This window comes from Pyrus communis, chromosome 15 (assembly GCF_963583255.1).
Source record: "Pyrus communis chromosome 15, drPyrComm1.1, whole genome shotgun sequence".
NCBI classification, from domain to species: Eukaryota; Viridiplantae; Streptophyta; class Magnoliopsida; order Rosales; family Rosaceae; genus Pyrus; species Pyrus communis.
Genome location: NC_084817.1, coordinates 9,718,324 through 9,837,299, shown reverse-complemented (window position 1 = coordinate 9,837,299; position 118,976 = coordinate 9,718,324). Strand labels below are relative to the sequence as shown.

Sequence of the window (118,976 nt, the reverse complement as noted above, 5' to 3'; positions counted from 1 at the left end):
AAAGCAAGAATAACAAACACTAAGACGCTTACGTCACTTAAACCAATCTCACCCAAATTTGATAGCAGATTAACCATTATTACTATCAATGTTGACCGTTGATTTTTCTTAAATTATTGGCTTAAATGTTAAAATGGTCTTTGTGTTATAGCAATGTGGTCAATTTAGTCTTCATGTTTTGGATTTGGCTAATGTGGTCCTCGTGTTTGTCTATTGTAGCCAATTAAGAACATTTCATTCGATTTCTTTTACAAAATTCATACGAAAAATTATATAAGATATAATTACCCTTTTTCTTTACAAAAAAAAATGAAAATCAATGAGAAATAACACATATAAGAGACAAAACTTCCAATCTGAAAAATGATTAAGGTTGTGAAATAGAAAAGAAAGGGGGTAATGTTAGGGAGGAGGTCAGGGAGGGAGGAGAATAATTTGTGAGTTTTAACGAAAAACCTATGGTACTATTCACTTTAACGAAAAATCACATTTTTACACTAAAAAGTCAATCATGGTACTATTCACTTTACCCTTTATTTTGTCCTTATCATTAAAACTCAAAGTTTTCAAGCCCTTTTCATTAGTTTTCCTGAATAATTTTTATTTTTATTTATTTTATTTCATTTTTAAATATTTTAAATCAAACAAATAAGTTTATAATAATTTATAATAAAAAAAATTATAAAAATTAGATGGAAATGTCTTTAATTGGCTAACAGAGATAAACACAAATACCAAATTGGCCAAATTGAAAACACAGGGACTAAATTGACACAATGAGTAAAACATAGGAACCATGGAAAATCCGTATTGGTGATTACGCGTCATTCTCTTCCGAGCAACAAATATAGAAAATCAAAAACCTATTGTAAACACGAATTTTCCTGAAACAAGAACACGTGTACAAAATAATATTTTGTATTGATTTTGGGGTTACAATCTCTTCTACAAATTTAGCCTCTGATTCTATCTTCGTAAGGTGTAGGTTTATGGATGAGCTATTGATCCCAAGGGCCATCGGGGCTTGATCTAGGGATGAACAGTTGATGAATGGATCTTTAAGGGCTGCTGGGCTTGATCTTGAAGAACGGGTGTATGGGTTTATTGATCTTTGTTAATCCAAAGGGCCGTTGGGGATGAATAGGTGATGAATGATGAACACTTTCTTCAAGGCCCGTCAGGGCTTGATCTTAAGTTGGTGGAAGTTCCTTCAAGGGTCGTCGGGGCTTGATCTTGAAAGAGGATTTGACGAAGAACGAAGAGGGTTTTACTGATCCTTCAGGATTTGCTTAAGAGCTTTAGAGTTTCAAAGCTTTAAGGTTTTGGTGTGATGTAAAATTCCTCCTTTTTTCCCTTGATGGAGATGGCTATTTATAGGCCAAGAGAATGAATCACCACCACCCTTTTTTTTGGGTGAAGTGAGTGGATGTTGTAGGTGAAATAATTGTGTGTGAGGTTGGTGAAGTAAGTGGAAGTTGTAGGTGAAATGAGTGTGTGATCTAGGTGAAACGAATAAAGGTTGTAATTTTAATACATTGGTCAACATTTATTTCACTGAAATTTCAATGTCTACAAATGCCCCCACTTCAAGGCACGTCATATACATGTGCTTGTCACGTGTAGAAGATGCGTTTTGAAGTCCTTTAATGTAGATGTTGATCTAAGGGTCGTCGAGGCTTGATCTTGAATTGGGCTGGAGATTTCTTCAAGGGTCATTGGGGCTTGATCTTAAATTCGACTGGAAGATTTTCTGGTCCTTCAATCGTTGATTTTCCACAGGCTTAATCTTGAACTGGGCTGGAGGGTTTTCTGGTCTCCTCCAAAGGTCTGAACTTACTCCTTTTATCTACAGCTAAATTTGATTCAAGGGTGGTGAACACTTGATTTTGAATCGGACTTGTGATTTCTTCAAGGGCCGTCGAGGCTTGATCTTGAATAAAAATAGGACCACGAGCGGTTTCAGGATTCGAACACATGACAGGCAAGCACGAGGTGGAGGTGATGGCCTGTTTCTTTGTTCAATCTTTCCAATTCATACTGAAGAGGGTTAGGGGATGAATCAGCACGTGCAGTTGTTGCGTTTGCTGACGATCCACAAGATTGATGTTTCATTGTCATTCGCATATGCCTGGCAGCTTCAGTGTAAAGAGCCAACATCGTATCAACTGTCCTAGAATATATGTTGAGGAAATTCGAGACCCACCAACAGTTGAAGATGAGCACTCGAGATCGGTGCTAGGTAAGCAACCAGGCAAAGCTTCCAGGCAATCAGTCCCAGATCGGACGTTTAATTTCAGGTTCCGACTGATTGATTTCTTTCTCCTTGTCCTGAAGGTAAGAGCAAGGGCAAAAGGAAAGACAAGGGAAAAACATGATATGAGATACCTTTGCTTTTGACCCCGATGATATGAGATACATTTGCTTTTGAAGAAGTAGCGGATGGATCAGCACATGTATTTGTTGCGCTTGTCTCCACATTCTTCGATGTGTCATATTTACTTGCCTCATCTGGTTTCTAGGCAGATGTGGTGTCTTCTTTGGAAGTACATCAACGGTTGAAGATGAGTACTCGAGAGCGATGCTACGTAAGCAATCAAGGAAGGGGTTTCCAGGCAGTCGGTTCCAAGTCGGAAGGTTGATTCCAAGTGCCGGCTAATTACTCTCTTTTTCTTTGACTTGCAGGAAAAAACAAGAACAAAGAAAAGGACAGGGAGAAGACTTACTCTGAGATACTCTTGCTTTCGACCCTGATGATATGAGATACGTTTGCTTTTGAAGACTTAGTTGAAGAGGTATTTTCAGGGAAGAAGAAAACTGAGTATATTGAGAGGTTTGGTTGCAGCTGCATTCTTGGCAAAGAAGAAGAGTCATGCGTTTTGGATGTATGCCTTGCCATGAAGGATGAATGTTGACACATATAGGGATTTTAATAACAGGTAATGGTGCGGGTGCAGCTTTGTCACCCACGCTTGTCGGCAAAAGTGTGGTAGTTGGGATAGTGAACTCCACGCGTTTTCAACTTTGTCAGAGATCTTTGACAAAGTTGCACGTGTTATCTGAAAAGCTGAGATTGCGTCTGAAAAGTGTTGACGAACTTTATGCAGGAAAATCCGGCTTTTAAAATTCGAAGAGTGGTGTCTCTTTGATTTTTTTTTTTTTAATTGGTGGCTGTGTTGCCTCTCCTTTTATAGAGGTATCGATCACATCCAACATGCACACTTTGAAGATTGCTCGTTCGTGAAAATCGTCTCCGGTGTTTTTTTTTTTTTTTTTTGAGATTTTACTTCATCCAACCCTTTTCTTTTAACATCTTTGAGAATGTCTAACCCATCTAACATTTGCTTAGATTTAAGTCTCAGCGGTGATAAAGGTGTGCCGCGTCAGGGTAATATATGGTGCCCGTCCTTCTTATCTTCTAATGGCCCTCTTACAGGTAAAAACTCCATGATGAAGGATGCAACAACGGTTACGATAGTAGCTAGGAACCTCTTCACCCTTAGAGATAATAGGCTGCTTTCAAGACGGTCCAATGAGTTGGCCGTTCAAGAGTCCCTAGCTCTCAGCGTTCAGTGTGCGGGATCTATATCCAACATGGGCCAACGCCTACTTGCTCGAACCCGTCAAGTTGAATCATTGACGACCGAGGTGGAAAACCTTAGACAAAAGATCAGACAGGTTAAGCGCGAGAATAGAGATTTGCACGTGCTTGCAAATAATTATTCGACGAGCATGAAGAGGAAGCTTGATCAGCTGCAGGAATCTGAAGGTCGGATTCAAAGTGACCACCAGAGGTTTGTGGCTTTCTTCCAGAGGCACCTTTTGCCTTCATCATCTAGCGTTCAACCATTGAGGCTTCGAATAATCTATCTTCAATGCCTCCCGCTCCTGGGGTTTCGCCAAGTAGTAGGGCTTCACGTGAGCAACCCTTGTCAAGGCTCCTTTTTTTTCTTTTTCTTTTTTTTTTTTTTAATTTTTTTTTTTTTTTGTACGCATTTGTAATTTCTAGATATATCAATAGACGGCCTTTATTTATTCAGCGTATTGTGCTAAATACAGATAAAAAACATATATCTCACCCAGATGTGTTACTTTCCTTTATATATATATTTTATCATATTTTTCCAAGGTGGTGCCGTGCACCATCCTTCCCCTATTTTCTTCTTTGCAATAATTCTGTCGCCACCACCTCTTTTCTTTTTCCTTCTTGATTTGCTAACAGTAGCTTGTAATTGTGAGTGGTTGCAGCTTTTGGCATTGTGAGAGCCGAATGCCCTCCAATATGCTAATTTAAACAATTGGCAGCTGGTGCTACCTTTGAAAGTGCTTCCCAACATCATCATTGCTACCTCCTTTTTTTATTATTTTTTATTTTTTACCCGCACGTGGTGCCTGAAGCCTTTATAATTGATAAACACACACACGCATATATATATATATATATATATATATATATATATATATATATATATATATCTTTTTTTTTTAATTTGCACAGTCATCTTATTACGTTCTTCACTGCATGCGGATTGCTGTTTGCATAGTCACCGCACCATTATTTGCACAGTCACTGCACTTCATTTACTTCTCTGGGTTTCTCAATGGGATTCCTCACCTGCATCCTTTTCTGCATGCGGACTCGCACAGTTACTGCATCATTACCTGCACAGTCGCCGTACTCCATCTACTTCTCTGGGTTCCTGTACACACACACACATATATATATATATATGGGATCGCACCATCACTGCACAACCATTGCACAGACGTTGCAATATTTGCTGTCTTGTGGTGGAGGAAGGAGAGAAGACATCACTTCAATCAAGCAGCCCTTTTATTGAAGTCAAAGCAACCCAGCAGCTGATGTCTTTTTAATGCTTTTTTTTTTTGCTTGTGGCGTCCTCGTCGAGGAAGAGGGAGACTTGGCCTTCCGTGGTTCTGCTTTAGTTTCTGCCTGTAGAAGCTTTCACATCTTTGGAGCCGTATATATAATATATATATATATGTGGCAGATGTTTGTTCCACCACTCTGCATGCATATATATGGCAGGTAATTGTCATGGCTTGTCCCGTCACTCCATATATATATATATGTTGACTGTCTCGAAGCTTGTGTTTATTCCACTACTCTGCATGCATATGTATATGGCAGGTAACTCTCATGGTTTGTAACGTCACTTCATGTATGTGTGTGTATACACACACACACACACATATTGTCACGTCACTTCATGTCTATATATATAGACATGAAGCGACGTGACAATATATATATGTGTGTAATATATATACACACATATATATTGTCATGTCGCTTCATGTCTATATATATATATATATATATATATATATATATACATATTGTCACGTTAGCTTGTTTGTAGCGTCACTTCATGTGTGTGTGTGTGTGTATATATATATAATATGTAATGTGTGTATCCCATTGATGGATTTCTTTGTTGTGATGCTAGGATTTTTTTTTTTTTTTAAATTTTATTTTGAGAAGGCAAAGCGTGATGCTGAGATCCTCATGAAGCTTCCAGAGGTGTGGTAGTTGGTGGCAGAGTGGGTAGGATTGCGGGTGTACCTGTGCTTTCTGCTGCCTAAGGTTTGGCAAGAAACTACTTGCGTAATCGATGCGGGGCTGCGTAGTGCGATTTGCATGGCATTTTGGTTTTCTTTGCCACTGTAGCGTGTCTTGAAGGACCATTCTGTAGATGCCCTCTTTGCCGTGCTGCTTAAGTTTTGTGGCTGATTTTGCTTGGTTGCGTTCATGGTATTTTTCAAGTGTTTTAAGAGCAACACCATCACCATTCTTGCGAAGGAAAGTGATTCGCAAGATAGGGGAACAACGTTAAAGCTTTACGCACCACTGAATGGTCCTAAGACGCTTGCTCTTCCTGCAAAAGACAACTCAATGCATATTAAGTTGTGGTCTTCTGAAGTATCTTGGGAGGTAGTAGACTCTGTTCGACCAAATACAGATAAGAAGGTGTGCACATTGAGGATTCTTATCTTGAACCCTTCGCACCATGTTCGTGACAATCATCCGACTTCGTTTAAGCTTCTTGGTGATCACATCTGCAGAGGAGTTATGGCTTGGAATGATACCTTGTCGACTACTGGAGAAGCTGTTTTTTTCTGAGTTTTATTGGGAGTCTTAAAGATGTCTTGGGCCGATCTAAACATGTGCTTACTAGCGTGGGTCTTTACCACACCGTGTACGCATCTTTGTTCAATTATAATCTCCATCATTTCGTCCTTCACGTGTTCTTCGAGCATTGGTGTTCAGCGACTAACACGCTTCATACGGCTTAAGGAGAGATGTCAATTTCACTTTAGGATCTCCATAAGATAGAGGGCTTGCTAATCCAAGGTAAGTTTTTTGATGAGGTCGTTCTTAGTGCGGAGGAACTTTCTCTCTGCAATAGCCGAGGATTGCCTGCGAGTTGTCGCTGTTTGTTTTGGGCGTATCACAAGTTTTCCCAGGATGCTCGAGGTAAATTAGGCGTGAAGATTTCTTCATGGATCCGATTTTGGTATTGGGAGGACATAAGGTACAAGAAATCCTTGAATAAAAGAGGTTACAACAAGACCATTAAGCCAAAGGAAGACTCATATCTGTCTAGTGTTATTGGTTCAACTAGGCGCTGCTCCCCTACCGAGTTGAGAGCGTTTGAGGACCTTGGCATAGCATCAGAGCATGTGGAAGAATCTTACCTAGTTGCTTTCTTAGCTTGTTGGCTTTGTAAGTTTGTTTTTCCAACAGGCGACGTTAACTTTGTTCGTCCTAGTATTTTCAAAGTTGCTAACAAGATGGTTGTAAGTGAATCTTTTAGTCTTGCTATCCCGGGCTTAGCCAACATTTATAATGGCTTGAGTGTTGTTTCGAACTCGGCAAACATTGAAGATCGTGATGCAGTTCTTCCCTACCACTATGTGTATGGTTGGTTGGGTGAGTACTTCGGCACTCATTTTTCTTCTTCAACTTTAGACAAGTCAGGGCCTTCTTCACTAACTTCAGTCAAGTTGGGGCCTTTGATGACGAAGTATTCTGGCGTGCTTTCTTTGAAAAGCCTCGATGATTCCCAGGCGCAAGCGCTGTTTAGAAGTTGTGAAGGCTTGAGGATGGACCACCTGGCGAGAGTTGGCTCGATGCAGTGAGGCATCATGGATGATTCGTATCTTCGCTTCTCAGACTTGTCTTACCTTATAAGTCTTCGCTCGGGGTATGTTTCTTTGCGACAAGAAGACCGATGCATCATTCAGCCGTACAGTCCCCATCGTTTCAGCAGGCAATTTGGTTTTGTCCAAAATGTGCCAGGCAAGCTGAGGGAAAAAAACCAATTAGAATTCTTGCAAGCCGTGTATATGCCTTGGGAGTCTTGTACCCGTGCATGTACAAATGCTTCTATCATCCTGCCAGCCAAAGACGAGTTCAAGAGTAATCCAGTGACCCGTGCTTACATAAGTTGGCGGTCAAAGGTACGTTATGAGAACTTGGGGATGGCAAGTGGTACCAATTCTTCTCATTCATGCCCTGATGTATTGAGGGAGGGTTGTTCTATGGTTCCTACGCAGCTGATACCTTTTGATTGTGCGAGTGCTGTTATTTTACAAGATAGACCTGTGGTTTTAGTCCCTCAATGCCCATGCTTGTCTTCTCAACATCTAGATGCCTCTGAAGAGGCCGGTGATGAAGTTGATTCGCATGAAGATGGACTTGTTTTGCGGCAGCGTCAACAAGTTTTAAACAAGTGACGACTTGAAGGCGCACAGGTCGACATCAATGTCAATTTTTGTCATAAGAAGAAAAAAGTGTTTAGGCTTCCTCAACTTGATGGCAGTGTGTCGTTTGAGAAAGATGTATGCATTTTCTTCTTTATCGTGACTTCTTCTGCTTTCATTGTTTGAGCTTTTGTTTCTAACGGCTTTCTTTGTTTTCTTTAGGTTGGGCCTTCTTGTTTTTTTGACTTGGCGACCACAAGCATTTATTCCTATATGGAGATGCTATTTGGAGGCGACCTTCCTGCAGGCGGGGAGATCGGGGATCCGCTTGGTTCAGAGCTTGTTCCAAATCCGCCAAGTTTCCCAAGTTTGCCATGTGTAGGTGGGGGTATGCAAGAGCCCGTCACGCATTCAATACCTTTGCCAGCTAGCTCTGAGATCTCTCTAAAAGGGCCAAACCTTAATGGTATTGAGCAACTTATTCATCGCATCAATCTTCGTGTGGTAATGGACATTAAAAGCCATATTGAAGGGAGGATTTCAAAGTGCCCGTTGGAAGACCTTGCATTGCTCAAGAAAGATTTGTCGAAGCTTGTTTCTACGATTGACAATCTTAACGTTGATTATTCATCCTTGAAGATCAAGATTGCCGAACTTATGGCCGCCTCAACCGATTATTCTTCCTTGCGTGCTATTTCCTCGAAGAAGTTGAGTCCAGATGTTAGAGCTCACCAGCTTGCAACAATAGACTTGTCACTAACCCAAGTCTAGTCTTCTCAGCAAGCTGCTTCGGGAGATTATCAAGCCACAGAGACTTCTTTAGCTTCCGTCCATGTACGTCTAGATACGTTGATACGAGAGCAAGAATAGCTAGGCATCGAAGCATCACGACTTGAAAATGTTCTCGGGGAGCAAGGAGCTACACTTTCTCAATGCCATGAGGAGATTTCACGACTAGAACAAGAGAAAGGCATGGCTATGGAATTGCCCATCTTGTCTCCCACCGAGGTAGAGACCTTGAAGACTTTGGAAGGCTTGCTTGAAGATCGCATCCGTAGTTTTAGGGACATAGTTTTCAAGTAATGTCTTCTGCTTTTTTTTTTTTTTTTGTAATCAGGCTCTGGGGCCGACTTTTTCCTTTAAAGAAATAAAGTGTTTGCATTCTTGAATTTGCTCTTTATTCTTCAAAGTGTTTGTGTTTTTGTTGATGATGTGACTGTACTTGAAGTTTTGAAGTTTCAAGTTGCCTACATACCTTTGGTTGAGGAGGGATCAAGTCATGACGTAGTTCAAATGAGTGATGGTTATTTTTTCTTTTTTTTTTTTTGGTGATTTTAATGGTGATTTTGATGATGATTTTGCCGTACATAGTTTATGCTCTTGCGGGCCAGGAGCGTGGTGCGTTTGCTTTAGGGGTAGTAATGCTTCAAAAATCTGTTGTTGATGGGGCCGATCTTCAAGCTGTCTTCTGCCATGATTAAGTAGGCGCCGTTGGTGTAGACATTTTGTATTACGTATGGTCCATCCCACTTTGATGTGAACTTGCTTTTTGTCTTGTGAGTTGTGATGATAGGCCTACGTAATGCCAGTACGAGATCTCCGACTTGGAAAGACCTTGGGCGGACTTTCTTGTTGAATGCCTTGGATAGGCGTGCTTGGTAGCATTCCAAGTGTTGTTAAGCTTTGAGCCTTCTTTCATCTAGCGCTTCCAACTCTTGAAGGCGCAACTTTGCATTTTCTTCATCAGTCAAGCCTTCTTGTATAGCAATCCTTAGTAAGGGAATTTGACTTTTGAGCGGTAAAACAGCTTCCACGCCATATACGAGAGAATAAGGCATAGCTTGGGTGGGAGTCCTATGTGTAGTCATATATGCCCAAAGTGCTTCACTTATTCTTTCATGCCAGTCTCTCTTTGTTCGGTCGATTACCTTTTTAGGAGGTTGCACATCGTCTTGTTGAATGCTTCCGCGAGGCTGTTGGCCGGAGCATGATACATGGAAGACTTGTGCTGCTTGAACTTGTATTTGTCGTAGAGCTCATCCACGAGTCGGTTGGAGAACTGTTTTCCGTTGTCAGTGATAATGTAGCGAGGCACACCATATCGGTGGATGATATGCTCCTTGATGAGACGAACGATAATTTCCTTTTTGACTTCCCTTAAGGGTATGGCTTTAGCCCACTTGGAGAAGTAATATGTTGCAGCTAGAATGTAAGCTTCTCTTGCAGATGACTTTGGCGTAATTGGTCATACGACGTCCAATCCCCATGCGTCAAACGGCCATGAAGCAACCGTAAGGTGTAATGATTCAGGCGGTTGATGTATGAAATTGGCGTGGAATTGGCAGGCTTGGCACCTTTTAGCATGTTCCAGGTAGTCCTTCATCATACTCGGCTAGTAATAACCCATTCTTTTGAGCTAGAAATGTAGCTTTGGTCCAGACTAATGCACCCCACACACACCTGAATATGTTTCTTCCATGGCTTGATTGGATTCTTCCTCACCTAGGCATCTCATGAGCACTTCTTCAAAAGAGCGTCGGTAGAGTGTTCCTTTGTAGTAAAGGAAGCGGGGTGCTCGTTGACGTATTTTGGAACGGTGTCTAAGATCATCTGGAAGCTTTCCATGCTCTAAGTAGTCGATCAGCAGCTGTCTCCACTCTTCAGCATCAACTGGAAGTACTGAGATGACATTTGTATCATCCAGTAACATTTCATTAACGAGTGGGATCACCCATCTTTGGCAAACTGGCACGTTTGCCATATTTTCCTAGTGTCATACTCGAGGCTAGATTAGCAAGAGCGTCTGCCATTTGATTTTCCTTTCTTGGCATATGTTCTAGTGTCACTGCCTCGAATTTTTGTAGCAGTTGAGTTGCCAGCCGGAAGTATGGGACGAGATCATCTTTCATCACCTCATATTCAGTTAAAAGTTGATTGATTATGAGCTTGAAGTCGTCATATACCTCAAGAGCTGTGATTTCCATGTTGATCGCTATCTGGAGCCCGATAATCAGCGCTTGGTACTCAGCGACATTGTTGGAGCATAACTCACTCAGTTGGAATGAGTAAGGTAGTATTTGCCTTTGTGGTGACATGAATACTACTCCTGCCCCCGCTCTGTCTGCTTGTGCGGATCCGTCAAAGAACATCTTCCATGTTAGGAAGATGTCGATGTAGAACACCTCATCGTCAGGCAAGTCGTCTGAGATTTTCCAATCAGTTGGGATTGGGTGATCAGCAAGGAAGTCTGCTAGCATTTGTCCATTGACGGCTTTAGCTGGGACGTAGATAATCTCGTATTGATTAAGAAGTAAAGCCCATTTAGCGAGTCGCCCTGTCAAGACTAGCTTGGACATGACGTATTTAACAGGGTCAACTTTAGGAACTAGATGAATGGTGTAAGCATGCATGTAATGTCTAAGCTTCTAAATGGCGAACACCAAGGCGAGGCACATCTTTGCTATTGGGGAGTAGTTCAGCTCAGCGCCGGTGAGAGTTCGACTGAGGTAGTAAAATGCTCATTCTTTATGGGATTCATTCTCTTGTGCCAATAGTGCTCCAACTGAACTTTCATGAGCAACAATATACAATATAAGCGGTTTCCCGGGCACAGGTGCCCCCAGGACAGGTGGACTTGACAAATATTTCTTTATGCTTTCAAAAGCATTATGGCATGCTTCGTCCTATACAAATGAAACATCTTTCTTCATGAGGCGACTAAACGGTTGACAACGCCCTGCGAGGTTAGAGATGAAGCGTCTGATGACGGCTAACCGTCCTTGTAGACTTTTCAACTCGTGCAGGTTTCTTGGCTCGGGCATGCTTTGAATGGCCTTAATCTTTGATTGGTCCACTTCAATACCACGGTGCTTGACGATGAAGCCGAGGAATTTTCCAGAGGTGACGCCAAACGCACATTTTAACGGGTTCATCTTGAGGTTGTATTATCGCAACCCTTCGAACACTATTCGCAAATCCTTCAAGTGATCTGATCTTTTCTTTGTCTTGACCACCACATCATCTATGTAACATTCTACGTTTTTGTGTAGCATTTCATTGAAGATTTTCTACATTGCGCGTTGATACGTAGCTCCAACATTCTTTAGACCAAAGGGCATCACCTTGTAGCAGTAGATACCTTTTGGAGTGCGAAAGGCTATTAGTTTCTCGTCTTCGAGGGCCATGCGAATTTGATTATACCCAGAAGAGCCATCCGTGAATGACAATGCCTCATTACCATGATTTCAATGATTGGCAAGGGGAAGTCGTCCTTCGGGCAAGCATTGTTGAGGTCCTGGAAGTCTACACAAACACATATTTGTCCTGATTTCTTAAGGACAATGACGATGTTGGAGATCCACTTAGGGTATTGCACTTCTCGAATAAAGCCTGTTTCGATTAGCTTGTCGATCTCGACCTTGATTTGTGGGATGAGCTCGGATCGATAGCGTCTTTGAGTTTGCTTTATCGGTCGCGTTCCAGGCTTAACTGCAAGATAATGCACAGTGATGATAGGGTCCAGGTTGGGCATTTCTTTGTAGGTCCAAGCAAAGACGTCTTTGTACTTTAATAGCAGCTGGTAATACTCTTCTATCTCGTCCATACTTAATAATGCACTTACGAAGATAGGCTTTGGTTCCTTTCTTGTGCCTAAATTGAGTTCCTTGAGGTCATCAACCGTGGCTTGCCCCCCATCTTCGAGCTATGGTGATGCAGCAGTGACATCTTTCTCAGGAATTTCGTCTTCTTTGCCTTCTTGAATCATGATGTGGAAGACATCTTAGACCTCTTCTTCAGTGTTGTCTTCTCGAGCTTGTTGGCATGAGGATTGTCCGGCGTGGATGATAGTGCGCTTTCTTACTTTCAATGGTCCATTTATGTTAACCTCTAAGATTGCTTGGCGCTTCATCCTTGAAGGGATCAAGCTTCGAACGTCGCTTTTTTCTGCTAACCCGTCGAGCTTTTCTTCTTTTGGTGTTGTCTTCCTCTTTCTAGAAGGCTTCTCATTATCTTCAAATCTTTCCAAAGCTGACCGTCGCAGAGGAGAGCTAGCTGTGTTGCTTTGTTTCTTAGGCTTTAACAACCTTTCGAAAACAGAGCTTTGGGATGTTGGCGCGTTAAGCCTTTTGAAGACGGAGGTTCGGTCTTGACCACCAATGTGATTAAGCATTGAAATTCTAGGGCTTGAACGGCTCATTCTATCGAAGACTGACATCTGAGGGGCGGGTTTGGGCTCTTCTTGGTCTTGTTCAATGCTCACGCTGACGTACGGAGCGCTAGTGTTTTTCGCTTTGTTTGAAATCATCACAGGTGCATTTGGTGTGAAGCCAAGTCCAGCTTTGTTGTTGTCAACTCCGTAACCATGCTCTTTCAACTTCTTTTGAGTCTTGGTGAGGTTACATTCTTTGTCATTGACGGTGTTTGAAACCTTCTTTCCAGGAGTAGAAGAAGAAGCGAAGTCGTACCCAGCCTTCGACATGAGTTTGTAGGCATTTGGGTTGAAACCTTCCTCGGTCCTCTTGGTTGGAAGAAAGCTTGATTCCACCTCCTTTGGTAGAGCTTTTATGAAGCCTTGTGGTAGTCTTGCGACCTTAGCACCCTCTAGCTATGTCAGAGGAAAAACTACGTTCGTCTTAAGCAATTTCACATTATCCTTGTGCCATTGTGTATCGACTTTTCTTGCTCCAGTTTCGAATAGAAATTGACCATTCTTTCTTCTTGACATTGGGATGTACCGGAATATGGGTGTGTTCGGTCATTTTGAAGGCATCCTACTCCCTTTGGTTGTTGCAGGTTTAGCAAACTCGTCATAGTCTTTGCTTGAAGATGGCACAGCTTGCTCTTTTTGCTTTTTAGGCATGGCTTGCCATTCCTGCTTTTTAGGTGTTGTTTTGCCCGTGCATTTGATCTCTTCTGGAAGAGCTTCGTGTACCATATCTTCATCCATATAGAACTTGGCGTCTGCAAAGTGTGATTCGGCTTCGGTGAATGGCTTGCTGTCGCCTTGGATCACCTTCACTCCTTCTCGGTAAAATTTTAAGCATTGGTGAAGGGTGGACGGTACTACCCCATTTGCGTGGATCCAAGGTCTTCCTAGGAGCAAGTTGTAGAAAGTTCTTGCATCAATCACGTGGAATATTGTGCTTGATTTGAGCTCACCAATGGTCATCTCTACTCGGATCATGTCCATCGCCCTTTGTCCTCCTTGGTTAAAACCCTGGATCAGCAGACAGCTCAGGGATAGTTCATCCACCTTGATTCCGATTATGATCATTGTTGATTTTGGCATAATGTTTATGGCCGATCCACCATCCACAAGCATGCGGTTGACTTTGTGTTCCCTTACGTACCCCGAGACGAAGAGATGACGGTTGTGAGGCTTTGATCCCAACAGTAAGTCTTCGTCAGTGAAGTTGATTGCGTCATGGGCGGCACAACATGTGGCACATTCATGTGGCTGAAGCTTCAAACATTCGTCATTACTTTCTTGCACTTCGTGGTCGCTAGGACTTGCCAAGACTGCTGCTAGCGCTCTTCGTATCTTTTTTGGCAATTGTAGCACTTCCTCGATGCTAAAGTGTGTTCGTAAACCTTCTTCGAGTGCGAGGGTCTTTTTTACCTCAGTGGCAATAGCTTTGCCTTTTGAGGGCTCTTCTATTTCTACTTCAACCATGTAACAGGCGACGGTAGTGCACTATTGGAAAAAGTCATTCGGGAAGTACTCGTGCAAGGAAACGGGAATGCGTGGCTCCTGCTCCATAGGTTCCCCAGCATATGTTATCTTATCATCATTTATGTTTCTTTTAGGCTTCCCATTGTTGCGGCGGTGGTGATTTCTTCTTTGTTCCACCTTTGGCCGTATGACTCGTGGTTTTTGCTTCTTTGTCTTTTTGTAGGTTACCAATGTCCATCCTTCATCATCATCGGTATATGCATCTTGGTCGCTTCCCCCCAGTGATGGTTGTGCAGGAGGTGTCGTGCAGCTTGAGCATTCACAAGAATGGTCAGGTGTCGCTTGGAGAGGCACGGGATCGAACGATTCAAACGTAATTGTAGTGGTATGTGTTGCGGTCGTGTCTTCAAGGTCGAGCTTAATTTGCCCTTGTTGTGCTAGCTTCATGATGAGTTCTTTAAGAACAAAGCACTTGCCAACAGGATGGCTCACAATACGATGGTACTGCACTATTCGATTCATCTCTTCAAGACGCTTGCATTCGAGTTGCTTGATCACCTTTTTTTTCCAACAAGTCGTCTAACATTGCAACCATGTCAGAGTCAGGAAAAAGGTACATTTTTTGTTCCAGCTCCCTCAATGTGCTTTTGTACCTATCTTAGGTGCGAAAGGGCTCACCTTTCTTTATCTCCTTTGCTTTCTTCTTAGAGGAGATCTTAATGGGCGCTGAGGAGGTCTTGATGGGGGTAGTGTTAACGGTGAAAGCTTCCTTAGCGGGCTTCTTCCCAGTCTTGTCTACATTAGGGGCGAATACTTTATCTTTCTTGAAGCTAGTGATCGGTTCTTTCTTCCCGTGATTCGCGATACTCAGCTCCATGTCGTGGGAACGAGTTTCCAGTTCCTCAAATGTTCTCGGTTTTATGCCTTGGAGGATGTAATGTAACCCCCAGTGTATGCCTTAAATGCACATCTTAATGGCGGAGGTTTCAGAAAGCCGATCTTTGTAATCCAGACTTAATGAACGCCATCTATTGATGTAGTCAACGACAGGTTCATCCTTCCACTGTTTCGTACTGGTCAGCTCTATCATGCTTACAGTGCGGCGAGTGTTGTAGAAGCGGTTGAGGAATTCCCTTTCTAGCTGATCCCAACTGTTGATAGACTCGGGTTCGAGGTCGGTGTACCAGTCAAGAGCGTTACTTTTCAGCGAACGCACGACCTATTTGACGAGGTAGTCTTCCTCTATCCCAGCATTGTTGCAAGTTTCAATGAAATGAGCGACATGTTGCTTTGGGTTGCCTTTTCCATCGAACTGCATGAATTTTGGGGGCTGATAACCCCTTGCCATCTTCAAAGCATCAATCTTCTTAGAGTAAGGCTTTGAGTACAATACGGAGTCATGTGAGCTTCCTTCGTATTATGTCTTGATGATGCTTGCGATCATCTCTTATAGTTGCTGGATAGAGAGAGATCACATGAATGTCGTTGCTTGGTCTAGCTTCAACTTCTCTTCGACTTTCTCCGCTGGAGGCTCCTCTTCTTTGTCGACTTCTTTCTTTAATGGACCAATATTTGGGTCGACTTTCACGTCGAGCCGCTCATCTAGTTGGTTGACGAGTGCGGCGATCTGCAAGTCTTTCTCTTCCACAGTCCGTGTGAGCTTTGCGATTGCTTCATTCATCTGAGCTAGCTGCTCCTCGATTGAAGTTGCTCCAGTGGTCATGACTTGCATGGTTGTATTGCAGCTCGAGTCGGCATCGGAGAGTAGGGACTCTGGGTATTTCCTCGGGCTCTCCCCTCTTGGCGCCCTTAGCGAGGCTAGGGTGATCACAGGCTCGTGCCTCATGTGCTCTTGTTCCTTTGACAGAGTTAATGCATGGGCGGAAGCCGCGGTAAAGAGAGCTCTTGCCTTGCTTCGAGTTGTGATGCCCGAAATATCACCACTTGCGGCGATGATCTTCTTGTTTTTTGCTTTGATTGCGGGAACAGCTTGATCCTTTCTTGATGCCATTTGCGCTTTTTGATGATTTGAGGATAGAGATGAGAGGTAGAGAGGTCTCACTGGGCGTGCCAAATTTGTAAACACGAATTTTCCTGAAACAATAACACGTGTACAAAACAATATTTTGTATTGATTTTGGGGTTACAATCTCTTCTACAAATTTAGCCTCTAATTCTATCTTCGTAAGGTGTAGGTTTATGGATGAGTTGTTGATCCTAAGGGTCGTCGGGGCTTGATCTATGGATGAACAGTTGATGAATGGATGTTCAAGGGCTGCTGGGCTTGATCTTGAAGAACGGGTGTATGGGTTTGTTGATCTTTGTTAATCCAAAGGGCCGTTGGAGCTTGATCTTAGGATGAACAGGTGATGAATGATGAACACTTTCTGCAAGGGTCGTCAGGGCTTGATCTTGAGTTGGTGGAAGTTCCTTCAAGGGCTGTCGGGGCTTGATCTTGAAAGAGGATTTGACGAAGAACAAAGAGGGTTTTACTGATCCTTCAGGATTTGCTTAAGAGCTTTAGAGTTTCAAAGCTTCAAGGTTTTGGTGTGATGTAAAATTCCTCCTCTTTTCGCTTGATGGAGATGGCTATTTATAGGCCGAGAGAATGAATCACCACCACCCTTTTTTTTTGGGTGAAGTGAGTGGATGTTGTAGGTGAAATAAGTGTGTGTGAGGTTGGTGAAGTAAGTGGAAGTTGTAGGTGAAATGAGTGTGTGATGTAGGTGAAACGAATAAAGGTTGTAATTTTAATACATTGGTCAACATTTATTTCACTGAAATTTCAATGTCTACACCTATTACGCACTATGGAAAATCCGTGTAAGAAACTGCATGAATCATGTTAGTACATTAATTCCTAACTCATTCAAGACATAACATTCATTATAAGAAGCTATATATTGGACATTTCCTTTCAACCTCAACCTAATTCCTCTAATCAAATAATTAGTGGTCAATTAATTGCAAGCATTAAGAGCAATAACTAACAATTAACATGAAATAACAATATGAAATTAATATAAGCATAAACTTCGAGTATTCATAACTAAGCTTCATCTTAGATCTAGCATAAGAAAATTAGTTCATGATAAATTCCTACACGGCTCACTTCTGTGGCAAATCTACAAACTCCAATTTAGTCCTACTTGTTTCATGAATCTACAACATATTAGTGAATAAATACAATTGCTATGACATAAATAAACTGATAATTTGTATTCGGTTTCATGACTAAGCACCACTACGTGGCAGGGAATGATTGGGCAGTGGGTAATGAGACCAAAATACCCTTTTTATTACAAGTATACACCTGTAAAAAGAAACTGGATTCTTAACATCTGTTGGTAGTTGGGAGTTGGGAGTTGGGACAATTGAGTGGATGAGGCAACAAAAAATAGAAGAAGGCAGGAGAGAAGGAAAAGCAAAGCAAGAGAAAGAACAATAGTTCTTCTCTCTCCTTCTCTCTCCCTCTTCCCTTCCAACCATCTTCTTCCTCCAAATCTCCTTCCCAGGTACTTTTTCTCATGTTTGAATTTATCTACTTATTTTCTCTGTAATTTTTTTAAAATAATTATCTTCCTAAATTATTATTTTTATTGGTAATTCAGAGAGCAAAGTAGGATTGTGATGCAGCAGCTGAACAAATGGCAAATAAGTTCAAGTGGGAACTCAAAACCTAGTTTACAAGATGGGTTTTGCAGGAGAGAGTTACTGCTGTTTGGCATTTCTGCTCCAGTTTTACCAGTTTTACCAGCTTCAGGTGTGACCATTTTGAAGTTGCATAGGTTGGTTTTTTGCTTTGTTATTTGTGGAAAAAATGAAAATAATTTAGGGTGCTTTTGGACTGCTTACGTAGGAAACACTTATGCTCATAACCTCTTTCGCTAGGAGTGTTTTTCTTAGAACCATGTCGAAATTTTTATTAAACAAGAAAGTGCTTTCTCCAAGTAGTTTAATTTCTTCTACCAAACCTGCTCAAAGGCGCGTTTCGCGATCCCACAATCCTCTCAAATGTGTAGACCTTTTGTTTTGCTGGCAAAGTAGGGTTTATTTTCCTGGAAAATACACAGAAAGTAAGAAAATTTATCTTCATTTCATTTATTTATTTGAAAATGTATTGTTGTGATTAGACCTGGCAAACGGGTCGTGTCTGTCGTGTTCGTGTCGTTTTCGTGTAACACCTGTTATCTTAACGGGTCGTGTCGTGTCACACCCGTTATCTTAACGGGTCCTTAACAGGTCGTGTCACTTTACCCAACGGGTAAAGTGACCCGACCCGTTATGACCCATTATGACCCGTTAAGAAAAAAATATTTTTTTTTTAAAATTTGCACATACCACACATTGCGACATAAATATTACTTGAAAACATTAAAACATTTCTCGTTCAAGTACTATATCTACACTCGAAAATGAAAGTCTAATAAAAAAAATAATACATACACTACTAATCTATTACAAATATTAAATGTGCAAGGATAAAGAGTTTTTGTTTTTAAGATTGACTAACACTTAGAGTTTATTTATACTTTTATTAAGTATAACATAAGATTTTGTGGTATCCACTTGTGTAAATATTTTAAATTGAAGATCGAATTCATTCATTGTATTCATATAGGGTCAAGGAGTGTAGTTATAAAAAATCATCAAAATCGGAGTTAAAATAACCGTTAAATCGTGATTTTTCGTTTATAACCGTTGAAAAGCTTTGTCCCGTTACTTGATCTCTGAATGTTTTTTTTTTGTGATTTTTTGCTGATGTGATCTCCAAGCATATACAAACAATTTTGACGGTTTGGATCGTTGAAATTAGTTTTGGAGAATTCGTAAAACGATAGATTGACTAACACTTAGAGTTTATTTATACTTTTATTAAGTATAACATAAGATTTTGTGGTATCCACTTGTGTAAATATTTTAAATTGAAGATCGAATTCATTCATTGTATTCATATAGGGTCAAGGAGTGTAGTTATAAAAAATCATCAAAATCGGAGTTAAAATAACCGTTAAATCGTGATTTTTCATTTATAACCGTTGAAAAGCTTTGTCCCGTTACTTGATCTCTGAATGGTTTTTTTTTGTGATTTTTTGCTGATGTGATCTCCAAGCATATACAAACAATTTTGACGGTTTGGATCGTTTAAATTAGTTTTGGAGAATTCGTAAAACGATAGATTGACTAACGCTTAGAGTTTATTTATACTTTTATTAAGTATAACATAAGATTTTGTGGTATCCACTTGTGTAAATATTTTAAATTAAAGATCGAATTCATTCATTGTATTCATATAGGGTCAAGGAGTGTAGTTATAAAAAATCATCAAAATCGGAGTTAAAATAACCGTTAAATCGTGATTTTTCGTTTATAACCGTTGAAAAGCTTTGTCCCGTTACTTGATCTCTGAATGTTTTTTTTTTGTGATTTTTTGCTGATGTGATCTCCAAGCATATACAAACAATTTTGACGGTTTGGATCGTTGAAATTAGTTTTGGAGAATTCGTAAAACGATAGATTGACTAACGCTTAGAGTTTATTTATACTTTTATTAAGTATAACATAAGATTTTGTGGTATCCACTTGTGTAAATATTTTAAATTGAAGATCGAATTCATTCATTGTATTCATATAGGGTCAAGGAGTGTAGTTATAAAAAATCATCAAAATCGGAGTTAAAATAACCGTTAAATCGTGATTTTTCGTTTATAACCGTTGAAAAGCTTTGTCCCGTTACTTGATCTCTGAATGTTTTTTTTTTGTGATTTTTTGCTGATGTGATCTCCAAGCATATACAAACAATTTTGACGGTTTGGATCGTTGAAATTAGTTTTGGAGAATTCGTAAAACGATAGATTGACTAACGCTTAGAGTTTATTTATACTTTTATTAAGTATAACATAAGATTTTGTGGTATCCACTTGTGTAAATATTTTAAATTGAAGATCGAATTCATTCATTGTATTCATATAGGGTCAAGGAGTGTAGTTATAAAAAATCATCAAAATCGGAGTTAAAATAACCGTTAAATCGTGATTTTTCGTTTATAACCGTTGAAAAGCTTTGTCCCGTTACTTGATCTCTGAATGTTTTTTTTTTGTGATTTTTTGCTGATGTGATCTCCAAGCATATACAAACAATTTTGACGGTTTGGATCGTTGAAATTAGTTTTGGAGAATTCGTAAAACGATAGATTGACTAACACTTAGAGTTTATTTATACTTTTATTAAGTATAACATAAGATTTTGTGGTATCCACTTGTGTAAATATTTTAAATTGAAGATAGAATTCATTCATTGTATTCATATAGGGTCAAGGAGTGTAGTTATAAAAAAATCATCAAAATCGGAGTTAAAATAACCGTTAAATCGTGATTTTTCGTTTATAACCGTTGAAAAGCTTTGTCCCGTTACTTGATCTCTGAATGTTTTTTTTTTGTGATTTTTTGCTGATGTGATCTCCAAGCATATACAAACAATTTTGACGGTTTGGATCGTTGAAATTAGTTTTGGAGAATTCGTAAAACGATAGATTGACTAACGCTTAGAGTTTATTTATACTTTTATTAAGTATAACATAAGATTTTGTGGTATCCACTTGTGTAAATATTTTAAATTGAAGATCGAATTCATTCATTGTATTCATATAGGGTCAAGGAGTGTAGTTATAAAAAATCATCAAAATCGGAGTTAAAATAACCGTTAAATCGTGATTTTTCGTTTATAACCGTTGAAAAGCTTTGTCCCGTTACTTGATCTCTGAATGTTTTTTTTTTGTGATTTTTTGCTCATGTGATCTCCAAGCATATACAAACAATTTTAACAGTTTGGATCGTTGAAATTAGTTTTGGAGAATTCGTAAAACGATAGATTGACTAACGCTTAGAGTTTATTTATACTTTTATTAAGTATAACATAAGATTTTGTGGTATCCACTTGTGTAAATATTTTAAATTGAAGATCGAATTCATTCATTGTATTCATATAGGGTCAAGGAGTGTAGTTATAAAAAATCATCAAAATCGGAGTTAAAATAACCGTTAAATCGTGATTTTTCGTTTATAACCGTTGAAAAGCTTTGTCCCGTTACTTGATCTCTGAATGTTTTTTTTTTGTGATTTTTTGCTGATGTGATCTCCAAGCATATACAAACAATTTTGACGGTTTGGATCGTTGAAATTAGTTTTGGAGAATTCGTAAAACGATAGATTGACTAACGCTTAGAGTTTATTTATACTTTTATTAAGTATAACATAAGATTTTGTGGTATCCACTTGTGTAAATATTTTAAATTGAAGATCGAATTCATTCATTGTATTCATATAGGGTCAAGGAGTGTAGTTATAAAAAATCATCAAAATCGGAGTTAAAATAACCGTTAAATCGTGATTTTTCGTTTATAACCGTTGAAAAGCTTTGTCCCGTTACTTGATCTCTGAATGTTTTTTTTTTGTGATTTTTTGCTGATGTGATCTCCAAGCATATACAAACAATTTTGACGGTTTGGATCGTTGAAATTAGTTTTGGAGAATTCGTAAAACGATAGATTGACTAACACTTAGAGTTTATTTATACTTTTATTAAGTATAACATAAGATTTTGTGGTATCCACTTGTGTAAATATTTTAAATTGAAGATCGAATTCATTCATTGTATTCATATAGGGTCAAGGAGTGTAGTTATAAAAAAATCATCAAAATCGGAGTTAAAATAACCGTTAAATCGTGATTTTTCATTTATAACCGTTGAAAAGCTTTGTCCCGTTACTTGATCTCTGAATGTTTTTTTTTTGTGATTTTTTGCTGATGTGATCTCCAAGCATATACAAACAATTTTGACGGTTTGGATCGTTGAAATTAGTTTTGGAGAATTCGTAAAACGATAGATTGACTAACGCTTAGAGTTTATTTATACTTTTATTAAGTATAACATAAGATTTTGTGGTATCCACTTGTGTAAATATTTTAAATTGAAGATCGAATTCATTCATTGTATTCATATAGGGTCAAGGAGTGTAGTTATAAAAAATCATCAAAATCGGAGTTAAAATAACCGTTAAATCGTGATTTTTCGTTTATAACCGTTGAAAAGCTTTGTCCCGTTACTTGATCTCTAAATGTTTTTTTTTTGTGATTTTTTGCTGATGTGATCTCCAAGCATATACAAACAATTTTAACAGTTTGGATCGTTGAAATTAGTTTTGGAGAATTCGTAAAACGATAGATTGACTAACGCTTAGAGTTTATTTATACTTTTATTAAGTATAACATAAGATTTTGTGGTATCCACTTGTGTAAATATTTTAAATTGAATATCGAATTCATTCATTGTATTCATATAGGGTCAAGGAGTGTAGTTATAAAAAATCATCAAAATCGGAGTTAAAATAACCGTTAAATCGTGATTTTTCATTTATAACCGTTGAAAAGCTTTGTCTCGTTTACTTGATCTCTGAATGTTTTTTTTTTGTGATTTTTTGCTGATGTGATCTCCAAGCATATACAAACAATTTTGACGGTTTGGATCGTTGAAATTAGTTTTGGAGAATTCGTAAAACGATAGATTGACTAACACTTAGAGTTTATTTATACTTTTATTAAGTATAACATAAGATTTTGTGGTATCCACTTGTGTAAATATTTTAAATTGAAGATCGAATTCATTCATTGTATTCATATAGGGTCAAGGAGTGTAGTTATAAAAAATCATCAAAATCGGAGTTAAAATAACCGTTAAATCGTGATTTTTCATTTATAACCGTTGAAAAGCTTTGTCCCGTTACTTGATCTCTGAATGTTTTTTTTTTGTGATTTTTTGCTGATGTGATCTCCAAGCATATACAAACAATTTTGACGGTTTGGATCGTTGAAATTAGTTTTGGAGAATTCGTAAAACGATAGATTGACTAACGCTTAGAGTTTATTTATACTTTTATTAAGTATAACATAAGATTTTGTGGTATCCACTTGTGTAAATATTTTAAATTGAAGATCGAATTCATTCATTGTATTCATATAGGGTCAAGGAGTGTAGTTATAAAAAATCATCAAAATCGGAGTTAAAATAACCGTTAAATCGTGATTTTTCGTTTATAACCGTTGAAAAGCTTTGTCCCGTTACTTGATCTCTGAATGTTTTTTTTTTGTGATTTTTTGCTGATGTGATCTCCAAGCATATACAAACAATTTTGACGGTTTGGATCGTTGAAATTAGTTTTGGAGAATTCGTAAAACGATAGATTGACTAACGCTTAGAGTTTATTTATACTTTTATTAAGTATAACATAAGATTTTGTGGTATCCACTTGTGTAAATATTTTAAATTGAAGATCGAATTCATTCATTGTATTCATATAGGGTCAAGGAGTGTAGTTATAAAAAATCATCAAAATCGGAGTTAAAATAACCGTTAAATCGTGATTTTTCGTTTATAACCGTTGAAAAGCTTTGTCCCGTTACTTGATCTCTGAATGTTTTTTTTTTGTGATTTTTTGCTGATGTGATCTCCAAGCATATACAAACAATTTTGACGGTTTGGATCGTTGAAATTAGTTTTGGAGAATTCGTAAAACGATAGATTGACTAACACTTAGAGTTTATTTATACTTTTATTAAGTATAACATAAGATTTTGTGGTATCCACTTGTGTAAATATTTTAAATTGAATATCGAATTCATTCATTGTATTCATATAGGGTCAAGGAGTGTAGTTATAAAAAATCATCAAAATCGGAGTTAAAATAACCGTTAAATCGTGATTTTTCATTTATAACCGTTGAAAAGCTTTGTCCCGTTTACTTGATCTCTGAATGTTTTTTTTTTGTGATTTTTTGCTGATGTGATCTCCAAGCATATACAAACAATTTTGACGGTTTGGATCGTTGAAATTAGTTTTGGAGAATTCGTAAAACGATAGATTGACTAACACTTAGAGTTTATTTATACTTAGATTCACCACTTCTATTAATTTTCATTTTTCCCTCTCTTTTTTGTTTCCTTTTCAACTTTTTCTTATCATTTTCACTTTTCCCTCCAACATCTTTCCCTAATTGAATTCCCTCACTTTTTTGTTTTATTTTCAACTTTTCTTAACATTTTCATTTTCCCTCCATTTTTTTTTTCAAAAAGGGCAGCAAGTTGGCAAATGGCAATGGCAAGAAATTGATTATTGAAATTTGAGAATGGAAATAAATCACATATGAGTCCTGACGCATCAAATTTCAATGGATGCAAAATCATGCAAATATGCAATGCATGATCATGCATATTAAATTATTAATTAATAATTATTATAGTTTTTATAAAATTTAATATATATATATATATAATTAGTATAGATAGACTTAATATTTTGGGGGTATAATTATTATAGTATATATAATTATTATAAATTTTATAGTTAATTTAATATATATATATATTTATTATAATTTTTAGGGGTATAAAATTGTAAAATTAATGTATATAATTATTACAGTATTTTTTGAGGGTTATAAAATTATAAAAATAATATTCTGCTTATCGTGTATCGTGTTTACCCACGTGTATACCCGACCCAACCCGTTATCTTAACAGGTGCTTATTGGGTTACCCGATAAGACCCGATTCGTTATCGTGTCGACCCAAACACCTGTTAATTTCGTGTCGTGTCGGGTTATCGGGTCGTGTCAGAAATTGCCAGGTCTAGTTGTGATACATTTATATTTTTTTTTTTTGCAATTAATAATTACCAAAACAAATCCAATGTTGCCGGGTCCCTTGCAGAGGAAGACTTGAAAATGGCTTCATTTGTTGATGACATAAATTCATATTCTTATCTATACCCTACCGGAGTTGCCATCCAAGAAGGCCCTCTTCAAGTGGTATGTATTTTGCCCCTTTAAATAAAATGCTGATATTAGCTTTTGGTGAGCAAACTAGTTGAGTTCTTCGCAATTATCGTTGGCGTATAAATTGTAGGAACCTGACTCTTTTCATCTGTGTCAAGGGTGGAATCGAGAAAGCCAGAGCGTTATTCATCAGCTGCACCATTATCTCGTAAGTTCAGCTTCATATGTAGAATGATGATCACCATATATCTGTATCCGTGTTATGGTAATGGCCATGGACGTCGAACTTATTCATACTCACTGGGCACTGTGTTATATATTATGCAGCTGATGCGCGCCTGCGCATTGTTTCTGAGCGTGTTGACATTGTTGATAATCTCATCATTTCTATTTCGGTAACTCCTGATAAGATCACTACTCGTTAAGTGCAAATCCCCTTAGTTACATTGCAGGGTTTCTAATTGAATTTCCTTTGATTTAGATAGGTCCCCCGAATTCAAAGATTATAAAATCACAAGACAAGAGTACTTGGACTGCGAAAGATGTTGCTGATTCTGTTTTGGCTGACAAGTCTGCATTGGTAATGTACCACTCGGATCTGATCTAAAAGCATTTGGTTCTAAGGCTGATTAGTAAAAATTAGTGTTGCCGATTTACCTTCAATTGTTTTGAGGAGAGTAGTGTGTAAAAAAGGGTATTGTGGTTGGACGAGATGGAGCAGTCAAATGTACATAACCGACATTTGGGAGAATATTGTTCCATAATATTGAGTCTCGGAAGTTGTTGAGTTGATGGTCCTTTGAACTTACATGATACAGTTTTCTGCAGCGTGTCACCTCAACTCAGCGTCAGGCTGAGAGTCAAGTTCTGGATGCACACACTGGTGAAGTAAGCTTCCTGCTCCTTTTCTGGTGTGGCTGAAACCGTCATTCTAAAATCTACTTGGTAACAATGTAACATATATGTGCATATGAAGCTTGGCTCATTGTTTTTCCCCAGATTGATGGTCAGCCATACTGGTACCATGAGTACCTTGTTCACAAAGCACCCACAAAAACTGTAAGCATTTTTTTAACATCAGTTTTCGGAGGAGAGATATTTGATATACTGTTCTGATTTCTTCATGATTCTTACTTCAGTTACAAATCGTGCAGGCTGACGAATCTACCAATTATAGACACTATGTGGCCTCAACAACTGAACGAGATGGTAGGAAAAATGTTTCTAGTGCAAAACGTATGATTTTCATGTCATTCTCTTTTCTCATCCTCCGCGGGACCACGGATTATGCATTCTTAAGGGGGAGGCCGGAGGCGATGCCATTTGGCTAAAAAAGTAGATAATAATACAATTTAAAACCTCTTATTGAATCGTGCGAAAACTCGATTGCAGGTTACCTGTACTCTATTAATGCTTCAACCCTCAATAAGCAGTGGAACATAGTAAATCTCTCTCTCTCTCTCTCAATTGAATTTTGTTGATGTTTATATCTTCTGCTTCCAGGTTATACTGATGTTCATGTTATGTGATGCAGGTGGGGCCTATCTTACAAAAAACAGTAGCTTCATTTCACCTTCTCCCTCCCACAGAAAACTACGTTCCTCCATTCAAGGATCCGTGGAGATTCTGGTGACAAGTTCATTCGATTTTGTCGTCCCACTAGTGCAAAACTCAAGATTTTAAAACAGAGTCGCTATATTCCTGTCGAGATTTTGGCCTTCAGTTCCATTATGTTATCTTCGGGTTCACTATGAGTAAAGGGTAGTTGACAAATTTTGTATGTAACAATTGGTTGCATTTTGTTCATAGCTGATTGATTCTGTTGTTTCGGTGTTTCGACAAATCCCACATCGGCTGAGAGCAAAGAGTGAGGATGAGAAGATTGGGTATAAAAATGGTGAAGGAGGGAGTTGAAACATACTTACCTGGACAAGGTCGATGGGCGATCAAGAAGGTCCATGGCTTAGAGTTGTTGACCTCCATTGCACGTAGGAGGGGTGCCACTCTATGGTCTCCCCAGGAGGGAGAACCAATGTCGTAATTTGTTACAGCGGGGGCCTGCGTTCGCGCGGCCCGACCAAATTTTAGTATAATAAGGCTACTTTTATAGTCTGTCTTCTAAAAGCACTAATGCACTTTCAGTTACCCAAAAACCAAGTAACTTTCATGTACTGCTAATAAAAGTGCTTAAGCAAAAGTCTTTCTAGATAAGCATTTCCAAAAGAATTTTGGCCCTTCCATATTCGCTTCTAAACACTTTGGAGAGTAGGCTTGGCAAAGGGATTGTGTTTGTTGTTTTATTTGGGTCGTGTTTGTCGTTTTAGTGTCAATACCCGTTATCTTAACAAGTGAACCAATAATCACCCAATTTGTTAACAGTGTCGCTTACGCGTTATCTTAACAAGTGAACCAATAATCACCCGATTTGTTAATAATGTCGTTTTGTGTACGGTTAACGGGGTCATGCAAAAATTGACATGCCTAATTGTATATATCTAGTTAAAAATATCCTATTTGGTTCTAACAGATGACCAGATAACGACCTAACACGTTAAAAAGTTCTTAACGGAGTACTCGATAGAATAAGTTTGAAAACATCATGTTTGAGAGAGATCCGGGCTTATGTTCCACCGTCATTGCTGCTGGGAACAAGGATGTCATTTCTTGTGCCCTTTCCCCCACATACAGCACATCACCGGTTATTTCTCTGAAGTACATTGAAGTGATTTTTGGTGTTTACAGGAGATGACGACGTCATGACAGAAAATGCATGGGCTCAGCGCGAATGGTCAATCCAGCATGTTTTGTTTCCATCAATGAGGCTCTTTTTAAAGCCACCAAATTCTATGGCTACAAACGGAACATTTGTACGGGTATGCTACATTTCTTTACGAGCCAAAGACAAACCTTAATTAATTACTCCAGGATTCTTCAGATTATTTCAGTATGCTGGGCTAGCTTGGTCACTCACCTTACGCTTAATCCTGCACAGGTAGCTTCACTGGAGAAACTATACCGGATTTTCGAAAGACGCTGACTCCATTCATCAGTGTAATGGCAGACGGCAGTACGCAGAAGGCTCTTGGCTCTGCAAAGATGTTGACGCCATACATCGGTATAATTAGTTAAAATTAGTTAAAATCTGTAAAATTAGTTAAGGGGCATTGTTTTCTTCTATAAGGGGTGTCTTACAATTAGTTAAAATCTGTAAAATTATTTGAGTTTTGAAAGTGGCCTTCATTTTTCTAAATGCTAAAATGCCCGAGTTCAATCTGACGTCGGTATTCCGCCAGTCCCGGAGTCCCTCCAGTGCCTTACAGAAATTAGAATGAAAATGCTTATCCGTGACCCTGGGTTGTGTGCATAGTTAGCGCATGACCCCCGAGTAGATAGTGTATTGACGACGTATCTTCATCATATTGACAGTGTAATGAGGATCATTATCTATATATTATCAATATGGCAGGGATACGTTGTTAATACAGGATCTGTGCAGTTCATGCGCACAACCCAATTGCTCGGGAGAGCAAACCTCAGAATTAGAAAGTGTAACAGAAGGGATTACCAGGAGTCACATTTTTGTAAGAATGATGTTTGAATGAAGATCTAAAAATGAACGGTTTGAATTATGAGAAAATATTTTGGAGTGAGCTCAAACGTACGTCAATGTTATATTTGACACTAACTAGCCTTTAGGATTGGTGGACACCAATTTTGAAACTCTTTTTTTTATATATATGTCAAACACATATTTGGGAGCCCTAAAATATTTAATTATGATTGTTTTAGTTTAATTTATATTGAGAAAACTAAGATTTTTTTTTTCAGGGAAAATTACAAATGGAAGTAAGATAACCAATTTCTGGGAACTATTTTGTTGCACCATTGCAATAAAATTCTTATTCCATCACTTACCCTAATGCACTGTGTGTTTTAGGTTCAAGGAACAGATTGTTAATCGTACAATTGTGTATGGACAGTCCCGCACCAGAGCAGGAATGTTGTTTGAGTATGACGTCGCTTTTTTCTTTAATCCGAGAAAATATATAAAACACATGAAACCAAGTTTACTGTAGAGAGAAAGAAGACAAAGATTTTTGAACTTTAATCCTTTGAATATTTAATCTGTATAATATTAATCTCTTTAAATATTTAAATATATTAATATGCACATTTTGATTTATTAATTTTGTTTAACTTCCTTCAGTTATATCCTTATAAATATACCTAAAATGAGAAAACCTTCAATAAAGAAAATAGTGACACATAAGAAGCATATTTGAATTCATTAGTGTACCAAAAATACATTAAAATGAATTGATGTACCTAAATGTTTGTTCCAAAATATATTATAATGACTTGTGATACACTTAAATGTATGTATCAAAATGTATGTATTAAAATGTATTATATTGAAGTGATGTACCTAAATGTATTACCCAATGAAAATATCAAAAAATAATAAATGACTTTTTTTTTATCAAAATATATTATATAATTATAACAATATATAATGATGAATGAAATGAAAATTAAGATTAAATGAAGTTAATACCTTAATATTAGGAAGAAAAAGAGAAATAAAATAAGTCTTCTAAAAAAAGGGACATATTCTTTGCTTTGTTTGACTTTTACAATAGCACTTGACCATATGTTGATGATCCTTACGTATGTCAAATAATCCACATTAATTTTAATTAAGCTCTCTACCTCATGTTAGTGGTCTATGGACCCCTTCCCTTCATTTTTTTGTGTCCCACATTTTTTTTTCCTCAATCGAGATATTTGAATCCATAAGATCATAACCAATTGCTGATCTGCATCAAATTTTGATGGATTGTTGTGATTCTGCTACATGATCGAGCAGAATACATGATCAATAGGGTATTCTTTTGCCTTGAAAATTTTGTGTTGCTATTGTTGATTTGAATAGCATATTGATAATTTAACAACTAATATATTATATTGTTGGTTCGACCGTCATGAATATATAATAAATCTTATCAGTGGTCTGCAAAACCATATATATACCATCAATGCAAAAGAAATTATGACTAGAATGTTGTCTTGTTTGAAAGTGTTTTTAAAATAAATAAAAGCGTTTTTGGAATCAATCTTTAGTAAATATGTAAATGAATTCTGAAAAAAAAAACACTTGAAGCTTCTTACAAGAAGCACATAAGTAGTGCTTTTGGCAAGTCGCATTTTAAGCTTTTGGAACCCAAAAATATTTTCCTACGTCACGCAAAGACACTTTGCATGACCTATGGAAGTTCTTCGTCACGCAAACTCTTTTTTTTTTTTTTTTTTTTTGACAAAAATATTTTTGATTTAATTTTTAATAAATATTGTAATTCAATTCTAAACAATAAATAATAAACCAAGAAAAAGTATTTAATTATAAACTATATGAAAATGTACGTACAAGATGTCCGAACAAAAAAAAGAAAAAACTACAATAAGTAGTCTTCTATGTTTGATACATCAGACTACTCGGTATCGGTTGGGCAAAGTGGCTGGGAGGTCGAAGGTGGAACAAGATTAGGTGCTGGCAGCTGGATTTGGAGACCGGACATCGCTAAGGCCTATACAATCATACTCATCTGGTCACCCTGGGCCCTTATCTGCTCGTTCTCGGCCTTTATCTACTCATTTTGGGCCCTTATTTGCTCGCTCTGGGCCTTTATCTGCTCGTCCTGGGCTGCAAGTTGACCTTTTAGGGTTGTCACTTCCTCCTTCAGGGCATTGACATTTCATGTGGTCGATTTGGAAGAGGATGCACCCGTCTCACGGCTGGAGCAGTAAATGCTGATAATGCGGGAGGCGCATTGTTCACACTCCTACGATGAGTGATCAACTACGACATCTATACACTTTTTGAACCATAAAAATATAACATTAGAAACTAATCCTTTCTTGCATTTGAAACTAGAAGAAAAAAGCAGAGCAAACTGAACAAATAAACCGTGTGTGAAAAAAGTAAAGAAAACTTAACAAACATTAACAGAAGATTAAAAAGTGTAATGAATCCAAGGCAGCACAATTGATTAAAAAGAGTCAAACCTAAACCAAGAGACCTATCCTAATCTGTCAAACCCCCAACCCAACTTTCTATTTGTTAGTCTGTATGTACATTTTGTGTATGTGCATGTGCATGTGCATGTGTGTGTTTGAGAGACAGAGGAGAGAGATGGTGGTGTTGCTTCCTGCAATTTAAAAATACAATATACACCAAAAAAGCCAGATATGTTTTGATAGTTTAAAATTTCTGAATGAAACTAACATACGTATTCTCCTCTGGGCAGGAATATGGGATTGAACAATCAAAGTTGCCACTTAGAAAAAACATATAGCACAGTAAAAATAAAGTAGAACCTACACACAATGGCCTTTGAAGTGCATATAAAATCTTCGTTTAATGATAATTTCCCAATCTACATATCTAGAAACTATCTAAACTTGATCTTTTATGTCGGCTCCCGCTAAAGCATTGCTTATCTGTTAATATATACGATATAATATGCCATATAGGGAATGCTCATCTGAGCCATATACCATGTGACCTCAGACATGGATGCTCCTATACAATTTTACCTTTGAATTAGAGATTCGTCTGTTGTACGCTTGTTTAATATTGAATTTGCATAAAATTAGCCTTTCAACATATCTGCTAAAACAAAACACAAACGAAAAGTAAATTGTAACTTGTTCTTAGAGTTTCTGACAAAACAAACTATAAAACAAAAGAATATAAGGTGATACCAGGCTTTCCAGATTTTAGCTTCTCTTTTCCATGACTCCATCCAAAACTGTACCTAATACATGGCGGCTAAGAAGAAGATAAGTTGATGTTTTCTGGTCGCTGAAGAGAAATCAAAACATTCAAGTTCCTTCTTCACCTCTTCAGAGAGATTGGCTAATCTAATAGACAAAACCAAGACTCTCATGACCACTGCTATATCAAACTATCTTCCTCAATTATATGAATTGTAGTTAAAACGAACGTAAAAATCCTCTTTAGAAGGTTATTGGAATTTCAAACATGCAGCGTGTTATGTATGAATCAGTTAACATAAAACCCAAACACGATAACAACAATAGTAACACAAATACAACGATTTAAATTCCCCAAAGCCATATGTATCTGCCTTTGGTTGTGGCTTTATTCATTCAAATTACCAAATTACACAATGCAGTTATCATAAACGGACATTTGGAAACGGGAAATATAACATGACACGAGATAAATTAGAACAAAACACAGCTCCTTTTATTTACTCATAATGTATGTATTGAATACTTCCCCTATACAGATCGGGAAAACGAATGTTGGTTATATGAAACACCCTAGATTAATGCTCACAAAATCTACAGCGCAAGCAAATAGAAGAACGTTCTTATCAATGTGCAACAACACTTGTATAAACTAATTTCCAAATACAAATACTAATACGATACAAGCATTGGGAAATTCCTACCAGTTATGAATTAAACTAACAAAAGCATGTCCTACATCGAAACACGAACAATAAATCCAACTAACGACTCAAACACTAATGATAAGACTAGCTAGACTGATCAAAGATGTATTGTAGTTCATATCAATACGGAAATGATGCGGATGAACCCAACTTCGACACTTGATCCTAAATCCAACCCACAAAATCAACAGGAGACAAACAAAAACAAAGAATTGTATTCATTGTTCTGTAGAAAAAGGTATGTAGGCTAAAAAATATATTTGTTATTGATACGTGAATGTGGAAAAATGGAAGAGAATGCTTATGGAAGAGAATGCAAATGGAAGAGAATGCTTATTTTTTCATTATGTTTCTCTACAAGATTACAAGGATATATATACATGATACAAATGTGTAGGTAGGACAAGGTAGCCGTCCTAGTGTGTAGGTAGGACAAGGTAGGACGGCTGTAGGACGGCTTGACGGCTGTAGGACGGCTAGTGTGTAGGTAGGACAAGGTAGGACGGCTGTAGGACGGCTTATTCTTCCAATAATAATATTATATACAATTACACAAGGACTCCAACCATATTCCTTATTTGTCTAACACTCCCCCTCAAGTTGGAGAGTGGATGTCAAGAACTCCCAACTTGCGTAACATACCCGAAAACTTTTCTTTCCCAAGAGGTTTGGTAAACAAGTCTGCCAACTGTTGTGCCGTACCCACATGCTTGGTCTCTATTGTGCCATCTACAATCTTATCTCGTATAAAGTGACAATCCATCTCAATGTGACGAGTTCGTTCATGAAAAACAGGATTGGCAGCTATATGTAACGCTGCTTGATTATCACAAAATAAAATGGAAGGACCATCCAAAGGAATGTTCAAATCCTTCAACAAAAAACGAAGCCAAACTATCTCGCAACAAGCACCTGTCATGGCCCTATATTCCGCCTCTGCTGAAGAGAGCGAAACGGTTTTCTGTCGTTTTGTCCGCCAAGAAATCAAAGAACCGCCCAAGAATACACAATACCCAGTAGTCGAACAGCGAGTGATAGGGCAACCTGCCCAATCAGAATCACAAAACGCAGTTAACTTGGTCTGGTTGTCAGAACGAAATAATAAACCTTGACCTGGAGTAGCCTTCAAATAACGAACAATACGAAGCGCAGCATCCATATGAGATATCCTTGGCTCGTGCATAAAACGGCTTAGAACATGCACAGAATAGGTGATATCCGGCCGAGTGATAGTGAGATATATTAACCGACCTACTAATCGTCGATACTTTTCAGGATCCTTGAGAAGTTCTCCTTTATCAGATAATTTTGTGTCATCCATAGGAAAAGCAATGGGTCGTGCTCCCAAAAAACCATAGTGCTTGAGAATCTCTAATGCATACTTGCGTTGAGAAATATAAATCCCTTGTTTGGAACGAGAAACCTCAATACCCAAAAAATATTTTAAATCACCAAGGTCTTTTATCCGAAAATGATCACGGAGAAAAGACTTCAGAGAATTAATGGCACTAGCATCATTGCCTGTAATCATAATATCATCCACATAAATGAGCAAAGCTGTGAAAGAAATACCAGACTTTTTAGTGAACAATGAATAGTCAGCTTTGGATTGTTGAAAACCGGCAGAAATGATGGCACTAGTGAATTTGGCAAACCATTGGCAAAAAGCCTGCTTAAGACCATAAAGTGACTTGTGAAGGCGACACACAAGATTCTCCCCCTGTCGCCGAAGACCAGGAGGAGGAGACATATAGATTTCTTCATGTAAGTCACCATGTAAGAAAGCATTATTAACATCAAGTTGATGAAGAGACCAAGACTGACTAGCAGCAAGAGCAAGAAGACAACGCACCGTAATCATCTTAGCAGTAGGAGAAAAAGTGTCATGATAATCAATACCTTCAGCCTGAGTGAAGCCTTTAGCAACCAAACAAGCTTTGTAGCGGTCAATAGAGCCATCGGAATTGTGCTTGAGTTTGTACACCCACTTACAACCAATGGGAATTTTGCCAGGGGGCAAGGAAGTTAAAGTCCAAGTATCATTAGCATGTAAAGCTTGAAGCTCCTCAGTCATAGCACGTTGCCAATTGGGGTCAGTGGCAGCCTCGGCAAAGGAGGAAGGCTCCACAGTCCGACTAACAGAGTTAATGTAAGAAAAATGCCTGGGAGAGTAACGGTGATAAGAGAGAAAATTACAAAGTGGATATCGCGTACCTTGTGTAGAACCGGGTTGCGAAGTCGAAGATGGGTGGGATGGCAGAATCACCTGCGAGCAAACGTAGTCTTTTAAATAGGATTGAGGTTTATGGGCACGGGAAGAGGTGCGGGGAAGGGGAGGATTGGTAGGTAGTGGGGGGTAGGGATGTCCGTGGGTAAAAGGGTGAAAGGTAAGGAAGTACCGGGGGGGGGGGGGAAGGAGGGGATGCCGATAGGGCAGGGGCATGGGGAGGAACGGGTAATGGGGCAGCAAGGGAATCTGTAGGAGGCGTGGAAGGGGAGGAAGGTGGAGGAGGGTGAGGCGTCGGGGCAGGAAGGGATGGGTTATATGTAAAGTCCAGAGGGGGTGGGATGGGTAGGGTAAGCGAAGAGGATGGGATAGGAGGGTGAGAAACGGCATAAGGGAAAGTAGTTTCGTGAAAGATGACGTCTCGACTAGTGAAAATGCGGTGATTGTCGAGATCGTAAAGGGTATAGGCCTTTTGTCCATGAGGATAACCGAGAAAAATGCAACGATGAGCCCGAGGGGAAAATTTGGTGGTGGGAGTGACAGAGGTGGCATATGCCAGACAACCAAAGACGCGAAAGTGGTCATAAGATGGGGTTTTCGAAAAGAGAACCTCAAATGGGGATTTATGATGGAGAAGACGGGTAGGGAGACGATTGATGAGATAAGTAGCGGTAAGAACACATTCCCCCCAAAACTTGATAGGAAGATGGGATTGAAAACGAAGGGCGCGAGCGGTTTCAAGAAGATGACGATGTTTTCTTTCAACAACGCCATTTTGTTGGGGAGTATAAACACAAGAAGTTTGTAAAAGCACCCCATGATCAGAGAAAAAACTACGAAGAGATAAAAATTCACCACCATTGTCAGTACGAATGCATTGGATGGTAGTGCGGAATTGGGTAGTGACATAAGCAAAAAAATCCTTAATTAATTGTTGAGTGTCGGATTTATGTTTCATGAGGAAGACCCACGTAAAGCGAGAAAAATCATCCACAATGGTTAAGAAATAATGAGCACCAGAAAGAGAAGAAGATTGACGATTCGGGCCCCAAATATCACAATGAATTAAAGCAAAAGGGAAAGTGGATGAAATTGAACTCAAAAGAAAAGGTTGACGAGTTTGTTTTGCCAACGGACAAACATCACAAATATGACTAGAATCAAAAGTGCAATTAAGAGAGCTAGATGCTAAAGCTTGCAAACGAGTGGAGGAGGGGTGACCAAGACGCCTATGCCAGAGGGAGGAGGGGATGGTAATGATGTTGCAGAGAGGTTGACGGGTGAGGAGAGAAGAGGTAAGGGCCACAAGGTAATACAGATCGCCACGTCGCTTACCCACACCAATCATCGCCTTCGAAACCAAGTCCTGCAAAACACACCAAGAAGGAAAAAAGGTTATGGAACACGATAATCCATCTGTAAGTTTACCAACCGATAAAAGGTCCACTCGGAAATTAGGGACACATAAAACATCCTTCAAAGTAACTGATGAATTTAAAGGAAGAGTGCCAGTAAAAGTAATGGGAGCGGAAGCACCACTAGGCAAAGAAACAGGTGGCAAATGTGAAGGAGAGCGATTAACCAAACATGAAGCGGAAGAAGTAATATGGTCCGTAGCACCACTGTCAAGAATCCATTGACCATGACGAGAGGTGAAAGGTAACAAACCTTGGGCAAAATCAGTAGTGAGCACGGCATTGGCCTGAGGAGGGGTGGTGGTGTCACGTAGAGCAGCTAGAACACGGGAGTGCTGCTCGGCAGAGAGGTCAGGCATGGCAAGCTGCAAGTCATGCAAAGTAGGCTGGGCCCCGTGCACTTGGTGGGTCGCTGAAGTAGAAGAGGAGGCAGGGGCCTGGGTGCCTTGCACGTGATGGGCCTGGGTGAAATTATGGGGCCGGGAAGCAGAAAACCGTGGCTGCCGGGGAGGACTGGAAGGTGCATGGCTGCGGGAAGAACTGGAAGCAGTGGCACGGCGCGGTGGTCGCCATGGTTGGCCATGGAGGGGATGGCCAACGGGATAGCCATGAAGTTTATGGCAGGTGTCTCGGGTATGATAATCAAAATTGCAATAGGTCCAGTGGAGGGGAGGACGAGCAGAGGAGGGACGGGACGGGCCACGAACAGCCATGGGAACGGCAGAGAAAGCTGCCGAAAAAAAATTAGGGCTAGGGTTATAAACCTGCTCTGTATACCATGTAGAAAAAGGTATGTAGGCTAAAAAATATATTTGTTATTGATACGTGAATGTGGAAAAATGGAAGAGAATGCTTATGGAAGAGAATGCAAATGGAAGAGAATGCTTATTTTTTCATTATGTTTCTCTACAAGATTACAAGGATATATATACATGATACAAATGTGTAGGTAGGACAAGGTAGCCGTCCTAGTGTGTAGGTAGGACAAGGTAGGACGGCTGTAGGACGGCTTGACGGCTGTAGGACGGCTAGTGTGTAGGTAGGACAAGGTAGGACGGCTGTAGGACGGCTTATTCTTCCAATAATAATATTATATACAATTACACAAGGACTCCAACCATATTCCTTATTTGTCTAACATGTTCAAACTTGTTATCAAGTTATCTGTATCAAACTTGTTCAGACTCCACGATGGTTTTCAATAATGTACTCCTTAGAAGACTTTCATCGTACAGGTGGTGGCCATGGGAACAAAGTCCCCTGAATCAATAATCTAACACCATTTTAGGAATACCCAGAAGCTAATTTGTTCAATTTCGTTACTCATGTTTTATGCGATAAATTAAATTCAGCAAACTAACAGCACAAAAGAAATTGAAAATAAAAGAACACGTCTAGATCTTGTAGAAGCAGAAATTCCAGGAGAGAATCGAGGTTGTGGGATTGGGACCTGGGTTCTTTGGGTCCTAGGAATTGGGATGTCGTCGAGGTCGGAGGATGGCTGGATGGGTTGTGTTGGTCACAGCGGCGGTGATGGGCTGGGTTCTCTGGGATGTCGTTAGAGTCGAGGGAGTTGAGGGAGTGACGGATGGTGGAGAGGTGGGAGTGAGTGAGGTAAGAGTCTGCGAAAGTGAGACTAGGGTACAAACTAACGGTTCAGATTGAATGATAAGTTATCACTCAATCTCGACGGTTGATTATAATTAGAAACGAATCGGTCTGAGACCCCGTTTTTCTAGGGTTTAGGAATTGGTCCATCCCGTAAATGACATGGGCTTGGCCCAACCCGCCCCGTTTATTTTCTAAAACATTTGGAACCGGCCCGTACCCGCCCCGACCCGCGATTCTTCTACCCGTTTGCCCACCCCTACATGTAATCATGCTTCATACTTGAGTTTGTAAAGATTTAAATTTGTATATTAACAAATATTTCTGGATTTAAAGATGGATTTTTTCTAATTTCTTCCATGGGAGCATGAAAATAGCAAAATAATTATAAAGGATAAAAAAAAAAAACCTTATTTTCCTAAGCATCTTAATACTTAGGGGTGAAAAAAAAATCCCAAAAATCCTGAAGCAAACCGAAAAAATACCGATCCCAAATCAAAAATGTCCCAAATCGATTTTCCCAAAATTTTCGGTATGCTACCCCGAAAAAATATCGAAATTTCGGTATGGGAATTGGGATTGTCTTCCCAATATTTCAGTATTCCCATACTGAATGGAAAATATATATTTTTAATTATATATATATAGGAAGCCCTTAAGGGAAGGGATCCCCATTTTTCAAAAAAAAAAATAGAGACACCATATTGACCGTTAGATTTAGCTTTAATGAAATTTTATAGCCTCTAATTTAATCTTAACCACAAAATTTCATTAAAACCAAATCTAATGGTCAAGAAGGTGTTCCCATTTTTTTTTTTTAAATGAAGATCTCTTCCTTTAAGGGGCCTGTACACACACACACACACACACACACACACACACACACACACACACACACACACACACACACACAGATAATGATATATATTATTTTTTAAATTATAGTTAGAGTTAATTTAAATCGTTGGATTGTTTCAAATTAATCCATGTCGTGTATTCCTTGTTAGGTTTTCTCCCCGTCGAGGACTCGAGTGTCATTTTAAACTTTCGATTTCATTTCTCCTCAGTCTCTCAGCTTAGCGCCTCAACCACTGAGAGAGCCCCCTCCTCCTCCTCTCTGTCTCAAATCTAACTCCGGCCAGCCAGTCACCGGCCGACCATCACAGGGATCATCCATCGCTGTCTCTCTTCGACGGTGGACCCTTCCTTCATGACATAGAGCCACAACCACCACCGGTATCTCTCTCGCGATTCTTTCTATCGCGACTCTCTCTCGCGATTCTCTCTTTCAGGAGTCTCTGACTTTCACGCGATTCTCTCTCTCAGATTCAGACACAGGTAAATAAATATGGGAATTAATTTAGGGTTTGAAATTTAATTTAGGGTTTGTGAAATTTTATTTACTAATTCCAGATTAGGGTTTGTAATTTTAGGGTTTTTGAAATTTAATTTTCGAATTCTAGATGAGGGTTTGTAAATTTAGGGTTTGTTTGGTTTCACATATTCTATTTAATTGATCTAATGGTTCTTGGGTTTTTGCAGATTGGTGAAGGTCCCTCTTTTGCTTTGCTTTGCTTCTGCAGCTTTTGTGCTGGAGTTTTATTTACCAACAAGTAAATTTCTCAGATGAGTTTTATTTACCAAATGCTTGAAACCCCATGATTAGTTGGCAATGAAGAAATTGTTTACAACTGTTCTTTTAACTTAAGTTAGATGTCTGTTCTTTTAACCTAGTCGTAATATATTTTGTTCATTGCTTGGGATACAATAATCAGGAACTTATGGATTAGAACTGTTTGCGTGGGATAAAATAATCAGGAACTTATATATTCTATTCTTTTAACTTAAGTTCGATGTCTGTTTTTATTTAGAACTTATGGATTAGAACTGTAGCGTGGGATAAAGTAATCATGAAACATTGACATAGGCATACAGATTAGAATTGTTTGTCTCCCACATTTGTGATGCGAACAGGCTAGACTAGAAAAGAGTGACCTGAACTTTTAGAATGTTGCACAAGATGTTGGCGGAGTTGTCAAATACTGTATGGTTTGTACTTATTGGTCATTGTGAACCTTCTGTATTTAAGCCTCTTGAGTTATAAATGGTTGCTTGTCAACGAACGTTTAAAATTTGAAGTCTATAGGTCGATTGTGTTGGGGATGGAATAAGACTACACTAATACAATGAAGTTGTCATTCCTCTAGTAAGTGGCGCTTTGCTGCTTTCACAATCCTTACAAAGTTGCATTTCATGAGGCATATTGCATTCCAGAACAATTATTTTCTTTGATTGGGTCCTCTTGTATGTTATGTCAGTTCCTGTTTTCTTTGATTGGGTCCTCTAGTAAGTGGCGCTTTGCTGCTATTCTGCATCGCCGAAAAGCCCAAAAATATTTCGGGATTCCCGATTGTCCCAAAATTGACACACCCTAATAGAAATCAAGGCGTGCTGGCCGTCACCTTGTCACATCCCGGCCCGAGAGCCTGAGCATGACCACTTCTCGGGCCCGACTCCACTGTAGCACGATATTGTCCGCTTTGAGCCCCCAGCACACCCTCAAGGTTTTGTTTCTGGGAACTCACACGAAAACTTCCCAATGGGTCACCCATCATGGGATTGCTCTCGCGCGCTACTCGCTTAACTTCGGAGTTCCGATAAAACCCGAAGTCAGTGAGCTCCTAAAAGGCCTCGTGCTAGGTAGAGATAAGAATATACATATAAGGATCACTCCCCTGGGCGATGTGGGATGTCACAATCCACCCCCTTAGGAGCCCAACGTCCTTATCGGCACACCACGGCCAGGTTTAGGCTCTGATACCAAATTGTCACATCACGACCCGGGCGGGACCACTTCCTGGGCCCGACTCCACCGTAGCATGATATTGTCCGCTTTGAGCCGCCAGCACACCCTCACGGTTTTGTTTCTAGGAACTCACACGAGAACTTCCCAGTAGGTCACCCATCATGGGATTGCTCTCGCGCACTACTCGCTTAACTTCGGAGTTCCGGTAGAACCCGAAGCCAGTGAGCTCCCAAAAGGTTTCGTGCTAGGTAGAGATGAGAATATATATATATATATATATATATATATATATATATATATATATATATATATATATAAGGATCACTCTCCTGGGCGATGTAGGATGTCACAAAAATACCGAAACTATTTCGAGATTCCTGAAAATTGGGATTTCCGAAAATTTAGTTTGGGATCGGTCTTGAAATTGAGAATACCGAAAATTTTGGTTTGAGAATCGGGACTAAGGTTTTGGTTCGGTATCCCATACCGAACCACCCTATTAATACTTCAACAATTTCAGCTTTTATTGGTTTGCAATAACAAGTACTAAAACACAATCTATGAAAGGGGAAAAAGGAAGAAACTTTGGGGTTAATTTTCTGTTCCTACATTTTCTCACCAACCAAACACGACCTAAGAAGCAAGAAACGGGAACCCCATTAACCCAATCCAAGAAACTACTAATAAAGCTTTAAAAAGTCAATGAAAGAGAAAAGCATGGAACTTACAGATCTGAGCTGAAGAAGAAGAAGGGCATATCTCAGTTGCTATTGAACTGCTTGAAGTTTTGAAGAAAACCCAGATGGCTTTTGGCTTTTGCTGTAATAAAGTGTGGATTATACGGTTGGATCTAGAGGTGGCAAACGGGTATAAGAACCGCAGGTCGGAACGGGTAATTAAGGTTCGGGGCGGATCCGGACCGATTTCAATTGTTTAATAAAGAAAACGCGACAAACCAGGCCGGGCCTTTGATATTTTAGGGGCGGACCAGGTCCAGATATATAGAAAAATGGGCCCGGACCGGCCCTTTTTAGACCAAATGGACAGACGAAACTGAAATGGAATCTAACATCCAATCTTCGCCGTTGATTTTACCCGATTCTACTCTCTCCCCTCTCTGATCGACTTCCACTCTTCTGAATCTGTCTTCTTCGGTTCTTCCGCTCTTCCGTCTTCGACTCTCTCCGTCTCTCGCCTTCACGCTCTGCTGTCTGTGACTCATGTCACTCAACTGTCTCTCCTCTCTGATCGAGTATTCTTCGATTCTTCTCCTCGACGACATCGGACATCCTACCCAGACTTAGAGAACCCAGGCACCCGCGGTCCCGCACCACCCATCTTCTCGATTCTCCTTCTCTCCTCCCCAACGACATCACCGCCGTCGCGACCACCAACACTCCATCGCCGCCGCCAGTTCAGGTGAATTTTTTACTGTTTGCTGAATTCTTCTATTTTTTGTGTTCTTTTTGTTCCGGATCTAACTAATTCTTTTTATTTAGTATGTATTTTGGGGAGGAATTGTTAAGTGTGTGAATTTTGGACCAATTTGGTAATTGTTTATCTAATTGGTGATCTGGGTTCTTCGGGATTTTTCAGTTGGCTCGGGCTTCCGCATTCTCCTTTCCTTTGGACTCGTATACGGAAGCATTATAAGCTCAACTGCTCAAGTATCTCCAGACTCCAAGTACCTCCTTTCCTTTTTTTTTATTTCAACTGATGCACTTTTTTATTTTATGAGATAAATTTGTTTTTTTTTTAATTACAAATTTGTATTGGGTTGGTTTAAATTTTTGTAGATTTTAATAGGTAATGTGGATTTTAATCGATATTGGTCAATTCGATTCCGAAAATTAATTTTTTGTATTCGTTTGATTCCAAAAATTATTAGAATTTGTGTATTTTCTTTGTATTCATGAAAGAGTAGTAATAATCGAATTAATGAATTTATTCGAGTATGATTCCTGGTTCAGATGTCTTCTGATTTAGGTGGTATGAGGCTATGAGCCATTGTTGAAACCCCAGCCAGTGTAATTACCATTGCTAAAGTAATTTGTGCAAAACTGGAACCCATTGTTTTCTATCAAATGCAAAAACTCAAGGGATGGAGTGGTGAAATTTAGAGGATAGAGGGGATGAAACTTGAGTTGTGGATACATAATTAGTAATGTGGGTTCTTTTATAAGCAAATTAATCATCTGTGCAGCTGCTCTTTTTTTTTTTTTTTATCTTTTCTTCAATCTGTGCTGCTGTGCAGTTGCTGTAAAACATCAGTTTTTTTTTCTTCAATCTGTGCTGATGTGCAGTAGTTCCCTAGCCTTAGAGTTAATTGTATCTGTCATTTATAAATAGAACTATAACCAAAAAAAAAAAAAAAAAAAGGACCCGTGGATCCGGCCCGTTTCAACCGGGCCAGGTAAGGTCCGGTTCCTATGTTGAAAACTGTAATGCCAGGCCCGGCCCGTGCCCACCCCTAGTTGGATCCTTGAGGTTCTGAGTATAAATTCGTCCGCTAAACCTCTCTCTTTTCTCTTTAAGTTGGTTTACCTTCCACTTCGGTTCTGTCAAACTTTACAGGCTCCATTTTCTGCAATTCAGTCACTCAAGTTTGTAAAATCTTTCACTTTAGCATCTCAAAGATCCAATTCTCACAGTTAACTCCCCATATATTTATTTAGTTATTCCTCATCCTGATTTTTAGTTTTCTATTTTGTGTAGGTGACCCTCCGAAGTAAGAAGGGCCAGTCTTCTGATACCATTGTCTCTCATATATTAGCTGAATTCAATCTCTCTCCAGCCCTGCATATTTTTTTTGTGCATCTGAAATTTTGCTTTGTGGATTTAAATAAATGGCCACCAATGCATCTGGGTTCTTCACTGCTCCTACAGTTCCTAGCCAGAGGAGGAAGATTCAGCCTTCAATACGCATTTTTGGATCTGGGTTTCCTTTTCCTGAGGGAATCTCCAAGAGGGTATTCTGCTCCAGCACTTTTGAAGGCGCAGAGAAGCATGTTGGAGCTTCCACTTCTGAATCTCGATCACCCAAGTGAGTTCAATCTCCATTCTTTTATTCTTTTTAGTGATTTTGCCCCTCATTGTTTTGTATGTTGGATTTTGCATTTGATTTATTATCTTTGTTGGAAAGCTTCATGATTTGCATTTAGTCATAAAGTTCTTTAGTTTTCTGGTTTTACTTGTATATGCTAGATTTGTTTAGATAAGTAGGATTCAAGTTATGGTTGGCTATAGCATGCCAGTGCATAGCCATTTTCTGTATGAAAGGGATGGGGAATAAATTCCCCTGTGTAAACTTGTGCTGCACAAAGTTTTTAAATTTTGGTTTGGATATATTATCACTAAGGATTTGGAATTGGATGATCTTATTCATCTCCATTGCAGTAGGATTTACAAGGCTTAAGCAACGAAGCCTGCTACAATCGATTCCAAAATCAAGCTGACTTTTTAGTAACTACAATCAATTTAAAGCTAAAATTTGGGGAAGTATACATATACATAGATGATTATGGCATAGTAAAGTAACTGTCTAACAAATCAATTTTAGGACTAACTAGAGGATGCAACTAAGTTAGAAGCGTTTTCATTGATGTAAGTCAGATTACAGGCATGAGCTTAGGTGAATCAGTATTTGGCAAAAATATTAGATTTCCTTTTGATGATACTTCTAGATTAGGTTTTGTATTGGTTTTTAAAGATTGCTTGTATCACTGTTCTTCCGATGGCTTCGCCATCTGTCTGCTCTTTGTCACATCCCGGCCTGGGGCGGATCACTTCCTGGGCTCGCTCCACCACCGTAGCACGATATTGTCCGAAGGGGGGTGGATTGTAACATCCCATATCGCCCAAGGAAGTGATCCTTAAATGTATATTCCCATCCCTACCTAGCACGAGGCCTTTTGGGAGCTCACTGGCTTCGGGTTTCGTAGGAACTCTGAAGTTAAGCGAGAAGGGGGCTAGAGCAATCCCATGATGGGTGACCCACTGGGAAGTTGCTCGTGAGTTCCCAAAAACAAAACCGTGAGGGAATGGTAAGCCCAAAGCGGATGGAGCAGGCTCAGGAAGTGATCCGCCTCGGGCCGGGATGTGACATCTCTCTCCCACTTAAAATAAGAGAATGTTTTGGATGATGGAAGGGAAATAAAGGCAATAATCATGAACAAAACTAAAATTTTATCTTATCAGTTTACCACTAACTTTTTTCTTGCCGATTGTCGTCTGGTTATCTTATGAACCCCAGAAAAAAAATTAGTTTATCAAATGAAGGATTTATTTTTTTCCTTTTCTTGCATTTGGATTGTCTTTGCGCTTTGTAGCTATCTTCTTTAATGGCTTGGTAAAGGGTGCTAAATGTAGAACATGACCAAATTACCAAATTCCTTTATTGAATGCCTAGTGTGTTATTGAACTTTGTCCTGAATGAATTGGTTGTTTATTTCTGTTTTTGTAAAATCTAAAATTTAATTCCTACCAGTGGCCCATGGCTTTGGACGGATCTTTTAAAATTGTCTCCTGCATCTAATTCTAATTGTTCTTGGTTAAAGCTATCCCAAGTTGGACCGTGGCCACTGCTATGTGTTTTATGTAAGCAAAGTGCCTTTGCCCAGAGCCACAGTCAGTACTGGGATTGCATTTTAGTTAAATGGGGGGTATGAATACAAGCTGGTAAATGATAATCTGTCTGATCTTAAATAATTTCTATTTTATTTCAGGCTTGTCAGCAAAGGCTGCAAGTTAATTGGATGCGGCTCAGCAGTGCCCAGTCTTAAGATTTCAAATGACGATCTTTCGAAAGTAGTAGATACTAACGATGAATGGATATCTGTTCGCACTGGGATTCGTAATCGACGAGTTATTTCAGGTCACGTTATACTTTTCTGTGCATGATAATGTCATAAATTTGGTAAACAGTTTGAGGTGGCTTAGCCTGTGTTGAGCCTCTTTTTTTAAATTGCATGCTATGAGTTTAACTTAGGAAATTCAGCTTCATAGTCTCATACTTGTGGTGCATATGCACTGCATTACAAGAGGAAACAATCTGTTGGACCTCTCAGGTTGACGATTTGAATCTTGCCTAGGATGAGGTTCGTCAGATAGCGCCTTGCATGACCTTTCTGTCGCTATTGAACAAAATCTGTTACATAGTACTATGGCTTCACCATTCTATTTGGACAACTGAAACTATAAGCATATGGCGAGGTTTGAGCTGATTAATGCTGGTAGTGTAAGATGTGTAAGAGCCTAAGAAGGACTTTCCTATGTTGTACTGGATATTTGAATGCTTTTACCTTTTATCTGAACACTGATTTTAGTCAAATATGTGTCTCTTTTCTCGTCCTCATTTTTAGGTCTAGTGGATATTTTATGTTACCCATTCTATATAATGACATTCTTCTTGTAAAATTACAGGCAAAGAGAGCCTGACAACGTTAGCGGTCAAGGCAGCGCATAAAGCTCTTGAGATGGCACAGGTTGATGTTGATGATGTGGACCTGATCTTGGTGTGCACATCTACGCCTGATGATATCTTTGGCTGTGCCCCTAAGGTATGTAGATCATTGGGTGGTATGTGGATTAAGTCGTCAGGATTTAAAAAAAAAAAAGGGGATTGAGCTTCACAGAGGTGTGCATTATATGATTGTTTTGCCAATATTGATTCTCATTATATTTTATTGTCCATGTTTTTAGGGGCTTATAAATCTTTAGGTGATGAACAAAATTTCATCTATCTAGGTGTGTATTTATTTGTTATGTAGAAGAAAAATAAAAAGTAACAGATCGTTGCAAGTTTCATTAATTTATAAAGGGGTTCTATTTCAGACAGAAGTAGATTCTTGTATACTTGTGGGCATCTATGTCTGAGAACTTTAGAAGAGTTCCCATTAGCGCAATTCAACTGGACTGGACTGGAGTTTTGTACTAGATGTGACATGCTTTTTTTGGTTTGTTCAGTATTTGGTCGAACTACCGCTGGCTGACTTTTAAAAACTGTAGCTTTTGAAGGTCTCTTCTTTATATTCCTAGTAGGTTATTTTATTGATTAAGTTTGTTGTGCTTATATAGTTTTATGCTTTTTCCATGGCACAAACTTTAACCAACCACGTGAACTATACTGGACTATATTGATCACGATTCACACGTGATATAGAACGAACAACTGAGTGTTACTCTATTTTGCATGTTAGAAACCCCCGTGTAGTGCAAGTGGAGCTAAATATTGATGTTGTTGAGCTTTGCAATTTAATGAATGCTCGAGCAAAAATTCAAACTCTTAGTGCTTATGTTGTTTAATTAATACAATAAATGCTTACATTTTTTCAATTTGTATTATATTGTAATTTCAGGTTCAGAAAGCACTCGGCTGCGCAAGGAATCCTTTAGCGTATGATATTACAGCTGCGTGTAGTGGATTTATTTTGGGTCTAGTATCAGCGTATTGTCACATTAAGGGTAACGACTTGGTTTACTTTGCTCTAAGGATGCCCGCTGTTATTTCCCATGTTTAATTGATTAAACTATATCGTGCAAACTGCAGCTGGTGGATTTAAAAATGTTCTTGTTATTGGGGCTGATGCTCTTTCTCGGATTGTTGACTGGACCGATAGAGGAACGTGTATTCTCTTCGGGGATGCTGCTGGGGCTGTATTAATACAGGTGTGTTTACGTTGCATAATGAATTTTTGGCATATATCTAAGCACTGGTTTTCTATATAACGGCATCGAAGTCCCTCTCAGCTTCTAACTTTGGACTTTGCTTTATTTGGCGTTAATTTTCTTTCCATTTTTCAGAAACTCATACCATACTATCTTAATATTGTCATTTCCAGAATGGATCGAATAAATTATTAGCAGAGATTTCATTCTACACATTTCATTGCACTTAGCAGAAATTTCATAATTGTGTAGGCCTGCGATGGTGAGGATGACGGTTTGCTTTCTTTTGATGTGCATAGTGATGGTGAAGGATACAGGTTTGCGTTTTCTTGATTTCTATGTTTGTTTTATGCACCTTTTCAGCAAGTACAGTATTTTTCTGATACTGACCGATCACTCTCTTTGCAGACATCTAAATGCCGCCTTGAAAGAAAATGAAACAGACGATGAGTTGGGTTCTAATGGTTCAGTCCTAGGCTTCCCTCCAAGACAAGCTTCATATTCCTGCCTTCAAATGAATGGTAAAGAGGTCTTTCGCTTTGCTGTGCGTGTTGTGCCACAGTCAATTGAGTATTCCCTTGCAAAGGCTGGTCTCTCTGCATCTAGCATTGATTGGTTACTGCTCCATCAGGTATGACGAATGATATCTTTGGGAAAGTTTACCCCAGGTTTTATTGATTAAACGATTTCTCTGCTCTACCGTCAATTATAGCTACCGATTATCATTTAACTACAATTTATTTCCCACATTACGTTTAATTTCAGAAAATATTTAGGCATGGAAAATAGACATACGGCAAGTAACTTCAGCCTAATAATTTTTTACTCCCAAAACTATACCAGCCTGTCATATATGTCCATTGAACTAAACTGGTACACTATTGAGAAATAATGCTTACATTTTCATTTTCTTCGTAATGGGAAGTTTGAACGAATGTAGCACTTCAAGGGAGCTTCTTAATGACCTAAGGTTTTCCTTGCAAACAAGCGACGTGGTACATTTTGTTCTGATATGACAAATCAATAATGCAGGCAAACCAGAGGATCCTTGATGCGGTTTCTACTCGCTTGCAAATCCCATCAGAACAGGTGATTTCAAACTTGGCAAACTATGGCAACACGAGCGCTGGTTCCATACCGTTGGCATTGGACGAAGCTGTGAGAAGCGGGAAGGTGAAACCAGGCCATACTATTGCAGCTGCCGGTTTTGGAGCAGGTCTGACTTGGGCTTCTACCATTTTCAGATGGGGTTGAAACTCGAAACCTCACCTCCTGCCAATACAGAACACAAACGTCGTCCTAGCCGTATGAAGCGCGGTTTAGCAATTCTTGCATCACGTTCCAAATGTATTAGGTATTGTTGCATCAAATCTCCATCAGCGCCCTTTCATTTGTTTTTTAGTTTTTGGCACCCTCAATAAGATTCTATTGTTTTTCGTCGGTCCAATAATTTATTTGTTTTCTGTTTCTTGAGTCACAAGCCAAGGCTAAAATAACAATTCTAATGCTGCAACGAAGACAGCTACTCTATGTCTCATGTTTGAATTGAGCATGTTTCAAAACTTTTGTTTTTGACAAACAATATGATAATAGCGTAATTTGAAGTTTAATCATCCAAGGGTCGGGATTTGAACTTGGAGGCGGAGCACATTGCTCTAGTTGCTTTGGCCGAATCCAAATTTAGGAACATTTTTCTCAACATTTTGTTTGGATGAAGAAATTTCAGATTATTAACAAAGTTTGAAATGACAGAATTTTATTTTTTAAAATTTGTGAATTTTCTTGTTTGATTAACTTAAAAAAATAATTGAATTTGAATTTGGAATCTTTTATTTTTAAACTCTCACTCATAGAAATTTAAAAAGGAAGTTCTAACAAAAAGCTCACGGTACTGTTCATTTTAACGAAAAATCACATTTTTTACACTAAAAAGTCAATTTTGGTACTATTTATTTTACCATTTATTTTGTCTTTGTTATTAAAACTCAAAGTTTTCATACCTTTTTCATTAGTTTTCCTATTTAAAAATGACATCTATTTATATGGAATTTAAACTTAGGAATTTGAGGTCCCAAAATCTGATTTTTTTTTTAATTCTAAATTTCTACGTTTATGAATCCAAATAAAGGAATTGATGCATGTCAATTTATAAATTCTGACTTTTGACAAAATTCTAAGTTTATTTCCTTCATCCAAACGTAGTGTTTTAACTTTAATCAAGTGGCATTGCACTTGCATAATAACTAAATATATGTACAACATAATCAATAATTACAATAACTTAAATGCCAAGAAAGGGAAAAAAAAAAAATTTTAAAAAGTAAAGTTCAAGTGGGTCATTGAGGGAAAACCTTAGGTTGAACTGGAACCCTAGATTTAATCTTGTTCAAAACACCATCAATTGCAAGATCAAAAGCATCCTTCTTAGCTCTCAATCCCATTGAGCTCCCATGCCTTCTATACATAACTCTTGGTATCATCTCCAACACCTTCTCCCTCATCCTCCTAAGCACATCCAAAACCCTAGTTTCCTTGAACACCACATCCTCCTTTGGTATAAACACCGAGAAGTCTCCGTACTGATCATCCTGCAAGTGCCACCCGTACTACGCTTTGGCAGACTAGTCCTCAAAGAATACGGGGATGCAGTCAGCCACAATGCTGTCAAATGTGGATCGCCTCGTCGGGGTGTCACCCGGAGGTTGCAGGCAGAAACTAGCTTGCAACATTGGCCTCATGAACCTAATTGGGTCATGCTCACATATCCCATGGGAGCAATCCACAATGTCACACAGCTTTATGTACTCAGCACCCCACTTCTAAACCTCCCAAAATTGTTGTTTGACGTTGCATTATTTGCTTTGGTGTTGTTTTTGCACTCGTTCCTGATACTCCTCCTAATGTTCGGATTATTTCCGACACTGCCGCCGCCAGCGGACATCATAAGCGTGGTGCGGTGGGACCGCCTAGCCTGTTGCAACCACGTCTCCAATAAGGACAAATTGGGCGAATGAAACGATGTTAGATAAGGCACATGATAAAACCCAGACGAACAAGGTCTCAACCTGCAAATGCAGTGATGGCTATGGCTAATAGATACAGGAAGAGGAAGAGAGAGTTGAGAGAATATACTATTAATTTTCAAATTAAATATCATTACAACTAATTTGGACTGGCATATATCCACGTGCCAGTACACGTTTTCCACACTACATGTAATGCCAATTAGACAGTTAACATACTAATCAAATGGACTCCCTTAAAGACCAAAGTTATCCCAATTGAGCCCAAATACAAAAGCCCCTTACAATTTGGCCCAAATTCCCTTACAATATCTTATTCCTTCGATCTAACAACCCCTGCACAATTCATAACACTAATTCGTAACAACACATCGTGCTCCTGCCATGGCCAGGCACGCGCCTCCACCGTCAGAGTGGTGACATTAAAAAACTGCGGCAATTCGAGCAGCGAAGTCCCCCAAAACGGCGGATCGTTCCCCAACGGCTGGTAGAAATCCATAGCGGGTTGGGCCAAAACCAAGAAATGGTCTTGTGCCTATACCAGGAAACTGGGTTGTCTCGGGTCAAAAATTCGAACAAATTAAGGCCCTGCTTGGAGCTAGAATTGTAATTGGGGCCGTAGAGATAGCGGAAGGCGTCGATGCCAGCGTAGTAGGGGAGGTAGAGGCGTCAGCAAATTGGGGATCTGAGGCGAGATATGGTATTCGAGCATCCGACGATGGAAAATAAGCTCCAGCATTAACGGGTCGATTCGGTACCAGCTGTGAGAAAGATTATGGGTTCTGGCTGAGGCCATTGTTGGCCAAGTGAGGGCAGAAGTCATTGAACAGAGCGTAGTCGGAGCAATTGGAGAGGAGATCCAGGTTGAAGGATGGGGGGAGTTGTCAGATGTGGATCCAACGGCCGGTGCAGTCGGAGTCGAATTGAGGATGGTCGAGATTGTTTCCGAGGATTTGGGCGAAGCATAGTCGGACGGTTGTGGTGGTGGTGGTGGAGAGGAAAAAGAGGAGGAAAGAGGTGGGGATTAGTAAAGTGGACTTGGAGGCCATTGATGGGGAGAGAGAAAGATGGAGAGGATGGAGAAAAATGGGGCTGTGTTATGAGGATGTTAGAATTTTTTTAAGTTTTGAAATGGTGTTGAAGTTTTAGGTAATTTTTTGATTTGTTTTGTTTTGACACTAGTTTTATCTTTCCATTAGTTTTGTTTTTTGTTTTGTTTATTAAAACTGCATTTTATTTTTTTATTTTTTTTGGGGTTGGAAAATGGAAATCCAACAAAAAAATAGAACAAATTGATTTTTTTTTTTTTTTAAGAGGTGACTAATTGGTGGCAGTTCATTTTTTTAAAAGCCAGAAAAGTTTACAAAAGTATTTTAGTTTTTTTTCTGATTACCATCGTGCTATTCACTAATGCTATAAATTGAACACATAACGTAATGTATGGAATACGGCCATAAGAGGAATTCCCCTACCACTAGCCATCATGTGGCAGTTAAGATCAAATTGTTTTTAACAAGAGAAAAACATGTGTGGAGAGAGATGATGAGGTGGTTTTTATAAATTGCACTAGCATATGGTACACACAAAGTGTGTGAGAAAATTTTTTATTTTTGTTTTTGAAATAGAAGGAGAGAGGAAGGGAGTGATAAAAAACGTGGGAGTGGAAAGTTATATATATATATATATATATATATATATATATATATATATATATATATATTAGGATTACATGTAGGTGAGGCTTTGAAAAAAAAAACAGCAAAATTTGGTTGTGTGAAATTACATTTCTACCCCATATTTCTCATTCACGTTCTATTTTAATTAGAGGGTTAAACTAGTAATTACATAGGATTTTGGTTGACAATGAGTATTTTATTTATTAGTGGAGATGAGTGTATGGGACGTGGGGTTTGACCCGTCTATGTCGGTGGGGTGTTGGGGGATAATGGCTCGGCTAATACGATGGCGTTCTGTGCATCGTGGGAATTTAAAGGCCCCGTTTCATTTTTTTTTTTCAAACCTATTTAACTTTATAGTTAATTAAAAAATGATAAGTATGAACAAAATATTCTGCTTATTTTAAAAATAGTTCTCCCTTTTTATTAAAAGTGGAGTTATTTTCAACAATGATAGGATCTATATTCTATAATATTACACATTATAAGCATTATGATTTTATATTTAGAGAATAAAGTAACCGTCACCACCTATCACCACAAGCACTAACCTTTCACCACTAGTGCTATTACTACCACCATTATTGCCAGCACTACCACAATCATAATCGGCCCCATTGCCACTTCAACCACAGTCACCATCACCCTCACTATTGCCACGACCATTGTTGACGCCACCATCACCACGACGACCACCACCATAGGCACAACCACCACTACTGTCACTATGGCCGCCCCTACCACCATTGTTACCTCTACATCCCAGCCACCACACCCCACCATCATTATCATTGTTACCACACCATTACCACTTCATTTTTGTTATTATATACAATTATCTTATTTTGACACTAAAATTTACTAAATACTTTCATATTACTTTTCATACTTACAGGAAATTTAAAAATACAGTTTGTTAAATACTCAATTGCTTATTTTATAGCTTATTATCCTTAAAAAAAAACAGCAACACAGTTTTAAAAAAAAAACCACAACAATTCTGAACTGGCCGTAAGTATTTCCGGCGCATTAAGTCACATTTTAACAGTTAACCAAACAAAAACCCGAGTTTGTAATGTTTTTGTTTGGATAAGGAAATGTTACTTGAACAACAAAACAAGTAGAAGCTTGGGTTTAATTGGAGCGTACATAAATGGATTGAATGTCCAATAATAATTAGAGTTTGGTGAAGGAACAATTCCAGTCGTATAAGAAATTGTGAGGCCTACTGTAAAGTGTAACCTTTAATTTTAAATGGATGGAGTTGAAATCAGACCTATTTGGAGAGTGTTGGAAATGCCATTACAACTTTATGATTTTCTTTCATTGATAAAATATGGAAGTATTTACAAAGTGAAACACGTACAACTTACAAAGGAGCTCATTCAATATTTGAGCAAAGAATAATGATACACCAAAAAGATAAGAGCATAACGTACGACGAAGAAAAAAACTAGTCCTGCGAGGTGGCAGAATATTCGAAAAGGAGGCGCTTCGACGGAGCAGACTGCAGGAGAACCCTCAAGCGGCTCGTAAGCTGGTAGATCAACGTCCATTGCATTGCCATCTCTGAGTCTTTCATTTGCCTAACAATCGAGGCCTGGTGGGAAAAAAAATCTTAAATGATCATTAACGTACTTTGAACGAAAAGAAGTTCACAATATCTGCGAAGTTTCTACGATTTGCATCAATGAAAGACCTTAAGGTGTCAATCAAATTTGAGAAGCAACAGAATTGAAAGTGGGTCAAAGAGTTTCGTTAAGATTACCTGAAGACGTTTCCCGAGTTGGACTTCAACTTCTGTACCAAAGGAAATATTACTGGCCAGGGATTTGAGAGGATCCACCGTAGGATCAACAGAAAGCAAACTAGGGATCTGCGGTGCATACACTAGCCTCCACCTTGCCTGCCCAAACTCACCCTTCCCTTCTATTCTTGGCATTAGTTTTTCCAGTGTCGTAGTGGCAAGCTTTTGGAATGCAAGCTGCCCATCGTTTTCCAATATGGACTCCGCCAGTTGACTTTCAAAGACTCTAGCAGCCTGTGCACACGGAAAAAATGCATCAGACGAAAGTGCCTGCAAGTGTGGGAAGTGAAAATTGACTTCCGCCAATATTGAAAGATAGTACCTCGGTCGGTGAGAGGGCATCCTGTTCCACAGAGCGAGTGGATGTCACCACCAGTTTGTCCTGCCAATTGCTGGCTCGACTTTGAATCCTGAATTGCCACTCCGAACCTACCAGAACTAAATCTAGCATAGGATCTAGTCCAATTTCAGGCTCAAATTTTGCAATATTCAGATGCTCTTGCTTGAGCCTCACCTGCAATTGGGAAGTTCATAAGACTAGCACAAGCCAAAAAACAGAGGAACCAATAAGCTTGAACTCCCCAAGAGAAGAAGAGATACTGTGGACTTCAAGAATATAAGAAATAAATTGACTCACCTGAGTTGCCACAAGATTCACGTCACCATTCTCAAAAGTTAAGACTCCTCTAGGTTGTATCAATTTGGGATGAGCCGGGCCATTTAACTCAAGCTCTCCACTGACTGCGAAATTGAGAATTAAAGGATAAACTACCCTCAATTCTGGTCCTAGAGCAAGCTTTAAATCACTAAGCTGAATATCTACGTTCGGTTTAATGTTCACTTGCTCCATCTCCTTTTCAGCTGGTTCAACTACCAATCCAGAAAGTAGAAGGTTAGATTCAGTAGAATTTGAGGTTTTCAGACATCAACTTTACCAACTGTGCATACAAAAAATGTTTGGTCTGATTCAGAGTATAATGGTCATAAGGTCACACAACGAATAAGACTAAAAGGCAGTGATGTTTACCTGAGGGTTGAGAGAATTTTGTCCTTGAAGCAGCAGGTTGGGAGCTGAAAAACCGTGAAACATACCTCGAGGCAACTGCTCGATCGACACCAGTAGCTAGAAGCCTAGACTCATTTGACACCAATCTATTAGAAGTAGCCCCACTACCCTTATCATGTGGTAGATATGCTTCACCATGGCTCAATTTAATATTTCCAGAGATGTTTGGTTGCAATATAGAACCAGTTATCTGCATCTGAGTGTCAACCTGGGCACTGCAATTTTACTCAACACATGAGTTTTCTTTGGGCAGCAAATAAAAGGAATATGCAGCTAAGACTACTAAAAAAATAACCCCAGGGAAATAAAACACTTCCAGAGAAAGGTTATCTCATTTCTTCTTTCTTCCGTTGTTCTTACTTTCTTGTTTTACATTTTTGGATTTGTACCACAAATAGAAAATTCAAAAGTAGCATCACCAAAAGCAAGAAATTCAAAGATTCTAACAAGCATATGAATCCAAAAGTTAACCTAGTTTATGATGCCAATGAACTTGGAGTTTTATTTATGATGAATTATTATAAGTACCTCAGAATATTCTTTGCCCGCACTTCCAGAACTTCACATTTCAAGTCAATTTTATCTCCAAGGGATGCTTCACTTGTTCTAAGGGGCAGGTTTCCTTTCACGAATAGTTTTCCCCTTCTGCTTACCCTACTCTCCAACGAAGTGATGCACAACCTATTCGATTTCACATGAACTGTGCCACCAAAGTTTGACAGTGGTTTCCAGAGAACTGGTGATGATATAGATGCCCTGTGGAATGATGCATACCCATCCAGCACCGGTTGTTCAACTGTGCCTCTGACCTATTTATATACAATCCTCAAAATTTTAAACACGGCCTTAAACCGAAACATAACAGAGCAATTTTTAGGGAAAAAGAAACAAAGTTTAACGAATCATATACAATAAAAAAAACTCCACGTTCACTTGACCCACCTGAAGCATGACGTCGGCATTGCCCTGAAGCCATTTAGCATAAGGCGATAAAGCAGTTAACAGCATCATGCCCCCATCTTTAACATCAGCATCTATTCTGACTTCCCCTACATCCAGTAGGTTCCAGTTTAAACCTTTGAGGCTTTCTGCTAATCGAGTATCCCAACCTTCTTCATTTCGCTCTCTTGAAAGTTTCTTTTCACTGGCATCATCTACAGATGCCCTACCTCTTTCTTTCACCCAGCCTTCCCAACTTGCTCGCCCTCTATCTTTCTCTAAATCTTCTTCCTCTAACATGTTATTCTGAACAAAAGTAACAGGAACACTTCCTTGAATGTGAACATGCCCAATTTGGATGATTGGCTCAAATTTTGCGTTGAACAGAAAACGACTGGTTGAAGTTAGAGAAGCAACAACTTCAGCTCGTCCAAGATCGATCCCCCCAATGGCACCATCCAGAAGCCTTACTTGCACATCACATTCTGGTTTTGCAAGATTCCCTCTGAGATCGCCTTCCATGTGCAATATACCCCTAATTGGTGCTAAAAACTTCCTTAAAGATTGAACCACATCAGTAGCAGAAGATTCAATCACCTGAATCACCGTCGGAACTAGACTAACAGGAAAATTTAGAACAGCAAAGTGAAGATTCGTTTTAGGCCCTAACAAAGTCCCATCTGCATGAATCGTAGCATTATCTTTCTGAATAAACATCTTTTCCAGGCGCAAACCATCATCATTGCTGTATGCACCAACTGCCAGAACTCGCTGAGTTTTGTAGGTACCCCACTCCCAATCCTCCCCATGAAAATCAAATTCTGCCTGACAAAAAGATACAATGATAAAACCAATTAGTAGAGGACAAAGCCTACAGGCCATGAACCAAAAGAGTAACCATGATAGCTACGTATTGCAGGTTAAACAGAATACGTAGCCACCATATTTCCTAAGTTGGACTAGCAAAAACAAGAAAAAGTTTATGCTTATTTCTCAGGGGGAGGTAGCTTTTACTTCAGCTGTAGACAGAACTAGGATTATCAAGAACCAATGTTCAAGTGGTCACCAACTTGTTATGCGAGAGCACAGGAAAACCTCATTCTATTACTATTATTTGTCTACCAACATCCAATTGTCCAAAAAATGATTATACATATTTTACAATTTAGATATTGATAAATGAATTCTCAACATGCAAAGATGTTTGATATTTGAACCGTGAAGGAATTGGAAAGATACCATGGTATCCCCATTGCCACCACCACTAGCATCAAGAGAGCCATGCCATCTACCTCTAAGCTCTGTTAAACCTGGAAGATTTAAGTCTTCTAGAATAACTTCATTTGATGGAGTATAATGTCCCCGTATAACCTGAAATAATGGATAACCAACAGTCAAAAATACATAATGTCCCCCGCTTATCTCATTACGAAAAACAGAAAAAAAAACTATATCAAGGCATCAAATCCCAAAGTCATGTCCACCAGCATCAAGTAATATAGCTTCAAAAGGGAAATTGACATATGGTGTTTCATCCAAAAAGTACCTCGAGTAGTTCTTTAAGACTTTCAGTATATAATCCCACAGACTGCAAACTCTGAATAAAGAGATCCTGCATGCAAATTTCACACAAAAAAGTAGAGTGAGTTTTTCATTAAACTGCTTGTCAATTGATGTTTTTGGCTCGACTGAAAAGTCGATAATTACTATATGTACTTATTTCCAACTTATTTCAATGGAATACAACCTTTGACCTAGAATGAACAGCAGGATCTGTACTTCGAGAAACAAGTCTGGCTAGGGGAAGCATCTCAGCAACCTCAGCTCTGGGAACTTCCAGTCTCATTCTCCACCTTCCCATAGAAGATATGACACTTCCCAGATGCCCAGCCATTGCCCTTTCCAACAAGCCACCCTTTTCCTTTCCAGCAGGGTTGCGGTCTCGTGAGCCTGGCAACACATATTCACCCTGAAGCTCATAACGGCTATTGCTTTGCTCCAGGACCGTTTTCTCAACAGTGATCTGTATAATAGTTTATTAACAAGTACCAATGTTAGGCATGTCATGCAAAAAAATTTAGTTGTGATAATAAGAAAGTAACACCACATCAAGCCCTAAAATAAGTGAAGAAAAAGTTTATTGTTTTTCAATGTGTTGATACAAATTCATCCCAAAAGATTTTGGCCAAGCTCCATAAGGTAAGGCATCTTTCACTATTGTAAATCTAAACTAAAGGATTGAAACAAGAAGCTTGAACCTCCTGGTGTTTAGTTGATATATCAGAGTTGAATATATCTAAAGAATCTGTGGGCATTTATGGGATATTAACTAATGCAAAGGCTGCAAGAGAAGCAAGAACAGTTCGACTAAGCTAGAGGAAGACACAGATAACCATCAAGTAGGGAAAGCTTGAGAAAAGTATGCATCACGATCGTGGCATGAAATCAGCAACCCTTGTGACAAAAAGAAGATAAATCATAATAATAGCAGAAGCCACATTTACAACAGAAAATATGTGAGGGGAAAGAAGACAATCTTCTCAATAAAATTCTCAGCAATGAATCCACAAGGGCAGATGAAAAGTACAAAAGCCAGAAGTACTCACAACATCTCCACTCCATCGAGCAGCGACATCAAGGGCTTCACCTAGCACTCCACTGAATTTCGGTCGAAGTACAGATAGCAGTCCATGACCTCTTCGTTTCTGAAAATTAAGTTGAATTTCTGCCTGAAACCAAATAACCAGCTAAACATTTTAGAACTGAAAAGCAACTGACTAGAAACAACTTCTATCAACTTATGAAGCTTCAACTAAATTATGATTTTTCTTCAAAAATTGAAAAAAAAAAAACAAAATTATGATTTCCCTCAACACCACAACCTAGTTAAAATGAACAAATAGATAGAAAAAATTAAAAAAGAAAAGAGAAAATAATCAGTGGCATTATTATCCAGAATGCCTAAGGAAAAAGATGTGGAAAGAGTCATTTCAGGGTTTATTTTACCTACTTTTCTCTTCTGCATACGAGAATTTCCTTGAACTGATGATTAAAGATAATGCGGTAAACAAGATACTTAAATTACATCCCAAGTTTCTTAAGAAAAAATTTGGCCTTATAACAATAGAAATAAACATATATGCCCGTTCTTCCTTTTATTTTTTAAGGCTTTGTTAGGATAAACATATATGTAATCAAACGTTTGTGCAAGTCTCTGAACCATTCTTGACAGCCATCTCATAATGGTCGAAAGTGCACTCATGATGAATAAGGAAGGAGAAGATATGGGAACAGAAAACATTTAAATCTAGAATGCTTGCTCGCTTGCCTTCTGTATTGTTCCACGAAGTGAGGCCAACTCCAACTCATCCAGTGGTAACTGACGTATCTATAACCAATGCCAAGAAAAAAAAAGGAAGAGTACACAATTTCTTATGAATAAGCTCAATTAACAAGAATTAAAATAGTAAGCAAAGAATATTCTACAGAAATACATGTACCTCCAAACTAGCAGAATGAAATGGCTGGAAGCAAATGTTTGCTTTTAGTTGCCCTTTTTGAAGCAAAAAAGATAACAACTGTCCACTTGGGGAATTATCTTCATTATTAGGCTTCAACGGCCCAACAAACTCCACTACAAGACTTTCATCTGGCCTACCAGTGGCATCCAACTGCCAGAAAAATGTTGTATTTCAGAAGAAACTATAAGAAACAAGATTAGAAAATAATAGGGCATCAACATAGTTGATCAATGCACCAAGTCTAACTCTTCCTTTAGCCATATCTAATTACATAGGTGTAGGTCTCAATAACGACAGCATAGATCTTAAAATCCCTAACTGAATCAATTATCATGATTTCCATTTCCCAGAGCGTAGGAATGCGAAAATATGCAGCAGAAACATGTGTCCAAATGCTTGACTCAGGCATGGGCATGCCAAAGGCAATCTAATCAATTTCAAACTTGAGAAATTGGCCCTCCAAATCTTTAGCATGCCATTTAAGAATAAAGTTACAAAGAACTTCCATGATAAGAAGGAATATAATTATAAAGCTTAGAACCAGTTATGCTCTACAATGCAAAATGTCATGAATCCAAAACCAATAATAAAAATATGACGAGCCAACATGTTAATTTCAAAAATTAGATTGGCAAAATTGAGGACAAGACCAGCTTAATATCATCAACGCAATTCCAAGATAAACTAGATGTGAAAGGCATTAAGGTTATTTTCCTTACCTTGATATACTCAGGTGACAAGCTCAATGATCCAGCCAACTGAGGCGCCAACATCAACTGATTCAATCTAAGACCAGAAATCGAAACCTCTCCAACAAGACTGTCTGTCTTTTCTTTATATGTCATTGCCACAGGGAGCTTATTTCTATCTAGACCAAAATCTTCTCCATTTTCAAAACTGCAAGGCTTTACAACCTTGCCTTGAAACTTGATCTTGCCTGTTGCTTTTAAATGCATTGGTTTCGGAGAATCGAAGGTATAAGGAGATACCACGTTAAAAAACTCAAAACTACGCATACGCAAATCCAAGTCAATTCCCTCAACAACAAATGGCATGGTACTCTTTCCATAACCATCTTTTCTGTGCAAGCAGATTTTGTCAGTGTAAGATGTTTGAACTTTCGATGACAAATCAAAAGCAGCAGATGAGGAATTAACAGTAATGGAATCGTGTGAAATTATGATATCTCCTCTAGCATCGCTGAAGGACCCTTCAGCATTTGGAGCTGTCCATTTAATGTCAAACCTCCTACATTAAGAAAAAATAATACAAAAAATAAATCAGGAAAATATGTGAGTGAACCTGAAGAACGATTAACCTTGAATGCAGATTATCATCAGCATAATTTGATAACAACCACAACAAAAAGCAGATGAAGCAAATAAGCAGCATGAATAGTTATTGATCAACAGTTAAGAGGGACACGTGAATCTTACGGTCTCAAAAGTGAACCAGAAAGTTTTGTCTCTCCATTTAAAACCCCTAATTTGAGTGGCATTAGTTGAAGATACCCAGGTACATATCGATGCAGAATTTTATCAAAACACATACTTCCAGAGAAATTCACATCCATTGATGTATCATCAACTTCACCCTGTGCGTAACATCATAAAATTAATTTTCAAATAGAAATGTTAGAGTGCTGAGTGCTACATCATCACCAAGATTTATATTTAACAAGAAAGCTAAAGTAGCATTATAGGTTGAAGATAGTTTTAAGAAAAAATTCCCCTTAAAAATAGAAACAAAATGGTAATACGCATGCTCTAGTTACCAAATAATCACCTCAGTGAGAAAGAGAGACCTAGCTTGCTAGTATAACGACTCAGTAATATGAATCGAGAAAAACTGGCCACAATTTTCAACAAAAACAAAAGTGCATACCTCTGGGCAAATCCATGCATTCCCTGCCCCTCGAATTTCACCGCCATCTACAAGACTAGCTCTTATTCCATACAAATCAGCAACCTATAGAAAATACAGTATAAGCTTACAAGGGTATAGATACAGTGGCATGAGATGAAGAATCATCACACAATTTTGGACATACACATTTAGTTGCTTCTCAAAAACTTACACAGCTATCAGTGTTAAAAGTGAAATTAGCCGATACACATGAAAATGGTACACGATCAAATGCTGCTACTGCACCGGCTTCTTTACTTTTCAAAACTGCTTCAGATGCAGAGGACGGAGGAAAATCAGTAACTGAATGAGATATCCTTCTAGAGACCATTCCACTTCCCACAAATATAGGTGCATCCAGTGGACCTTGACAGTTAAACACAGCAGTCACTGAACCAGCCAGCTACATGGGGAAAATTCAAAGAGATGTGTCAATATGACGTATATAACCTTTCCTATTATCACTGCATTCTTTCTTGTGTGAAGTAAGAAACTAATGCACCCAACATTATTACATGGAATTTGGAAAAATAATAGTAGGGAGTGACTTGTACAAATGGCTAATAAAAGTATTTGAGAGAATTCATTAAAAATGTAATCAAACTTTAAAATAAAGGAATATATGTATATAAGCACCTAAGATTTTAAGATGCAGATAATATGATTTGTATCAAATTACTAGCCGAAATCTGCACTTCATTGGCCAGTGTATGAGACTCATACAGAGTCTTTTAAAAGAATTCTATTTCATTTAACTATGATTAACCTAAGGCTGTCGTGCTATTTTCAATAAATGTTTTACAACCCCTAATTATCACATGCGAGCAGGCACTCTCACATAGATAATGTGTTGATATAGGTTCAAAGGAAAGTGCCAGTTTCATATCCATGTCAAAGTGTAGCACTTCCGTCTATGTTTGGATCTTCCCTTCTAAATGAGAAGTCATAGGTTCTACCGTCTACACATGGTGGGACCAGGGAGAAGCTAGCATCTACACTACAGCTTAGTATTTCCATTTTATCACACAGGAAAAAAGAAAAAGACAGGTACATGCGAACAGACAATCAGATGCAACACACACAACATACACAACACACACATACCGGAAACAAGAGAGGTTTCATCTTGAAAGTTCTCATCAGGGAATTTACTTCCACGCAAGAAACCTGGAGATAGAAAAATTGGTATGAAAAGAATTCGAACTGGATGCAGTATTATTAAGAAAACAAAAAGGAAACCAAATAAGACATTTTGTGCTGCCAGTTCAAGCTCAAATTAACTGCTTTCAAGCTCAAATTAACTGCCTGTTACCAAACTCAATCCAAGATGCATCTTCAAGAATATACCTGACACATAAGATGAAACTCTCCTTCCTCAGGATGAATGCCAAAATCACCAGAAGCTTCCAAGGGAACATCACCAAACCAGCCACTTGCATTGTGTAAGAATATCCGTTGGCCACGGAAACATAAGCTTGCTGAAATATCCTGCATAAAAGAAACGCATGGATTTTAAGAAAAGTCCATGGGGTACTTGGAGCTCACATAAGATTTGGCGCAAAACCGAGCACAGTGGCATTCTAGGATTCAATAGCCGACCCATGGGATAAAGCTTAAACCCCACCCCCCAACAAACCATCTCCAACCAATGGGCTAAAATAAGCCATGGCAAGAAAATATATCTCTGGGCTAGATTCCCCCCAAGATTTCAGCCCGGCTTAAATTATTCTAGACCCACCAAACTGTCGTATTTCATACATTATTTTTATTTTTACTTATAATCTAATGGCTATGATCATATGAGATCAAATCTAATGGTAAAAAAAGATTTGATGGCCCAAAATTAAATCTAACGCCTAAATAATTTAAGAAAATAATTTAAATCAAATTTAACTTAAAACTTTATAAATACCTATGTATTTGTATGATTTTTAATTACTTATCAGAATTTAAATATTTTTAAATTAAAATTTTCATAAAAATAAATTAGGATAATTTACATAAATTTTATTTTTAAAAAATTTCTGAAAGAAAAGTTAGGCTAAAATCATTATTTAATAGTCTCGGGCTAAAATTTTAAGCCATAAGACCATCTCCAATTGTGACGATCTGTCCCAATTTAATATATATTTTATTCCCGAGTATGTTAAGTGACAATATTGCCCTTGTTGGCTTAGCAACGTGGATGTACATATGCAGTTCTAAATTAATTTCCTCACAATTGTAATTAGATTGTACTCGACGTCACGAGCGCGCTGACGCAAGTTAGGGCCGAATCAGAGTCGTAACAAGGAAGTTACGAACGTATAGAGCGTAAACAGGCCAAAATAAGAAACCAATCACCATAATTCCTATTTCCTTGGACTCAATTAGGTATTTGGGCTATTATCTGATCCGGACCAATTAAAATTAATCCTCTTTCTCGCTCTCTCACGGCAGCCCAATCAGGGCTTACTATTTTCTTCTTCTTCCCATCAGGAGGACACACACGCACGTACACACTTTCTCCCCTCTTCTCGAGCCTTCTTTCTCTTTCTTTTGTCTGCACCGTGACACCCACATACACCATCATCATCAAACTCACACGGATCGAGTCTTTGGAAACCACCATCATCCTCCTCTCGACCTCACGAACTCAACCATACCCTTAGCTTATCGAACAGACGACAGGAACTTGAGAAACCAAAAGCTCCGGCGAGAGTAAAGTTTGCTCCGACGCAATCCCGGCGAGGTTTCGCAATTTTAAGGCTTGGGAAGGTGTTCACCCAACTTTCCTAACCCTTTGAAGTAGTTTTGGAGTGAAGTGGACGTTGGTATAGATGAGTTCGAAGAGTTGCAGAGTTGGCCAGATTTTCCAAGGAATTTTCCGATCGTTTTCCGTTGGATTTTGAACTTCTATTAGGTACGAATGTGTTCTACTCTTCAAGACCTTCAAATCCATATAAATTTCATGGATTTTGGTTGAGAAATGACAAAGTTATAAGCTTTAGAAAATTTTCCAAAAACCAGCGAGTGCAGACGACGGAGTGACCGGAGAAGAAGGGGAATATTCTGTTAACTTTAACGGAATATTCTAACGACGTCAAGAACCGTCAGTTACATTTAACGGAATATTCCTAACAGCGTCAGTCACACAAACAGCATGTGTATTCGCATAGCCGACGTGTGTGGTTGTGCCTGCGCATGGCCGGCGCGTGAAGATGTGTCCGGTGTCCAAAAAAATTTCTAAAAATATGTGTTCATACTGTCGAGTAGATCACGTTGGTATATTCAAACACCCCATTTGAGCAAGATATGAGACGTTATTCCTAAGTTTTGTATATCTACTTTATAATTAACGTAAAATTAGTTATTTCGCATATAGGTGAGACGTACCCTGAGGACGAGCGTGGACAAGCGAGATTAGGGGGCTACGATCCTGCTACTTATCAGTGAGTGGACATTTGCCATGTCGTAAATGAGTAGCATTTTAAGTATTGCATTGATATGAAATGAGAATTATATTGTTTGATGCTGAGGAGGCTTAGGTAAGCTTCAGGTGAGTATATGGTGATGGTATTGGTGTTATGCATAGATGCATATAGAATGCTCATCATCGCTACACCTCGGTATCAGTGCTCCCGCCTCGGGCCAAGGCATAGCCTTCGCATAATTGTTCACCTCCCGCACGGCACGCTTACCTTGGATCCAAGTCTGGTGCCAGCCTGTCGTACAGACCACAATAGGTGGTTCTGACTCATAGGTGACCCACGATTTATTGCATAGCCTTCACTTGATCATAGCACTGAGCGTACATATTTATACCCAGCTTGTCGTACAGGTCACATTAGGTGATTCCAACTCGTGTGCTAGCCTAGATTGATGGGCTATAACAAGTCACGATAGGTGACTCTGGCTGGCATGTTACTTTATATTGATTTCACACCTGGCTTACATACTTTAGTGTTGAAACATTATGACATGGCATATCTCGGTTTTCACTACCTTGAGTATTGGTTTTCATATCTATATAGTATTATGTTCTAGGAACTATACGGGTTTTACGGAGAGGGGTTACTATGTTTAGAAAAGATAAATGTGTTTTCAAATGCTTTGTTTTTGCACACTCACCCTTCTGTTTTGCGCCCCTCCAAGTTCTAGGTAGCCGTTCATATTTGTGGCTCACGAGGACTTCCAGGTGGTTCTGATGATCTTCTAAATAAGTGTAGAGATCTTCTCCTTGTTTTGTGTAATTAGTACTTTGTCTACTCGACTGCACTTGTGATACCTATGCTCTGAAACGTTTGTAGCTTGACTTGGTCACTTCCACACACTTCGTATTATCTCTAGTATAGATAAGTTTTAGTTGGTTTTAATTTATTCACATTTTCTTATTATCATATTCACTTCTATTGCACACTTGGCTACGTCACCCTCACGTGACGGCCAGCACGCCATGACTCCGGTCAGGGTATGTCACCAACCCTTCTGGCCTAAAATTTTAGCCCCAGATTATTAAAGAATGAATTTAGGCTAATTTTTTTCTTAAAGTAACTTTTTTAAAAGAAAAAATTATGTAGACTATCCTAATTTAATTTTATGAACATTTTAACCTAAAAATATTTAGATTCTGACAAATGCTAAAAAATCACTAACCGACACCATAAAACTCATTAAAAACTATGAAAAAATATGAAACACATAAAAGATTTTTTTTTAATTACTTTAGCCGTTAGATATAAATTTATCAAATTAAATCTTAACCGTTGGATTCAATGAATTTATAAATATAAAACTAAATAAATGGTGGGCCAACCCCACTAATCCTAGGCTTGTTTTAGGTTTTAGGTCCAATTTTAAACTTGGGTTGGGTAGGCTTTATCATTGTTGTTGTTGTTGTTCAAGAAACACATGGCACTGGACAATAACAACTTTTTAGATTTCAAGGACACCATGACAGACAATGCGCATGAGGGATGGTTTCAAGTTTCAACCATAAACCTATTGCATGTTTTGAGAACCATAGAGCTATAACGTTTTGCATATTATGTGCTGTTAGAAACAGTAACATGCAAGACGACAAGTATGATTATAAAAGACCAAAGCCCTAGTAAATCAAGTGCAAAATGCTTTACAACACACTCCATTAAATTCATAACTATTTGGACAGATTCAGTTTTTCATGATATATTGGAACCGGAAGTAGTTCCCTTTTTTAGGCGATCTACCAAGTCTATTTGCAGGGAGAAGGAACATCTACCGCAAAAAGCATATTGTATCCATATAGGTTCAACAAAAGAAACAAAAACGTATAACGGGACATACAGAAAATGATGAAGGCGCGCCGATTGTTTGAAAAGCCAACCCTGTCACATCAAGCTGTCCATGAAGATTAGGAAATGTTTCTCCACTTGACATGCACAAGTGAACCTGAAATAGTGAAAGTACATATATATCTCAAAACAAACAAAATAAAATCTCACAATGAACTTTTATTTCTCCTACGTAATGTCAAATGAAAAAATACAGTTGAAATGTGACATCCCGTGATTTCAGATGCACAGAATTTTATATAACCTTAGAAAACAGAAACAATATAACCCATTCAGAGGCATAAACTGGAGATGTGCCACCATAAAATTTTATAATAGAAAGCAATAAAGTACACATTTAAGTTCGAGAAGCACCTCACCAGTGGCTCTTCCTCTGGACCAAATTATTGGAATTTCTAAGATCCTTTCAAAAAGCTGCAGAAGAAGAGACAACCAGCACACAAGACACGTGAACCAACTTTGTGGCCTCAGATTGGAAATACAAAGGTGTTTGTAATCTTAATTATGTGTCATATTTTATTTTGTAGTGTTTCCCTTACCGGAACAAACAAGTTGGCAACTTTTAAGTTGGCATGCCATTTCTGTTCAACAATGTCAACAAAAACATCTGTAGACAACCAGCCGCCATCTTCAGATATGTTATCAGACCTCCACACCTTACAGTTTCCACTAACTTGTACGTGAACTTGGCCATAGTGATTTTGAAACTTCACATGTCCATCGACATTCTCCATCTCTCTATAAACATTTTATAAAAATCATAAATGCTCAACTTAATGCAAAATTTATCTTGTTATAAACTTTTTCTTGCACAAGACAATGCATTACCATTATTCACAGAAAAGTGGAAACATCTTAAAAGATAAGTGATTCTAATTCGTATGGTTAGACCTCTATCTGATATGTCAAAATCCCAACACCAACAAGGTTTTCTAGATAAAACTCAGCACAATGGTTAAAGGAAAGCTAGCATCTACAACAAAGTAAATCATATTATGACAAGTCAGCAAGAGAATTATGTTACTACAAAGAGTAAAACAAGAAAATGTATAACAGAAGTGTCTCTACCGAGGTTCCCTGTCGCCATATGCAAGTAGCATCAATGTTCCTCCTTTGAAATGAACAGAATCTAGTGTAACTGGAAGCATCTTCTCAATGCCTTCAGACTGCCCAACACCGACCCCGTCAACAAGTTCTGCAACAATATCTTCAACTCTGGGGCCCACACTAGACGTCAGCTTTTGAATGGGTCCAGAGAGAAAGGCTAATGGCTTTCCTGCAAATGAGGGAAAACCTAATTTCAGGCTTAGGGGCCAGATAGGAACTTGATTGTATGTCGCAAAATTTGAAGTCTGCAGCGTCTGACCTCTTTGCCTCTCTGATATCTCAGTAAATGGGAAAATTTTACTGGACGTCCCATCTCCATTAGACCTATCGAAAGTCATAGGAAGCGGATCATCCATGAAATTAGAACTATTTAAATGACTGTTGACATTCTCATTTTCTTTAAGAGGATAGTCTGCTGAATCTCCATAATGATTTCCATTGTGGTTGTCCTCTCTTACAGTTTTTTCACCAATACTTGTGATGGAAGCATCAGCATTAGTATCAACCACATTGTTCAACAAATAGGTGTCAAGGTTCATCACATCATAACCTCCGGATGACTGTAAAGGCTCGTCAGACTTCCGATGAGATAGATCCTGAAAATATGCAAGTGCCCTTGCTGCACTGTACCCAAGAATTCTTCTTTTGGCAGTAATACCGGATGCAGAGATATCACTCCCATAACCCTTCCTTTTAAATTTGTGCTTTTTAGGCCCCTTTATCACTCTGGACCAAAATTTAAGCCCTGACCCAGGAATTTTGACACCCAACGATTTCTCCAAATCTGCATGCTTTATTTCATAATCAACGCCTGTGTCCATGCAATGATCCCTCCAGTGCATCTTTTCATCCATGCATGGAAATGACTCAGAACTTGTTAAATCTACTAAATGGCTATCACCTTCCTTTGAGTCATTGCCATTTGAAGGACTGGAACCCTTGTCAGAAACAATGTAACCCATCTCTGCAGCTTTTTTTGCCGCTTCATCTCTTTCTCTTTCCCAGCAAGCAGCCGCTTCTTCTCTAGAAAGCCTTCGGATTTTGGTTCGATGATCAATTCCTTCTTCGTTAGATAAGTGCCTCTGTAGACCACCTTCAATTGAGGGTATCCCTAACCAAGTATAATCCTTCTTTTGTGCAACCAAGACCGTCGGATGCGACAAAACTGCATCAATCACAATCCTTCCCCTCCTAAGACTTGCAAAAGGATGAAGCCGAAGTTTCATAGATGGGACCTCACCACAAGAAAATTCCTCATTATGAGGCCCAATTGAACAAGAGTCCAGTGTGATGCTCAAAGGCGATAACCTCCGAACCTTACCAAAAACAACTTCGCGCTCAACATATTCACTGAGTACTGAACAAACAGAAGGCAAAAGCTTGGCTTCAATAAAATCCTTGGTTTTGGATTGCCCGTACCATACCAATAAGCACACCCCAGATATGACGGCCAAAAGTACAGAGCACCTAATTAAAAGTAACCCCTCTTCCAACAGAGGAGACAGAGACCTCACCAGAGCCTTGCTTCGAGAAAAGGGCTCTTTAACACATTGCACCTTCATCCCATTTTTTAACTCAAAGGTTCGCCTTAATAATTCCACATTTTTTCCCCAAAAATGTGAAACTTTAATTGCTTGAGAAATCCAATAGTTCTGCTTTTCACATACACACCTACGAGCAGCCCTTTTTCCCATACGCCCTCTGTCCCAATAAATGAAATTTCCATTGTTTCTACCAATTAAAGAGCCGTGAAGTGAAACCCCAATAAATGGGCAGAGGAGTTTACTGCTCATTATCTTCCCTTAAGCAACAACATCCAATTGCAAGTCATTGGCCAGGGACCAAGAAGCAGCTCTTAGTCCCCTAACAAATCAGAAAATCACGATGCGACTAGACATTTGAACCCTACGGGAACAGATGTTGATATTGAATCAATAATCCACACCAAACCCAGAACAATCATCAAATGGATATAATGTAAAAGATACAATAACGGACTTAGAACCACCGAAAGCTAATTTTTACGAAGCACCAATGGACAATTCAGTTGTTATCAGAGCAATACTAAGACATGGCACACAAGATTTTCCTACTAAACAATCTGTCAATCACAGTTATAAATCATTATTCAACAAAACATACATACTGTATCAATTTCCTTCTCGAACACCCGAAAAGCTCCTCAAAATTGCTAATTTTACTCCGATTAATTCGCTAATTGAAAAAAAAAAAAAAAAAAAAAAGAGCCCTAAAACTGCTTGTCACTCTGACTCAGAGGAGCAGCAGAGAGACAATAGCCTAGAGGTAACAGAGCTAATCTGAATCCAAACTTGTTGTTTCTCTGCTGGTTTCGAACCCGAAAACACACAATTATTCATAAGATTCCAATACTTTCGAAACAATTTTCATTTTTCGGAAACAAAACGTGCTAGTTTGAAGAAATTAGAACCTGGAGTGCCGAAATGGAGCATTTCACAGGTACTGCTTGCTTCTGCGGGATTCAATCTTGAGCGAGACACAGAGAGAGAGAGAGAGAGAGAGAGGAGAGAATGAGAAGGTTTGCTCGAATCGCCGGTTTGTTTGTGTTTACTTCTGCTTGCTGCTACTTCTACATGGTGAACGAGTGACGACAACTTGGGAGGAAAAGGGGTTTTTTTTTTTTTTTTTTGTGCGACGGAAATGCCACGTGGACCACCGGGAATGTCAGAAATGACCTTATATAGCGATAGCGTACCAGCCTGAGCAAGAACAATGTGGATCAATCAAGACTCCCTCCCTTTCAAGTCTCATCTCATCCATTTGTTTACCAATCAATGATTCTTTTTTAAAAGGAAATTATTATTAGCATTCCAAAAATCTCATTGTACACTCCAAACTTTTTATATTAGGAAAGAAAAATACAATTGTGAGGAGTGTAGAATGAGATTTTTGGAGTGTCAATAACACTTCCCCTTTAAAAAGGAGGGTGATTATTGGAATACACCATATCGTTACTTAAATAGAAAATTAAAAAGCAATTTTAACTTATAAGTGCTTTTACCGTAAGCACTTTGATAGAAGTATAATGAGCTCATAATCTTGAAGCAATTATGGCAATTGCATCTTTACCTATCGCTCGTGATTTACTGCATGTCGTTCAAATTACTTATAATAGATTCACTGCCATATATCGTTACAATCAATAATGCATTATTAGGTCGGGAGGCTACAATGACAATGAAATGTAAGCCTTTTCAATAGTACATTGGTATATCTTATTAAACGATCTCCAAAACGTCCAGTTTTGTCCTTCGGCTCACACAGAGAAGAAATGCAATAATTTCTGATTGTGTCCGTCCGTTCATAGAATTTCATACACAAGTTTGTAACAGCAACACAACACGGAGGAACAACTACAGTAATGCATGTATCAAGTTAAAACTGACTCTCTCCAAGAAGGAGTATCCAATGAGCAAAACTGGCAAATTCCATACGTCCCCATGACAACCGAGCAACAAAAATGATCGACAACAGCCAAATGTGAAAACGTCCTACTAGTCCACCGCGCAATAAAAATTTTAACCCAGAGTCGCCAAACCCACTCTTTATTTCGCTCATATGAACAAAGAGAAATTACACGTTCATATATAATGATGCTGAACGGAATTTGGGCTTTTTACTGCACAGGTTGCTGGTTGTAATGGTTCTTCTCTTTCTTCTTAGCTGCAGCAAGTCGTGCTCTCCTAGTAGCTACCTCTTGAGCAGCAGCTTTTGCTACAGCATCCAACTCTTTACTAAATTTCTTCTTCTTCACTGATACAACCTTCTTTAATCGCTCCTTCATGTCAATATTTGATGTATCCTCCTTCTGTTCGGCTTCAGTAACTTCACTCAGTTCATTAGTGGCCTCTAAGTGTTTGTTTGATCCTGTGATTCTTTGACCTCCTTGGAAGCTTTATCTTTCTTTTTCTTCTTCTTGGCACACTTGGACTCTGCGAGCTAATTTTCCTTCTTTTCTCCATCTCCATTTGGCGCATTATCCTTTTCTTGTGCAACACCTGCAAATGCAACATAACGACGGTTGTTGGCTAGATGATGCTGAATAAGAGATGGCACCAAAGAAACCTTATCCAAATACTTTACAATTGAGGTTCTCAATAAATGAACAAATAAAACCAAGACTTCAACTTCTGCAATAATTATGAACATAAAACATATACAAGGACTTGACTTTCAAACGTAAGTATTTCATTTGATTCTAAGCTTACTTTGCAATTGATATGAGCGGTGAAAGATACAGTGAACAAGAATACCAAGTTAAATGCAGTATTATGCGCATACATGAATGTGTAAAGTGTATATAGAAATTTTAACTATCTCCTTCGCATCTATGTTATGTCCACACTGGAATTTCAATTCAGGATTGACATGATGGAATGACTAAGATTTAGCTTTTATCCTCTCTTTACACAGAATCTTAGATGCTGAAAATAAATAGAGCAAACATAACAAAAAGCACTAAAGGAGAAAAACTGAAGAGCAAGCAATCACAGATCACTATAGCAGAATTTATCTGAAATAATTGTTCACAATTACCTCGTGAATCATCTTGAATATCACTCTCCTTTGGGGCGACTCCAAAATCAGCCAGAGAGAGCCTCAAGTTCTCCAAGTTCCTTTTTCTTTCTTTCCTTTTTCGAAAATTGCCTTTCTACCTCTTTAGGTGGTGCAGGAACATTAGCAGGCTTCTTCACTGCTGGCTCCAGTTTTACTGGCACCTTCAGTGCATGATCGTGTTTTTCCTCTGCATCATCATCACCTTTATCAAGAATATCTTCTTCACTCTGACTTTCCTGTAATAAAAAATCAACAATCGGTTATAATAACTCCATTCAGGTCGTTGCCTATAATGCCGTGACAAATGCATAACTATATAAAGCTATATATGTTGGCAATTGTAATTGGAAAATTTTCGGCCTTGCATTCCAACTCTTTTGCCATTTTCCTAATTTGAATCAGCCATAATTATACACTGCAACACTTTTTTCAGACACAATGTATCCTCATTCCAATGATACCTAATCACGTTTTCACCTGACACCAAATTCTACCTTCGCTTCTGCATTCATTACAGCCACTAGTTTGTCATCCATCAGAAATCAACACTTGGATCAAATAATGAATCATCCAATATGCCTCCACGAACTTCATCCTTGAACAATTAAGGACCCAAACTAACTCAGATCATTCCTTCAACCATCAAACGACGTTCGCCTTCCCCTCACAAAGTTAGCATAATAGCATCTTTATAGCTCATAGGGTAAGATTAAACGCCAACTAGAGTATCTATATTCATCAATTCAATTCCTTCTATAAAAAAAACCTTCAAGAAAACAAATCAAATACAAACCAATAAAACCAATTGAATTTCAGTTCTGACCTCTACATTTGGCTTCACCTTAATCTGTTGCGGCTCCAACGATCCCCAAGGGGCCTGAGGTGAAGCCATCGTGGTGTAATAATCATCGTCATCTTCATCGTCCACATCGGCCCACGATTTCACAACCAAATGAGCCAGCGCCCATAACATTTACGGCTCCGGCGCCTTGGGCTGTGCCGCCTTGGACGACCCTTTACTCTTGCGATCCTTATCGGACTTCTTCTTCTTCGCAGAGTCTCGAGCGCCACAAACACCTTCACGTTGTTGATGACGAGCGAGCCCTCGTCCCTCCTGTTTCCACCGCCAGCCATTCTCTCGAGAAATCGCGCAAGGAAAATCTAATCAGCTGAAATCTTTTACAACGCGAAGGTCGAGACATCGACAGCCATTCGCTCTTTTTTATTGACAAGCGAGCCCTCGTCCCTCGTGTTTCAATCGACGATAACAAATTTACAAACGCTCAGGAAAATCTAATCAGCTGAAATCTTTTACAATTACGGCTTCAAGCTTTCGTTGTGCGAAATCCAAATAATCTTATTATAAAAAAAATTAAAAATTACGAAAAATTATCAGAGTTCGATGGATGACCATTACAATTTACAATGACAAATTACCAATCGCATCACCAGTAACAATAAAAACCCAAGTGTGTGAAACGCTAAAAAATATAAAGTGATCTCCTATTAGTACTGTCTGCTTAGAACACTACCAACTGAATTCCACATCAAAGGAAGATACTGGAGATAGAGTAAAACCTGATGGCGACCTCCCCTTGCTGAGAAACCAAGGTCGCAAGTTGGTTAAAAATATTGCTTAGCTCATGAATAGTGGACTCACCATTTCGCAAAGCTTCAGCTCTGCTTTGCATGTAACTGTCTTGAACTAGGACCAGCTCCTATCGTTGCTGTTGCTGTTGCTGCCGGAACAATGGCCGACTCTCCCTATCCATTTGCTTTCTGTAGATTCAGAAACCAATAAATGTGTAACTACGATACAAGCTCAAATTATATATCTCAACTAACACATCTCAATTGTTTTGCGCCTCCATATTAAGTTATAGACCACACGACAGAAACAGACACAATTTGAATTCTTAAAAAAGCCCTAAAATTTGAATTCTACAATAGCATAACCACCTGAAAGTTGAAACCGCATAAATCTACTCCAATACTCAAACGCCTACTCCATTAGAAAATGCACATCACATAAATTTCACCTTTATTAATTTGCCTAATTGATGCGAAATTTGATTGAAAAACCTTCTTAAAACCCCAATTTTTTTCCCTTCACCAACTTTCCGAGCATCCAAATAGTAAAAAAGACAACTTAGCACGAAATTGGGAAATTACCTCCATGGGTGTGACATCTGAAACCCTAGACTCGCGGAATAGAGGTTTTTGTGAGCATAGTGAGGAACAACTGAATCGGAATTGAAGCTCGCGGGAGTGATGAAACGCTGCGTCTGGATCGAGATCGCGTGAATGGCTGGATCTAATTGGAATATTGGAAAGTTTTAATCTTTTGCCAGAACAAAGAATGGTGTCGTGGAGTTGTGACACGGTAATGTTTGTAGATGAAGAAAATTTTGTCATACGGGGGTATTTTTGCACAATGGTCCCTCAGTTTCTATATTTTGCACCTGAGTCCAACATATTTCTATATTTCCAACTGATATCTAAGGACCAAAGAGAAAAAAGATTTTCATCTCAGTTCACCATCTCTCTGCAACTATATCAATTCCTTCAAATAAATATTTTCTTCATTTTCTGTTCTTTAGTTTAATTATATATAATAGTTATTCAAAACATTTACTAATCAAATAATTATTTAAAATTTTGAAAAATGAAATGCGATACCAAAAGAAGGAATTGAGCTTGAAGGGGTGGGATTTGGTTGTCGTTAATTTGAATATCCGTCATAAGGATGAAATTTTGGGAAAATTTTGTTAAGGTGTAGTTGTGAGGTTTGGACGGGAGACGAAAGGGGGTTGTGTTGTGGGTATGGAGAGAGAGGGAATAAGAGTTGCAATCAACTGGAGATCTAGAAAGTGACCGGATACTGAAATTCTCACCAAAATAAAAAAAAACAGGAAGGGATGCCTCTGCGATAAGTGGAGGCTCGGCTGTCGTTATCAACACTCTAACATCTGTTCTTTTGAAAATTAAAAAAGAATTTACATATATGTTATAGGTTATTTTAAAACTAAAAGTAGGTGGAAAAATAACATTTCAAGTTTTTAACTTGTAGTGTGGGTGGAATTATATGGTGCGGAAATAAAATATTGGGGTTGATCTAGCAGAAGAAACAAAGATGGTCTGAAGCAGAAGAAGGGACGCAAAATTAGTTTTATATATTTTTTTTTTTCAATTTTAAGAAATTTTTTAACTATAGTTGAGAGACCAGTTAGTACTACGGTCTAGTGGTATTCCTCTTCACTTGTAAGTAAGAGGTTTTAGGTTTGATTATCGCAAAAGGCGAATTTGAACAAGGTTAAGCCCACCTCTTCTTAGTGTAGATAATATCGTTTGTGTGGTTTGAAGAACCACCTGATTTGCTTAAGGATATTTTGTTCAAAAATGTTTCGTAGTTTGCTTATATATTGTCATTTGAAGATATGTTATTTTGTTGTGCGAGACACTCTTTTCCTTTCGATCAGATTAAAATCTCGAACAAGATTTTATCAAAATCCATTGTGCACACTATATTCAGTTTGTACGCTTTCTAATTTGCTTAACGAACATAGTACATTCCTCAAAAAAAAAAAACAATCGTTTAAAGAAATAAAAAAAAAATTATAAGAGATACGACACGTGGCAGACTTTCAAATGAGTGGTTAGCATCCACCAATGTTAATGATGATGGCACATCACATGACATCTTTCTATCTACGTGGGGTCCGCAGGTGACAAGTTTCACCACCCAGCAGGTAGAAGCGATGCAGACAATAATCTCTTGCTGCTTTACCTGTAGCTACTTAATTTGTTTGTTTCCGTTGCCACGTCACTATGCACGGTTATTAACATCCACTCGGTGCTGGCACCGCCTGCTAGTGCACTGTGATCACGCGCTCCTCTAACACGCCACGTGTTACATGGACACAGCTATTGTCAAATACTAGACACTCTAGCGAGTAGTCAAACGCAATGACATTTCCGATATTTCAGGGAAAATGAGGCCCACTTTTTAAATCCGCAAAAAACCATGAAATCTGAACGGTCCATGTTTTTGGTACGAAATCCGACCGTCCATTTTCAGCTTCTTTGTCACGAAATTGCAATGTTGGCCGACGGTGATATAAATGGAACCACAGGAAGTGAATGCTCACCTCGGACGTGCCAATCGAACATCCCAGATTTCGCCACGTGTCGTTATCCAGAGGATTCGTATATTTTTCCATTTTGTGTTCCATTTTTTGGTTATTTTTGGATCAAAATCCTCAGTCTGGCGGTACCGAAGAAACCCTAGCTCTCTTTTCCGTCTCTTTACGGTTAAGAAAAAGGGGGAATTTTCAACCATTGTCGAAAATTAATTTCGAGAATTGGGGAATTACATTAGGGTTTCAAATCGGGAGGTGCTGATTCGAACCCTAATTCATGATTTGCGTTCGTGATCTTCGCGATTCATTCGAGGGACTGCTGGTTCATATTCTGGCGGTTAAGGTACGCGTGCAATTGAGTTGATTAATCTGAAATTTGATGTGCTTTTTGTTGTTTTTACTGGAAATTATCTGAATGCGTTGGGGCATAGGGGGTGATCGTTTGATTTTGGTTTCTTATAGGGATTTTTGTCATTTTTTTTGCGTTGTTTTTGGTGTAACAGATCTGAAAAATGTGTAGGGGCGTGTATGATGGAATGTGAAAATTTGGGTTCGTCGGTTTGGGTGGTTGGATTGAGGGGTTGTTGATGGAAAATAGAGTAGAGAACTCACATGGCACTGAAATTCCCGAAAAATCGAGATCTTTGGATCTGAAGAGTTTGTATAAATCGAGAAGTAGGAAAGATGTCGAAAACAAGAGCTTGAAGAGAAAAGTTAGTGCCGAGGATGGTGATGAGAACGGGGGCAAGACAAAGAAGAGTAAGAAAGAGGCTTCTCTTAGTAGTTTGAAGAATGTTAATACTAGTAGCAAAAAGAGTTTAGATAAAGTGTATCATAGCGGGTTGAATTCTGGTTCACATGATCCAGAGTCATGGAAATCTGGGTCGAGTGATAGATTGGATAGCAGTAGTGGGTTGAATGGTGTTTCGTCGCTTAGTTTGAATAATAAGGTTATTCAAATCCCGAGGCGTAAACGGGGTTTTCTAGTGAGGAAGAAATTTGATGGTGGTCAGGCACCGAAGCTGCCAGATGAATCTGCTGGTAAAGTGGGTGTCGTTGATCAGACTCATCAGATAGCTAAGTTAAATGGTGATGATTTAGGTACTCAATCTGAGTCCTTGAAAGTTAAACGAAAGAAGGGTCGGCATGATTTCAAAGAAAACATAAATAATGAGTTGAATTCAGCACCACATGCTAAGAAAGAAGACGTTCCTACAAGTCATTTGGCTGTAAGCAATGGTGATTCATCTTTGAAGAAGTCTTGGAGGAATCGTAGGAAGAGGAAGGAGTTGGCACCTGACAGTAAAAGCTCTGAAAAGGAAGCTGAGCCTTTGGTTGATAGTTCTATGAAAAAAGGCCATGATTTACAAGAAGATGATGAGGAGAATCTTGAACAGAATGCAGCAAGGATGCTTTCATCAAGGTTTGATCCCAGCTGCACTGGGTTTTCTTCAAACAACAAGGCTTCTGCAAATGGGTTGTCTTTTTTGTTGTCTTCTGGACAGGATTTTGATAGCCATAGGTCAAAGTCTATTTCTGGATCAGAATCTCCTTCAGTTGACAATTCTGGTAGAGTATTGAGGCCAAGGAAACAACACGATGAAAAGGGGCATTCACGGAAAAGGCGCCATTTCTATGAAGTTTTCTTTGGGAACTTGGATGCTTACTGGGTATTGAACCGGAGAATCAAAGTCTTCTGGCCTTTAGACCAAAGTTGGTACTATGGTCTTATTAATGACTATGACAAGGAAAAAAAACTTCATCATGTGAAATACGATGATCGTGACGAAGAATGGGTTGACCTTCAAAATGAGAGGTTCAAGCTCTTGTTACTCCCTAGTGAAGTTCCCGGTAGGACAGAGCGGAAAAAATCAAAGGTGCGGAATAGAAGTCCCGATGAGAGAAAAGGAGACATGAAATGCAGAAAAGAAATGAAAAAGAGAGAATTGACTTTGGGGGATGATAGTGGCATAGGCAGCTATATAGACACTGAACCCATTATTTCATGGTTGGCACGATCTACGGGTCGGGTCAAGTCTCCTTCCCGTGTTGTGAAGAAGCAAAAAACATCTGGTCTATCTTTAAAGCCTGTGCCACTATTGTCTGATGAAGATGCCACTTTACATGAATCTTTGGGTGACTGCTCCATTAAAAGGGATAAAAAAATTTCTCGCCATCCTGGCAGATCATCTGATGATGTGATGCTAGAAAAGCCTACCTCACAAGGCAGCACTGGCTCCAAAGATAGCAAAATGCCTATTGTTTATGTTCGAAGGCGGCTTCGGAAGAATGAGTCTGAATTGTTTCATACATCCAAGGATGACCATGACTCTGCGAGTAAACTTGGGTCACTATATGATTTCTTGGGAAGCTTGGATGCCAATGGACCATTGTGGTCTATTGATGATGTAGGACTGCTGAAATTAACTCCTCCACGGATAGAACCAGGAAGAGTTACTTTTGAGTTAGGCCTTCCAGTGCATTCAATTATTAATGATTCCTTTAGAGTAGAGTTTTGGTTGTTTCGTGCCGCAATGCTGCGTCAGTATGGTGCAGTGGTGATTTCATGGCCAAAGGTTTATTTGGAGATGCTTTTTGTTGACAATGTAGTTGGACTGAGATTTCTCCTGTTTGAAGGTTGCTTGAAGCAGGCTGTAGCCTTTGTTTTTCTTGTCCTGTCATTGTTTCATCAACCTAATGAGCAGGGGAAGTTTATTGATTTCCAGTTACCAGCAACTTCAATCAGGTTTAAATTCTCCAGTGTTCAGCATCTTGGGAAGCAACTTGTGTTTGCATTCTACAACTTTTCTGAAGTAAAGAATTCAAAGTGGAAGTACCTAGACTCTAAACTTACGAGCCATTGTTTGCTTACCAAGAAACTGCCCCCGTCTGAATGCACCTATGATAGTATTAAAGCACTTAAAAATGGAAGAAATCAGTCACCTTTTATGTCTCTTTGCGGGAATTCCTCCTTTGTCAAGGTATTTGTCTTGTGTTCTCTACATTTCTGAATATAATTTTTGGTTCTAACTGAATTTTTTTCCGTCTTCTGTATTGTGTAGAATTATATTATTCTTCAATGTCTTTGTATTATGAAGGTATTCACTTCCATAATTTTTTCATCAACCAGGGTACACAGAGTAGGCCCAGGCAGGGTATTAACTTCAAGGGGAGTTTCAGGGAATCTATATCTGTAAATAGTAGTCATTCTACTTCTCGTGATGATGAGCTCTGCAGAAAACTTCCTCCGCTTGCCCTCTCTTTTGCTGCTGCACCTACTTTCTTCATTAGTTTGCATCTTAAGCTGCTTATGGAAAATTGTGTTGCTAATATCTGTTTTCGGGACCGTGATTCAGTGGAGCATGTCGAAAACTGTGACAATATGTTGGCAGTTGACTGGTCTGTGGTCAAGGACTTTATTAATGGAGGTTCGAAGATTACTCCTGAGAAAAATTTGAAGGCTCCACCAAGTAATGCTACTTCTGATGGATCCTGTGCCAAGCCAGATGCAGACAATGCTATTTCTCTATGCCATGGAACTCGGACAAAGTCATCTCAGCATTTCCAAAATGGCAGTCTTGATGTTTCTGTATCCTCTGATGGTACTGGTGTCCTTGAAAAGACTGGAACAGATAAAGCTGTACAGTTGAAAGCGTTGCAAAGCCATCATCCAGAGTCAGATCAATGTTCTTTATCCCCAAGGCCTTTGGTTGGTAGAGACAAGTCTGACACTGATTCCCAATCTTTTCCGAATGGTCTCACTGTCGAAATTCCATCATTTGACCGATATGAGAAGCCTGTGGATAGGGAGGTGCAAAGTGCTCAACAGCCTACAGAATTTTCTTGGAATATGAGTGGTAGCATTATTCCCAGCTCTAACCCCACTGCTCCCAGAAGTACAGGGCACCGAAATAGAAATAGTTCATCACTTGGACACCTCTCAAATAGTTGGACGGATGGAAAAGCTGACCTTTTCCATAATGGTTTTGGCAGTGGACCAAAGAAGCCCCGAACTCAGGTGTCCTATACATTGCCTTATGGAGGTTTTGACTTTAGTTCGAAGCAAAGAAACCTCCAGAAGGGGCTTTCTCATAAACGAATCAGGAGGGCTAATAATGAGAAGAGGTCATCAGATGCTTCTAGAGGTTCCCAAAGAAATTTGGAACTCTTATCATGCGAAGCAAATGTGTTAGTCAATGGCAGTGACAGAGGGTGGAGGGAGTGTGGGGCCCATGTTGTATTAGAGCTTTTTGATCATAATGAGTGGAAGCTTGCTGTAAAAATTTCAGGGACTACAAAGTACTCATACAAAGCACATCAATTTTTGCAGCCTGGGACAACAAACCGCTACACTCATGCTATGATGTGGAAAGGAGGAAAGGACTGGAATTGGGGTTTAGAGTTTCCAGATAGGAGTCAGTGGGCACTATTTAGGGAGATGCATGAAGAGTGTTACAATCGGAATATCCGCTCTGCTTCAGTAAAAAACATTCCTATTCCTGGTGTCCGCTTAATTGAAGAAAGTGATGATAATTCAATTGAAATATCATTTCTTCGCAGTTCTGCAAAGTATTTCCGGCAAATAGAAACTGATGTTGAAATGGCTTTGGATCCATCTCGGGTATTGTATGATATGGATAGTGATGATGAGCAGTGGATTTTGAAGTTTCAAAATTCTTCTGAAGTTCACAACAGTAGCTCAACAGAGATTGACGAGGAGATGTTTGAGAAAACAATGGACGTGTTTGAAAAGGCTGCATATGATCAACAGTGTGATGAGTTCACATCTGAAGAAATAGAAGAGCTCATGGCTGGTGCTGGAGTTGGGCCCATGGATGTGATTTTATCCATTTATGAGCATTGGCTACAGAAAAGGCAGAGGAAGGGAATGCCTTTAATCCGACATCTTCAGGTACATATTCTTTCTTAATGGGTCTTTTTGGTTTTACTGAAAATATACATCCCTCACCCACCCCCCCCCCCCCCCCCCCCCTCTCTTTTTTCTCTCTTTCTCCTTTTTACCGTAACTCTTATGTAATTTGAAACCCAAATTATGGATCTTTTGGGGGGTTGGATGCTTATGTCTATTACTTCTTGGCTGTGTTTGAATGTTTGTTTCTTTTCCTTGTGGAAAGGTCATCTGTCTTTTCGTTCATCTGATGCATTACATAAAATTTATTTTTCCCTTTGCAGCCACCATCATGGGAAAGGTATCAACAAGAAGTAAAAGAGTGGGAGCAAGCTATGATCAAAACCAATACCACCCTCCCCAATGGATGCTACGGGAAACCTGCATCAGTTGAGAAGCCACCAATGTTTGCTTTTTGTCTGAAACCACGGGGACTAGAAGTTCCCAACAAGGGATCAAAACAACGGTCACAGAAGAAATTTTCGCTTTCTGGACATAATGGTGCCATGTTAGGAGATCACGATGGTTTCCATGCTATTGGTAATTTTCTTTAGCCTTATTTAGTATGTTTAATTGAAATCTTTACGCTACATTTATTTTGTTTAACTAATTTCTTCTGGAAGCATTTTTTCTTAATTAGGTTTTATTTCTTCTCTCAGGAAGAAGATCAAATGGGTTTGCTTTTGGTGATGAAAGGCTGGCATATCCAGGCCATAACTATGACTCTTTAGACGACTCCCCCTTGTCTCAGACATCACCTGGGGTATTTTCACCAAGGGATGCAGCTAACATCTTGGTGAGCAATGATGGGTTTGAGAGAAATCATCTCCGCAGAATTCATAGAAGCAAGTCAAAGAAATTTGCGAGGACAGTATCTTATGTTGCCCCCCAGATGGTGTCTTCATACAGTCCTAGAGTCGTAGGAAACAGAAATGAATTGCATCAATGGAATGCAGATATCCCTGATTGGTCAAGCCAGCGTTATTATCAACCAGAAGTGTCTCCGAGGCATGGCATGGGACTGTTGGATGATTCTGATCTCGATGAGTTCAGACTGCGTGATGCATCTGGTGCCGCTCAACATGCACATAAAATGGCAAGGCTCAAGAGAGAGAGAGCTCAGAGATTGTTTTACAGAGCAGATCTAGCAATACACAGGGCCGTGGTTTCTCTCATGACCGCGGAAGCGATCAAAACTTCTTCTGAGGACTCCAGTGACGATGAAGAGTAGAACACCACAATTTAGAGTGAGATGATACAATGAAAATGCCAAATCCCTTGCAGCTTGCCATTCTGCAGCCCATAGAGACTACTACATGAGACTCCGACGGTGTTTTTGGTGGAATCGGTCTTGGTTCTGGTTCTACTTTGTCAGTAGTGGTGGCTACTTTTTATTCGGTATTTTTTACGCAGATACCATAGAGAAATTCTAACATGAGAGCCATGAACAGCAAGAATGGGTTAGAACTCATTGCTTCGATGCTCGGATGCTTCAACTTCCTCTGATTCTTCAACGGGCGAGATTCTTTTACCAGCTTGAAGTCTGTTTGTCTGTCTGCTCACTTCAGCCATTGTTGTATCACCGATCATCATCGGCATCCTGCAGGTTAGGGAAGAAAAGGGTATATGAAATTTTGGCTGCCAATCTCATTGTACAGATCTTTTTTCGTTTTCCTCTGTTCTTTTCCCCCTTAACCTCCAGTTTTTTAAGCGTTCGGTATTAAAGGAGCAGTTTGCCCACATAATACAACTACTGAAAGAAAGAAAGGAATATATGGCCTTTTGCTGTCATACAATCTAGTTTTTTACTCGAGATACTACGCCTTGATGCAAACTAACGGCTAGTGGGGTGAAAAATCCCTTAATATTTACCCGTGCGGTTGCGGTAAAAGCTATAAAAGTCATAATTTCAACCGCACGGGTAGTAAAAAGAGTTTATTCCCTTACCAGAACAATAACAGTTATTGTTATATAACTCGAATGAAATGGATAATTTGTGTGATTTGGCCTTGATTTAATTTGCTAGAGTGTCGTGTTTCATTGCATGATCAAGCCAAGGTAAAAGAGTAGTGAGTGACAATTCAAAAGGCTAGTCGCTTCTAACTCAAGTGATTAAGAGCATTTCTTCTTGTATCGAGCTCCTATTAATGATTTACCATTGTTAACGATAATGGAAATGGTGATTATCCCCAAAATTTCTTCCAATAACGGAAAATGACTAGTCTAACGGCATAAAATAATGGTCCACACGTTTTATTTTTTAATTTGCTCAAGATTTGCGGCCAAAGAAATGTTAATGGTTCCGACTTAGGGTTTTCCAAGTCTACTAGAGCAGTGTTTTCTCTTTATGCACTTAAGTTTAAATCTCAGTTTTCGTAATTTAAATAAATTAGCCTAGAATTATCCTATAGTTTATGAAAGATAAGAAAAAGATTAATGGTTTAATTTGGGAGACTTGGAGGGCGTTTTTGGTAATAAAAAGAAATTTGAAACACCGTTGAAAAATCAGCAATGATTCAACGGCTATAATCGTTAAGCTGTAAGATCGGCAAATTTCACTCTCCCTTTGACCTCCTTCCTCCGCTGTCTCTCTAACCGACTTCCCACCAAAAATGTACGACTCTCAGCCTCTTCCGGTCATCATCCGCAACGCTTACTATCATCAATTTCTCTCTCGGTTCCCAATTTCTAGGGTTTCTTCTCTGCCCGCTTGTGGATGCAGACATAGATTCGAGTTGCTACACTGGTTATATAATCAGGTTGGTTTTGAATTTCTGCATTTTTTTTTTTTTGCTTCAATTCATCGGATTTTGATAACAATTGGAGGGAAAAACTGCTTTTTCATCTGTTTGGTTACTGAGAAAATGTAGGAGAAGTAAAGGAAGGTAATTGATGTTCGTGTAATAACATTTGCATTTGTTAAATTATTTTACTTCACTCCATTGCGTTTTGATAACAATTGGAAGGAGAACTTGCTTTTCCATCTGTTTGGTTGCTGAGAAATAGTGGTAAAAGAAAAGGAAGGTAATTGATGTTCAGGTAATAACATGTGCATTTGTTAAACCCTTTTGCTTCATTTGATCGGATTTTGATAACAATTGGAAGGATAAATTCCTTTTTCATCTGTTTGGCTGCTGAGAAAATGTAGGAGAAGTAAAAGAAGCAAATTGATGTTGATGTAATATATTGCATTGGTATGATAGGTTTAGTTGAAAAAGGAATCCCTTATCTTTAAGAAAGTGTGCGTGTGTGAGAGAGAGAGGACATGGTATTTCAATTTATTTTCATCAACGACATTTTAGGAAGATGACAATGTATTTTCTTCATGCTGAAATCGATATAATCTACACTGATTAAATAATCAGGTTGGTTTTTCTCCCTGTGAGTTTCCATCAGCTTGGTGAAAAAATTGAGGAAGAGAAAGTGAAGCTCAGCGGTTGTCTTGGTTCTTGCAATAATTACTTCTCCATCTCTTCTTTCTGTTCAGGTTTCATAATTTTCTGAAAAATGAGAAAAGGGTTGAAGGAAGATGAGAAAAGCGAAAGAACAATTCGCAGTCTTTTAAAACTTCCCGAGAATAAAAGATGCATCAATTGCAATAGCTTGGTATGACATCTTCTTGTTATATTGTTCCCAAATAAGTGAAAATACTGGCATCATTAATGGTTCTTCATCTGTAGCATTAAATCAGTAAAAGTAGAAAACACTGTATTTTTTAAGTTCTGCAAATTAATATTTGAAATCCGCAAATGCATGCTCATGCGCTTAGAAAGATAAATAAGAATTTTCTTGCGGAAGTAAATATGAGTTTTTCCTTCAAACCTACTCCTACAAACAAATGATACTGGTTCAACGATTGTTTTAAAAATGTATTCTTTGTGCAGGGACCGCAATATGTTTGCACGACCTTCTTGACATTTGTCTGTACAAAGTGTAGTGGAGTACAGTAAGTAGTCATATCTAGTTTTGATCATAAGTTTTGCATGGCATCGTTTTGATTTTGCATCTTCTCAGTGCTGACCAATTAAGATTTCAAATTGTCCAGTCGGGAGTTCACTCACCGAGTAAAATCAGTGTCAATGGCTAAATTTAATGCAGAAGAAGTTAGTGCACTTCAAGCAGGGGGAAATGAGGTGAGCACATACACTCATTCGTCTCACTATTATTCTTTCTCATCCACTATCTAACGTTCACCCTGAAACGTTCATTTACAGCGAGCAAGACAAATTTATTTTAAAGAATGGGATCCTCAGTACCATTCTTACCCTGATGCCGGGTATTTAAGCATGTAACTCTTTGATTAGTATGGAATACTTCATATCGGATGTTCTCTAATTCACATACTACTTTGCAGTAATCTTCATGGGCTCAGGAGTTTTATAAAGCATGTATATGTTGATAGAAAATACACTGGCGAGAGGAGTGTCTACACTGGTGAGAGGAGTATCTACACTAGTGAGAGGAGTGGCAACAAGCTCCCAATGCTGCGATTGGTGAGCCTTTTTTTTTTTTTTTTATAAGATTTGCCCATTCAATACATTTCTATTTCATATAGTTCTAATTTTTCCTTGTGGAAAGCTTGGTCATTCCTTATTTGCATACAATATCAACAGCAGCAAGCACAGACCTTATTTTAATTTTGATGCGAAGGCTCTTATTGGTTGCCTCTAGTTAAAAATTCTTATTTATTTAATACAGAGCACTGAGGAGTCTGATGAAAACCAGAAGGTTGGTGGACATCGTAGTGGATCCAGGAGCTTCCATGATGATGACAGGTTGGAACGGAGTTCTAGTAATAGTCCAGGTGGAAGAAGTTTAAGATACTACTATGATGAGAGAAGAAGTCCTCGATATTCTCCAGAAAACTCAAGAAGTGGTGGTTTTATAAGAGCTCCTCTACGTTTTGAGATTGTTGATAACAGGATTCGAGGGGGGAAACGTGGATCCTCAAGTGGAGAATCCAAGGTCCAAAGCAGGACACCAGACAATAAGAAGACCACAGAAGGGTCCCATTCTCCTGTTGTGCCCCCTGTTAAAGATAAACTACGAGAAAACGTGCCTCCTCCACAGGTTGGTGAAAGTTCCACAGCAAATCAGAAGGATACTGATGGTTCTGCTCATAATCAGGTGTGTTCCTGCTTACATTATGATGGTTAGTTGTTTGAACTACAGGGTTTTTTTTACGTAGTTCTAAACCAGGGGTTCTGTGTAAGTGATGTTCCAACAGTATCAAATCAGGAGATCCTGAGTCCAAATTCTTGCAATGCTGTCTTTCAATTTATTTTTGTGAGATCCATGCACCTGGGCACTTTAATGGCATATAATGGCTCAACATTACCAAAAAGTTTATCGAGCTTCATACTACTCTTTTGAACAGTTTTCAAGAAAAATATGCACTTATATTTTTTTGGTTTTCTTTGTAGAAAACCAAATCTACTGGTGGCCATGATGGGAATGCGACCAAACAAAATATAGTAAGCTTGATTGATTTCAATACTGATTCCGAGCCCCCACATGCTACAGAATCACAATTGCAGCAAACACCTCCACCCAATGAGGATAACAACTGGGCCTCATTTGGATCATCTACAACGGAGAAGGCACCTCAAGTTCCAACTGCGGTTCCAAATGCAGACCCTCTGGAGTCTTTGCTATTTGAATTGTCAACTCCCTCATCTGTTCCTGTGAGTAATGCATCTGAGACACCACACAATGATGGTGCTCCGTCAACTGCATCTATAAACACCATGCCTGCAGGTGGTCATTCCCCAGCTGATGCAGGTCCTGTGCAAGATCTTGCTATTTTTGGTGGTGACACCACTGTAAAAGGTACTGATGAGAAGCAGTTAGTACTAAGTACACAGCAAGATCAATCTTCTATATCCTTCACCACGGATAGCGGTTCTACTTCACATGTCAATTTTGCAGTTGGAGCTTCAAACGCTGAGGTAAGATGAGAATAGCTTTCTCCTTAATTAATTACTCTCAAAATTCATGAATGCAAATAATAATTTTTAAATGTCTTATCTAGTTCGTGTTATTACCTTGTTGCTTAATGTACACATCTGCAGTTGAGGAACTTATCACTGGCACCAAGCATACAAAGATCTTTCAGTATTCCTGCTGAAAAATCATCTCAATCTATTTTGAATCCAGCTGAACATACCGACAGTGGCAGTGGAGCTGGATCCCAAGTGGAAATGAATACTAGCGTGCGAATGGAACTCCCGGCAGTATGAAATTGTCTTATTTTCTTCGTATTGATTGAAGATTCTAGTGATCTTTGACATTATTTGCTTCATGTATATACATTTTTTCGGCTAAAATGTTTCTTGATTGTCTTATGTTAAATTTTCTGCAGGACCTTTTTACTGCAAGTTACTCATCAGCCCCTGGACAAGCTTCAGGCTGGCATATTGCTCCAGTTCAGGGAATGGGGTACAACATGCAGTATTACCCTACCGCGACGGTATATAATGCGTAAAGATTTATAAAAGCTGAATATGTTGTGTATTAATTTCTGCTTAAAATATGGAGGCTATTGACATGTTATTTTCATTTGCAGCCGGCTCCAGTAATTCCGGGTCCAGCAAAACCAAAAAATCCGTTTGATCTTAATGAAGAAAAAAGCCTAGTGACTTCCACACATGTATGCACAACATTCAATTTGATACCTCTTGTATCTTTTTCCATCTCTTTTTTGCAAATTTGCTATAGTTTATGCTCTTAGTTTTCTGTTTTTACTTGATTTTTATCAGCATTTTTTGTTTCTTATCGAGAAATTGATAAATTAGAGTTCAGATCTTTGGTAATATATTCATTTTAACCTTCGAGTATTATATTTGTGTAGTTTCCTTCCATGTCTTCATTGCAAGGAGCTCTGCCTAATGCTCCAGTACCAGGCTTGATGCATGCTTCGAGCCTTCCTACTATGTCGCAATTTGAGTCTAATGAATCCATGACGATGCCTTCACACTCGCCTTCGTTCGCAAATGCTTTCTCTCCGAGTAAATTCACTTTGTTACCTTATGTTTTCTTTCTTGGCTTCTTTTCTTGTTTTATGTCTAATATTATCATCTCAGGGGCATACATGGGGCATCAATTACCTAATAATGTGCAATTTTTAAGGTAATTATTTATCGTTCTTAGCTATCTTTTTTCTGTAACATATTATCTGGACGTAAGTTTGCTCGACATTAGCAGCCCTTGATAGCTCCACCAGTGTCGTCTTTCCCATATTTTGCAGAGCATGTGCTACTAGAACACCGTGTCCCTGCTTCCTTCTCTTCTCCCTCTATTATGTGTTTGCTATTCTCCATTTCGTCTGTAATTATGTGCTCAGTTTCTCTACTTTTCGGTCATTGTCATCATTGCAGACCACAGGGAGTTGGCGGCTTTGGCAGGGACGAAGCTGCTTTTGGATCCCTAACCACAACTCAGCAATCATTTCAGCAACCAAGCGTCAGATACCCAGCACCCAGCAGCAGCAGCACCTTAGGCACTTTTTCTCCAATGAGAGGAAACCCATTTGGATGATCAAAAGTTATTTCGGCCTCCAAGCATCTTCAGGAGGAAGACTGCATCCATATGGAGGGAAGTCTTCAGGAGAGAGGACCTCCAAGCATCTTGTTAAAAATCAGTTAATATGTTCTCACATCACAGTACTATTTTGTATATTATTAAAACAATAGTATATTGGAAGTAAGTGGGATGCTTCTGTTGAATTAACTGACCATTGATGCGTTAAAGGCTCTGCAGTTATTAACAGTTAAATTCACTTGCACAAGTGTAGGTACCTGACCGTAATCAAATACTTGAAAATAAGAAATCATATCAATTAAGGGGAGGGGAGAGCTAGTTGATCCGATTTCCATTTTTTGCTTTTCCTATTTCTAAGTTCTCCTATTCCTTCGTTTTTCTATTTTTGTCGCCTTTGTTCGTTGGTTTTAAGGACAAACTTACTTGGATATGAATGGTTTTGCAAGGTAGGCTATATGCTCTCAATGTACATATTTTTAGGGATTTTATGATATTCTGAGGCCTGGTTCAAAGTAAAACCCACGGCACAGACCTTGATCGCCTTGTCTCTGGATCGCCTCTGCCTGAGCTAAACAAAGGCAAAACCCTATGAGCAGTAGTGAATATATTCAAAGCCTTGTGCATATAAGCTGGGCATCTTCTTTACCAAAAAAAGGAGGGATATATGTCCATGGCATCCGGAAACCATGATCATAATCTTTGAATATAATCAAGGGAATAAAATGAATTAAGAATATTTATTCATTTATATCTTGCAGCTGTGGTGGAGGCTCAGTTGGTGAAACAAACAAGACTAGCTCTAGCTACCTACTTCCTTCATTTTTTCCAGTTGAAAGAAATCATAAATTATAAAACATATTTACTTACCAATCTTAAACCATCAGAAGAAGGCAAAGTTACATGAAAAGAAAATATTACAAAAAGCAAATAAAACACATTTTCCTGCAATAGCAGTGGCATTTTGTGCTAATGATATAGTGACATACGAAAAGAAGCTTACATATAACATTGTATCATTAATACGGAAAGTCAATGTTACTGTTTCCCGCAGTATGAAAGTTGCTCTCGTCATGCAGAATCTGCCTCACTCGCTACAAACGCAATTTCTAAACCCTGCACCATCTTCCCAACCGTGCATCTTGAAGAACAAATGCTACACCTAATAAATACAAGTCTAAAGTCCCTAAACAACTTTCTATGGATCATGCATCCATAGACATCACAGAATCAGGTTTGTCGGTGCCCAATTTTCTCAGCCAAAGAAGCAAATACACAACCATCCCAACCGCAAACCCTAGTGCTGCACTGGAACCCACCAGTGAAACTGCAGTGCAAATAAGCATCACAAAACTCTCCTCCTTTGTGTTCATATCCCTAGCACACATGGCTAGTTCAATCCCAGCAAACAAAAGCAGCACCCCCAAAACCCCAACAGGAAAATGGTTCAGAATTGTCACTAAAGAGGTCCCCAAGACCAAACCCAGCACCAATTTAGCCGCACCCAGCAGAGCCACACACGCACCACTCCTCCCCCCAAACTTGTACTGCCCAGCCAACCCACCGGCTCCATGGCAGCTTGGCATGGCGCCAAACCAAGGACCCACCACGTTCATCAACCCTACCGTCACTGAAAGTGAAGTGGCTGAAAAGTCCCTCTCTGGGAAAAGATCAGATGATAATTTGCACACAGCAATCACCGAGTTCAGTATTGACAAGGGCAGTTGTGGGATTGCACCTTTTACAAACCCTTCTTTCCATGCATGCCTAGAAATCTTCACCACCTCCATGGAAGAGGGTCCAAACGAAATTTCATGCACAACCTTTGGGTTCCTCACAAAAGCCAGAATCACACCCAGCAAAAAAATCAGAAAAGCTGAAGGTAGTGAAGTTATTTTTTTCCTCCACCTTGCCTTTCTGCTGGGTCTCTCTTCCTCATCCCCACGGGGACCCACATGATCGGTATGACCTTCCTGCCCTTCCTCACCTGCACCATTAACAAGCACTATAAACCCTAGACAAACAATAGCCAAAACCAACCCATCTAACCCTAACCAGTGCCTCTCTCCCAGAGCCTTAGATTTGGGGAGATTTTGGACTTTTTTTATGTATTTGACCGCGGTTAACGCAAATGACAAGCCCTGTGCCAATTGAATCCCCCTCACAACACAGAGAGGGATCAGCTTGTACACCAACTGCATCAAACCTGTGACACCCAAAACAACCATGGTTCCACCTGTCAAAATCCCAGAAGCCATGATTTCCGGCACGCCGAAATCCGGGTTGGCTAGAGCGGTGGCGGCAATGGCCTTCATGGGCTGGACCGGCATCGGGACACCGTAAATTGCACCGGTGATAATGTTGTAGACACCGGTGAAGATCAAGGTCGTGCCTAAGTTCAAGTCCCTTGAGAGAGTCAAGGCCACAACAATTGGAATGTATGTGCCCAAGTCACCCATTGCGCCATTTAGCTCTGCCCATTTGGACTTGAAAACCAGGTTGGATTTTACTTGTTCTGCAACTTTGGCTGAGAAACTGGGCGGAGGAGGAGGGTTTTGGGTTGGAGGGATTTGGTGGTTTTGGGGCTCCATGGAATGTGGTTTTTGTTTAATGCGAATAGTTTAGGGTAGTGTGATGTATTTATACAGTATAGTTTTACATGGAGAAAAGTGATCTGTTGGCGTATTGATTGTACTGTATGTCTAGGAAGTCCCTATTTCTCACACTTCTTGAAGTGCGTGCAATGTGGATCCTATAAATGAAGAACGATTCTCTCTTTTTTTTTTTTTTTTTTTCTTCCTCCTTTTCATTCTTCTTCTATTTGAACGGTCATAATTAAGTTACGTCAATATTTTATATTAATTTTTTATAGAAAGAGAAAAACAAAATAGTGTGAGAGAAAATGATGGAAAGATGAGAGGAGAGAATTCTAGTTTCCCATAAATAAGGGGTGCATTCTTACTCCCTTGCTTAAATTGGTGGTAATGCGGCCGTTTACCACAATTGTGGACAGAAGTGTTGTCGTTGCACGATGACATGAGTTCGAACCTCGTCGGTTTTTTAATTTAACATTTAATATAACAAATATGTCATTTGATAAAAATAAAATAAATAATAGTAATGCTCCCTACCTTATTTGTGGTTTTCTCAAATGATGTTTTATCGTAGTGACATAAATTAGTGTGATTTCAATCTCTATCAATTTCTCTTCTCTTAACTAGCTATCTGATCCCTTAACGCTATCACCCTGCTCAAAAAAGTACAAAGCAACTCCAAAGTTAGCAAAAGTCACAGTGTATTAATTAGGGAATGGAGATGTGGTACACGAAACTGGAACTAAATGAAGCATCAAATTGGTTAGACTTTACTAGTTGACTGGATTCTTTATCTGGGGAAGAGATCATTTGCGGTGGATTGTATAATGTATGCATATTCCTTTTCTCTCCTTTTCTTAACATCATGCGGATATATTCAGCCAAAAGGATCAATATACTACCCACGAACTCGAAGGGTCACTCTGCGCAAGGGCCAAACGATTCAGAACTCAAATGGGGTCGTTTTGAGAGCTGATATGACCTTTCAACATCCTAGACGCCGACGTTAACGTAAACGTCCGATTATAATTATTTTCAATAAAGTATAGGGAAAATTTGAAATAGGTTCAATTTTATAGACTACCTTTTAAAATAGGTCCAATTTTTACTTAATTTGGACCTATTTCAAAAAAGTAAACGTTCGATTATGAGTTATTACCTATTAAATTTTGGAGCTTAATGGACCAAGCTACGAATGGAATATTCTTAGATCTACACAAGCAGAAAGAAGGGAATCTTATAGATGTACATTAAGAGATCAAACCTATCTGCCCTGCAAAAAAGGCACATCAACAACATTAAGAAAATAAGTCCTACCCTCTCGCTATAAGGGGAGTCATGACTCATGAAGGACCAATATATATGAGCAAGTAAGAGTTTGCTATTATAAATAAACAAAAGTTAGAGAAATAATTTTTGCTAGGGACATGAGTGAAACGGGTGTAAAATATCACACTATAACTTTAGTAGCTATAACATAAAAAGGATGGTAGATAAAGAGAAGGAGGGAGAGATACTAATATTATTTCTTTAGTTTTTTCTTTCGCAATTTGTATTTTGATAACATACGAAGTGCTCTATTTATAGAGCCACATCCGTGGTTTACAAATGAGGGAAATCATTGCTCCTTTTGACAATATCACACCTCCACTATTAATTCACTATTCTAAAGTCTTCTCATCTTTTGCCAAATGCAAGTGGGCATTCATCCCACTAATTTTACAACATTTGCATGTTTTACTTTGTTTTTGTTGATGAATGATGAGGCCTTATTTTAGGAAAACTATTAAAAATGACTTCAAAACTTTAAATTTTAATAAATAAAAAAAAAGCATTCAAATAACTTTATTTAATGGTTAGGACAAAAAACTAAACAAAGTTCTGACAAGATACCTTGCGCGAGTCCCATGAACCCAGCCCATGTACATGCACTAGTCATCCAACTCTCGCTTGAGGTAAGATGAGAGGAAATCCATGTAGGAGTCGTCTCAATTGAAGATAAGATGAGAGAAAATCAGTTAAGGTGGTTTGGACATGATAAACGAATAACTATCGATGCTCCAGTTAGAAGATGTGATTATGAGGCAGAGACTCAGGGCAAAAGAGGTAGAGGAAGATCTAGGAAGATTTGGAAAGAGACTCTAAGGAAAGACATAGAGTACTTGGAACTTACATAAGACTTTGTGCAAAACTGAGTAGAGTGATGTTCTAGGATTCATACAGCCAACTCCACTTAGTAAGATAAAGCCTTGTTGTTATTGTTGTAATAAAACTAAATATGATTATGGTATATAAGTTTTCTTTCAAAATTTAGTCACTTTGGGCAATGATAGTACCAACCCAACTGTTTATCTCTACCCGGCATTTTTCAATATGCAATAAAGTTTATCTATTGACAAAAAAAAAAAAAAAAAAGTACATCACCGACATTAATAAAAGGAGCAAGCGAGCTTCTACCACAGAAATGGAGATGAGTGTTATCCTTACACCATTACATGAGCTTCTCTCCCCGGCATTTTCCAAAATGGCACTAACATTTCGGACTTGGATAGTCTACGAATCTTATGGGCCAACGTGGTACCTTGGGCTGGACCCAATTTGCTAGCCCAACAAGCAAAGGAAATAGAGATAGGAAAACTGAGGTCTAACAGCTTTGTCTGATCTCTGATAATTGATCCCAGAAAGCAAAAGCTCCACTCCGCTGAAAAACATGGAAGACCTTGAATCACTCTCCTCCCATGGCTGCCCATTCGAATGCAGACCCTAGAGGTAAATTACCCTCTTCATATTTACTACTTTTACTTTAGATTCAATTGCTTTTATTCCCCTCCCGGATTTTTCACTTCTGTAAGCTGTAACTTTTTGCATTTTACCTGCTGCTCTCTGGTTTTCCTCTTTCTAAAGCTGCTCAATTTGCTTCTTTTCGTTTTGAGTAAAGTTTAAACTTTCAAAATTATTACTTGCAGAGTAAAAGTTTCGGAATTTACATTTTTTGAGCTAGTTGGAGAAGCATGAAGGGCCATGAACACAAGGTAAATTTTTGTTAAACAGCTTTTACTTTTTCAGTCGTTGAAGTCCTTATTGTGCTTTTGGCTTCAAGTATAAGCACTTTTAGATGGTAATCTCAAGTAGCTTTAAAATTTCTTAGCTTTGCTGTTTTGCATGTTTAGATTGAGTAAAGAGGCAGCATATGAGATTGGGAATATTGGAATTTGGAAACCAACACAGACCAGTTATTTAAAACTCTTAGGTTGAATTTTGTGCTGCATAAGATATTAAAATTAGAAGAATTATGATTTGGGTTTTCATTTTATTACACAGATGGCAAGAATGGAGGACATTCTAAACCTTCCGGTACAAGATCCTCCATGTGCCGAGTTTTCTGCTACTCATATCAAGTGGGTGAAAGTAGAAGGCGGTCGCCAAGGCGGCGATGATATTGCCCTAATCCCATTTGCTAGGGTGGGTGATTTTGTAAAAGGAGAATCTTCAAATGCCGAATGCCCTGCCAGCTTCCGCGTCGAGTCAAGAAGGAAGAGACCTGAGGGGAGCATCAGCAAGCCAAGGGTTGACGGTTATCTTGAATATACACTGTATGTTGTTTCTGTTGTCTTGTGTGTTGGAGTTCCCTGTTCCTTTAACCGTGTTGAAAATGGCCGCTTGATTTGCTGCACTAATATCTGCGTAGTTGTGAACAGCTTGTACAACACTTTCAAAATTAGGAATTCATTTCAAATTTAAAATCATTAGTTATAACTTTCAGAAAATTGATATTCGGGAACATTTTCTTCTTTTTTTTTTTTTTGAGTGCAATATTCAGGAACGTTAACTATTGAATCCACTGCAACCGTATACCATTAAATTAAAAGCATTAAGTGATCATCAACATAAGCCTAAGACACGTAATTTTGTATATGGTGATTCATCAGATACTGGTGTTCATATGGTCCTGAAGACTACCGAGAGAATGAATCTGGTCTGGTGGATGGTTCTAGTACAAAGCCAGCATCCGGAAAGGGAAGCAGGCCTGGAAGGCGTCACATGATGAGAGGCTGCCTATGCCATTTCACTGTAAAGCGCTTATATACCCGGCCACTCCTTGCTCTCATCATCTATAACCACAGAAATCATGTAGATAAGTCAGGATATCCGTGCCATGGTATACTTGATCAGGATGCTATGGGAACGAGAGCCATGTATGCTCCACGAATATCAGAGGAGCAACGCCTGAAAGTGATGTCTATGCTTTATGTTGGAATTCCCTTAGACAATATAATTCAGCATCACATGGAGCTGGTCGAGGGGCATGGTGGACCTCATAACCGTGATGATTTTCTAAGTCGCAACGATGTTAGAAACATGGAAAGGGGGATTCGTAATTCTTCTCCTCAGTTACATCCAGATGATGGATGCAGTATAAAGATGTGGGTTCAACGCCATCGCAAGCATGTTTTCTATTTTCAAGATAGCTCTGGTTCGGAGCCATTTGTTTTAGGGATACAGACAGATTGGCAGCTGCAACAGATGCTCCAGTATGGACATAATAATTACATAGCTGTCCATTCAACATTTGGCTTAAAGAAACTTAAGGTATCCTGATTTATAGGTACTTGCATGTGATCCTTTTCTTTCATGTTGTTAGCTGTCATGCGTATAATTGATGACATAATACCTGATTTTTTACCCCTGCTATTAGATGTCATATCCTTATTGTGATTTTTGGCCCCTCTTAACAGTATCCGCTGTGTACATTACTTGTTTTCAACCCATTTCGGAATGCCATACCAGTTGCTTGGATCATTACCTCCTCTTTCATCAGTCAAGACATCCACAAGTGGATTGGGCCACTGGCTGAAAGAATCCGAACCAAGGACTCAGGATGGAGACCCGATTCCTTTTTAGTGGATGATCCTTCCTTTGAGATTTCTATATTAAGGTAATATCATTAGTGTTTTTTTTTGTGGGTGGGGGGGGGTGCGCACCGCGGGGGTGTGGGGTTTGCATGTTTCTCAGAGTTTGTTTTTACATTGAACTGAATTTACACTGGGATTATTTTCTTTATCCCAGGGAGGCTTTCCAATGCCGGGTCTTATTATGTATCTGGCATGCTCGGCATTCTTGGATAAGACGGATTTTAAAGACATGCTGCAACTTTGATGTGCAGCGAGAGGTATTTAAGCAGTTAGGCTGTCTTTTGTATAGCACAAGGAGCGGGTCGAATGCTATGGATGCAGTTGAGGAGTTTATGCAAGTATTTGTTGATCAATGTGCCTTTATGGATTATTTTAAGAGGCGATGGTTACCAAATTTAGGTATTTTCCTTTCTGTGCCTGATCTTTATGCATAAAAGAAAGCATCTTTGCTCTTAATCAGGAGTCAGGCCCAAGTACGTGGTTTCTGTCAAACAGCCAATGCTGTCTGAGACTGCTGGTTTTTGTGTTTCAACTCTCTTTGGTATAATTTTTTATCCTTTGCATTTTACACGGCTGGCTTCAAACCCAGTGCGAGGATGGTATTGTGGCCTGTTAGGTAGTTGACACGCGAAGTATAAACTGTGTGGTCACATGAATACTGAAATGTGATAAGCTCACAAAATGAAATTGATGTGATAAATATTGTGACCAATAACCATTACAATGGCCCTTTCGAATATTTTAAGCTATCATGTTGTTATCCCAAACATTGAATTTGTATGCTCTTGCTGTCCAGAGTTGTGGGTGAATTGCATAAGGTCTCTTCCTGTGGCCAGTCCAGAGCCAAATGCTGCAATTGAGTCCTATCATGCAAGGTTGAAATCCAAGCTTTTCAATGAACAATATGCAAATTCCTGGTTGAGAGTCGACTGGCTGATACACACACTCACAACTGAATTTCACTCTTCGTATTGGTTAGACCAATATAGCACGGAGACTGGGTATTTTGAAAATTTGAGGGACAAGTCTTTTTCAACGAATGCTTGGTATCAGGCATTGCAGATCCTAGATGTTGATGTCATATTAGAAGAGCAAAATCTTCAGTATGCAAAGGTCATCTCACAAACGGACAGAAGCCTGGCATACACTATCTGGAACCCTGGTTCAGAATTCTCATTCTGTGATTGCCCTTCGTCAAGGCTGGGAAATCTCTGTAAGCATGTCATCAAGGTAGCGATCTCATGTAAAGATCGGCAGGTTGCAAGACCATTATTGGCTGCTCAAGTTTATCGGCAGGCCTTGCTTACTCTTCTTCAAAATATCCCAGATGATCCTCTTGTTCTTGATCATGCCATTTTACATGCGACCCGTTTGCAACAGGACATTAAAGCCTTGGAAGTATTGTCTAATAGTGGTTTGCTCCAGCCTTTAACTTCAGAGATTAATTCACATGTAACAGACAATGTACTTTTTCCTCATCTGGATTGATTAGGCCATCAAAATGGAGATGCTCACATGCATGATGCTTTGAAGTAATGGTCTTTGATATGGCTCAGGGTAAGACTCAAAGTACAGTTCAGGCTTTTTGCCTCAGTGAGCTTTGAAATTCTTTGGCATTCATGCGTCTCATTTCTGCTATCAGTTTTGTTCATTTGTCATCTGCTTTTTGAGATTAAGGACAAGGAAAGCAATTTTATATTTTTTTTAAATTTAGCTTTTCAAGCATTGAGCCTTTCTCACTGGAGTTTGATTTTTCAATTGTTATTTAGATTATCTGTTCTATTTTTCCTTTCTTCAATAAAAATGAAGATTGGTGACTTTCTTCTGCCTGCAGCGAAGATGGAACAAAGATTCTATGGTTGCTTGTTCTGATTCATGATTATTGAAGCAGAGCAATGCAGAAGGTAATATTGAGACCTAACTTTTCCTAAAGATTTGTAAGCATTTTCAATCCAATATCCATCATTGCATAATACATTTAGATCAAAATATAAGTAAAAGAAAGCTCTTAATATAACGGAATTATGAATCTAGAGATCTCTTTAATTACATTCCAAGTAGCCTAGTACTACATCTTCCAACTTATTATCTACTTAAAAAAAACAATCCATAACAACTTGAAAAGATAAAATAAGAAGAAAAAAGAATAACCCTCCGTGTGCATTGTCTCTTTGTTCTTCTCGTGTTCACCTTCATCATGTAACTTGATAGTCGATGGCATTCTTTTGTGTTCTTTGGTTGCAGTGGTAGAGATAAAGACTTGGCAATTATTTCAAAAGTTGAAATGCTTTTCAGAGTTGTGGGAGTTTACTCACTATAGTGTATTGGTCTCTAAGCTGTCTGGAAGGTGGAGAAGAAATGGAAGGAATCACTAATAATACGGTGGTGGTGGAGGTGAAGGGTAGGAGGGTTCTTCAATTTAACAGGCCATCATTTGCTGGAGTTGGTGGTGAAGGTGAAGGCGAAGGCGGAGAAGATGACACACATGGTGGTGGGGATGGAGGAGGCGGAGAAGTTAGCACACATGGTGGTGGCGATGGAGGTGAAGGAGGTTAAGGAAGTGGTGAAGGCGGCAAAGGATGAGAATGTGGTGTTGGCGGGGGAGAATGTAGTGGTGGTGGGGGAGAAGGTAGTGGAGTTGGTGGTGAATTCTGATGAGGGCATGGTGGAGGGGTTGGTGGTGAGGGAAGGCAAGGAGGTGAGGATGGTGGAGGTGGAGGAAGAGGAGGATGAGGCTGTGGTGATGATGGTGATGGTGGCTGAAGTGATGGAGATGGCGGAGGAGGTGATGGAGATGGCGGAGGCAGTGGTGGTGATGGTGGATGCAGTGGTGGTGATGGCGGTGGAGGCGGAGGTGATGTTAATGGTGGTGAATGTGGAGGAGATGGTGGGGGAGATGGTGGAGGAGGCGATGGAGATGGCGGAGGATGCGGTGGTGGTGATCGTGGAGTTGGTGGTGGTGATCGTGGAGGCGGTGATGGTGATGGAGGCGGAGGTGATGGCAGAGGTGGTGGTGGTGATGATGGATGTGGTGGTGGTGATGGTGGAGGCGGTGGTGGTGATGGTGGAGGTGGTGATGGTGATGGCGAAGGCGGTGGTGGAGATGGTGGAATCGGTAGTGGAGGTGGTGGATGCAATGGTGGTGATGGTGGAGGTGAAGGTGATGGTGGAGGTGGAGGCGATGGAGATGGTGGAGGCGGTGATGGAGATGGTCGAGGCAGTGGTGGTGATGGAGGATGTGGTGGTGGTGATGGTGTAGGCAGTGATGGTGATGGTGGAGGCAGTGGTGGTGATGGTGGCGAAGGAGGAACAAAAGGATGACATCCAAAAGAACTACAATCAACTTTCTTAGACAAAGCCAATTTGCATTGCAACAAGGTTCTCTGCTTTGGCCTTTTCCGCAAGCAATTCTTGCTGTCGTCAAACTCCTCCAACTTCAAACACATTGGTGGCTCGACAGTGAAAAAGTTGTGCTCAAAGCTAAATTTTGCCAGATTCTGAAGTTCACAGACACCTTCTGGTATAGTCCCTCTGAGCATGTTATGAGCCACATTCAGCTGCTCCAAGCTTTCCATTTCAACTATTTCCTTTGGCAACTCTCCCACAAACCGATTATGGCTCACATCAAACACTGTCACTTTCTTTAGCATCCCTATCTCCCTTGGCAAACACGAGTGGAACCCATTGTTAGTGAGCACCAATTCATTTAAATTCTTGGACATGCTGCCGAGGCTGGCCGGTACACATCCATGGAAGTTATTGTTAGCAAGAACAATAACTGAGACTGGCGAGTTCCCAAAATTATTTGGCAATTCAAAGGAAAATCTGTTGTGGTTGATGAAGATTGCATCAAGGTCCTTATCAAACAGTTCCTTGGGGACTTCACCTTCAAATTCATTGAATCGCAGGTCCAGAAATTTTAGTGCTGGCAGCTGAAGAACAACATCAGGAAATTCCCCAGCAAAGCGGTTGTTGCTTAGATCAAGCTCGAAAAGGAGCTGCAACTTTTTGAAACTCTTTGGGACTTTGCCACAGAAACGATTTGAGTTGATGTGAAACAATGCAATATCCGAGAGAAGACCAAGTTCTTCCGGGAGAAACCCTGCAATGTCAGCATGGTTTAGATCAATGCCGGCAACAGTTTGGACTGACGGGTCGTCTGGGGCTTGGGCGCAGAAGACTCCAGTGTATTTGCACACATCGGATCCAACCCAGTTTGATATTTGATCCCGAGGATCAGAGACCATGGCTTGCTTCCATGCTTGGAGGGCAATGTAGGCACTTCTGAGTCTTGAGTTTTCAAAAACAAGGGAATCTGGGACTGTCACAGTTTCACCTCGTGACCCATCTTGGTCAATGTAATACAAGAGCTGCCTTTGCTTGTAATGTGACGTCCGCAACGAGTCTCTCAGGCCGGCATTGTGCGAAATCTGAAGCTCTTCGCCAGCGGCAGCACCGAGGAAAAAGATCGGTACGAGGAAAATGGAGAGTACAAAAATGTGAATGTTTCTTCTCTTCATCACATGCAAGAGATCACATCTAATGGGTTCAATTTCTCTGTGCAAGCTTTCTCAGCAGGTATCAGAGAAAGAGGGGTTTTGAGGTGGAAAACTGATCAAATTCTCCAGGTAAAAAGTAAAAAAAGCTCAGTGCCACTGAGTAGGTTAATCTGCAGTTTTCACTATACTCCCAAGTGTACGAGGAGTAGCAGTTAGGGGTAAAAAAACTAGATTTACTGGAAGTGATGAGCGCTTGTGTTTATTACATCTGTGTGAAACTGGATCAGTCCAAACATAGACACCGTTAATTTGGGGTGGTTTCCCATTTTAACGCTCATCTTGGACTTGATCAAGTTTTTGACACCAATTTAGGGGGCTAAGCTGGGTGTGTGTTGTAAAGATACGATAATTTTAGGAGGATTTACAGTGAGGAAACATAATTAAGAGTTTGAGCTAAGCTAATGACTGTTGTTTATGATCGTAGATAACTTTTAACCGTTGATGCGTACGAGTCTCATGATGAACCTATTAACAGTCGAAAATGCGTGTTTCGACCTAGATAACGCGTGTTTCAACCTAGATAACGCGTATTAGACCTAGATACTTAACAGTTGACACTTGCATCACATTCAAACGCAACTTTCAACTGTACGTGCAAATGAGTCTCAAAGATACTCGATTGCGTCTGTAAGATTTTATATATACATTAATGGTTGGCAATCTACGTGCCATTGTAGATGCATGGGTCTCGTAACAACATTAATAGTTTGATCATGCATGTCAAACTTATATACATTTAGCTAACAATCATTCACACGCACATATATAAGCTTCAGCGTTACAAAAGTGAAAAGTGAGAATTGAAGGATTCATTCATTGCAAAATGCAAGGATCAATACAGCTATCCAATCAGGCTGCTTTTAAAAAAGGTTAAAAGTGTTTTAAACGATGAGGATTCTTTCTGGATCCTCTTTGTTAAGGATCCTCACATCTTAACCGTTCATTGTACATCGTGCGGCCATTTTTTGTTAGGTAATATTTGTGTTTAATTTCAGCCAATTTTTGTTAGGTATTATTTGTGTTTAATTTTAAATAAAAAGCACTTTAAATGTTTTTTTATAAATAAAATGTCAAACATGTTTCTAATAAAAACACTTCTAATGAGGCGTTAACAGATCGAGGGCGAGAAAGTCGGTTCGACTACAATCCCATAGTCGCTATGTCATCCTTTTTAACTCTTTAGGATTTCTAAAAGAGATTTATCATTGTGCCAAGAACAATGCCCAATACAATGAGTGCCAATATACTTTGACAAAGAAAAGTGTCATAATACAAGTGATAGATCCATTAAAAAAAAAAATTTCTAGTTATACTATGACAAGTGTACCAAATTGTATTCTCGACATACTCAAAACTTTCTCGTTTGGGACAACAATAAGAAACAAGGAAACGGGGTAGGTAGAATGTGATTGTGAAAAAGGGCAGAGTTTTTCACTTTTTACCATGACAACAATCTGGTCATCGGTGCCTGCATAGTGTCTACTATGTATTCAAGATACCGAGGCACATGTATAGCCTTCTATCTCAATGATTCTAATTGGCATAAGCACTTTACATTATAAGACACGACATTGCGAAAGTAAGAGGTCATTAATTCAAATCTTATCGTTTTTAAGATTTCTCGAAACGAGGTATTTTGTTGTTCTCGTGTTTGTTGTCATGCAAGCTAGGAGCGCATTGTTAGGAGTGGAACAAGGGAAACTCTATATATAAAGCCAATAGAAAAGGTGAACAGTGTTTTTGGTGTCACCAAGTTTCAACAAAAATATTTGGACAAAAATACCCCCAAGACAAAAAACTTCAAAGGCATCCCAAAATAATGCATCAAATAAGGCATGAGCATTTTCATCATTTTAACAGTATTTTTTTAATAATTAATTTTTGGGTAAAGTTTTTTTTTTTTAATTTTATTATTATTAGTACCTCACGATAGGTTAGCAATAATGTGATTCAATTTCTTTGTTTTTAAACATGTTCAAAACATGTTAAGAAGCATGTAATGCCGGTTATAAAAAAGGTCTTTCGTAGCAGATAATAATGTGATTAAATAACTTGTCAAATGATTGTTTTTTTTTTTTTAATAAATGATATTATCTACACTAAGAGGGAGTAGGGGGTGGGCTTAGCCTCACAATGGCCTAGCAATAATGTGATCCAATCAGTTGTTTATTAAATATTATTTTCTCTATTTTTAAACACGTTCAAAACACCTTAAGAGGTGTGTAATGTCGGTTATAAAAAAGGTATTTCACACGCGAATAATAATATGATTAAATTAATTGTCAAATGATTATTATTATTATTATTATTATTATTTTAAAAAAACGATTTTATCTATAATAAGGGGAAAGGGTGGGCTTAGCCTCACAATGTGCTAGTAATAATGTGATTCAATCAATTGTTTGTTAAATATTATTTTCTCTATTATTAATATAAATTCTATAGAGACCGATTTTATTATGTGAATTCAGTTGCTTTAATTGGTTTATGAGGGGTTTCGTCTAACATGATTTAAAATTATTCATTTACTTCAAATATTTGACTTTCCTTTTATCAATTTACGTATATAAATACATTTAAAAAGTATAAGTAGAGCGTAGCACACCGTGATTCAAAAAATATCTTCTGCACATACATAAGCACGTGCATGAAGACTAATTTAAGTACAAGACTAGTATCATGGACAGAACGTTAGGAATATACGTAAGCTAGGAGCACATTGTGGAAACAGAGTCATACAAAAACAAATTAATCAGATCATTATCGAAATAGTAAAAGGACAGAATGTTGAATCACACAAACTAAAAAGGTTATCAAGACAAAGAATGGATAAACATCATCGTATTAATAAATGAAAAAAAAGCTCATAAGTAAAACATTAAGACATCAATTAGAAAAAGAAAAATGTCAGAAATATCGCATTAGTTTACCCCCCAACATTTTAAATTAGTCTCAACATTTTAAAATATTTTGAACAAATATCTAATCTATTAAATATCACATATGTTAAGTCTCAATTAATTTTTCAAATATACATTATATTCAAAACCCACCAACTAAGTATATCATGGTCAACATTAATATTAATTGTCTCAAAAATCTAAACTTCAAATATAGATTATAAATTACAAAACTCAATGATCAAATAGGTATTGAATTGAAAATGGACCCACATTGAAATTACATCAAGAATGCAATCTCCTAACAAAGAAGAGGATTAAGAATTCAAATTGGATTTCAAAGAGCTTGTTTTTGTTCATGTAATTTCCTCATTCGCCAAAACTCAGCTCATAAAACTTCCAGTTCTTCTTTGTGAGTGATGAAGATGGTGGTGGCTGCATCATGGTAGTCCACACCATTTTAGCAACCTTCATTACCTTCTTTTCGATGTTGGCGGCTTGAGTTGTAAGGTGGAGTCGATGGTTTTGCGTTATGTTTGGAGACAATAACCTGATGGAGGCTGGTGATCTTTAGTTAGTGAAGGCTATATGCTTTCATGACTTTTTCTTGATTGTAGAGACAAAGTAAGTCCTAGTTCATTTAACATATTTTTAACTTGACGTAACAGATATAACATTTCTAATAAGTTCGGTAATTATTTGAAAACTTGAAATGATAAAAAAAATTGAAATCAATTTGAAATGACACTAAAAAGTTAGGGGTAAACTAATAACAATAATATAACCATGACTAATTAATTAGATTAGATTAGATATCTACTTGGGAAAGGGATCTTTTCCGGATCCATTCCATCAAATTCACCAATTCAGATCTTTAAAATTTGATCCAACAGCTAAAAATATGAATCCTAAATTATAATAACTTTAATCATTGAATTAAATTTTAAGAATTCAAATCGATGAATTTGATGGAATCGAAAGATAATCCCTTTCCATCTATTTGATACCACCAAAATCATCGACGTCAAGTCACTTAATTCGTGTGCACACGGGGCAAGTAGTTAAGCACCTTGACCAAATTTAGTAACACGTGTTGTCAACCCAAATCCAAATTGCAAGCTGGATCCCCATCACGTGACTTGTACGCTTGGATCACATAAATCACCGACTTGTAAAGGATAATGATATACTGCAGTCGCCTTCACTGTAACTACTGCGATCCCTCTCCTTATGACTGTTGGATGCAAAGTTATGATACGAGGACTGTTCGAATCGCATGTGCAGGATAACACAGTGGGTGATGATACATAGGAATGAATACCTTATTATTAAATACGAAAAAAGCGGAGATATTTTCAGACAATTTATTGCTGAGAGCTGTCACCAGTGGTCCCCACGCTTTCCATTTCGGGCCAATTTCGAAGGCTTTGAAGCGATCTTATCTTCGCAAATGCTATAAATAGCGGTCGCGTTCGAATTCTCTCTCATCATTCCGCATCGCTTTCTCTCTCTCCGTCTCTATCCCTGCGTTTTTCTCTCTCTACGACTTTCTCTGTTAGTTTCAGTCGGAGCTCCGGATATCGAATCGGATCCCCATCGCCGTTTGTTATCAGATTCAGATCGGCAACTGCACCGCTTTGTGTCGCAGCAGATTGAAAGTTCGTTATTCTTTAAGAAGTTCGTATAATTGCGTAATATGTTTTGATTTGATTTGAATTGGATTTGGTTTCTTCGTTGATTGATTACAATTGTAGGTAATTTGGTTCTGAAATTGCTGAAATTTGTGTTGTTTTTGTGATTCTATTTAACCTTTAGGTCTGTTTGGTGTGTTATTGCATGAATTCTGAAACTTTTGATTTCATGGTAACGTGCAATGAATTGTGTGAATTTATGGTGCATTGCGTACTCTGTGGTTTATTTGATTTGGTGAATTGTTGATTGGATTAGACCTGCTGTAGTATTTAATTTTGTGATAATTTTAGCTGATTGAGTGATGTAATTTGGTGGTGGTTGTTGCTAATGACGATAATGATTATGTTTGGTTTTTTTTTTTTTTAACAAACGATATTATCTAAATTAAGAAAAAGGGGTCGACTTAGCTTTAGGATGAGCTAGCAATGATGTGACTTAGCATGGGCTAGCAATAACGCGGTTGCCCAGCTAGATTTGGTCTTACAGTTTCCCATGAATGTATTTGGTTGGACTATCCACGGACCATAATTTTGGATATCCTCCTTGAGGATTCTCGGCCTTAGTGTACCATGACTTTTGTTTAATAAAAATCATCTATCGTTGCATTAAAATAAAAAAAAAAGTCATCTTTCGCGAGAATCAAACTAAAACCTCTAACTTACAAGTGAGAAGGAATATCACTATACCGTAGTACTAAGTGGCACAATAATGATTATGTTTGGTTTGCTAATTTTCGAGAGAAATGTTTAGCCCTGCTTGAAATGTTCTTATGGTGAAGACATGCTGTTGTAGTTTCCGAATTTGGTTTATTGTTTGAAACGTGAGCGTTACTGAAGAAGTGGAGAATGAGCGAGTATGGAAACAGTGAGCGTTCCGTGAGTAGTGATGTAGTATTTGACAGTTTTTCTACGGCAGTATCTGCAGGGCTGTTGTGTCCGTTCTAGGGGTGAAATCACCAAGTGCAGAGCGTATATGCTTGTTTATCATGGTTCTGATTGAGAGGTTTGAATGTCTTAAAAGTAAAAACTGGGTCTTCAAAGCTCTATCCCAATGTGGCTTCTTATATTACAAGTTTGATCTTGTCGCCACTTTGTTGTCACAGCATTGTGAGTTTGCCGTATGGCGTAAATCTGAAATTCCCGGTGTGGTATGGTTTTCTGGGTTGTCTTCATCCATCCCCCCAAACAAGTGCTAGTCGAGCATTGATTCACTCTTGGTATTATGAGTCTCAATGCTCGTACTCTATGGTCATTAGTCTTTCAAAACCTATCAATTTGCAACTATGGTAGTGAGACGGGTTTGGCACCCATTCTTTTGGTTAGGAGGGGATTCTCCGTGAGGCTGTGGCCCTTGAAGGCGGGTTATCTTCTATCAGGGAAGTCAAGAGATAAAGTTGTGATTATTTTTGTAGTTCACGATGTTGATAATGAGAGAACTTATAAGGTTCGAGCAAAGCCACTCAAAGTCTGATGGTATAGTGCTTTAAAATTTTTCCTGTTGGGTGAGTTCAGTACTCGAAGCAGAGATGGTGCGGAATTCCAATTGAGGTAGGCCTGTCCTCTATGGACAATCAACAAAACACATTTTTCCATCTCTAGCGTTCTTTCCCTATTTTTTTACAACTTTTTAAAACGCATTTGATTGTGTGATCTATTGTTTGTACCATAGGTTGGGGCGTCAAGTCGTCATGGCCAGTCTAGTTGGATTTGGTTATGAGACTTCTTCAAGGAATCAAGTGATGCATTGTTATTTCTTATTTTCCAAAGATGGAATCTCTGGAGTTCCCGAGCGCTGCATTGTAGCTATTGTTTATGTATCTACTTGTTTTGATGAATCCTTCGCTTGGGGAAATGCTGATTGGAGCTGTTCAACCTTGCCTGGATTTGTTGCTGATTTCAAATGCCTACAGCATTATAGAAGAAAGCAGTGGCATGCGGTGTTTGCATGCCTTGATCGGGTGACTAAATGCCTCTGAGGTTTAACAAGTGATGCTAAACTTTGTACATGCAGGTGCTTTAGGCTTATTTCCAGCTTCTAAGTATTGCCGTATCCATTTGGAGATATGCAAGATATAATGGTTAGGCAGAACATAATGGGAGATGCCCACTGTAATCTATCAAATGGCGAGTATAAACTCAAACTTGAATCGAAGGTTACTGGGGAGGCCACTGAATTGCTAGAGAAAGGATACATGCAGTATGGGTAATTATTCTTACTCATTTTTTTGTTGAATTTCTTTTCTTATTTGGTTGCCACGAAGATAACTTTATGATGGTTTTATTTTTCCAGATGTCCACACTACCAGCGAAGGTGCAGTATTAGAGCTCCTTGCTGCAATGAGATTTTTGATTGTCGCCATTGTCATAACGAAGCTAAGGTGAGTATTTGATTTTAAACGGTTTCAGATTGTAACCCATTATAAACACTTGTGTCAATTGTGTTGACTTTTCATTTTTGGTGTGCAGAATGATATTAGTGTTGATCAGAAGCATAGACATGACATGCCGCGTCATCAAGTGAAACAGGTAAATCCGTTTATGTGTTGGTGCATCTCCTTATCTTCGCTTCTTAATAGGCTAACTTATACTGTTCCGCTTCGTAATCTGACAAAATATGCATGATATTTCAGGTGATATGTTCACTTTGCGACACTGAGCAAGAGGTGAGTTTGGGTTATTGACAGATTTATTGCTTTTGGATTTGTGTCAAGTCCTTAATCAAGATAGTTACAATTGTGAAACTAAGTTGGTGTAGCAGAAAAGAAGATGCTTTAGGGTTGAGAATTTTGCTCACATTTTTCTCAAGTGTCTTTTGTATGCTCTGCTTCTTTACCAGGTTCAACAAGTTTGTGTCAACTGTGGTGTATGTATGGGGAAATACTTCTGTGAGACTTGCAAGCTATTTGATGATGATGTAAGTGCCTCACTTTCTCTAAAGCTGTTTTCGTTTTCGATTATATATGATTAGGATAGTGGTGTAAGCCTGGCATGGGAAATTATGATTCATTTAAGTGTCGAGCTCGTGCAGGCGGATAAACCATTTTTGTTTTGTTTGCAGGTATCTAAGAAACAGTACCATTGCAATGGCTGTGGGATTTGCAGGTAGAATTTCCATATCCTTGTTATAATTGTCTTTTTGAATAGCCTGGCGACTGAACTGTCATTACCTATTATGCAAGTTTCACTTCCGTATTATTTTTTGGCACCAGAACGTGATGGTCTTTTTATTCAATATGCTTTTTGAGGCATCGGTCACTCATGCACGTTTTCTTGTCTGCCTTTACCATTTTCTTTGTAGTTTTACGTGCCACCGAAATTTTTAATTACTGTTTCACTCAATCGGGTGCTCTTTTGTGACAGAATTGGGGGGCGCGAGAATTTCTTTCACTGCTACAAGTGTGGTAAGCAATGCCTGCCTGTTATTTTCAAAGAGATTTAGCATCCTTCTTATCGTCGCATTACTGATGTAAACCAACCTTCTTGTCAGGTTGCTGCTACTCAACGCTGTTGAAGAACAGCCACCCCTGTGTGGAGGGAGCAATGCATCACGACTGCCCTGTTTGCTTTGAGGTAAGACTGGAGTTTTGATTTTATCCGCGTATGAGTTATGACGGATACTAAAGTATTCTGTTTTGATATTGTTGATGACTTACCGAACATACATTGGTGTTTTGCAGTTCTTATTCGAAACAAGAAATGATGTTACCGTCATGCCATGTGGGCACACAATTCACAAGAATTGCTTAAAAGAGATGAGGGACCATTATCAGTGAGTATATGACGGATTTCGTCTTTTGATTCCTTTTGTTTACCTGATTGAGCATCATAAGCAGAACTATCCAAATGACCCGGTCGTTCATATTTGATGATAGATATGCTTGCCCTCTTTGCTCCAAGTCAGTTTGCGATATGTCTAAGGTATGGGAGAAATATGACATGGAGATTGCAGCTCAACCGATGCCTGAACCCTATCAAAACAAATTGGTACTCTCTCTCTCTCTCTCTCTCTCTCTCTCTCTCTCTCTCTCTCTCTCTCTCTCTCTCTCTCTCTCAACGTTTTCCTAGTGTGTTAAGTATTGTGGTTAGAATTCCTTCTTATTTGATCCTATCGGACAGGTTTCGATCCTCTGCAACGACTGCGGGAAAAGCTCACAGGTGCAGTACCATGTTGTGGCCCGGAAATGTCTGAACTGTAAATCTTACAACACTCGCCAAACGAGAGGCTGAGCTGGTGGCAATGTGGTTGCAATCAAATTGGTTTTGGCATTGATTATCTTTGTGCAGCTGCGGATGTGTCACGAGACTCGCAACAAGGGCTCCGGACTCTTTGGAACCCCTGGCCGTATCGGTGGTGGAAAGAAGGGAATTGTGGTCCTCCGTGTTGTCTTATGTTGAAGTGCTCTGGCCGGGGGTGCACCGTCGTGTTTCATTTGATTGTATTTTCTTGTCATGTTTTTGTTTGTGTTTGCTTTCCTTCGTAATTTAACGCAAGAGTAGCTGTGATGGTTTCTCAAGTTACCGTCTGAAAGTTCTTTTCTCGTTTCTCTGTTTCGATTTTATGCATCGTCCTCGTCTGCCCTGTACAGCCATTTTAGTCTTTTTATAGAGCGAATCAAATCTTGGTAAGTGTTAGATAAATTCCGGTCTTAAGCAACCAAGTGTTTTTGGTATAGTCATAAATCAGTTGGATTACCATTCTCCATTATTAGTTCTGGGGCGAAGTTAGCTTCTTTGCTTACTCGACGAAAAGGAGAGGAGCATGCATATGGGGTGGGGGGGGGAAAGCCCTGAAAAAAGGAATGGGCGGGGAGGTTGCACTTTTGTAATAGTACCATGACTCGAACTTGGGGTCTCAAGGTAGCACTTTTTTTTTTTTTTTTTTTTGGTTTTTTGGGTAAACTCTCAAGGTTTTAGAAACAGAGCGAAGTGTGCTAAAAAAAGAATTTATTCCTAAGACATTTCTTTGAATCCGTGGCCGACTTCTTGTCTTCAATCAAACTATGTTGCTTATATGTCAACAAATATCGATATATTTAAGCAATCTGATAAATGATATAAGAGGATTTTTTTTAGCGTTGTTAATGTAACCTGTCAAGATTTGCTTAGTACACATTAATTAAACACTTGGTGGACATAAAAAAAAATCATTTCTAAACATTCAGAAAGTTCTTAAAAGACTTTTATATGTATTTTTCAAACTTTGGTTAGTCCTCGGACCACTTTGGTCCTAATGTACATCCGCCTTGCATCGAGATGCATGGATTTGGAGTTAATATGTTGTACCATACATTAGTTGCCCTCTAATTTAATCATACATTCTCAATGCCTCTACAAATTAATGACTCACAGGTCACAAAATATACTTTGTCCGAAAATTTTATTACTAGTCGTCGTGTTATGATATATGCGGGTAATATAATTCATATATCTTACACAACACAGTTATAATAAATGAATTGATGAACTAATCATAATCATCACATCTATGACCTAAACTAATCATAATTATCAAATCCATGAACAATAATTTTTTTTTTCTTTAAAGGGGAACAATTGATGACAAGTCACGGTTATTCACTCATCCCGCGATAACCGAGAAGACTTACAGAGACATTAGGAAAAAGAAAAAAAAAAAATCTTATCTGCAAACTTATAGATGCTACAAAATGAAATTTGGAGGGAAGTAACGGCCAAAAATGCAAGATGGCCGTAGCCATTCCTACTCTTCTCTCAAGCTTATCTTCCACACAAAAAACAACCAAAAATGAAGTCTTTAATCAAACCACCAGAGGATCAAACTGCGCCATCACCTTGTTGAGATCCTGCTCAAACCTCAGAGAATTCGCACCGATCCACGCCCGATTAATCACCACAAACCTCATCCGTGACCCCTCCACGGCGAGCCACGCTCTCTGGTTCTTCATCACCATCGAACATTCTCATCATGCTCATCAAATTTTCAGCCAAACCCACGAGACAGAGACCGTTATTTGTAACACCCTTATGGAAAACAAGCTCCGAAATGGAGCTTTTAGAGATGTACTTGTAACTTACTGTTATATGGTCAGTGAAAGAGTGCATTTGGATGCATCCACCTTCCACTTCTTGATTCATGCTTGTTCGAGGCTTTTGGCCTTTCGACACGGGACAGAGATCCATGGACGGATTTTGAAAAATGGGTTGGGGGACAATAGGTCCCTGGTTAACAATTTGATGGGATTGTATTCGAAATGTGGGAAGGTGGATGAAGTGCGGCAGCTGTTTGAGGTATTGCCTGAGAGAGATGTGGTTAGTTGGAATACGATGATATCGTGCAATGTGCGCATGGGAATGTGTTGTGAGGCTTTGAGTTTGTTTCAGGAAATGCAGGCTGATGGGGTCAAACCCGATGGGATTACGATGCTTAGCTTAGTTTCGGCGTGCGCAAAGCTGAGGGATTTGGAAACGGGGGAGGAGTTGCACCGGTATATTGACGAGAATGGATTGGAAATTGGGGGGAATTTGATGAATTGTATGGTGGATATGTATGTCAAGTGTGGGAGAATGGATAAGGCACTTGAGCTTGTTGGTAGAGGAAGCTCTGAGATTGATATTGTTTTGGGGACTATTATGGTTGGTGGGTATGTGAAATTTAATGAAATATGTGCTGCTACGCGCCTGTTCGATCAGATGGCAGAAAAGAACTTGATTTCATGGATGACGATGATTTCGGGTTATGTTCAAGGAGGTTACTATAAGGAAGGTCTGGAGTTGTTTAGGCAAATGAGGGAAACAGATTTGATCCCAGATGATGTTCTTATGGTCACAGTACTTTCGGCATGTGTTCACGTGGGAGATTCCGGGTTAGGCAGATCCATTCACGGTCTGGTTGTCAAATATGGAATGAATGTTGAAGGATTTCTTGGGAATGCTCTGATAGATTTGTATGCCAAATGTGACAGGCTGCCCGAGGCTTGCTTAGTTTTTGAGCAGTTGCCTTGCAAGAGTGTCGTTTCGTGGAATTCGATGTTGGATGCGTTTTGCAGAAGTGGAGATGTTAGGAAGGCTAGACTCTTCTTCAATGAGATCCCTGAGAAGGATGTGGTCTCGTGGAACACCATGATCAACTGCTATTCTATGTCTCATCGATTCGGGGAAGTGTTTGGGTTGTTCCGTAAGATGCAGAGTTCAAATATACAACCCGACAATGTCACGTTAGTCAGTGTACTATCTTCATGTGCCAGTGTTGCAGCCCTGAATCATGGCATTTGGGTTCATGTCTACATAAAAAAGAAACACATTGAAGTAGATAACATGTTGGGAACTGCTCTGATCGACATGTATGGAAAGTGCGGATGCATTGAAAAAGCCTACGAGATATTCTCAGAGATGACTGAAAGAAATGTGTTTGTGTGGACTGCTATGATAGCGGCACATGCCATGGAAGGGCAAGCCACGAAAGCTATTGATCTCTACACAGAAATGGAAGCCCTATCAATAAAGCCAGATCACGTCACTTTCGTAGCTCTTCTATCTGCTTGTAGCCATGGAGGCTTAGTCAATGAAGGATACAGATACTTCAACAAGATGAGTAATGTCTACAACATTGTTCCTAAGATCCAGCACTATGGTTGTATGGTTGATCTCCTAGGTCGCGTCGGGTGCTTAGACGAGGCAGTAAAATTCATCGAAAACATGCCCATTAAACCAGATATCTCTATTTGGAGTTCCTTGTTGAGAGCATGTGGAAGCCATCGGAACGTAACACTTGCAGAAAAAGCATTTCAGCAGCTCATAGAAATAGACCCTCAAAGTGCTTCTGCTTATGCTCTTCTTTCCAACATTTATGAAAAAGCTGGAAGATTGGATGACGTGAGCTGGGCAAGAAAGAAGCTACATGAACTAGGAGTGAGAAAGCAGCCAGGATGCAGTCTGATAGAACAGGATGGAAATGTACACGCATTTACAGCTTGGGATTTTTCAGACCCTCAATCTGCTGAGATTTATGCAATGCTGGATGAGATGAAGTGCTTACTACAAAAGCAGAAGCCGGAAGAAACTTCAGCTTACCACAGTGAAAGACTGGCAGTTGCTTTTGGTCTTATAAGCAACCCTCCGAGAACTCCGATTCGAGTAGTGAATAATGTGCAGATATGTAGAGATTGCCATTCAGCTATGAAACTGATATCACAGGCGTATAACAGAGAGATTGTAATCAGAGATAACTACAGATTCCATCGGTTCGTTGACGGAAACTGCACTTGTAAAGATTGTTGGTGAATTCATATCATAATTTCAATCTATATGCTCAACAAACTTTCATTTCCATCCACTCTAAAGATCAATCAAAATTTGCTAAAAATCAACAGTGCTCCCAGGTACTGAATACTCCGCTACTTAGAGCCGTTAGATCCAATTCAACGGCTGTTATTCAATACTCCGGAGCATTTGTCCAAAACTCGATGATGAAGAGAAAGACTTGTATGTAATAGTACTACTTTTTATATATTCAGTCAAAAACTGGTTCAAGATTACACAGCAACTCTGGCCGCAAGAGAGAGTAAAGGCTGAAGTAGTAAAAATGGGGAGCCAAAAAAGGCGGCTATCGCCCTTTTACTTGAATTACAAGGAAATATAGTACTTTGATGGCATACATCAAATGTCTCATTTTATGGAAAGCAAAACTAGTTAAGTTTGAATCCTATCATCCACCAAGACCGTGAAAGCTGAAAACACGATTAGCAAACGAGTGAATTTACAAAACGATCATCCATGGCTGCCGGGCGATGCCCACAAACAGCTCTTTGTAAACGGATGATCAGCTGCGTCTGCGAGAGGCTCATCAATCACAGGCATTGTGGCTGAGGATGAGAGGCATCTCTTATTTATCGGCAAGCAAGCCAGTTTCAAAAAGTTCCTCATTCGACTCGAGAGGTTTCCCAGAAGACTGGTCATTGCATTTTTCCAACTCCTCATCAATCAAAATTTCCTCCGACCGGCAACTCAAACTGCAAAATGCTTTCTCACCCCTGCAAGAAGTCATATGATTATAATCATACTAAAACCAAAACTATTTAGCAAAGCTTTTGCATATCATAACAAGGCTAGCAGATGTGTCTGTTTCGGGAAATGTACCTGTATATGTATATATCTTTGCCCTCTTCCAATTTCTTGTTACAATAGTAACAGAAGCTCAGGAAATTGTCTGAAGGGTAGTGACCAAAATTCTCCAAGCTCGAACCCGGGTGGGCAAATCCAATTTCCTCTTCCACATTCTTACCAAAATTGTTCACATCCTCAGAGTGACATTCCAAAATGCAGTCACCAAAGATGTGAGTTTTTTTGGGATTGGCACCATGGGAGATTACACAAGTATAATCCTCAGAAAGCTCAATCTCACTTGCTGAAAGAGACCCGACAAACCCATTGCTAGACTCGATGGATCCAGTTTTCATTTGGGTGGCTAAATTGGGGCTTCCTCCAATAAATTGATGGGTGGTTAAATTTTCCGGGCAAAAATCTCCAGAAGTGGAGTTGGGGTTAAGGTTGCTCAATCCTGATAGGGTCGAAAATGCTCTACCAGAATCTAATGAACAGGACCGGATTTTCCCGAATGACTCAGGTTCTGATGGGGCTTCTCCGATTTCGAAAAGAACATCAGAACTACCCTTCTGTAAAGGAGATTTGATTTTGGAATGAGGGGAAATTGCATAGTTCTTAGGCAGAGATTTCGGTGAATAATCAAAACACTTGGCATTGGACTGAGGCTCTGGGATTTTATTAATCCTCATTCCGGGTCCAAAAAGAATGTTCTTACTCTCAGATGACTGAGGAACTTTCCCGAAAATTTTCACATCATCAATAGAATCTATGATGCTTAATCCTACTTTACTGCTACCCCAGCTCCTCTGCTGCCCCCCATCATGGTTGGACCTTGGGGACCTAAAGGGGTAACCTAGATTGGAAATGACCCTAAAATCTAGAGGAGAAGTTGGGCTCCTAACTGCATCATAATCTGATAAACCCTTATGACTCAACCCCACAAACAGACCAGGAACACTGAAAAAAGAGTTGCTTTTAGGGTTGTGCCCTAAAACATCAGACCCAGCAGCAGCATCAGAAATTGGCAGATGACCCATTTGGTGCTGATCCTTCTGAACGGACCTGCTTCTCTTCCTCAGCATTCTCTCAAATTTCCCCCTTTTGGGAAACCAAAAGCCCCCTTTTCTGTACCCAAAAAAAAAAATCAACAAGTTTTACAAATCAATAAATACATTATTTCTACCATATTCAGAAGCTAACTAATCAAAGATTATTCAACAGCTAATAATCCATTAATCATCTGCTTAATCCATGAGCTGCATTGCAGAAATAAAGGAGAAAATACACAAAAATCAATAAACCTCACACATACACAAAGAACTTGATGCCTTTCAGTTGAAAGATATATTTCGGTGGTGGTTTTGGCTCACCCAAATGAATAATATAAAGATTTTTATTTTCCTTTTCTTTATTGGGTAGATTATTAGAGAGCATTTAAGGGCGTCTGGAATGACAGAGAAATATCTAATCAAATCTAAGGCAGAGGAAAAAATGACTTTCTTGGTAAAAACTCAATGTAGGGAGAAAAGGGGGTTGAATCCCTGAAAAATCATTAATGCATTACCAACAAATAATTAAAATCAACTTAATTAATTGCAACAGAGAAAACCCAGATAGGAAAAACCCTTTTAATCCGATCAAACATGCATTAGAAGGCGATTAATCCCCCAAGAAAAACAAAAAGCTTGAATCTTTTAGCTCAATCCGCAAAACCCAGAAAAAAATTAATAGAATAAACGGATTAAACTCGAAGAACCCAGCATTGGATTCAAAGAAAAAGAGTAACTGAGATGAACGATGAGTTAAAAGGAGGAAAAACCCGCCTGGGTTCTTTCTCTCTCTAGCTCTGGAAATTTCAGCGAGACGATGGCTCCGATGGAAGAAGAAGGCCCAAATGTAGTAAATATATGAAGTTTATGACAATCGATGTTTCAATCTGTGTGTGAAACTTGTTTTCCACTCCTCTCTCTCTCTCTCTCTCTCTCCTCTCTATTTCGTGCCTCAAAATCAGCGAAGCAGTGAGCTTCTGAAATACTCCTCACTCTCTCTGTCTGACCTCGCTTTCTCTCTCTAGAATAAAATTATGTCTGTCTGCAACAATGTATTTTTGCCCACAGAAATGGCTTTTGTACGTATTTTACCAGCATCTGCCACTACATACATCCCTTCCTCCCCCTCCTGTTGCCACGTCAGCACCAAAATGGTTTTGGACCACCTTCTGGTTTATTTTTGGGAAATTTCGGACGAATGCATTTAAAAAGTAACTGAGATAATTATTTGGAGTAAAATCCTTTCAATCTCAATCTAGGTGATAATCAACTTACATTGAATTGCGTGTCGCTTATAGTGATTAAGAGCGTTTATTATCATTTACGAATCTATTGGTTTGTATCCTCTTTCTCGAGATCTATTGATCAAGGTTAATCTACATTGAATTTCGAATAATACGTTAGTAATGGAATTATTTTTTAAGAGCTTATGTTGCTTATAGTATAACAGTTATTGCCACATTGTGCGTAAAAGTTTAAGTTTCGTCCTTCAGCATTTTTAATCAACAATAACAATGGAAGATACTTCATGATCTATATTAATTACACATTAATCAATTTTCATTTGTGTATCATGTATTAGCTTCAAAATTAAAATTAACAAAAGAAATGTTTTTGACACGTTCATTTTTCTTTCTAACCTTTAAATAAGTAAAACAAAAATCAACGATTAAGATCAAACACGAAATAGTAACTTTCTTGTACAAGAAAAGGGGAATTAGGCATTTTTACGAAGGAATGGTAGTGGTAAAAGTAAAAAATGGTGGGGTAACTTGGTAATAATTGGACTAAATGTAAAGTACTGGTGAGGGGGTAAAATGGGTCAAAGGGGCAATTAAGAAAAGAGAAAATTGGTTCAGCACTTTTATCTTTACCGTTTCTTGCTGAGTCATCACAAGACGACAAATGAGTCATGGTTTCAATTATGACGGACTGACTAACTGACAGACCTTTCGTCCCAAAAAGGGATTAACTGACAGACCCTCACGGCTCTTAACGTGGGCCGGTAGCTTGACTTGACGGAGTCATTTAACTCATTTCATTTTTATAACACTTGAATTTTTCTATTTTGGAAAGAGATCATTTTCAGATCTTTTTTATCAAGATCATTGGATCAAATGATTCAGAATTTTAAAATTTCATTTAACAGCTCGTATGTTTTAATCTCTTAAAAGTTATAATAATTTTTTTACGGTTGAATGAAATTTTAAAGGTCCGGATCACTTGATCATGTGACATTGGTGGAAAAAATCCGCTTCATTCTATTTTTGTGGAAAATACACTTTGATATTTGAATTACTTTTGTTTCAAGACACTGTTCAGTAAATATCTTTTAAACTCGGAATAAATGGGTGAAAACTCAACATCGTAATGAACTCATTCATCTAAAAAACATGGATGCGCTCTTTGTGAATGTACCTTTTATCTAGCTTCCTTATTTCTCAGAGTGCCAAGAGAGAAATTAAAGTAACAATTATGCATGATAAGAGCATCCCCAATGAAGGCTTTATCTTCATGAGGTTACCACATTTCTAGTCTTAGCGAAAAATTTCATCCCCAGTGAGCCGGAAAGTGGGGTTAGATCCATCACTGGGGCTAGCAACTTCCTTTCTTGAGTAGTATAAAATCGGGGTACATCTAACCTTAAAAAACAGTGGATCCCACAAAAAAGTAGCTATCCATGTGAGTAAAATTCTATCACTCTCCCTCCACTTGCAAATACACTTATACTCTCCTTTTATTATTTTTTAATTATTTTTCTTGCAATTTGGCTAATTAATGATTGTTTTAAATTCCATGAAAATTAAAATTTCAAATTGATTTAACGTTCATGGGCATTGATGGGTGAAATTTTCAAATAATTTTTTTCAAAATTGTATGATACTAATTTACCAATTGGTGCTAGGTAAATTGTTGTGTTATACGTAAAAATCAAATTATTTCAAAGGGCGAAGTGGGAGTTTGTTTATTTCAACAGATGAGATTGAGATAAGGGAATCTAATCCAATGAACGATTCATAAGTGATGAAATCTAACTTTGTCACAATTTGAACTTTTTAGCTTGAAGGGTTCACAAAAAAAATTAAAAAAAAAAATTAAGATAGCACGTCCAAAAATCAACTTAAGAAAAGCTAACACAAAAAAAAAAAAAATCATCGCTTAATCAAATTACAACATAAATAAATATATATAACCTCATATAGAGCCTGAAAGATATAGCCTCT

At 38.8% G+C, this 118,976-nt stretch overlaps 9 protein-coding genes, 1 long non-coding RNA gene, 1 other non-coding gene and 4 pseudogenes across 16 annotated transcripts; 8 read left to right on the top strand and 7 right to left on the bottom strand.

The window, feature by feature from the left end:
* Positions 1–17,628: 17,628 nt before the first annotated feature.
* LOC137717033 (psbP domain-containing protein 5, chloroplastic-like) lies at positions 17,629–26,982 on the top strand (annotated as a pseudogene).
* Positions 26,983–27,143: 161 nt separating this feature from the next.
* LOC137718878 (U1 spliceosomal RNA) lies at positions 27,144–27,304 on the top strand. The gene has a single exon (XR_011065961.1). It is a non-coding gene; the product is annotated as a U1 spliceosomal RNA (small nuclear RNA).
* A 3,313-nt stretch (positions 27,305–30,617) lies between these two features.
* On the bottom strand, positions 30,618–37,922 carry LOC137718506 (uncharacterized). Of its 4 annotated transcripts, none has more exons than XR_011065889.1 (4): positions 37,800–37,922; positions 31,989–32,147; positions 31,821–31,896; positions 30,618–31,099 (listed from the first exon to the last, which is right to left on the bottom strand). It is a non-coding gene; the product is annotated as an uncharacterized lncRNA (long non-coding RNA). The 4 variants fall into 4 exon arrangements; XR_011065890.1 differs by having other exon boundaries at positions 31,821–31,893; positions 31,989–32,041; XR_011065887.1 differs by lacking the exon at positions 37,800–37,922 and having other exon boundaries at positions 31,989–32,928.
* A 3,943-nt stretch (positions 37,923–41,865) lies between these two features.
* Positions 41,866–49,033, top strand: LOC137718344 (beta-ketoacyl-[acyl-carrier-protein] synthase III, chloroplastic-like). The gene is made up of 10 exons (XM_068457872.1): positions 41,866–42,182; positions 42,360–42,447; positions 43,479–43,806; positions 45,488–45,636; positions 46,185–46,321; positions 47,120–47,225; positions 47,311–47,429; positions 47,682–47,746; positions 47,838–48,060; positions 48,462–49,033. The coding sequence occupies exons 3-10, from the start codon at positions 43,610–43,612 to the stop codon at positions 48,681–48,683; spliced, it is 1,218 nt and encodes a 405-aa protein (XP_068313973.1). The 5' UTR covers positions 41,866–42,182; positions 42,360–42,447; positions 43,479–43,609; the 3' UTR covers positions 48,684–49,033.
* Positions 49,034–49,765: 732 nt separating this feature from the next.
* LOC137718343 (probable xyloglucan galactosyltransferase GT19) lies at positions 49,766–51,514 on the bottom strand (annotated as a pseudogene).
* Positions 51,515–53,418: 1,904 nt separating this feature from the next.
* Positions 53,419–70,379, bottom strand: LOC137717359 (protein TIC236, chloroplastic). Of its 2 annotated transcripts, XM_068456694.1 has the most exons (25): positions 70,235–70,379; positions 68,045–69,690; positions 67,747–67,954; positions 67,218–67,416; positions 67,033–67,092; positions 66,671–66,775; positions 62,714–62,854; positions 62,471–62,533; positions 61,539–61,769; positions 61,346–61,429; positions 60,898–61,055; positions 60,181–60,709; positions 59,441–59,611; positions 59,269–59,328; positions 58,547–58,669; positions 57,688–57,963; positions 57,487–57,552; positions 57,180–57,311; positions 55,944–56,765; positions 55,530–55,810; positions 54,963–55,216; positions 54,573–54,805; positions 54,258–54,449; positions 53,897–54,169; positions 53,419–53,728 (listed from the first exon to the last, which is right to left on the bottom strand). In XM_068456694.1, the coding sequence occupies exons 2-25, from the start codon at positions 69,576–69,578 to the stop codon at positions 53,582–53,584; spliced, it is 6,342 nt and encodes a 2,113-aa protein (XP_068312795.1). In that variant the 5' UTR covers positions 69,579–69,690; positions 70,235–70,379; the 3' UTR covers positions 53,419–53,581. The 2 variants fall into 2 exon arrangements, with proteins under 2 accessions (XP_068312795.1, XP_068312794.1); XM_068456693.1 differs by having other exon boundaries at positions 67,747–69,690.
* Positions 70,380–71,101: 722 nt separating this feature from the next.
* Positions 71,102–74,775, bottom strand: LOC137717699 (uncharacterized; annotated as a pseudogene).
* A 1,869-nt stretch (positions 74,776–76,644) lies between these two features.
* Positions 76,645–83,432, top strand: LOC137717540 (uncharacterized). Of its 2 annotated transcripts, none has more exons than XM_068456936.1 (5): positions 76,645–76,863; positions 77,041–79,501; positions 79,651–81,432; positions 81,714–81,969; positions 82,089–83,432. In XM_068456936.1, exons 2-5 carry the CDS (start codon positions 77,108–77,110, stop codon positions 82,658–82,660), a joined length of 5,004 nt encoding a protein of 1,667 aa, XP_068313037.1. In that variant the 5' UTR covers positions 76,645–76,863; positions 77,041–77,107; the 3' UTR covers positions 82,661–83,432. The 2 variants fall into 2 exon arrangements, with proteins under 2 accessions (XP_068313037.1, XP_068313038.1); XM_068456937.1 differs by having other exon boundaries at positions 77,024–79,501.
* A 1,995-nt stretch (positions 83,433–85,427) lies between these two features.
* Positions 85,428–89,077, top strand: LOC137717032 (probable ADP-ribosylation factor GTPase-activating protein AGD14). The gene is made up of 11 exons (XM_068456351.1): positions 85,428–85,562; positions 85,644–85,705; positions 85,784–85,922; positions 86,128–86,556; positions 86,853–87,377; positions 87,501–87,662; positions 87,791–87,898; positions 87,995–88,078; positions 88,280–88,436; positions 88,512–88,557; positions 88,806–89,077. The coding sequence occupies exons 1-11, from the start codon at positions 85,509–85,511 to the stop codon at positions 88,963–88,965; spliced, it is 1,926 nt and encodes a 641-aa protein (XP_068312452.1). The 5' UTR covers positions 85,428–85,508; the 3' UTR covers positions 88,966–89,077.
* Positions 89,078–89,970: 893 nt separating this feature from the next.
* On the bottom strand, positions 89,971–91,556 carry LOC137718839 (molybdate transporter 1). Its single transcript, XM_068458372.1, has one exon. It carries the CDS (start codon positions 91,554–91,556, stop codon positions 90,171–90,173), a length of 1,386 nt encoding a protein of 461 aa, XP_068314473.1. The 3' UTR covers positions 89,971–90,170.
* A 2,667-nt stretch (positions 91,557–94,223) lies between these two features.
* On the top strand, positions 94,224–98,844 carry LOC137717675 (uncharacterized). Its single transcript, XM_068457112.1, has 9 exons — positions 94,224–94,328; positions 94,526–94,591; positions 94,881–95,152; positions 95,489–96,149; positions 96,296–96,495; positions 96,627–96,871; positions 97,269–98,029; positions 98,307–98,376; positions 98,717–98,844. The coding sequence occupies exons 2-7, from the start codon at positions 94,571–94,573 to the stop codon at positions 97,958–97,960; spliced, it is 2,091 nt and encodes a 696-aa protein (XP_068313213.1). The 5' UTR covers positions 94,224–94,328; positions 94,526–94,570; the 3' UTR covers positions 97,961–98,029; positions 98,307–98,376; positions 98,717–98,844.
* Positions 98,845–98,886: 42 nt separating this feature from the next.
* LOC137717674 (leucine-rich repeat extensin-like protein 4) lies at positions 98,887–101,455 on the bottom strand (annotated as a pseudogene).
* Positions 101,456–105,409: 3,954 nt separating this feature from the next.
* LOC137717504 (probable E3 ubiquitin-protein ligase RZFP34) lies at positions 105,410–110,165 on the top strand. Its single transcript, XM_068456890.1, has 13 exons — positions 105,410–105,589; positions 106,539–107,170; positions 107,292–107,825; positions 107,913–108,000; positions 108,089–108,148; positions 108,253–108,285; positions 108,459–108,536; positions 108,681–108,724; positions 108,983–109,023; positions 109,110–109,192; positions 109,300–109,391; positions 109,495–109,606; positions 109,739–110,165. The coding sequence occupies exons 3-13, from the start codon at positions 107,686–107,688 to the stop codon at positions 109,847–109,849; spliced, it is 882 nt and encodes a 293-aa protein (XP_068312991.1). The 5' UTR covers positions 105,410–105,589; positions 106,539–107,170; positions 107,292–107,685; the 3' UTR covers positions 109,850–110,165.
* A 1,160-nt stretch (positions 110,166–111,325) lies between these two features.
* Positions 111,326–113,881, top strand: LOC137717031 (pentatricopeptide repeat-containing protein At3g62890-like). Its single transcript, XM_068456350.1, has one exon. It carries the CDS (start codon positions 111,326–111,328, stop codon positions 113,879–113,881), a length of 2,556 nt encoding a protein of 851 aa, XP_068312451.1.
* Positions 113,882–114,080: 199 nt separating this feature from the next.
* On the bottom strand, positions 114,081–116,734 carry LOC137718272 (FCS-Like Zinc finger 11-like). The gene is made up of 3 exons (XM_068457790.1): positions 116,527–116,734; positions 114,737–115,828; positions 114,081–114,630 (listed from the first exon to the last, which is right to left on the bottom strand). The coding sequence occupies exons 2-3, from the start codon at positions 115,783–115,785 to the stop codon at positions 114,483–114,485; spliced, it is 1,197 nt and encodes a 398-aa protein (XP_068313891.1). The 5' UTR covers positions 115,786–115,828; positions 116,527–116,734; the 3' UTR covers positions 114,081–114,482.
* Between the last annotated feature and the right edge of the window lie 2,242 nt (positions 116,735–118,976).

Bases quoted from the DNA above. Each gene is read 5' to 3' on its own strand.
- LOC137718344 (XM_068457872.1), top strand. From the start codon at position 43,610: ATGGCCACCAATGCATCTGGGTTCTTCACTGCTCCTACAGTTCCTAGC. The intron at 47,430-47,681 runs GTGTGTTTACGT...ATAATTGTGTAG, and splicing joins CTGGGGCTGTATTAATACAG to GCCTGCGATGGTGAGGATGA. The intron at 47,747-47,837 runs GTTTGCGTTTTC...CTCTCTTTGCAG, and splicing joins AGTGATGGTGAAGGATACAG to ACATCTAAATGCCGCCTTGA.
- LOC137717359 (XM_068456693.1), bottom strand. From the start codon at position 69,578: ATGAGCAGTAAACTCCTCTGCCCATTTATTGGGGTTTCACTTCACGGC. The intron at 54,806-54,962 runs GTAAACATCACT...CTGGATTGGTAG, and splicing joins AAAATTCTCTCAACCCTCAG to TTGAACCAGCTGAAAAGGAG. The intron at 54,170-54,257 runs GTACTATCTTTC...CCGTGTGCACAG, and splicing joins ATGCCCTCTCACCGACCGAG to GCTGCTAGAGTCTTTGAAAG.
- LOC137717540 (XM_068456936.1), top strand. From the start codon at position 77,108: ATGGAAAATAGAGTAGAGAACTCACATGGCACTGAAATTCCCGAAAAA. The intron at 81,433-81,713 runs GTACATATTCTT...TTCCCTTTGCAG, and splicing joins CTTTAATCCGACATCTTCAG to CCACCATCATGGGAAAGGTA. The intron at 81,970-82,088 runs GTAATTTTCTTT...TTCTTCTCTCAG, and splicing joins CGATGGTTTCCATGCTATTG to GAAGAAGATCAAATGGGTTT.
- LOC137717032 (XM_068456351.1), top strand. From the start codon at position 85,509: ATGGCTAAATTTAATGCAGAAGAAGTTAGTGCACTTCAAGCAGGGGGA. The intron at 85,923-86,127 runs GTGAGCCTTTTT...TATTTAATACAG, and splicing joins AGCTCCCAATGCTGCGATTG to AGCACTGAGGAGTCTGATGA. The intron at 88,079-88,279 runs GTATGCACAACA...ATATTTGTGTAG, and splicing joins GCCTAGTGACTTCCACACAT to TTTCCTTCCATGTCTTCATT.
- LOC137718839 (XM_068458372.1), bottom strand. From the start codon at position 91,556: ATGGAGCCCCAAAACCACCAAATCCCTCCAACCCAAAACCCTCCTCCT.
- LOC137717675 (XM_068457112.1), top strand. From the start codon at position 94,571: ATGAAGGGCCATGAACACAAG. The intron at 96,150-96,295 runs GTATCCTGATTT...CCCTCTTAACAG, and splicing joins TTGGCTTAAAGAAACTTAAG to TATCCGCTGTGTACATTACT. The intron at 96,496-96,626 runs GTAATATCATTA...TCTTTATCCCAG, and splicing joins TTTGAGATTTCTATATTAAG to GGAGGCTTTCCAATGCCGGG.
- LOC137717504 (XM_068456890.1), top strand. From the start codon at position 107,686: ATGCAAGATATAATGGTTAGGCAGAACATAATGGGAGATGCCCACTGT. The intron at 108,286-108,458 runs GTGAGTTTGGGT...CTTCTTTACCAG, and splicing joins TTTGCGACACTGAGCAAGAG to GTTCAACAAGTTTGTGTCAA. The intron at 109,024-109,109 runs GTAAGCAATGCC...CCTTCTTGTCAG, and splicing joins CTTTCACTGCTACAAGTGTG to GTTGCTGCTACTCAACGCTG.
- LOC137717031 (XM_068456350.1), top strand. From the start codon at position 111,326: ATGGCCGTAGCCATTCCTACTCTTCTCTCAAGCTTATCTTCCACACAA.
- LOC137718272 (XM_068457790.1), bottom strand. From the start codon at position 115,785: ATGCTGAGGAAGAGAAGCAGGTCCGTTCAGAAGGATCAGCACCAAATG. The intron at 114,631-114,736 runs GTACATTTCCCG...GACTTCTTGCAG, and splicing joins AAAGATATATACATATACAG to GGGTGAGAAAGCATTTTGCA.